Genomic DNA, 126,059 nt, shown 5'->3' with positions numbered 1-126,059 from the left:
ACCCTGAGATCCTTAGCATCATGGGTTCAATTCCTTTCACTGCTGAATAAAGGGAACAGGTTTAAATGGGGAACGCTTTCAGTCTTGCCTCTTGAAATGGTTCCATGTAAATTAAATAGTAATTGGGCAAGAAGCCATCTATACTACGGGGGGGGGACTTGGTGTGGTTGGTTCAATACCACTGTCTCCCTGATGAGGAAATGGGGATTAAACTACAAGCTTCTTAGATCTTTCCTCTTGCAGCTGTTCCAAGTAAATTAAATAGTGTTTGGGCCAAAGCAAAGACAAGAGGCCCTCTATGCCCCAGTGGTTAGGCTACACCCCTGGGAAACTCACAGTCGCCAGTTCAAGTCTATCCTCTACCAGATGAGGACAAGGGGTATAAATGGGAGCTTCTGCATGCTTGCCTCTTGAAGCTGTTCCACTGTAATTAAATAGCAATTGGACCAGCAAGAAAATTAGGATCACTCTGTAGCCCAGTGGGTAGTCTACTTACATAGAAAGTGGGAAGCCCCAGTATAAATCATCCCTTGGCCTGATAAGAAGAAACTTGAACAAGGCTGGATCACCTCCCAGGTGAGAGGCACCTGTTAAAATCCCCTCCTTTCTCAGGAGGCCCTTGTCTTTCTGGAAACAGAGGAGGTCTAAACAATAATCCCCCACCTCTCATGTTCCCATGGGGGTGCAGGGGAAAGAGTTACCTGGAAGATGGGACACCCCTGTTCAAATCCCTTCACAGAGGAGGAGTTTGAACAGGGGTCTCCCACAGGGTGCAAAATAGTAATCTGCATTTTTGTACCCCCAAGTCATAGCTAATTAAAAGAGGAGCCTATACTGGGAGATGCCAAGCTAAACCCCTTCTCCTCAGCAGGCAGGAGAAATTGAACCCCCATGTCACATGAAGAGTCGACCCACTATACTAGAGAGAGCTTCTCCTTCTTGCCTGGGCCCAATTAATATTTCCTTTAAGCTCATACTGTCCTGTGACTACAGACTTATGCATTTTTCTGTACTGTTTTGACTTTGGTTAAAGCAAAACATACATATCACCTGCAAATTTGGTCAAAATTAAACTATGTTTCTATGTGTTACAGCCCTTTTGGTGATTTTGTTCAGATGGGCTACCCAATAACGTTTAAACATGAGGTGATGCTGGAAGTGGTGCAGTTCTTCTGCATCTCCAGCCACCCTGGAGACGAGCGCCAGACACATGCCTCATGCGACAGCAATGAATTGTGTCTAGCCGCTGGGTGACCCTAACTCATTACTAAGCCCCCTCTGTAAGAATCACGTGATCTGTCAATGGCAGACAGGGCAACGGATCCCAATCCACCGGGAACAGCCCCCAGTCTCCCCCCGCTGGATTCGCTCCCCTCCTGGGGACCTGGGGCAAAGCAATTTAGGGGGCCCCTTCCATAAAAAAAGGTTGCAATACTATAGAATACTATATTCTCGTGGGGGCCCTGCGGCGCCCGGGGCAAACTGCCCCACTTGCACCTCCCCACCCCCCGGGCGGCCCTGCCTGCACCTGGGAACAGCTGGAGTCCCCGCCCCCGCTCTCCCCCCCGGCCAGCCCAGCGCAGGGAAAGGGGGGCCCGGGAAGCGCCCCCGACACTCACCCAGCGCTCCCCGGGGAAGCAGCGCGAGCACCAGCAGCGCCGAGAGACGCGGAGCCCAGCTGGGCCGAGGCAGCTCCATGGCGCCCACCAGCACCGCATTCGAGGACCACGCCCCGCCGCACACTGCGCATGTGCGGAACCCCGCCGTCGCCGATTGGATGACGCGTGGGCGGCAGCGGAAGCGCGCTCTCGCGGCCGCAGATAAAGGGCCGGGGGCGGGAGCGCGCAGCAGGCTGCAGCCGCCCCGCCCGGGAAGCGCGCGGGCGTGGCCGGGCCGCTTCCCCCGGGGGAGCCTGGGGCGAAGCTCGCGCAGCGCGGCCCTGCCCCCCCGGAGGTGGCTGCAAAGGCCTCGCGGCTCCGCTCTGGTGCGACCAAGCGGGGAGCGCCGCGTTCAGCCTCCGGCTGCGGGGAGCGAGAAGCCCGGGCCGGGGAGGCAGAAACGCGCCCGAGGGATTCGGGCCCGAGGGCTGCTCTCTGGGCGCTGGCAACTGCTGCAGTCCCATGCCCGAGCTTTGGTTCTGTGCCTTGCGGCGTGCTAGGAAAGCGCTGCTCGCAGGCGCGTGTCCCGTCTGGTTTGTGTTGCTGCTCAATGGCACAGGCACAGCAGCGCTGGAATAAAGGGGGAGTTAATTCCCCCTCCCCCTGATCGTCACACCGCTTGTGGGGGGTTAATCATTGGCTGTGGGTGGGACAAGGCCCCTCCCCGTGCTAGAGTGATGGCTAGAGACAGGTCCCTTGTTTGTCCTAGGAAAATCATTGTTCTCCTCTAGCTTCCTGGTAGGATAAACAGGCTTTAAGAAAGAACAAAAGCAGAGAGAGAAACATTTGCTCCAATGAGTGATGTCACTTAAAGGCTTGCTACTAAATGTTACACTAGATTTGTATGAGCACCTAGAGCCCACTGGAGAGCAGACTCCCATTGAGAAAGGTGAACAGATTAATGCACTTGTCTATCTGTACAGAACAGGCCTGTCACATTGGCCATTTTCTCCACAATTTAACCTAAATGTAAGTCCCTGCACAGTTGTCTGATCTTTCAAACTACTCTGCATTTACAATGATACTTTTCACCAGTGCTGACCCACACTCCAGCTTAATACTGTTACAAGATGTTGAAGAAAAATATGAAGCCGATAATCAATAAGGCAAAAATTAACAGCCAAAAGCTTAAAGAGTAAAAGGCTTGTTTGTCTAGAGACTGTCATCCATTGCCTGATGAAATTTCTCTGCAGCATGTCTTAGTCAGCACCTCTTTAGGGTCAAGACCTGTTTTACTTGCCAAACACATCACACAAACCTAGGGCACGGTGAACAGTAAGGTGTGAAGTGAATCCAGTGCTTGAAAAAAGTATGATGCACTTTGGAGTTCTTAATTGTTTCTTATATAAAATAGTGCACATTCAATGGAGACCCTGCAGTAGCCTGAATTAAGCAGAGAAAGAAAAGGCTGCATACTGAAGGCCAAAGCTTGAGCCCAGTGAATTCACTGGGAGTTTTGCCAGTAACTCCACTGGGACCAGAATTTAGACTTAAATCTACTGTTTTTGGTTTCAACTGACAGTTTTTAGGTTCCACTTTTTAATCATAAAAAAAGATATCACTTAGGGCTTGTCTGTAGGAGGAAGCTGACTGGCATAGCTGTAGCAGAAGAACTATTCTGGTATAATTCTACAAGGAGTATCCTTCTTTCAAATTAATTACACCTCTACCTTGATATAACGCGACCCGCTATAACACAAATTCGGATATAATGCGGTAAAGCAGCGCTCGGGGGGGGGGGGGGGGGTGCTGCACACTCCAGTGGATCAAAGCACGTTCAATATAATGCAGCTTCACCTATAACGAAGTAAGATTTTTGGCTCCTGAGGACAGCGTTCTATTGAGGTAGAGGTGTACTTTGGAAGAAACAGTTATTCAGTTATTCCAGAATAAAGTCACTTTTGTTGCAAGGTAGAGGTGTAATTAATTTGAAAGGAGGATACTCCTTGTAGAATTATACCAGAATAGTTCTTCTGCTACAGCTATGCCAGTCAACTTCCTCATATAGACAAGCCCTGACATCTTTTTTTATGATTCAAAAGTGGAACCTAAAAACTGTTTAAGTCTAAATTCTGGTCCCAGTGGAGTTACTGGCAAAACTCCCAGTGAATTCACTGGGCTCAAGCTTTGGCCTTCAGTATGCAGCCGTTTCTTTCTCTGCTTAATTCAGGCTACTGCCTTAATTTTCTATGAACAAACAACAACAACAAAATCCTAAACTTCCTCCTGAGGCTGCTTTATTGACTAATCGCCACAGCTATCTTCTTGAAAACATGTGTGTGTGCGCACGCGCGCTTGCCTGCGCCTGTGAAAAGGGCTCCATGACTGCTATGCCTGTATCTTTTTAGTATTACAGTAAAAGCTATTTTATCTGGCATGTTGGAGAAATGGGGGGTACCAGTAAATGCAAAATGCCAGTTAACTAAGAGGGAGGGAGTTTGGGTACAGGAGGGGACTCAAGGAAGTGGGTTGGGGCACAAGAGTGGTGGATCGGGGGGGCACGCTCACCTCCAGTGGCTCCCCGCAAGCAGCAACCTGTCTCACCTGCTCCTAGTGGAGGCCAATGGAAGCTGCAGAGCCAGCAAGATGGGGAAAACTTGTACCAATTATAGTGGGGTTGATACTGGTAAGTAGTCTAAGGGTTTTTCTACATGCAGAAATGGATTGGCATAACTAAGCAGAACAGTTATTTTCCTATAACTATGCCAGTGTAACTCCCCCAAAATTCTATGGGACAGTGGTTAAGCTACTCCTATGGGACACAGAGTTACTGGTTCAACTCCTTCCCTCTCCTGAGAAGGAGACTGAACTGGGAACTCCTTAGGTCTTTCCTCTTGCAGCTGCTCCACGTAAATTAAATAGTAATTGGGCCAAATTAAAGACAAGAAGCCTTCTACACTACAGCGGTTAGGCTACTCCCCTGGGAAACTCACAGTTGCTAGTTCACTCTTGCCTCTTGAAGCTGTTGCACTTCAATTAAATAGTAATTGGACCAACAAAAATAACTATAGCCCCGTGGGTCGGCTACTTACATAGAAAGTGGGAGAACCCAGTTCAAATCTTCCCTCGGCCTGTTAAGAGGAGGCTTGGACAAGGATGGATCACCTCCCAGGTGAGGGGTAAGAGGCCCCTGTTTAAATCCCCTCCTTTCTCAGGAGGTTCTTGTCTTTCTGGAAACAGAAGAGGTCTAAACAATGATCCCCCCACCTCTCAGGTTCCCTTGGGTGCAGGGGTCACGGGGTGGTCTGGTTGGGGGGGGAAAGAGGTCCTTGGGAGGTGGGATACCCCTGTTCAAATCCCTTCACAGAGGAGGGGTTTGAACAGGGGTCTCCCACAGCCTGACCCATGGAGGGGGGGGCAAAAGAGTGATTCACATTTTTGTACCCCCAGGTCTTAGCTAATTAAAAGAAGAGCCTACAGTGAGAGATGCCAAGCTAAACCCCTTCTCCTCCTCCTCCTGAGCAGGCAGAAAAAATGGAACCCATGTGTCATGTGAAGAGTCTACCCAATAGACTAGAGAGAGCTTCTCCTTCTTGCTTGGGCCCAATTAATATTTCATTTAAGCTCATATTGTCCTGTGACTACAAACTTTTGTTTTAACCAGTCAAAACATTATAGAAAAATGCATAACATATATATTGCCTGCAAATTTGGTCAAAAATGTTTCTATGCATTACAGCCGTTTTGGTGATTTTATGATTTTTTTTCAGAAGGGATGCCGAATAACGTTTAAACGTGAGGAGATGGAGAAGAACTGCACCACTTCCAGCATCAGCCGCCACCCTAGGGACGACCTTGCCTAATGCAACACTAACCTCGTTATCTCTAGACCAGGCCTGCACAACATAGGGTGCGCGTGGGCTCACTGTGCGGCCCACGGGGGGTGAGTAGGCAAGCGGCAGGTGAGGGGGGGGCTGAAGAGGCGGGGGGCAGTGGCGGGGGATAAGGAGGCGAGCCAGGTGGGTGGGGAGCTGAGGAGGCAAGCAGGTGGGCAATGGCGGGTGGTGAGTAGGGGGGGAGGGGGGGAGTGTTGAGGAGATGAGCGAGGAGTCAGTGGGTGACCTGTTCTACTGATCTAGTCTGGCTCCCATTCCCTCGCCAAAGGTTGCAGATGTCTGGAGGTGCCTGCCTTCCACGCCTTCCTCAGTCATTCAACAGGGCAACTGATTACAAAGTTGGGGGAAGATCTTATTCTACTTCTAGCAAAAATACATTTTTGTTTTACCTTAATTATACTACTTTAGGAGCCCACTATAACATATTACCAAGGTTCAATATCCCTGTTTCGGTGGGGCAGCGCTAGGGAAGGAGGGTTTGTTTCCACGGGGTGGGCGGTGCTCGGGGGGGTGCTGTGTTTTGGGGGGGTGGCACTAGGGGCGGCGCTGGGGAGGTCGGCGGGGCCGGGGGGAGGGGTTCAGCCCTCAGCTGTTTTCTTTGGAGTAACATGGCCCTCGCCGCTTTACGAGTTGTGCAGACCTGCTCTAGACTGATTTCTTGCCTGTGTATTTATACCTGCCTCTGGAAATTTCCACTACATTCATCTGACGAAATGGGTATTCACCCACGAAAGCTCATGCTCCGATTCTTCTGTAAGTCTATAAGGTGCCACAAGACTCTTTCTCGCTCTTTACAGATCCTGACTAACAGGGCTACCCCGCTGATACTAAGCCCCCTCTGGAAGCCTGGCCGGCAGACCCCTGCTCTGTCAATGGCAGACAGGGAAACGGATCCCAACCCACCGGGACCAGCCCCCAGTCTCCCCCCGCCGGATTCGCTCCCCTCCTGCACCTGGGAACAGCTGGAGCCCCAGCCCCTGCTCTCCCCGGCCAGCCCCGCCCAGGGAAAGGGGGGCCCGGGAAGCGCCCCCGACACTCACCCAGCGCTCCCCGGGAAAGCAGCGCGAGCACCAGCAGCGCCGAGAGACGCGGAGCCCAGCTCGGCCGAGGCAGCTCCATGGCGCCCACCAGCACCGCATTCGAGGACCACGCCCCGCCGCACACTGCGCATGTGCGGAACCCCGCCGTCGCCGTCGCCTATTGGATGGCGCGTGCCAGGGCGTAGGGGGCCGCGGGCACGCGCAGTGCTGCTACAGCCGCAGCTAAAGGGGCGAGGGAGCGAGAGGCCGCAGCTGCGCGCGCAGCTTAGCCGAGGCGTGGCCGAGCTGCTTCCCCCAGGGGAGCCTGGGGCGAAGCTCGCGCAGCGCGGCCCCGCCCCCCCGGAGGTGGCTGCAAAGGCCTCGCGGCGCCGCTGGCCCCTGGTTTGTCCCCAGCTCCGCTCTGGCACAAGCGGGGAGCGCAGCGTTCAGCCTCCGGCTGCGGGGAGCGAGAAGCCCGGGCCGGGGAGGCAGAAACGCGCCCGAGGGATTCGGGCCCGAGGGCTGCTCTCTGGGCGCTGGCAACTGCTGCAGTTCCACGCCCGAGCTTTGTGTCTCCGCTTTGCGGCGTGCTAGGAAAGCGCTGCTCGCAGGCGCGTGTCCCGTCTGGTTGGTGTTGCTGCTCAATGGCACAGGCACAGCAGCGTTGGAATAAAGGGGGAGTTAATCCCCCCCCCCATCGTCACAGCGCTTGTGGGGGGTTAATCATTGGCTGTGGGTGGGACAGTGCTAGGGTGATGGGTAGAGACAGGTCATCCTAGGAAAACCGTTGTTTAGTCCTAGTCCAAAAGCAGAGAGAGCAACATTTGCTCCAATAAGTGATGCTACTTAAAAGTTTGCTACTAAATGTTACACTAGATTTACTGTCTAAATATGAATAGATAGTGCTCTAGTAAATGAAACCGTGAATTCACATTACAGGGGCTCTTTTGGGTAATAATTGCTAATTTTGCCTCCTCAACCACTGAAGTCTGAGTATCACTGCTCTAAGCACTGAACATAAGCCCAGTGAGAGACTGTTTAATCTGTTTCTCTTCCTTTTCCTACCCTTTACCACCCCTTTTCCCAACTCTAACCACAACACTTAATTTGTGAGTTTGGTTGCAGTAGAGCTACTATATTGAAACCACTTTTTTAGTTTTACTTATCAGAATGCTTGTCAACTATAAGTCTCTCTGGCTTGTTCCAAGCAGTTTTTATAGTCTTAACTGTATTAGTTATTGAAAATGGGCTGAAAGATGCAGTGTCACCCCCATTTAGGAAACAAGTAATGAGGCTTTATAGTTCCTTCTTAAAAATGCATATTGAAGTATATAGTAGAATGCTTGAGAGATGCTTAGCTGACTTACCATCCCAGTGAACAGTCAGAAGGTGTGAAGCCAGATTTAAAAAAAAAAGGGAGGGGGGAGAAAGGTGAACAGACTAATGCACTTGTCTGTCTGTACAGAACAGGCCTGTCACTTTGGCCATTTTCTCCACAATTTAACCTAAATGTAAGTCACTGCACATTTGTCGGATCTTTTCAAACTACACTGCATTTACAATGATACTTTTCACCAATGCTGACCCATACTTGAGCTTAATACTGTTTCAAGATGTTGAAGAAAAAAATCTTTGCCTTATTGACTATGGGCTCCATATTTAATAGCCGAAGGCTTAAAGAGTAAAAGGCTCTTTTGTCTAGAGACTCTCAGCCATTGCCTGATGACATTTCTATGCAGCATATCTTAGTCTGTGAGCTCTTCAGTGTAGAGACCTGTTTCACTTGCCAAAAGCCTCACACAAACCTAGAGCACTGTGTAAACACCACAGGAACAGTAAGGTCTGAAGTAAATCCAGATGCTTGTAAAATGTATGATGCACTTTAGAGTTCTTAATTGTTGCTTATATAAAACAGTGCACATTGTTCAGACACCCTGCATTAAGCATAGAAAGAAAAGGCTGCATATTGAAGGCCAACGCTTGAGCCCAGTGAAATCAATGGGAGTTTTGCCAGTAACTCCACTGGGACCAGCTCTTAGACTTAAATCTACTGTTTTTGGTTTATCTGGCAGCTTTTGGGTTTCATTTTTTAATCATTAAAAAGATGTCACTTAGGGATTGCCTGTGTGAGGAAATTGATTATTCTGGTACAGCTATGCCAACTTTTGGTATAATTCCCTTGTGGACTCTCATTGTGGAAGAGTCCTCTTATTTCAAAATAATTACTTTGAAAGTAAACAATTATTCTAGAATAAAGTCACTTTTATTCCAGAATAGTGTGTCCACCTGAGGGAATTATACTGGAGTACAAGTGTTCCAGAACAGCTATTCTGCTTTAGTTATATCAGTCAACTTTCCCATGTAGAAAAGCTATTAGGCTACTTACCACTATCAGACAACCACACCATCATTGCTACAAGTCTCCTGGTAGCACAAGAGGCCTGGAGTTGACATGTGGTTTGTGAATCTGCCCATTCTTAATCCCTGGATCAAGGACAAAATGAGTCATAACATCTTTGTACTGCAACTGGCATTCACAAAGGCCTTCAATCAATGTATAATTGAGGGATTATTTTACTGCAAGATCAGTCCCTTTACCTGGTTTAAAGGAGGCATTTGCTTCTTCGTATGCAGGTTCTTTTAACTGTAGTTCAGATTAGAAATTCAGTGTAGGAACCTCTGCTCAAAAACATGGCAAGGTCTCCAAAGATGGAGGCATCATCAGTATCTTGCATCACAAGATTATCAAGATTGTTTTTAAAAATGTGTTGCTGTAAATTCACAAATCTCCTTTCCAAACAAATATTTTCCCCCTTATAGCAGTATTATAAATTCCAAACAACATTTTAAAGAAAGCTTTTGATTTAAAATCAGTATTAAAACATTTAATCTGTAGTTTCATTCCTATTAAGTCATTTTAAAGTAAGTGATCCAAGAAGAAAAAATTAAATATTGAAGGCAAAATTTCATCCTAGTCTTATTTTTAGAGGGGTTAAAAATTACAAAGGGTTGTAAAAAGTTGATTGTATCTCTACTATAAGGTGAAGGACATTAAGTGCTGTGTCTTTGAAGAGCAAGTAAAACTAAAAAGATAGAGGGTTGGCAGTCATGAAGCACTCTTATAAAATCCATGAACTCCTCAAAATTAAAGGTTCCTTTTTCACACACACAAGCTTCCCAGACTTTTCACTCAATGAAGTGGCACTCAATGAAGCATGCTCAGGAGGAAGTTCAGGGTCTTGTGCTTGCAGTTTCTAATCAAGGCAGGCTCAGCAGCCCTTGTGTCTTCTCCTCCTCCAGGTGACAGATTGCTTAGTCAACTGCTCAGAAACAAGAATTTCCATGAAAAGGAAAGAAGGCCAGAGCATAATCTGAGGAGTAAGCATCCTTGATGCTGCAGCGTGTCTTGTTCATTTCAGAAGTCTGCATGCAAGACGTTTTCATGGACAAACAGCAGGAGGGTATGAAGGAGGCCTAAAAGCTACAGTCTGGTGCTGTGTAAAGTTGATCTTAATGAACTAAACTGCTATAAGCATCTAATGGAAGCAGCTGCAGTAATAACGTCGCAATATGCTATGGCTTTGCATTTTCCCCTAGGGAACTTCGTTGCAAGAAGGTAAATTACCCACAAAGACGGTGAAGGAAATGCTTCCGTATTCTCCAGACAAAATACTCGACCATGATGAGAAGCGGTTTCCTGCCTGCAGAAAGGGATACACCAATGTTAAAACAAAACTAGGTTCTTCTATGCTCCTACCAATGTTTAGAAACATTTTATTGCAATTTTATTATTTTCACTTGGACAAAAAGTAATCTTTTTGAAAATTTTACATTTCCCAGGGAAAGATTCTCAGATCTTTTAAAAATCTGTTTACAACAAGTCAAAATAAATAGCACATTGTAAACTTGTACATGCTGTTCATGTAAAATTGTATTTCATGCTGTATAATGCACAATCAGGAGGTGGTGGGTATATTTGAAGTATAAAGGCAGATAGCTGTTGGTGCCATTATGTCAAGTGTCAGCATTCTAAAGAGAAGCAACACCAGCAAAAGTCGGTTTGCATTATGGACAGTGACAGCCACAGGACTAAATGCAGATTAAACTGTAAGTAGAGCAGCCACCACAACACACATTTAAGCAGACAGACCCAAAGAACTGTTTGAGCCTTCTTCTAGTGTGGTTAGAATAAGTTGTATAGAGAACAGATTTCCCTACAACTTTACAAACAAAACATGGTTTCAAAGCTAGGTAACATTTGACCCATGATTTCCATCTTCCTTTGTACTAGATGGAAACATAATTATATGCAAGTAATGCTTCAGAACTGATTCTGTTCTAGCTTCCAAAAAAGGGGTATGACATTGCAAATGTGATCTCATTTGCTACAAACAAAAGCTTAGGCAAACCAGAAGTGTTTGTGGTTACAACAGGTACTATTTTTATTCAAGCACCAGAGGAGCAAGAAGATTGGGAGAAAAGTAGTCATTTTCCATTCAACATACAGTGTCTTTGCATTAGAGCAGTAATATTCAGATCTCTATGGTTCAGGAGCCAAATTAACAATCATCATTACCTAAAGGAGCCACAGTAGTAGAAAATTAATATTATTCTCACAGCAAATAAGTTAATAACTCACTGCAAGTTGGAAATTGGCTAACATAGTAAAAGCATCCAGATTGGTTAATAACTTTTAATATGTGCTGCAAAGAACTACAGAAGACACAGAAAAGAGCCACTTACAGCTCTCAAGCCTCAGTCTGAGTATCACTGCATTAGAGTAAGTTTAGAGCACACATCATTCACCACAATTTTAACATTTTTATATTGAAGAAGGTGATTTAAAATAAGCCCATACCTGCTATGGTGCAAATGAAATTTTTTGTTCAGTTATGTGGGTCGAAGGTATCTGGTACTTGTTTTCATGTGTATAGTAATAGCTGAACAGTGGAGAGGAAAAATAAATTACATTTTCAAAGGAAAACTCTAATTTAGTTTCTTTTAAAAGGAGAGACGAAGTACATTTATATTTAGCCTCAAAATTAATTCCAGAGTTTTATGGCTGTTGAAGTTTGGAAAGTTGATCTGAAGATATTTGAGGTCTCACTGATAACATCAGAGGACACCAAGATTAATTAATTTACCAAGACGAAAGATGAGGAGGGTTCTGATATTAAAGCCTTCTGATATAAGAGGGCTGGTAGGAGTGGGGAGGGAAATCTTCATTGAAAGGTGATATGCAAAATAGGAAAAAATAGGGCTTATTCCATTTTAATGCTGTTTTGTTACATAGCCGAGCAGCCTCAATGGTTTTATTACTAGAAATTCAGTTATTGGCAACTAGAGAAATAATAAGGCTACCACAGGACATCACAAGAAACTGAACATAAAGCAAGTGGAAAGGATTTTGGACCAGACTGTTTAAGACACTTTGTTTACCACTATTTAAGCCTATTGTCTGACAGTTTGGAGAAGGGAGAGAAAGGGTTTTTGGGTTTTTTGTTGTTGTAATTTTTAAACACCTTCTGCCCCTGCAATTAAAGTTTGAGGGCTCACAATACACATTCTCAAAACTACTTCCATTCCTAGTCCCAGAAAGTCTTCCAACAAAACCTGAGAGAACCATGTTACATCGCTGATATTTCAAAGGTAAAAAAGAAGCAGGGGAAAAAGGAAAAAACAACAACAACCTTTTACATCCTTTTTCTCTTTTCAAATGTTAGTATATTACAGAGATGCGCCCTCCCTCCCACCCAAAAAAAATCCCTTTGGATATAAAGGGGGAAAATTCATCATGAGCCTTATTTCTTTGTATCATGCCAATATCCTGGTGACTGAAAATAATGTTTTGGGTTTATTTTTGTAAAAATACATTATAACAATGCTTCTTCCAGAGCAAAGAGACTAGGAGGGAGAGAAGTTTTTAAATATTATATATAAAGATTGGTATGTGAAGAACATTAAACTATCACCACCTGCAGACTCACAAAATTACGCTAGTGATTACCTATTTCTTTTGTCCCATTGTTGTATATGGAGATCATGATTCTTTTAATGAAATGTTTGGCCAGCATTAAACAGTGGAACGAAAGAACAGTTCATACACATATTAAAATGAATGGAAATTTAGAAAAATCCCTCACCCTGCATTCTGCTTAGTCATAATCCACATAATGATGGTCACCAGGAGAAGCAGCAGCACGCCACCTGCGATCCCTGAGAGAGAACAAGGAGAGAACTGAATTAGTCTGACAAATGGGCTTATGAAACACAGAAATAGTGGGTATTATTGGCCTTTGCAGATTTTTAATTAACTCACAAAATCCCAAACAAAGTTAAGAGGTAATGGCATTCCTCTATCTGTACCACAATTTCACACATACAGAATGGGAAGAGACTGTCTAGGAAGGAGTACGGCAGAAAGGGATCTAGGAGTTATAGTGGACCACAAGCTAAATATGAGTCAACAGTGTGATGCTGTTGCAAAAAAAGCAAACAAGATTCTGGGATGCATTAACAGGTGTGTTGTGAGCAAGGCACGAGAAGTCTACTCTATGCTGGTTAGGCCTCAACTGGAGTATTGTGTCCAGTTCTGGGCACTGCGTTTCAAGAAAGATTTGGAGATGGTCCAGAGAAGAGCAACAAGAATGATTAAAGGTCTTGAGAACATGACCTATGAAGAAAGGCTGAAAGAATTGGGTTTGTTTAGTCTGGAAAAGAGAAGACTGAGAGGGGACATGATAGCAGTTTTCAGGTATCTAAAAGGGTGTCATAAGGAGGAGGGGGAAAACTTGTTCACCGTAGCCTCTAAGGATAGAACAAGAAGCAATGGGCTTAAACTGCAGCAAGGAAGGTTTAGGTTGGCCATTAGGGGAAAGTTCCTAACTGTCAGGGTGGTTAAACACTGGAATAAACTGCCTAGGGAGGTTGTGGAATCTCCATTTCTGGAGATATTTAAGAGTAGGTTAGATAAATGTCTATCAGGGATGGTCTAGACAGTATTTGGTCCTGCCATGAGGGCAGGGGACTGGACTCGATGACTTCTTGAGATCCCTTCCAGTCCTAGAATCTATGAATCTATAAAGGTTTCTGAATCCTGAGTTATTGTCTGTGTTTACAAAGTTAACATTTCATATTGTACCCTTCTCAGGTTTTGATCTTTAGGCAAAAACATAACATTACTGCATTCAAAAAGTTCACTGTGAATAAGACCATCTATTAGTGTTTAAATATAATATGTGGATTCATAGTGGCACAAACAAAAGGAGATTTACACCATGCACAAATGGGTCACCATTCACAACCCATTGTCTAAAACCTAGAGCACTTCAGACTGCTTGAAATGAGGAGATCAACTATGTTCTAGTATATGAAAAACCCAAGGTACTGTGCTGCTGTAGCACATTAGTGTAGACGCTACCTATCCCATTTACGTAAGTAATTTACCTCCCCAAAAGGTGGTAGCCAGGTCAATGGCAGAATTCTTCCATTGATCTTGCACTGTCTATGCAGGGACATAGGTTGGCTTACCAACTCCATTCCGGTGTGGATTTTTCACACCCCTTACTGACAGTGAAACTGAGCTAATATTTTAGCGTAGACCAGACCTGAGCCAGGTGCTCTAGAGGAAGCCCTACAGTAAAATTGAAGAATGCTAACAAAGCCGACAAAAATCTTAGGCCAAGTGGCTTTGGTGAATACGTTTTTTGGACATAAAATAGTTGCTGGGTTCTAGACAATGTAATCTCAAGCCTTAGGGAACTCCACCAGGAAGTGAGGTTTTTAAAAAGAGTCTGATTATGGAGGTACTGTACTTTTTCTGGTTCACATGTAGTCTCGTGGAGAAGCAAAGGTTTGAAAGCTGGGAAACTGACTCTATAAAGAAGGTTTAGAAACAATGGGCCAGATGTTCAACTAGTGTAAATCAGCATAGCTCCACTGAAGTCAGTGGAGCTATTTCTATCTACCCTACCTGTGAATCTAACCCCAAGTCTTTGTAGTAAACTACTTACCGAGGACTACTGAGATGAAGTTATAGGAACCTAGAATGGGAGGGAGAAGGGAGAAAAAAAAATTGAACTACTATAATATGAAAGAGGAATCACAACCACATGATTTCTTCAAAAATATTTATCCAAACATTTTCTGTATTTCAGGCATGTTACAGATTTTATTGGTGAGAACTAGAAAGCAACATTTATGAAAAGCCCTCCCCATAGTGCCAGCTATATAGAAAGGTCCTTGCAACTTTTAAAGGGCGGTAAACCACTGTAACCCAATTGCCTCTTCCAGCACAGTATTGAGTGGCTGAGTAAGAAATAAGCTCTTTCAGTTCACCTGCTAAATTAACCACATATCAACTGTGAGGGTCTTGGGAGCACGTCACACACACACTGAATTAAGCTGACAGGACAAAGTTGTTGCTTACTGATAGGGAGAAAATGTTAAGCAGAGAATAAGGCATATTTTGAAAACTCCAACCTAAATGCAGTGAGTTTTACACAGAATAACACAACTATTGTGAAAAGCTCCCTTAGAGAGCCAATCAGCACAGCAAGACAAAGCCATGGTTGTAACACTGATTGGTGGTCTCTACATAGTCAAAACACTCAAACCATATTAGGACATCGTATTATATTTTAGACAGGCCTCAAGTTGAGAGAATTTGCTTTTTACCTTTCCATATTTAGGGCCCGTCTACACACAAAATTCACAGTGGTTTAAGTTAAATCAGACTTTATATCAATTTAGTTAACCGGGTGCAAGCTTCTGTGTGGGCACACTTATATCTGTTTGAAAATTCTTATATTAGTTTAGCTTGCATTCATAATGTATAGGTGCAGGCTAAACGGATATAAGCCAAGTAGGAATTGCTTTGAGTGCCTACACACAAAGTTACACTAGTATGATTAAATCTGCTTTAAAAAAAAATAGCACCTTTAGTTAAGCCCTTGCAACTGTGTGGGGAGACCAGGTATTAGTCCTTTCATTGTACATGTCATGAAACAACTGATGCAGATATATTCAGGAGACATATACACACTGAGTTCATTTTGGGTACCAGTGTAACTTTGTTCAAATAAAAATTTGAAAACCTTACATACAATCTCTTTTCTATCCTAGATAGGTACTGTCTATGCAGCCAAAGAAACATTTTACCTTGTCTGCACACAAACGTGCACTGGTTTAACTAAATCAGGTTTTAAAAAAGACCTGTCTAGTGTTGGAAATCTCTGTGTAAGGCAGGCCTCAGAATAGACAGGGATTTGTGTTGCAGATTCTGCAAAGGGCAAATCTCATTTCAACCTCTATTTTCATTTGACCACTAGGTGGAAACCTAACACAGGGAATAAAAATCAGATATTCACCATCTACTGTTAAGCTTGCTACAGTCTCATCACAGCAAAGACTTAACTCATGAGCATGAATTTTTCCCATTTATTCTATACATACTGGGTCTACAGACTGGCACAGGAGGATCCCAGGTAAAGTCATGTTGCAGGGCCGGCTCCAGACCCCAGAGCGCCAAGCGCGCGTGTGGGGCGGCATTTTGCCGGCAGGGCGGCAGACGGGTCCGGCGGACCTTCCACAGTCATGCCTGCGGGAGGTCCACCGGAGCCGCGAGACCAGCGAACCTCCCACAGGCATGACTGCGGAGAGTTCGCTGGTCCCGCGGCTCTGGTGGACCCTCCGCAGGCACGTCTGCAAGAGGTCCCCTGGAGCCGCGGGACCGGCGACTGGCAGTGCGCCCCCTGCGGTGCGCCAGCCTGCTTGGGGCGGCCAAAATCCTAGAGCCGCCCCTGCATGTTGGCACTGTATCAGACTGCTGCCTTCCAACACATAACCATTGTCACATTCCAGAGTAACATTAGTTCCAAATCGATATGTAGTTCCCACTACTGCCTTCTTCCCACCTTGAACTTCTGGGAATGCACATCTGATCTCTGAAATAAAGGTCAGCAAAAACAATATTTCAAGAAGAGGAGGAAAGTAAGTTGCAGAAGATGAGATTGCAGTTTTTTTGAAGGTGTAGTCAGGGCCATCCCTAGAGGGGTGGGACTGACTGTGGAGGGCCAATCGCACCAGCCTGCGGGGCCCACCAAAGTATGGGGCCAGGACCAGTCACCCTGATTCGCCGTACCCAAGGGACGGCTCTGGGTGTAGTTATATTCACTTATAAAAGTGACAAGAACCAACATGTAATCCTATTACTGTACCAAGGTGTAATTTGCTGCCTTGTCGCTGGAGGAATGAAGAGATACAGGGCAAAATCCTGGCCCAATGAAGTCAGTGGGAGTTTTACCAGGATTTCAATTCATAGTCTGTTTCAGTCATTAGTTTTTATGCCTAGCTCAGTACTGCGTTGAAGCAGGAGAAAGATGTCAAGCTCTTCAAGGCAGGCAACTGCCATTTTATTTTTAGTTGCTTTGCAGGAAAAAACCCATTAAGTCATTTCTGTTAATGTTTTGTAGAACAGCGCAAGCATGACAGGTCAAAATCAGAAAGGCTAAGGAACAAAATGCATTACACATAGCAAGGGACATAAAAGGGACTAAGAAGAGGTTCTTTAAATACATTAGGAGCAAGGAGAAAGACAACGGAAATTGTAGGTCATCTAGATACTGGGGAAAGAGAACTAATTGATGACATCAAGAAGGTTCAGGTATTTAATGCCTATTTTGCTTCAGTCTTCACTGAAAGGTTAATGGTGACCAGATACTGAATATTAACAAGAAGAAGGAAGGAAGACAAGCCAAAACAGGGAAAGAACAGGAGAAATAACATTTGGATAAGTTTCATGCATTCAAGTCAGCGGGGCTTGATGAAATTAATACTAGAATAATTAAGGAACTAGCAGAAGCACTCTCAGAAATATTAGTAACTATAGTCAAGAAGTCATGAAGGATGGGTGAGGTCATAGAGGTGTGGAAGAAGGGCAAACACAGTACCTGTCTTTAAAAGGGGGAACAAAAAGGACCCTGGGAATTATATACCAATCAGCCTAACTTCGATATCTGGAAAAGATACTGAAATATTAAACAATATATAACTACCTGGAGAATAACAGGATTATAAAGACTAGCCCTCATGGATTTGCCAAGAACAAATCATACCAACCAACCTAATTTCCTTCTTTAACAGGGTTACTGGCCTAGTATATAGGTGGGAAGAAGTAAACGTGATATATCTTGATTTTAGAAAAGCTTTTCACACCGTCCTATATGACAGGGATTCTCAATCTTTTTCTTTTTGAGGCTCCCCCAAAACATACTATAAAAACTCCATGGCCCACCTGTGCCACAACAACTGGTTTTCTGCATATAAAAGCCAGGGCCGGCGTTAGGTAGAAAGCAGGACAACTGCCCAGGGCTCCATGTCACAGGGACCCCCGACAAAGCTAAGTTGTTCAGGCTTTGACTTCAGCTCCCAGTGGCGGGGCTCAGGGCCCCAAGCTTCAGCCCCATGCAGTGGGGCTTCAGCTTTCTGTCCTGGGCCCTAGTGAGTCTAGCACTGGTCCTGCTTGGTGAACCTCCTGAAACCTGTTTGAGGCCCCTTCAGGGGCCCCAGACCCCTGGTTGAGAACCACTGCTATATGACATTTTGAATAAGAAAACCATGGAAATGTGGTCTAGATTAATTTACTATAAGGTGGGTGCAAAACTGGTTGAAAGACCGTACTCAAAGAGTAGTTATCAATGGTTTGCTGTCAAACTGGGAGGGCGTATCTAGTGGCGTCCTGTAGGGGTCAGTGTGCTGGGTCTGGTACTAATCAATATTTTTATTAATGAGTGGGATAATAGAATGGAGAGTATGCATATAAAATGTGCAGATGACACCAACTTGGGAGGTGTGCAAGCATTTTGGAGGACAGGATTAGAATTTAAAATGACCTTGACAAACTTGAGAATTGGTCTGAAACAAGATGAGAGTCAAGAAAGACAATTGCAAAGTACTTCACTTTAAAAGGAAATATCAAATACACAACTACAAAATGTGGAGTAACTGGCTAAGTCATAGTACTGCTGAAAAGAATTCAGGGGTTATAGTGGATCGCAGATTGAATATGAGATCCACATACTCATTTTCAGTCGTGCCTTACAGCAGTGAGGCAAACACACATCAGGGGTAAAGTTTACTACCTACCTTCCCTTCCATCGCATTTACACCCCCCAGATACCTTTAGCTTCATTTTCATTAGTATTTCTACACTATTCCATCTTTCTGCTAACACTTTTATAAATCCTTTCAACTGTAATCTTGTCCGGCAGTGCTCAGAGAGCCGTGCTCTCCACTGGCATCAGTGCGCAAGTTCCACTGAAGTCAACTGAGCTTCTTGTGCCGGCAGTGATTATAGCCCTGTGTGTCTCCCTGGGAGAATTTATTCCCAGCTGTGAATTGTGTTATATTAGCTGGTGTGTCTGAACATTCTCTTTCTCTCATTTTAAATCCTGTTGGGTGACTGACACACCTAGAGCCAAAGGGAAGAAGCCAACTGAAAATCCATTCACCTTCACATAGAGGAGAAGAGTGGCTCCAAGTTCCAGATGTGGTACAATAGATCGAAGCCTCTCCACGGAGGACGTAGCCAGGTTCACAGCTGTAGTTCACATATGTTCCACTGGGGAAAGCTGCCAATGGCTTGGCATTGTGTTTCCCTTTGACAATGACCGGAGGTGCGGGACACGGCAACTCTAACGGGGGAGAGCGGAAGAAGAATATTTCAGTGAAAATCTGAATCCTGTTCAAGAAGAGTTAAAATAGGCTGGTCTGCAGGATGGGGGAAAGCCCAGGATGCATGAGTTATGTCACACCCTCCATTGCACCAGTGATGCAACACATCCAAAAAAGATTAAATATCACCTGCCTAGATTCACCCTTCACCCACACACTCAGATTTTCCCAATCTGCTACTTTTCTGTTCCTACGAATCTCCCTTGACTCCCTTAAGAATCAAAAATAGAATTTGTTGAGAGGAAGATGAGTTTTGTTGATTTGTGTTTCCATTCACACCTTTGGGACGCTCAGTGAGACAGACCATTGCCAGATCTCTGTCTGTCAGGAGGGCAGGGCAGGATGCAGGGGATCAGTTATCACAGTGACGAGCACAGTCAAGAGATCAGGGGGTAAGTGGATATTTGTATTTTCCCCATTCACAGCTGAAAAGTGACCCCAGGATTCAAAGGAAGTTTATTTTTTAGCCTTCAAGCACAACCCTACCAGATGTTGATCATCTCAGTTGCTCTGCAGTCAACCCTGATTCACACTTACCCTGTATGCAGGCTGGAACAGGAAGATCCCAGGTTCTGTCATCTCGGCACTGAATCTGACGGCTGCCATTCAGAGTGTAGCCAGGATCACATTTAAACCTAACCGTGTCCCTGGGTCTATAGACAGGTCCATGTTCAGCAACTTTTCTTCCATGCTGGATTTCTGGGGTGATGCAGAGAACCTCTGAAATTGAAAAGGTGCAGAAGGCGTCAGCCTGCCCGGCAAGCAGTGCTATTCAACGGGCACTTCGTACCTGTGCTCTGCACTGGCTGCCTACCATTTTCTGGGGAGAGTTGATGGTGTTGCTTTTAACCTCTAACATGCAAACGCTTTAGTGCTAGCCTGCCTAATACCACATCCCACGGGTACCATACTGCTCTTCTCGTGGTGAATAGAAGCCCCAGATGGATACTTCTCAGTGACAGAGAGCAGGGCTGGTGGGAGAGCTCCCTGTGAGGGACCCTCAATTTGGTACCTACTCCTTGCACTTGGTGTTAAACAGTACAGGCCTGTTTGCCTTTAGGACACACACACAAATCTTTCCTGTTCGCTCATCGTCTAGCAAGGGAAGAGATTGGAGGCAAAGATCTCTCTGTCTGCCTGTGTGTGTGAGGGGAGCGTGGATATTCATTTCTAGTTTTTGTAATTCATGTCAAGTGTGCCTAGGGTTTCAGACAGACACTTTTAAAAATATTTTCCTTGTGGGTGTTTATCTGTGCACACGCATGTAGGAATGCAGAGTGTGGATACAGTGCCTTTATTTTCAAAAGCATTTATTTCACCATGTGTCTAATTAAATGCAGCTTTAATTCCCTGCTATTAATTGTGCTGCACTGGTGAGCTTGTCTTTCATGTTAAATCCTGTGGTAGGAGCTTCTTCCTCTTAGTTCTAGGTAACAGAACATAAACACACCTTCACACTGAGGGGGGGGAGGGCTCCAAGTTCCGGATGCCGTACAATAAATAGATGCCTGCCCAGTAAGGGAATAGCCGGGCTCACAGCTGTAATTTACAGACGTTCCAGTGGTGAACACTGCCAAGTCCCGGCTGCTGGGCTTCCCGTTGGTGATGGCTGGAGGAGAGGGACACCGCAGCACTACAGGGAGGGAAGAGAGTCTTAACTGAACCAGAGCTCATGCAGGCTAATTTATAGGAGGGAAAAGATCCACAGGCTTGTTTTGAGTTGTGCCCAACACAACAGCAGTGAGGCTAATGCACACCAGGGGTAAAGCTACCTACCTCCAATCCCTCCACCTCATTCACATCCCCCCAAATACCTATATAGCGTGATGAGTCAGTCGTGTTTCTTGACATACACAGACATGTTCCCAACCATCTTAGTAAGGCTCCAACAGCTACTTCCACTGTATATTTTGTGTTTGCAATGGAAATGCTACAACTTTGGGATAATTTATTGGTTGCTTAGTTGGGGTCCCTTATCTTGAGAGGGGAGTTAAGTTGGCAAATCTGGCCAGGACTTAGTTCTGCAGGGATCTTTTTGGACCATGGAAAAACCCAGATACTATGGAGAGGAGCATGGGAAACACTGGGATAGCTATACAGATAATTGCAATTCCCTTTCAGATCTCAAAACTCATCCTAGAGTCCTTTTGGCCTCCATGCTCAGCCCTGCCAGATCTTACTCTTCACTGTGATGATGCCCCCATAAGGCTTTATGGAAATAGGCTTATGAATATATATGACATACTAGAATATGTTCTGTGCTACATATGCCATGTAACATATCTATGTGAAGGTTATGATATACTGAATCTATTAATCCTATTTGTATGCATGTATCATTTTTGTATTCAAAGTTATGAATATTGGCCGTGTACTGGCTTGATTTCTAAATAATCTTAGAGCATTTGGTCAGTTCCTGGAGAAAGGAATTTGCAAAGTTAAGTGCCCAATCAAGAAGCACTTAAGGAACAATGCATCTTGGAATGCTCCAGTCCCCATAAGAAGTCTTCCTGGAGACATTCAAGATATCATGTGGGCAATGGCTTCTTCCTGTAAACACTGTGAGTCATGCATGGACATGTGACTTGTCCAGGTGACTTCAGAACTCCATCTTGGAGCTGGACTTTGCATAGGAGGGGGTCTTCACCCACAAGAGAAAGTCTATTTAAGCCCATGGAGACCCCCTCCATTTTGTCTTCAGCCGGCTAAAGAGGGAGAGCCTCTCCACCTCTGAAAGAAACTGGAACAAAGGACAGTCACCACAGGGCGGTGTGAGTGATTGCTGGACCCAGACTACCACAAGACTAGTCTGTAAAAGGAAGCTTACTGGAACTGGTGAGATCTTATCTGTATTCAGTTTTCTTAGGCATAGACTTGCGTGTTTTATTTTATTTTACTGGGTAATTCACTTTGTTTGGTCTGTTACTACTTGGAACCACTTAAATCCTACTTTCTATATTTAATAAAATCACTTTTTACTTACTAATTAACCCAGAGTATGTATTAATACCGGGGGGAGGGTGGGGCCAACAGCTGCACATCTCTCTCTATCAGTGTTAGAGAGGGTGAACAATTTATGAGTTTACCCTGCATAAGCTTTATACAGGGTAAAACGGATTTATTTGGGTTTAGACCCCACTGGGAGTTGGGCATCTGAGTGTTAAAAATAAGAACACTTCTGTAAGCTGCTTTCAGTCAAGCCTACAGCTGCTAGGGGACGTGGTTCAGACCTGGCTCTGGGTTTGCAGCAGGCTAGCAAGTCTGGCTCAAACCAGGCAGGGCACTGAAGTCCTAAGCTAACAGGGCAGGAAAGCAGGGGCATAAGTAGTCTTGGCACATCAGGTGGCAGCTCCCAAGAGGTTTTATGTGATCCAACCCATCACAATCACAATGGAATCAAAGATAACCCACCATCAAAGCCTTAGTCACACTTACTTCTTTCACAGACAGGGACAGGAGGATCCCATCTACCATCATCTTGGCACTGAGTCTCGGGGCTGCCACTCAAGGTGTAACCAGGGTCACATTCGAACACAACGAGGTCTCTGGGTCTGTAGGCAGGCTGTACCCCATTTGTTCTTCCATTCTCCACTTCTGGGCTTACGCATGTCACTGAAAGGGAAAGCATAACAAACCCTTTAGACTCTAACACACGTGTGGGATGGAATGGGCAGTTTACCCACTGAGCCATTTCCTTTGACAAGTCTTCTACTTCACTTTCATAAATATTTCTACACTCTGACATCCTCTTGTCACCTGTGTCAATTCTTTCAGCGTGAACGTTACTGAGCTGCACTCCCAGAACCATTCACCACTGCATCCACTTGTACCAAAGCTACTGTAGTTAAAGGAGCTCCTCTTGCCAGCAGTGACTTTGGCCTGTGTTTTTGACTGGAGGTTTAGTCCATAGCTGTGAAATTTGCTGAATTGATGGCTTGTCTCGAAGTTCTATTTAAATCCTTTTGTGTGTCTGATGCACCGAGCGAGGCAAAGGGAAGCAGCCAACTGAACAGAAACGCACCTTCACACTGAGGGTGGGGGTTGCTCCAAGCTCCAGTTGCTGAACAATGAAATTATGCCTCCCCAAAAAGGGAGTAGTCAGGATCAGAACAGTAATTTACAGACACCCAAAACCCAGAAAAAAATATCAGCCTCCTTTAAGCATCTCAAGTTGGACAATCAAAAAAATCACTGGACAATTTAGGCTCACTATTTAGTGTGTTACATTGCAAGAGCTAATGGCCTATTGCTTTTCTGAATCTTTTACTCATTTGTAACAATCTCGGCCCCACCCCATTATAGAAAAGAGCTTGACTGCAAGACCACTGTCGGGGGGAAAACAAAAATTAGTTCATAATTATTCAGCATGCGGAAACTAGAGGGTCATCATCCACCTCCAAAGGAAGAGTGAAAAGTGAGTGTAGTTACTGGAAAGCCTGCTCATAATTGATAAAAATAGTGAAATTCAGCTGCGGAAGCAGAAATACCTGCAAAAGCTGTGGTGGACCAAGAAGTTATTGAATATCATCTTGTAAATCACTTCCAGTTCCCATTTCAAGATGGGACATGAAGATCCTGAGCAGAGGAAGATAAAAGTGCTCTGCTTTCACCTTTAAGTTACAGAAATTCCCCTCAGCAGACCCATGGCTCTTGCCAACTTGGGTCACTTCTCACAGCTGGTGCAGTTTGAGGAATCATAACCGCCAAATGCATTGTGGGGAAGCACAAGGATTGCAATAAAACAGAAGGGACAAAATTACTCATCTGGCATCCCCACTGCTCTCAGAGCCCTGTCCCCAACCTGGTTCATTTCTTATTCTCTGGGTGTGTTCCTAACAATTGGGACCATCCACTTCTCCCATCAAACCAGTCTGTAAAGTCTCTTGATTTGAGATGAGCATCAGGCAGGACAGATCCAGACTGGGTTAGTGTTGGAGGTGCTCACAGATCAGACAGAAGGGAAACCTGTTTCTAGATGCATAATATGAACAAATCAGAGTTTTGACACTTGCCTGGCTCACAGACCGGCAAAGGTGGATCCCACATGTCATCAGTTTGGCACTGACTCAGACTGTGACCCTTCATGGTGTAGCCGGGATCACACTCAAAGGTAACACTGTCTTTATACAAATAGACACGTCTGTCACCAGATACTCTTCTTCCATTCCGGATCTGTGGAGCTGGGCATCTAACCTCTGGAAAAAGAAACGCTTTAGCTGAAACAGGGCCAGAGAGGAAGAAACAAATGTCTGCAGCCTACGTAGCTCTCAAACCTTTTTTAGGCTTTCAGCATTTTCCATGTCACTTGTTGCACTAGCCTATATTACTCCTACTTGAAACTACAGATTGTTGTGGGAAATTTGGAGGACGACCCTGGGACAAGGAGATGGAGATACACTGGTCACAGCGTAGGTCCCAACAAGTGTTCTCTCCTCAAAGAGTGTCCTCTGTACAATCCCCCTCACATATGCCTATAATCCTGAGAGGCTCTTGTGGCTAATGTACTGGCTCGGGACTTGGAGATCTGGTTTAAATTTTTGGCTGTGCCACTGACCAAATCAGTATATCACGCTGGATAACTAATCTCTCTGTGCCTTATTTCTCCCTCTCTAAAGTGGAGATCATAATTCTTCCCTCCCTCTTAATTAACATTTGTGAGGCAAGCAAATGGGCACATGTAACAACATGGATGGACAGCTGTGACCTGCACCTGGATGGACATTTGTAATTTACTTACTCTCACAAATGGGAACTTCATCAGTCCATGCAACACGCGTGCCATAAATCTCACACCGTCTGTAAGGCTGTCCAATCAACCGGTGCCTGGAGTTAGGCAGAGGGGGTTATCAGTTGTTACCTAGTCCTTTGGTTAGGAGTTCTCCTGTGAAGCTCAGTTATTTGGGAAGCTCTTCTCCCGAGCAACAGCAGATGGGGACCAACACCACCAACTACCCTGAGTGATGATCATAGGAGAAAAGGCTCCTTGCCAATTCGGAACTCCCCAGCCCCCTGTAGAATTAAATCCTGGAACAGAATCCTATGTAGGCCCAATGAGCTGGCATTCCTTGAGCCAGGGGATCCAAATGTCCTTCCTGTGCTGTCAAGTCCTCCTCACCACATCAGCATAATCATTCCCCACCATGGAATCACAAGCCACAGGCAAACTAGTAACAGCATTTTCTCCCAGCTCTTTCTGGCAGGTTGCTGCAGGAGGGGTATTATTATGCCTGATCGAGAGGGGTTTTGTTTTTCTCATGATGGATAAGTTTTTGAGGGAGTGGGCCAGGGAGACCCAGCTGGGGTCTGGATAGCTTGAGATTCATAAACTAAGTCAATCATGACTGTTGTAACCCATGCAAGAGTAACATCCCACCCCAGCAGAGAGGTCCGAAGACAAAGACACTGTACAGCAAACCTCAGCTGAGCTGGCTCTGGAGTTCAGCAGCCAGCTGTTGTTACAGGCAGCGTCTGTGAAATGGGACTTTCTGCAGTTACAGGCACTTCCCTTTCGCCCCCACGCTCTACAAGGGCACAAGCCAGCACTACAGCTGCAGACCTTTGTTTCTCAGACCCCGAAGCACAGTCCCAGTCTTCAAATGGAGAGGGCAAGTGACCCCCTCTTCTGCCACTGTATCTCCAGCAGGTTTCTCTTGGAGACACCTCATCAGTCTGGCAGGTGGGCAGTTAGTCAGTGAAAACCCTTCCACCCAACTCCGTACAGGAAAACAGCCTTTTCCAAATATTCAGGAGAACTGTTCCCCTGTCAAAGCAGGGGTAAAATCCAAGAGATTCCAAGGTTTGCCCTGGTCACTTGGATCCTACTCACGGGAGACATCTGTGCTCCGCCAGCACCTTCAGGCAGTACGGAAGAGTAAACTGCTTTCAGGAGTTAAGGGAATACGAGGATATCCATTTGTGTTCCACCGCTGCAAGCTAAGCACAAGTAGTCAGCTCAGGCAGTCTGAAACTTACCCTTCTTCACAAGTGAAGTTGACGGTTGACCCAAAGAGGATATCTGTTATAATAACTCTGCCATTCTCTGGCTCTCCTGGATGACCACACGATTTCTCTGGTAGAGAACAAGGCAAAGATTAGGCTTCTCTCTTTCAATGCAACAATTATGCCAGGGATCTGTCCCTATTTAACACACTCCACAAAGAAGGCATTTAGAAGGTCCAGAATAACCACAGCTAGAGAACTTGACTAGTTACTATTAACTATTTAAAGGCACAATAGTTGTATCCACGCTGCAAAATATTATTGCCATTAAGACCTTTATTGAACGACAGAAACAAAATCCATGAAGATATTCACTTTTACAGAACTTGAGTGCTTCTGACCACATTCGATTTTGAAGGCATTTAATAGTGGGTGGCATCTGCGGCTGTCTGCTGTATCCAGGCCGGCAAGTATAGTTTATAGTCTTCCCAACAGGAAAGTAAGACTGATTTTTATATTCGCTCTTCAGCTCAGCAAAGCTTAACCTCGTTGGGACACCACAGCCATCTAGCAAGAAAGAAAACACACATGAGAAAAAAAACATATCTACTGTATTGGTATGTACCACATCTGGCACAGGTAGATAAAACAACAGTGTTACAAAGAAACAACTGCAGATCCACTTTATAAAGATTCTTCTAGGTGTTACACTAGGATTAAAGCTGAGGGAAAGGGAACCTTCAGACAACGGTGCTACTACAACAAAAATCCATAGCTGGAGACTAAATCTCAAATAACATACACACTAGGCCAAACTCAGTGCTGGCAGAATAACCTCTATTTCCTAATCAACTAAAACATATGCACCTCCCCTGTTTACCTCTGGTCCTAATATCCATCCTTGGGCTGCCATACTCCCAGGATGCTAAAATGTGCCAGTTTTCAGTAGTACCGTCAGCGAAAGTCTGAAGAATCACAATAGTTTCTTCTGGCCTTAAAGCATATGACTCTATTGGTGCAGCAATGCCAAACGGAATTAATATCCACATACGGCATCATCTATCAAAGGACCCAAGCCCTTCACAAACTTTGACACAACAGCTCATTGACTAAAGATACTTAAGTTCTCTCTTACTGTAATTTAGCAGCTGAGGCTATAGGACGAGCACACCACACCAATGGCAGACGTGGGAACATAAAAAAACACCCATCACGCTGCCTCCACCATGAGAACTGTCTTCTCATTCTATCTAGCAGTTTGTACACACTCAGAGTCGCACCCTGTGAGCTTTCAGAGTGTTCTGATGAATACACTCTCTGCCACTTCCTTCGTTTACATTTTCAAATTCAAATGTCCCATAAGGATATATTTGCATTTGTAAGAACAGCAGGTTTCTGGGTTCACACCATTAGTTAAACCACTGCAACATCTACGTGTGGACATGCCCTAAGAGTCTGCGAGGGAGTTTGTCTATAGAGTCATTTCTTTTGCAAAGCCTTTAACTTCATCTTCATTAGTATTTTTACACTATTCCATCTTCCTGCTGACACTTTTATAAATCCTTTCAACTGTAATCTTGTCCGGCAGAGCTCAGGGAGCTGTGATTTCCACTGGCATCAGTGCGCAAGTTCCACTGAAGTCAACTGAGCTTCTTGTGCTGGCAGTGATTATAGCCCTGTGTGTCTCCCTGGGAGAATCTATTCCCAGCTGTGAATTGTGTTACATTAGCTGGTGTGTCTGAACATTCTTTCTCTCATTTTAAATCCTGTTGGGTGACTGACACACCTACAGCCAAAGGGAAGAAGCCAACTGAAAATCCATTCACCTTCACATAGAGGAGAAGGGTGGCTCCAAGTTCCAGATGTGGTACAATAGATCGAAGCCTCTCCATGGAGGGCGTAGCCAGGTTCACAGCTGTAGTTCACGTATGTTCCACTAGGGAAAGCTGTCAATGGCTTGGCACTGTGCTTCCCATTGACAATGACTGGAGGTGGGGGACACAGCAATGCTAACGGGGGAAGAGGGGAAGAAGAATATTGCAGTAAAAATCTGAATGTTGTTCAAGAAAAGCTTAAAATAGGCTGGTCTGCAGGATGGGGGAAAGCCCAGGATGCATGAGTTATGTCACACCCTCCATTGCACCAGTGATGCAACACATCCAAAAAAGATAAATATCACCTGCCTAGATTCACCCTTCACCCACAAACTCAGATTTTCCCAATCTGCTACTTTTATGAGAAATCTCCCTTGACTGCCTTAAGAATCCAAAATAGAATTTGTTGAGAGGGAACGAGATCTGCTGAGTTGTGTGTCCATTCACACCTTTAGGACGCTCAGTGAGACAGTCCATTGCCAGATCTCTGGCTGTCAGGAGGGCAGGGCAGGATGCAGGGGATCAGCTATCACAGTGATGAGCACAGTCAAGAGATCGGGGGTGGACGGATATTTGTATGTTCCCCATTCACAGCTGAAAAGTGACCCCAGGATTCAAAAGAAATTTAATTTTTAGCCTCCCGGCACATCCCTACCAGATGTTGATCATCTCAGTTACCCAGCAGTCAGCCTAGATTCACACTTACCCCGTATGCAGGCTGGAACAGGAGGATCCCAGGTTCCTTCATCTCGGCACTGAATCTGACGGCTGCCATTCAGGGTGTAGCCAGGATCACATTCAAACCTAACCGTGTCCCTGGGTCTATAGACATGTCCATGTCTAGCTACTTTTCTTCCATTCTGGATTTCTGGGGCGATGCAGAGAACCTCTGAAATTGAAAAGGTGCAGAAGGCGTCAGCCTGCCCGGCAAGTGGGGCTGTTCAGTAGGCGCTTGGCACCTGTGCTCCGGACTGGCTGGGGAGAGTTGATGGTGCTGCTTTTAACCCCTAAATTGCAAACACTTTAGTGCTAGCCTGCCTAAAACCACATCCCACGGGTACCATGCTGCTCCTCTCGTGGAGAATAGAGGCCCCAGGTGGTTCCCTCTCAGTGATAGTGAGAGCAGGGCTGGCAGGAGAGCTCCTTGTGAGGGGCTCTCAGGTTGGCGCCTTGGTCTTCAACAGTGCTGGCCTGTTAGCCTTTGGGGGGGGAACACACTTTCCTCTTCACTCGGCGTGTAGCAAGGGTGGGGATAGCGTGTCTGTCTGTGAGCGTGAGGGGAGTGTGAGATTAGCGGATAGTGTTTCTCATTTATGACAAGGGTGTCCAGGGTTTCAGACAGGTGCAGCTTTTCAATATTTTATTAACGTGGTGTGTGTACGCTTAGGAGTGTGGAGTTTGCATACAGCACATTTATTTTCAAAAGCATTTATTTCACCCTGTCTCTAATTAAATAGAGCTTTAATTCCCTGCTATTAAATTTGTTGCACCGGTGACCTTGTCTTCTGAGTTAAATCCTGTGGTAGGAGCTTCTTCCTCTTAGTTCTAGGTAACAGAACATAAACGCACCTTCACACCGAGGAGGGGGAGGGCTCCATGTTCCAGATGCCGTACAATAAATAGATGCCTGCCCAGTAAGGGAGTAGCCGGGCTCACAGCTGTAATTTACAGACGTTCCAGTGATGAACACTGCCAAGTCCTGGCTGCTGGGCTTCCCGTTGGCGATGGCTGGAGGAGAGGGACACTGCAGCACTGCAGGGAGGGAAGAGAGTCTTAACTGAAGCAGAGCTCATACAGGCTGATCTCCAGAAGGGAAAATATCCACATGCTTGTGTTGAGTCATGCCCAATGCAACAGCAATGAGGCAAATGCACATCGGGGCTAAAGTTACCGACCTCCATCCAGTCACATCCCACCAAATACCTATAAAGCACGATGACTCAGTCATGCTTCTTGTAACCCTCAGACATTTTCCCAGCCGCCTTAGTAAGGGGCCAAGGGCTATTTCCACTGTATATTTTGTGTTTACATTGGAAATGCTGCCACTTTCGGACTATTTCTTGGTTGATAGGGGCCATCCATAAGTTTCCTTAACTTGGGTAGGGGGTTAAGTCGGCAAAGCTGACCAGGACTCAGTTCTGCAGGAATCTTTTTGGAGAGTGGAAAAGCCCAGATACTATGGAGTGGAGCAAGGGAAACACTGGGATAGCTACAGAGATAGTTGCATTTCCCTTTTCTGATCTCAGACTAATCCCACAGTCCTTTTGGCCTCCATACTCAGCCCTGCCCGATCTTACTCATCACAATGGGATCAAAGATAACCCAACCATCAAAGCCCTAGTCACACTTACTTCTTTCACAGACAGGGACAGGAGGATCCCATCTACCATCATCTTGGCACTGAGTCTCAGGGCTGCCGCTCAAGGTGTAACCAGGGTTGCATTCAAACACAACGATGTCTCTGGGTCTGTAGGGAGGCTGTACCCCATTTGTTCTGCCATTCTCCACTTCTGGGCTTATGCACATGGCTGAAAGGGAAAGCATAACAAACCCTTTAGACTCTAACACACATGTGGGATGGAATGGACTGAGCCATTTCCTTTGCTAAGTCTTTTACTATACTTCAATTTCATAACTATTTCTACACTCTGACATCCTCTTGTCACCTGTGTCAATTCTTTCAGCATGAACATTACCCAGCTGCACTCGCAGAACCATTCACCACTGATACAAGTGGATGCAATGCCACTGAAGTTAAAGTAGCTCCTCTTGCCAGCAGTGACTTTGGCCCATGTGTTACCCGGGGTTCTTTCAATCCAAAGCTCTTGGTAACTTTTACTCTGTGTGAGGAGGTGTCAGGAAATAAATCAGGGGAGACACGGCCGTCCGACCGATAGATGGCTGGCAGAAATAGGACAACACAAGAGTGCTTTCACTTAACGCTAAACTTTACTAGTCTCAAGCACTTGCACACGTCCACAACAAGATTAGTAAAACACCTCCAACCCTTGATAATTACCAAAACTGAGTGTGGCTTTCGAGCGACACAGCGGCAGCCCGTGTGCCAGTGGGGAACACGAGACGCATCCAGCGGGAGAGACCAGTCCCGAAGAGTCCCCCAACGAGTCCCACTATCTCAAGCTTTTTCCCCTTATTTATACGTTAGTAATAGAATGACATGTCTCTTAAAGAAACCTTGTTAAGTAAGCATTTCAGTGATCAAGCAGGAAGTTCCTTCTGATTATTGATTAACCAGGTGTAGGTTTTTCCAGAGTCTGCAGCCTTGAGACCCCAACAGACATTCCTGGGGCACATCCTGCTCTTCTAAAATGTATCAGCAACTTCAATACAATTCTTATCAGGAAGGATGCGGGGAAAAGCTGCCCTTTCTGTGGCACCCAAAACCCGCTCCCCTTCTGCCTTGGTCAAGCTGAGATTGCTGAATGGCCTATTTACAACTTGCTGACTAGCCCACCTTTAACAATAAGCCATAGTGGTTTTAGGCACTTTACTGGTTTGCCAAAGTCTCCCCGTACACGTGTGTCTCACTGGACGTTTAGTCGCTAGCCGTGGAATTTGCTGAAATGGTGGTGTGTCTCAAAGTTCTTGTGGTCTCAATTTAAATTCTCATGTGTGTCTGACATACCAAGCGAGGCAAAGGGAAGCAGCAAACAGAACAGAAATGCACCTTCACATTGAGCGTGGGGGTTGCACTAAGATCCAGATGCTGTACAATGAAGTGATGCCTCCCCAAAAAGAGAGTAGTCAGGGGGAGAGTTCTGCTGTATAGTGTTTCCATTTGCACCTTTAGGATGCTCAGTGAGACAGACCATTGCCAGATCTCTGGCTGTGAGGAGGGCAGGGCAGGAGATCAGCTATCACAGTGACAAGCATAGGCAAGAGATTAGGGGGTGGGTGGATATTTGTATGTTCCCCATTCACAGCTGAAAAGTGACCCCAGGATTCAAAGGATGTTTATTTTTTAGCCTCCAGGCACAACCCTACCAGATATTGATCATCTCAGTTACCCAGCGGTCAACCTAGATTCACACTTACCCTGTATGCAGACTGGAACAGGAGGATCCCAGGTTCCTTCATCTTGGCACTGAATATGACGACTGCCATTCAGGGTGTAGCCAGGATCACATTCAAACCTAACCATGTCCTTGGGTCTATAGACAGGTCCACGTCCAGCAACTTTTCTTCCATGCTGGATTTCTGGGGCGATGCAGAGAACCTCTGAAATTGAAAAGGTGCAGAAGGCGTCAGCATGAACTGGCAAGGGGTGCTGTTCAGTGGGCGCTTGGCACCTGTGCTCTGCACTGGCTCCCTACCAGTTTCTGGGAAGAGTTGATGGTGCTGCTTTTAACCTCTAAAATGCAAACACTTTAGTGCTAGCCTGCCTAATACCACATCCCACAGGTACCACACTGCTCCTCTCGTGGTGAAAAGAGGCCCCAGGTGGTTCCCTCTCAGTGACAGTGAGAGCAGGGCTGGTAGGAGAGCTCCTTGTGAGGGGCCCTCAGGTTGGCGCCTTGGTCTTAAATAGTACTGGCCTGTTGGCCTTTGTGGGACACACTTTCCTCTTCACACAGCGTGTAGCAAGCGTGGGGATAGCGTGTCTGTCTGGGAGCGTGAGGGGACTGTGGAGATTAGTTGATAGTGTTTCTAATTTATGTTAAGGGTGCCCAGGGTTTCAGTCTAATGTGGTGTGTATGTGTGCATAGGAGTGCAGAGTTTGCATACAGCACATTTATTTTCAAAAGCATTTATTTCACTCTCTCTCTAATTAAACGGAGCGTTAATTCCCTGCTATTAAATTTGTTGCACTGGTGACCTTGTCTTTTGAGTTAAATCCTGTGGTAGGAGCTTCCACCTCTTAGTTCTAGGTGACAGAACATAAACACACCTTCACACCGAGGAGGGGGAGGGCTCCACGTTCCGGATGCCGTACAATAAACAGATGCCTGCCCAGTAAGGGAGTAGCCGGGCTCACAGCTGTAATTTACAGACGTTCCACTGGTGAACACTGCCAAGTCCTGGCCGCTGGGCTTCCCATTGGTGATGGCTGGAGGAGAGGGACACCGCAGCACTGCAGGGAGGGAAAAGAGTCTTAACTGAAGTAGAGCTCATACAGGCTGATCTTCAGAAGGGAAAAGACCCACATGCTTGTGTTGAGTCATGCCCAACAAAACAGCAGTGAGGCAAATGCACATCAGGGGTAAAGTTACCGACCTTCAACCATTCACATCCCCCCAAATACCTATAAAGTATGATGACTCAGTCATGCTTCTTGTAAACCTGAGACATTTTCCCAGCCACCTTAGTAAGGGGCCCAGGGCTATTTCCACTGTGTATTTTGTGTTTACATTGGAAAATCTGCCACTTTCGGACTATTTCTTGTATGGTAGGGACCATCCATAAATTTCCTTAACTTGGGAGCGGGGTTAAGTTGGCAAAGCTGACCAGGACTCAGTTCTTTTGGGATCTTTTTCGAGAGTGGAAAAGCCCATATACTATGGAGAGGAGCATGGGAAACACTGGGATAGCCACAAAGATAGTTGCATTTCCCTTTTCAGATCTCAAACTAATCCCACAGTCCTTTTAGCCTCTAAACTCAGCCCTGCCAGATCTTGCTCATCACAATGGGATCAAAGATAACCCAACCATCAAAGCCCTAGTCACACTTACTTCTTTCACAGACAGGGACAGGAGGATCCCATCTACCATCATCTTGGCACTGAGTCTCAGGGCTCCCGCTCAAGGTGTAACCAGGGTTGCATTCAAACACAACGATGTCTCTGGGTCTGTAGGCAGGCTGTACCCCATTTGTCCTTCCATTCTCCACTTCTGGGCTCATGCACGTGGCTGAAAGGGAAAGCATAACAAACCCTTTAGACTCTACCGCACGTGTGGGATGGAATAGGCTGAGCCATTTCCTTTCATAAGTCTTTTACTGTACTTCAATTTCATAACTATTTCTACTCTCTGATGTCCTCTTGTCACCTGTGTCAATTCCTTCACCATGAACATTACCCAGCTGCACTAGCCGAATCATAATTCGTGGTATGAGTGGACGCAAAGCCACTGAAGTTAAAGGAGCTTCTTTTGCCAGCAGTGACTTTGGCCCGTGTGTTTCAATGGAAGTTTAATCCCCAGCTGTGGAATCTGCTGAACTGGTGGCTTGTCTCAAAGTTCTCATGGTGTCATTTTAAATCCTTGTGTGTGTCTGACACACCGAGTGAGGCAAAGGGAAGCCGCAAACAGAACTGAAACTCACCTTCACATTGAGGGAGGAGGCAGTTCCAATCTCCAGACACTGTACATTGAAGTGATGCCTCCCCAAAAAGGGAGGAGCCAGGATTACAATGGTAATTTACAGACACTCATCACTCAGAAAAAAAAAATCAGGCTCCTTTAAAGCATCTCAAGTTGGGCAACCAAAGTCTCTGGACAATTTAGGCTCAATATTCAGTGTGTTACATTGCAAGTACTTACTGCCTATAACTTTTTATGAATCTTTAACTCATTTGTAACAATCTCGTCCCCACCCCATTATAGAAAAGAGCTTGACTGAAAGACTTGTGTGAGGGAGAAAAAGAAAAAAAGGTTCCATGATTATTCCACATGCAGGAACTAGCGGGTCGCATTCCACCTCCAAAGGAAGAGTGAAAAGCATGTGTAGTTACTGGAAGAACTGCTCATAATTGATACAAATTTCAAGTTAATTGTGAAATTCAGCAGAGGAAGCAGAATTACCTGCAAAAGCTGCGGTGGACCAAGAAGTTATTGAATATCATCTTGTAAATCACTTCCAGTTCCCATTTCAAGATGGGACAGAAATGAGGATCCTGAGCAGAGGAAGATAAAAGTGCTCTGCTTTCACTTTTAAGTAGAGATAAGAAATATCCCTAAGGCAGACCCATGGCTCTTGCCAACTTGGGTCACTTCTCACAGCTGGTGCAGTTTGAGGAATCCTGACCCCCAACACATTGTGGGAAAGCACAAGGATTGCAGCAAACAGAAGGCACAGAGTTACTCACCTGGCATCCCCACTGCTCTCAGAGCCCTGCCAGCACTGCCCTCAACCTGGTTCATTTCTTATTTTCTAGGTCTGTTACTATCTATTCGGACTGTCCACCTCTCCCCTCAAACCGATCTGTCAAGTCTCTTGATCTGAGGTGAGCAGCAGGCAGAACAGATCCAGCCTGGATTAGTGGTTTAAGTGCTCAGAGTTGAGACAAAGTGGGGAACCCCTTTGTAGATACATAATACAAACAAATCAGAGTTCTGACACTTGCCTGGCTCACAGACCGGCAAGGGTGGATCCCACGTGTCATCAGCTTGGCACTGACTCAGACTGTGACCCTTCATGGTGTAACCGGGATTGCACTCAAAGGTAACACTGTCTTTATACGAATAGACATGTCTGTCACCAGATACTCTCCTTCCATTCTGGATTTGTGGGACTGGGCATCTAACCTCTGAAAAAGAAACACTTTAGCTGAAACAGGGCTGGAGAGGAAGAAAAATAAAATCGCTCCACCCTACGCAGCTCTCAAGCCATGTTTAGCCTTTTCCATGTAACTTGTTGCACTAGCCCAGGGGTTCTAAAACTTCATTACACCACGACTCCCTTTTGACAACAAAAATTACTACACGACCCCAGGACGTGGGAACCAAAGCCAAAGCATGAGCCCCAGTGCCCCGGGTGGGGGAGCCATAGCCCAAGAGCTTCAGCCCCAGGTAGGGGGATGTGACATGAGCCCAGCCACCCAGGGCTGAAACCCTCGGGCTTCGGCCCCGGGTGGTGGGACTCAGGCTTTGGCTTTAGCTCCAGGCAGAGGGTCTCGGACTTCGGCTTCCATCTCAGGAAACAGACTTGATTCACACTTACCCCGTATGCAGGCTGGAACAGGAGGATCCCAGGTTCCTTCATCTCGGCACTGAATATGACGACTGCCATTCAGGGTGTAGCCAGGATCACATTCAAACCTAACCGTGTCCCTGGGTCGATAGACAGGTCCACGTCCAGCTACTTTTCTTCCATGCTGGATTTCTGGGGCGATGCAGAGAACCTCTGAAATTGAAAAGGTGCAGAAGGCGTCAGCCTGCCCGGCAAGAGGGGCTGTTCAGTGGGCGCGTGGCACCTGTGCTCTGGACTGGCTGGGGAGAGTTGATGGTGTTGCTTTTAACCCCTAAATTACAAACACTTTAGTGGTAGCCTGCCTTAAACCACATCCCATGGGTACCATACTGCTCCTCTTGTGGAGAATAGAGGCCCCAGATGGTTCCCTCTCAGTGACAGAGAAAGCAGAGCTCCCTGTGTGGGGCTCTCAGTTTGGCGTCTTGCTCTTAAACAGTACTGGCCTGTTGGCCTTTGGGGGACACACTTTCTTCTTCATTTAGCATGTAGCAAGGGTGGGGACAGTGTGTCTGTCCGTGAGCGTGAAGGGAGCATGGAGATTAGTTGCTGGTGGTTCTAATTTATTTCAAGGGTGCCCAGGGTATCAGATAGGTGCAGCTTTTTAATATTTCCTTAAGGTGATGTGTGTACGCTTAGGAGTGCGGAGTTTGCACATAGCACATTTATTTCACCCTGTCTCTGTTTAAAGGGAGTGTTAATTCCCTGCTATTTAATTTGTGGCACTGGTGACATTGTCTTCTGAGTTAAATCCTGTGGTAGGAGCTTCTTCCTCTAGTTCTAGGTAACAGAACATAAATGCACCTTCACATCGAGGCGGGGGAGGTCTCCACGTTCCGGATGCCGAACAATAAATAGATGCCTGCCCAGTAAGGGAGTAGCCGGGCTCACAGCTGTAATTTACAGACGTTCCAGTGGTGAACACTGCCAAGTCCCGGCCGCTGGGCTTCCCGTTGGCGATGGCTGGAGGAGCGGGACACTGCAGCACTGCAGGGGGGGAAGAGAATCTTAACTGAAGCAGAGCTCATACAGGCTGATCTCCAGAAGGGAAAAGATCCACATGCTTGTGTTGAGTCGTGCCCAATGCAACAGCAGGGAGGTAAATGCACATCGGGGGTAATGTTACCGACCTCCATCCATTCACATTCTACCAAATACTTATAAAGCACGATGACTCAGTCATACTTCTTGTAACCCCCAGCCATTTTCCCAGATGCCTTAGTAAGGTCCAAGGGCTATTTTCCACTGTATATTTTGTGTTTACATTGGAAATACTGCCACTTTGGGACTATTTATTAGTTGGTAGGGGCCATCCATAAGTTCATTTATCTTGGGAGGGGGGTTAAGTGGGCAAAGCTGATCGGGACTCAGTTCTGCAGGGATCATTTGGAGAGTGGAAAAGCCCAGATACTATGAAGAGGAGCAAGGGAAACACTGGGATAGCTACAAAGATAGTTGCATTTCCCTTTTCAGATCTCAAACTAATCCCACAGTCCTTTTGGCCTCCATACTCAGCCCTTCCAGTATGGCCTCCCATACTCAACACAATGGGATCAAAGATAACCCACCATCAAAGCCTTAGCCTTTGTCTACACTGCGAGTTTAGGTAAAATTTAGGAGCGTTATATCAATTTAACCCTGCACCCGTCCACATGACGAAGCCGTTTTTTTCAACTTAAAGGGCTCTTAAAATCGATTTCTGTACTCCTTCCCTGACCAAGGGATTAGCACTGAAATCGACATCGCTGGGTCAAATTTGGGGTAGTGTGGATGCAATTTGATGGTATTGGTCTCCAGGAGCTATCCCAGAGTGCTCCATTGTGACCACTCCAGACAGCACTTTGAACTCAGATGCACTAGCCAGGTACACAGGAAAAGCCCTGGGAACTTTTGAATTTCATTTCCTGTTTGGCCAGCGTGGCGAATTCAGCAGCACAGGTGACCATGCAGTCCCCCCAGAATGTTTCTATGCTCCCCCTATCATCTCCATCCCTGAGGTTATCGCAGATTAGAAGGTGAAAAGAACGCACTTGCGATGACATGTTTTCCGAGCTCATGCAGTCCTCCCGCACAGATAGGGCACAGCATAATGCATGGAGACATACAGTGGCAGAGGCCAGGAAAGAATTGCTGTGTTGCTTAATGGCAAAAGTATCATGCCTCGCTAGCAATCCTGCCCAAGCCAGGTCGCTGTGTCATCCTTGGGCAGGGGCATGACCGCTTTGTGAGCAGGAAGCCCTTAGATATAGACATGGTAGCTTCTGTAACTAGAGAAAACATTCCTGTGCATTCAGCAAAGTCTGTGGCAAAAAAAGAGTAGCCCCGTAGTGTAGTGGTGATCACATTCACCTAACACACAAAACATCACCGGTTTGAAACCGGGCGGAAACAGATCACTGTTCCTTTTTCTGACTCCCCTCCTGCATTTTTAGTCTTAGAACAGACCACACTGTGAAATTTTACTTTGAATTATATCAGTTATGAATTAAATAATATGGAAGCTCTCTCTCAGTTATAGTCCCGGGTTCCTTACCCTTTCAGTTGCTCTGATAAATTAACATTTTTCTTAGGGGCGGGGGAAAATTTTCATGAAGCCTTTTATAGGGACTAAAGCTATCTAGGACTCTGAAATAATCTTAACGTGGCCCATAGAGTGCAATCCTTCCTTCTGGATTTGTCATTCCACGAGTTGAACTGCTCCTTAGCACCGACCAGGCTTCATGAGCCATGGGAGCAAGGGGCAGGCCGGGGTAGGTGTGACCGCGTGGGAATGCCGGCTGGGAGAGCAGCCTGAGGGAGAAGCCTCCAGCTCACACGATATTCCAGGCAGGGGCCAGGGCTGAATCTCCATGAGACGAAACTTAAAGAAGAGAATGACCTGGAGTCACTCCCATTCAGTGCTCTAAGAGGAGGATAACCATGTCTGTCCAGGCACCCCTCATTGACCTCACCAAGGTCTGCCAGCTGAGCAGGACCCCGGCAGTCAGGAGCCGGCGGACGGAGCCCCAGACCGGCAGCAGGCTGAGCTGCTCAGCCCGCTGCCGGTCTGGGGCTCTGTCCGCCAACCCGCTCAGCCCACTGCCTGCCTAGGGTTCCGATCATCCAGGCAGGCAGCGGGCTGAGTGGGTCCGGTGGACAGGTCCCCGGAAAAAAGGCATGAAACGATTGTCTTCTGTTGCTTTCATGGAGGTGGTGGGGGGCTGACGACATGTACCCAGAAACACCCGCGACAAAGTTTTTGCCCCATCAGGCGTTGGGAACTCAACCCATAACTTCAATGGCCGGTGGAGACTGAGGGAACTATGGAATAGCTACCCACAGTGCAATGCTCTGAAAGTCAACGTTAGCCTCGGTACTGTAGATGCACTCCGCCGAGTTAATGGTCTTAAGTGGGGACACACACAATTGACTGTATAAAATCGATTTCTAAAAAATCGACTTCTATAAATTTGAGCTAATTTCATAGTGTAGACATACCCTTAGTCACACTTACTTCTTTCACAGATAGGGACAGGAGGATCCCATCTACCATCATCTTGGCACTGAGTCTCTGGGCTGCCGCTCAAGGTGTAACCAGGGTTGCATTCGAACACAACGATGTCTCTGGGTCTGTAGGCAGGCTGTACCCCATTTGTTCTCCCATTCTCCACTTCTGGGCTTATGCATGTCACTGAAAGGGAAAGCATAACAAACCCTTTAGACGCTAATGCACATGTAGGATGGAATGGACTGAGCCATTTCCTTTGCTAAGTCTTTTGCTGTACTTCAATTTCATAACTATTTCTACACTCTGACGTCCTCTTGTCATCTGTATCAGTTCTTTCAGCATGAACATTACCCGGCTGCACTCACAGAACCATTCACCACTGGTACAAGTGGCTGCAATACCACTGAAGTTAAAGGAGCTCCTCTTGCCAGCAGTGACTTTGTCCTGTGTGTCTTGCTAGAAATTTAGTCCCCAGCTGTGAAATTTGCTGAAATGGTGGCTCGTCTCAAAGTTCTCATGATCTCCATTTAAATCATCATGTGTATCTGACACAGCGAGTGAGGCAAAGGGAAGCAGCAAACAGAACAGAAACACACCTTCACATTGAGGGTGGGGGTTGCGCTAAGCTCCAGATGCTGTACAATGAAGTGATGCCTCCCCCAAAAGGGAGTAGTTGGGGGAGAGTTCTGCTGATTTGTGTTTCCATTCACACCTTCAGGACACTCAGTGAGATAGTCCATTGCCAGATCTCTGTCTCTAAGTAGGGCAGGGCAGGATGCAGGGGATCAGCTATCACAGTGATGAACACAGTCTAGAGATCAGGGGTGGGTGGATATTTGTATGTTCCCCATTCACAGCTGAAAAGTGACCCCAGGATTCAAAGGAAGTTTATTTTTTAGCCTCCAGGCACAACCCAACCAGATGTTGATCATCTCAGTTACCCTGCAGTCAACCCTGATTCACACTGACCCTGTATGCAGGCTGGAACAGGAGGATCCCAGGTTCCGTCATCTCGACACTGAATCTGACGGCTGCCAATCAGGGTGTAGCCAGGATCACATTCAAACCTAACCGTGTCCCTGGGTCTATAGACAGGTCCACGTCCAGCTACTTCTCTTCCATGCTGGATTTCTGGGGCGATGCAGAGAACCTCTGAAATTGAAAAGGTGCAGAAGGAGTCACAATGCACCAGCAAGGGGTGCTGTTCAGTGGGTGCTTGGCACCTGTGCTCTGCACTGGCTCCCTACCAGTTTCTGGGGAGAGTTGATCGTGTTGCTTTTAACCTCTAACATGCAAACGCTTTAGTGCTAGCCTGCCTAATACCACATCCCACAGGTACCACACTGCTCCTCTCATGGTGAATAGAGGCCCCAGGTGGTTCCCTCTCAGTGAGAGAGAGAGAGCAGAGCTGGTGGGAGAGCTCCCTGTGAGGGGCCCTCAGTTTGGCACCTTGGTCTTAAACAGTACTGGCCTGTTAGCCTTTGGGGGACACACTTTCCTCTTCACACAGCATGTAGCAAGGATGGGGATAGCGTGTCTGTCTTTGAGTGTGAGGGGAGTCCGAGATTAGTTGATGGTGTTTCTAATTTATGTCAAGGGTGCCCAGGGTATCAGACAAGTGCAGCTTTTCAATATTTCACTAACATGGTGTGTGTGTGTACATAGGAGTGCAGAGTTTGCATACAGCACATTTATTTTCAAAAGCATTTATTTCACCCTGTCTCTAATTAAATGGAGCTTAAATTCCCTGCTATTAAATTTGTTGCACTGGTGACCTTGTCTTTTGAGTTAAATCCTGTGGTAGGAGCTTCTTCCTCTTAGTTCTAGGTGACAGAACATAAACGCACCTTCACACCGAGGCGGGGGAGGGCTCCATGTTCCAGATGCCGTACAATAAATAGATGCCTGCCCAGTAAGGGAGTAGCCGGGCTCACAGCTGTAATTTACAGACGTTCCACTGGTGAACACTGCCAAGTCCCGGCTGCTGGGCTTCCCGTTGGCGATGGCTGGAGGAGCGGGACACTGCAGCACTGCAGGGGGGGAAGAGAATCTTAACTGAAGCAGAGCTCATACAGGCTGATCTCCAGAAGGGAAAAGATCCACATGCTTGTGTTGAGTCGTGCCCCAACGCAACAGCAGTGAGGCAAATGCACATCAAGGGTAAAGTTACCGACCTTCAACCATTCATATCCCCCAAATACCTATAAAACACAATGACTCAGTCGTGCTTCTTGTAACCCTCAGACATTTCCCCAGCCGCCTTAGTAAGGGGCCAAGGGTTATTTCCACTGTGTATTTTGTGTTTACATTGGAAATGCTGCCACTTTAGGACTATTTATTAGTTGGTAGGGGCGATCCATAAGTTCCCTTATCTTGGGAGGGGGGTTAAGTGGGCAAAGCTGACCAGGACTCAGTTCTTCAGGGATCTTTTTGGAGAGTGGAAAAGTCCAGATACTACGGAGTGGAGCAAGGGAAACACTGGGATAACTACAGAGATGTTTGCATTTTCTTTTTCAGATCTCAAACTAATCCTAAATTCCTTTTGGCCTCCACACTCAGCCCTGCCAAATCTTGCTCATCACAACAGAATCAAAGATAACCCACCATCAAAGCCCTAGTCACACTTACTTCTTTCACAGACAGGGACAGGAGGATCCCATCTACCATCATCTTGGCATTGAGTCTCTGGGCTGCCACTCAAGGTGTAACCAGGGTCGCATTCAAACACAACAATGTCTCTGGGTCTGTAGGTAGGCTGTACCCCATTTGTTCTGCCATTCTCCACTTCTGGGCTTATGCACGTGGCTGAAAGGGAAAGCATAACAAACGCTTTAGACTAACGCATGTGTGAGATGGAATGGACTGAGCCATTTCCTTTCATAAGTCTTTCACAGTGCTTCAATTTCATAACAATTTATACAATGTGACGCCCTCTTGTCACTTTTATCAGTTCTTTCAGCAAGAACATTACCCAGCTGCAATCGCAGAACCATTCACCACTGGTACAAGTGGACACAAAGCCACTGAAGTTAAAGGAGCTTCTCTTGCCAGCAGTGACTTTGGCCCGTGTGTCTCGCTCGAAGTTTAGTCCTCAGTCTCGGAATTTACTGAACTGGTGGCTTGTCTCAAAGTTCTCATGGTCTCAATTTAAATCCTCGTGTGTATCTGACTCACAGAGTGAGGCAAAGGGAAGCCGCAAACAGAAGAGAAACGCACCTTCACATTGAAGTAGGAGGCAGTTCCAAGCTCCAGAAACTGTAGAATGAAGTGATGCCTCCCAAAAAAGGGAGAAGCCAGGATCACAATGATAATTTACAGACACTCATCACTCAGAAAAAAAAATCAGGCTCCTTTAAAGCATCTCAAGTTGGACAACCAAAAATCACTGGACAATTTAGGCTCACTATTCAGTGTGTTACATTGCAAGTACTTACTGCCTATTGCTTTTTATGAATCTTTAACTCATATGTAACAATCTCGTCGCCACCCCATTATAGAAAAGAGCTTGACTGAAAGACTTGTGTGAGAGAGAAAAAGAAAAAATGGTTCCATGACTATTCAGCATGCAGGAACTAGAGGGTCACATTCCACCTCCAAAGGAAGAGTGAAAAGCGTGTGTAGTTACTGGAAGGACTGCTCATAATTGATACGAATTGTGAAATTCAGCTGAGGAAGCAGAAGTTCCTGCAAAAGCTGCGGTGGACCAAGAAGTTATTGAATATCATCTTCTAAACCACTTCCAGTTCCCATTTCAAGATGGGACAGACACAAGGATCCTGAGCAGAGGAAGATAAAAGTGCCCTGCTTTCACCTTTAAGTAGGGTTAAAGAAATTCGTCCTCAGGCAGACCCATGGTTCTTGCCCCCCTGTGTCACTTCTTGCAGCTGGTGCAGTTTGAGGAATCCTGACCCTCAACGCATTGTGGGAAAGCACAAGGATTGTAGAAAACAAAAAGGATAAAGTTACTCACCTGGCATCCCCACTGCTCTCAGAGCCCTGCCAACACTGCCCCAAACCTGGTTCATTTCTTATCCTCTAGGTCTGTTCCTAATAATTGGGACTGTCCACTTCTCCCATCAAACCAGTCTGTAAAGTCTCTTGATTTGAGGTAAGCATCAGGCAGGACAGATCCAGACTGGGATAGTGTTGGAGGAGCTCACAGATCAGACAGAAAGGAAACCTGTTTCTAGATACATAATACGAACAAATCAGAGTTTTGACACTTGCCTGGCTCACAGACTGGCAAAGGTGGATCCCACGTGTCATCAGTTTGGCACTCACTCAGCCTGTGACCCTTCATGGTGTAGCCGGGATCACACTCAAAGGTAACACTGTCTTTATATGAATAGACCTGTCTGTCACCAGATACTCTCCTTCCATTCTGGATTTGTGGGACTGGGCATCTAACCTCTGAAAAAGAAACGCTTTAGCTGAAACAGGGCCAGAGAAGAAGAAAAAAATGCCTGCAGCCTATGCAGCTCTCAAGCCTTTTTTACACTTCCGTAATTGTTGCACTAGCCCAGGGGTTCTCAAACTTCCTTACACCAGGACCCCCTTCTGACAACAAAAACTACTACACGACCTGGGAGGGGGAACAAAGTCTGAGCCTGCCCAATCCCTGCCATCCCAGACAGGGGGACCAAAGGCAAAGCATGAACCCCAGCGCCCCAGGCTGGGGAGCCATAGCCCAAGAGCTTCAGCCCCAGGTAGGTGGCCTGTGACCTGAGTCCAGCCACCCAGGGCTGAAACCTCGGGCAGTGGGACTCAGACTTTGACTTCGGCCCCAGGCAGAGGGGCTCGGGCTTCAGCTTCAATCTCAGGCACTAGCCTATATTATTCCTACTTGAAAATACAGACCGTTGTGGGAAATGTGGAGGGCCACCCTGAGAGGAGGAGATGGAGATACACTGGTAACAGCGTAGGTTCCTTCATAGCAACTTTGCAAGAGTTCTCTCCTCAAGGTGTGACCAGGGTACCAATCTCCAAGTGATGGGCGCACCCCCAGGGTAAAGTCAAGGAGCTCAGTCCTACAAGGAACCAAGGGGCCTTCACACCCGCTGACATCAGACATTGAGGGAGCTCAGCAATCTGCACAGTCAAGTCCGAGATGCTTCAGGAACCTGGTGGTCCCAGCAATGTACCCTCTCTTCATTACCATTAGAAGTGCCAGCGTCTTTCAGCCTGCCCACCAAACTCCTTCAAATATAAAATTCTACAAATCTGGTTTATATTTATCCCAAGTGCACTAGTAATAAGAGGTCAAGTGTTTGGGACTAACACAGCTTTACTCTACCCCATTATCCACTGCACCAGCAAGCCTGTGTCCTTCACTCACAGGGGGGTCGACTTTGCATCCACTCTGATGGAACTACTACTAAACACTATGCAAGTTCCACAGACAGACATCTCGCAGGATTAAGTCTTCTTTTTAAGGAAGATTTTTCTGATGTGCATTCAGTGGTCCCTTCAAATGCCAAGAACAGAAATCCCCATACTAATGGGAAATAGAGTGCTACCATAACAGCCCCCACTTTTATTCCCCTGTGGCTAGGATCAAAGGTCTTTAACAGCCTTAATAGAAGTTGTGACCCTACATGGGCTGAAAACAGAGCTCCTTTATGGGTGCATCGTGGCACCAGTTTCCATCTCAAATCTTTAGCTCTGCTCCAGAGCTATTCAGTCTCTAACATGAATCCTAGAAAATCTCGTGGAGATGTTGCCATGGGCAGGCACACTAAGTGCAGGAATTTAACTGGAGTCTCACTTTTGTGGGTTTGTCTGAACCTGGACTTTCTATACATGGAACAGCAGAGCAGGGAGGGGTTTTTCACCTACACAAACCCTACCTCCACAACGAGGGGGACGCGCATTCCACACTCCGTTTTGCCCGTCCTCAGTTGTGCAGTGAATAGAGGCCTCACCAGTGAGTGGGTAACCACTGTTACATTTGTAAGTTACAGCTGACCCATAAAAGAAGTTTTTCATTAACGTGCGTCTTCCATTGGGGATGTCTGGAGGCGGAAGACACGGAATACCTGGAGAGACACAGGAGAGTGTATTTTAGAATCAATACTGGTAGAGAAGCAGCTCCAGTTACTTGATCTGATAAAGAAATTTAGGAGCCCTAGCTATGAAACCACTAGAATGAGCAAGGCCGACAGGTAATGCACCATGGGTAATTATACCCCATTCTCTTGAGCACTGATGGTCTGCAAACCGCAAAAGTGACTTACTAGGATAACATCTGAATGGTCTACACCTTCCTTCATATGGACTGTTTTAAGATCATCCCGTTGCATATCTATCAGGTGTTGAAAAACACATGATTTTCCTGTTGCACCATAAGGTGGTGAGCACGCCAGGGCATGTGAATGCCTTAAAGCACAGGTAATGAACTCCATCTCTGGCTTTGGATTAATATAAGTGGGTATCAGGTAAACCTGTTACGCTACTTGGAAATCCAGAAGGGCCAATAACTACCTTGGTGGGGGCATTTTATCAAGTTGAATGCCTTTGGCAGTTACTCAGTTATCAAAGAAAGACCAAATGCTGATTGCCAGGAACTTAAACACATTTCTCTCTTAGGTATAACCCCCTTTCAATATGGTCTCCTTCTTAAGATACTGGCATTGGACTCAGGAGACCTGGGTTTAATTTTTGGCTTTCTCACTGACTGACTCCCTAAACGATATATCACGTAACCACTCTGTGCCTCAAGTGAGACTTTCCAGGGCAGGGATCATAATTCTTCCATATCTGTTTATTCACATTTGTGAGATATTCAGAGGAGGGGGGGGCACCTAAGCACCTCAACAGACAGCTGTGACCTACTTACGCTCACAAATGGGAACTTCACCACTCCATGCAACACGCGTGCCATAAATCTCACATCGTCTGTAAGGCTGTCCAATCAACCGGTGCCTGGAGTTAGGCAGAGGGGGTTATCAGTTGTTACCTATTTCTTTGGTGTTTGAGCTTTACTGTGAAGCTCAGTTCTTCTGGGAAGCTCTTCTCCCCAGCCACAGCGGGTGGGGACCAACACCACAGACTTCTGAGTGACCATCACAGGAGAAACACTCCTTGCCAGAGCCGAACTCCCCAGCCCCTTGTAGAATTAATCTCTGGTACAGAAGCCTACGTAGGACCAATGAGCTACTATTCTTTGAGCCAGGGGATCCAAATCTCCTTCTTGTGTCCTCAAGTCCTCCTCACCACATCAGCTGGATCATTCTGAACCACAAGCCACAGGCAAACTAGTAACAGCATTACAGCAGTTTCCCCTGGCACTTTCAGGCAGGTTGCCAAGAGGGGTTTTGATTTTCTCATGATGGATGAGATACATTTCTGTGGGTGTGGGCCAGGCAGACCCAGCTGGGGCCTGGATAGCTTGAGATTCCCTTTCGCCCACACATATGACACACTCTACAAGGACACAAGCCAGCACTACAGCTGCAGACCCTTGTTTCTCAGACCCCTGTAGCACAGTCCTAGTCGTCAAATGGAGAGGGCAAGTGACCCCCTCTTCTGCCACCGTATCCCCAGGGCTCTCACTCAGGCACCTTCCCCAGCAGGATTTCCCTTGGAGACACCTCATCAGTCTGGCAGGTGGGCAGTTAGTCAGTGAAAACCCTTCCGCCCAACTCCGTACAGGAAAACAGCCTTTTCCAAATATTCAGAAGAAGAACTGTTCTCCCGTCAAAGTAGGGGTAAAATCCAAGAGATTCCAAGGTTTTCCCTGGTCACTTGGCTCCTACTCTCCACAGGAGACATCTGTGCTCACCCAGCACCTGCAGGCAGAGCATTCAGCTGGCCAAATTGTAACTAAAGTTTGTACAATAAATGGCAGAGCATGAATGAAGAAAACAGGGAGACTTATGCCAATCCATCTTTCCCTGCATATAAAAATGATATTGATTGAGCCAAGAAGATGGAGTGGTTTAGTATGGAAGAGTAAACTGCTTTCAGGAGTTGGGGGAATATGAGGATATCCATTTATGTTGCACAGCTCCATGCTAGGCACAAGTAGTCAGCTCAGGCAATCTGAAACTTACCCTTCTTCACACGTGAAGTTGACGGTTGACCCAACGAGGATATCTGTTACAATAACTCTGCCATTCTCTGGCTCTCCTGGATGACCACATGATTTCTCTGGTAGAGAAGAAGACTAGGATTAGGCTTCTCTCTTTCAATGCAACAATTATCCCAGGGATCTGTCCCTATTTAACACACTCCACAAAGAAGGCATTTAGAAGGTCCAGAATAGCCACAGCTAGAGAACTTGACTAGTTACTATTAACTACACCTCTACCCCGATATAACATGACCTGATACAGGGCCGGCGCAACCATTTAGGGGACCTAGGCGGTCGCCTAGGGTGCTGGGATTTGGGGGGCGCCATTTTCTTCGGCAGCAACCGCAGCGGCCGGATCTTCGGTCACCCCGGTTGCCACCGGTATTTAGGTGGAGGGATCTGGGGCAGGGGAGCGCGGGGAGGGCCGCCTGCAGCAAGTCGGGGGGGGGGGTGGCACGCAGGGGAACTCCTCGCCCCAGGTCACCCCTGCCCTGCCTCCTCCCCAAGCACGCCGTGGCTGCTTCACTTCTCCCGCCTCCCAGGCTTGCGGCGCCAATCAGCTTAGGCGCCACAAGCCTGGGAGGCAGGAGAAGTGAAACAGCGACGGCTGCTCGGGGTGCTTGTGCGCAGAGCAGGGGTGAGCTGGGGCAGAGGGGGCGCCTCAGGGCAGAGGGGGGGAGCAGCCATGGGGGAAGGGCGCCTCAGGGCAGGGGCTCGGGCCGGGGGGCGGGCACAAAGTGGAAGTTTTACCTAGGGTGCGAAACAGCCTTGCACCAACCCTGACCTGATATAACACAAATTTGGATATAACACGGTAAAGCAGTGCTCCGGGGGGGTGGGGCTGCGCACTCTGGCGGATCAAAGCAAGTTCGATATAATGCAGTTTCACCTATAAAGCAGTAAGATTTTTTGGCTCCCAAGGACAGCATTATATCGAGGTAGAGGTATATTTAAGGACATGTTACATTTTGCATAGTGCCCCTAAGACCTTTATTGAACAATAGAAACAAAACCCATGAAGATATTCACTTTTACAGAACTCAAAGGCTTCTGACCACGTTCGATTTTCAAGGCATGTAAGAGTGGATTGCATCCGCGGGTGTCTACTGTATCCAGGGCGGCAAGTATAGTTTATAGTCTTCCCAACAGGAAAGGAAGACTGATTTTTATACTCGCTCTTCAGCTCAGCAAAGCTTAACCTTGTTGGGACACCACAGCCCTCTAGGAAGAAAGGAAATACAAATGAGAAAAAAGAACCATAGCTACTGTGCTGGTATGTACCACATCAGGGGCAGGTTGATAAAACAACAGTGTTACAAAGAAACAACCGCGGATCTGCTTTACAAATATTCTTCCAGGTGTTACACTAGGATTAAAGCTGAGGGAAAGAGAACCTTCAGACAAAGGTGCTCATACAACAAAATCCACAGCTGGAGGCTAAACCCAAAAATACACACAGGGCCAAACTCAGTGCTGGCAGAATAACCTCTATTTCCTAATCAACTAAAACAACATATGCACCTGCCCTGTTTACCTTTGGTCTTAATATCCATCCTTGGGCTGCCATACTCCCAGGATGCTAAAATGGGCCAGTTTTCAGTAGTATTGTCAGCAAAAGACTAAAGAATCACAATAATTGCTTCTGGCTTTCAAACATATGACTCTATAAGTTCAGCAATGCCCAACAGAATTAATATCCACAAACAGCATCATCTATCAAAGGACCCAAGCCCTTCACAATCTTTGATACAACAGCCCATTGACTCAAGATACTTAAGTTATCTCTTACTGTAATTTAGCAGCTGAGGCTATAGGACGAGCACACCACACCAATGGCAGACATGGGAATATAAATAATCACTCCTCACACTGCCTCAATCATGAGCGCTGTCTTCTCATTGTATCTAGCAGTTTGTACACACCCAGAGTACCACCCTGTGAATTTTCAGATTGTTCTGAGAAACGCATTCAGTGCCACTTCCTTCATTTACATTTTCAAATTCAATTGTCTCATAAGGATATATTTGCCTTTGTAAGAAAAGCAAATTTCTGGGTTCACATCATCAGTTAAACCACTGCAACATCTATGTGTGGACATGCCCTAAGAATCTGTGAGGGAGTTTGTCTATAGAGTCATTTCAATTTTCATTAATATTTCTACACTATTCCATCTTCCTGCTGACACTTTTATAAATCCTTTCAACTGTAATCTTGTCCGGCAGTGCTCAGAGAGCACTGTTCCACTGTTCCATCGGCAACAGTGAGCAAGTTCCACTGAAGTCAACTGAGCTTCTTGTGCAAGCAGATTATAGCCCTGTGTGTCTCCCTGGGGGAATCTATTCCCAGCTGTGAATTTTGTTACGTTAGAATGTTCAGACACACCAGCTTTCTCCCATTTAAAATCCTGTTGGGTGACTGACACACCTACAGCCAAAGGGAAGAAGCCAACTGAAAATCCATTCACCTTCACATAGAGGAGAAGGGTGGCTCCACGTTCCAGATGTGGTACAATAGATCGAAGCCTCTCCACGGAGGGCGTAGTCGGGTTCACAGCTGTAGTTCACGTATGTTCCACTGGGGAAAGCTGTCAATGGCTTGGCACTGTGCTTCCCATTGACAATGACTGGAGGTGGGGGACACGGCAACGCTAACGGGGGAGAGGGGAAGAAGAATATTTCAGTGAAAATCTGAATCCTGTTCAAGAGGAGCTTAAAATAGGCTGGTCTGCAGGATGGGGGAAAGCCCAGGATACATGTGTTATGTCAAACCCTCCATTGTACCAGTGATGCAACACATCCAAAAGAGATTAAATATCAACTACCTAGATTCCCCTTCACGCACAAATTCAGATTTTCCCAGTCTGCTACTTTTCTGTTCCTACAAATCTCCCTTGACTCCCTTAAGAATCCAAAATAGAATTTGTTCAGAGAGGGATGAGTTTTGTTGATTTGTGTTTCCATTCACACCTTTAGGACTCTCAGTGAGACAGACTATTGCCAGATCTCTGTCTGTCAGGAGGGCAGGGCATCAACTATCACAGTAACAAGCACAGTCAAGAGATAAGGGGGTAGGTGGATATTTGTATTTTCCCCATTCACAGCTGAAAAGTGACCCCAAGATTCAAAGGAAGTTTATTTTTTAGCCTCCAGGCACAACCCTACCAGATGTTGATCATCTCAGTTACCCTGCAGGCAACCTTGATTCACACTGACCCTGTATGCAGGCTGGAACAGGAGGATCCCAGGTTCTATCATCTCGGCACTGAATATGACGGCTGCCATTCAGGGTGTAGCCAGGATCACATTCAAACCTAACCGTGTCCCTGGGTCTATAGACAGGTCCATGTCCAGCTACTTTTCTTCCATTCTGGATTTCTGGGGTGATGCAGAGAACCTCTGAAATTGAAAAGGTGCAGATGGTGTCAGTTTGGCCGGCAAGCAGTGCTGACCAGTGTATCTTTGGTACCTGTGCTCTGAACCGGCTCCCTACCAGTTTCTGGGGGAGAGTGTATGGTGTTGCTTTTAACGTCTCAAGTGCAAACAGTATATTGCTTAAAACCACATCCCCCAGGTTCTGTATTGCTCCTCTTGTGGTGAACAAAGGCCCCACATGGATCCATCTCAGTGACAGAGAGCAGGGCTGGTGGGAGAGCTCCTTGTGAGGGGCCTCACTTTGGAGTCTACTCCTTGCACTTGTTCTAAAACAGTACAGGCCTGTTGGCCTTTGGGGGACCCAATGCAAATCTTTTCTGTTGACTGAGCGTGCAGCAAGGGTAGGGATTGGGGGCAGAGGTTTGTGTGTCTGTCTGTGTGTGAGGGGAGCATGGATATTAGTTTCCAGTTTTTGTGATTCATGTCAAGTGTGCTTAGGGTTTCAGACAGATGCTTTTTCCCCAATATTTCCCTAATGGATGTATATCTGTGCACGTGCACACAGGAGTGCAGAGTGTGCATACAGTGCCTTTATTTTCAAAAGCATTTTTTTCACCATGTGTCTAAATGGAGCTTAAATTCTCTGCTATTAATTCTGTTGCACTGGTGAGATTGTCTTTCGTGTTAAATCCTGTGGTAGGAGCTTCTTCCTCTTAGTTCTAGGTAACAGAACATAAACGCACCTTCACATTGAGGTGGGGGAGGGCTCCACGTTGCGGATGCCGTACAATAAATAGATGCCTGCCCAGTAAGGGAGTAGCCGGGCTCACAGCTGTAATTTACAGATGTTCCAGTGGTGAACACTGCCGAGGCCTGGATGCTGGGCTTCCCGTTGGCGATGGCTGGAGGAGAGGGACACTGCAGCACTGCAGGGAGGAAAGAGAATCTTAACTGAATCAAAGCTCATGCTGGCTAATCTATAGAAGGGAAAAGACCCTCATGTGCATATTGAATCATGCCCAACACAAGAGCAGTGAGGCTAACACACCCCTGGGGTAAAGTGACCCACCGCAATTCCTTCCACCTCATTCACAGCCCCCAAATACCTGTAAAGCATGATGACACCATCATGCTTCTTGACACCCACAGACATGTTCCCTGCCATCTCAGTAAGGCTTCAAGGGCTATTTCCGCTGTATATTTTGTGTGTACTTTGGCAATGCTGCCACTTTGGGACCATTCATTAGTTGGATGGTTGTTTAGGTGGGGCCTTCTCTAAGTTCCGTTACTTTGGGAGGGGGGTTAAATGGGCAAACCTGGCCAGGACTCAGTTCTGGCTTTGATGGTGGGTTTAGTCACACTTACTTCTTTCACAGACAGGGACAGGAGGATCCCATCTACCATCATCTTGACACCGAGTCTCGGGGCTGCCGCTCAAGGTGAAACCGGGGTCACATTCGAACACAACGAGGTCTCTGGGTCTGTAGGCAGGCTGTACCCCATTTGTTCTGCCATTCTCCACTTCTGGGCTTATGCATGTCACTGAAAGGGAAAGCATAACAATCCCTTTAGACTTTAAGGCACGTGTGGGATGGAATGGGCAGTTTACCCACTGAGCCATTTCCTTTGACAAGCTTTTACTTCAATTTCATAAGTATTTCTACACTCTGATGTCCTCTTGTCACCTGTGTCAGTTCTTTCAGCATGAACCATACACCACTGGTACAAGAGGATGCAATTCCACTGAAGTTAAAGAAGCTTCTTGCCAGCAGTGACTTTGGCCAGTGTCTCTCACTGGAAGTTTAATCCCCAGATGGGGAATTTGCTGAATTCGTGGCTTATATCAAAGTTCTTGTGGTCTCAATTTAAATCCTTTTGCATGTCTGACGCACCGAGCGAGGCAAGGGGAAGCCGCAAACAAAACAGAAACGCACCTTCACATTGAGGGAGGAGGCAGTTCCAAGCTCCAGATGCTGTACAGTCAAGTGGTGCCTCCCCAAGAAGGGAGTAGTCAGGATCACAATGATCATTTACAGACACTTGCCACCCATAAAAAAACCCAAACAGGCTCCTTTAAGCATATCAAGTTGGACAACCAAAAATCACTGGACAATTTAGGCTCACTATTTAGTGTGTTACATTGCAAGAGCTAATGGCCTATTGCTTTTCTGAATCTTTTACTCATTTGTAACAATCTCATCCCACCGCGTTATAGAAATAAGCCTGACTGCAATATCAGGGTCAGAGGGAAAAACAAAAGTTAATTCACGATCATTCAGTATTCAGGAACTAGAGGGTCAAAGGAAGAGTGAATAGCGTGTGTAGTCACTGGAAGGACTGCTCAAAATTGATAGAAATTTCAAGTTAGTTGTGAAATTCAGCTGCAGAAGCAGAAGTACCTGCAAAAGCTGTGGTGGACCAAGAAGTTATTGAAAATCATCTTCTAAATCACTTCCAGTTCCCATTTCTAGATGGGACAGACATGAGGATCATGAGCAGAGGAAGATAAAAGTGCTCTGCTTTCACGTTTAAGTTACAGAAATTCCCCTCAGCAGACCCACAGCTCTTGCGAACTTGGGTCACTTCTCGCAGCTGGTGCAGTCTGAGGAATTATCACCCAGAAAGGCATTGTGGGAAAGGACAAGGATTGCAGCAAACAGAAGGGACAAAGTGACAAAGAGTCTTGTGGCACCTTATAGACTAACAGACGTATCGGAGCTAAAACTTTCATGGGTGAAGACCCACTTCGTCAGATGCATTTGAGAAGGGACAACATTACTCACCTGGCATCCCCACTGCTCTCAGAGCCCTGCCAGCACTGCCTCCAATCCGGTTCATTTCTTATCCTCTAGGTCTGTTCCTAACAAATGGGACCATCCACCTCTCCCCTCAAATCAGACTGTAAAGTCTCTTGATTTGAGGTAAGTGTCAGGCAGGACAGATCCAGACTGGGATAGTGTTGGAGGAGCTCACAGATCAGACAGAAAGGAAACCTGTTTCTAGATACATAATACGAACAAATCAGAGTTTTGACACTTGCCTAGCTCACAGACGGGCAAAGGTGGATCCCACGTGTCATCAGTTTGGCACTGACTCAGACTGTGACCCTTCATAGTGTAGCCGGGATCACACTCAAAGGTAACACTGTCTTTATACGAATAGACATTTCTGTCACCAGATACTCTTCTTCCATTCTGGATCTGCGGGGCTGGGCATCTAACCTCTGAAAAAGAAACGCTTTAGCTGAAACAGGGCCAGAGAGGAAGAAAAAAATCTCTCCACCCTACTCAGCTTTCAAGCCATGTTTAGACTTTACCCTGTAACGTGCAGCACTAGCCTATATTATCCCTAATGGAAAATACAGTAAGCTATGTGTCTAGCTATGCCCACAGCACCAGACCACTGCGATGTCAGAAATAAGTTAACCTTTGCTGTAGGAATGGGTCAGTGGTGTGAGGGGACTGCACAGAGATGGATTCTTTGGCCCAACTGCTGCAGTTCTTCCAAACCACCCACACACCACAAATCACCACACACAAAATAGCCTCTCCTCACAGCACACACCACTCCCTCGGAATAACTGCCCACACAACACAACCTGCACAGATTAACACAAATATCCCAGTGCCATACATGGTCGCCCACGTGATTGGATTAGGGTTTCTTAGAGCCATCTGCTTGGGGAGACAGAGCAGCAAGGAGAGCGGCCTGGGCATGCAACCTAGAAACTTACACCCACCACCTCCCTGACTGACATTCCCCAGTGTCACCCTTTGCCGCTAGGGTTAACAGCATTCCTATACAGCTGTGAGCCTAGCTGCTCTGCTAACAGAGCTGCTCTACGGGTGCAGCCAAAGGTACCAGTTTCCACCTCAAATCTTCAGCCCTGCTCTGGAGCTATTCACTCTCTGTTTAACATGAATCATGGAAATCTTGTGGAGATGTTGCCATGGGCAGGCACACCAAGACCTGGTCTACACTGGTGGGGGTATCAATCTAAGATACGCAACACTGTGGGGAGTATCGATCTAAGATACGTGAATAGAGTAGCTGAAGTTGAAGTATCTTAGATTGATTTACCTCGGGTCCTCACGGCATGGGATCGATGTCCGCAGCTCCCCTATCGACTCTGCTACCGCCGCTCGCTCCAGTGGAGTTCCGGAGTCAATGGGGAGCGCGTTCGGGATCGCTATATCACGTCTAGATGAGATGCAATATATCGATCCCCGAGAAATCGATCGCTACCCGCCGCCGATAGGGCGGGTAGTCTGGATGTACCCTAAGTGCAGGGATTTAACTGGAGTCTCACATTTGTCTGACCCTGGACTTTCTCTACATAAAAGAGCAGAACTGGGAGGGCTGCACTCATTCAAAACCCACCTCCACACCGAGGGGGACGCGCACTCCACTCTCCGTTTAGCCCGTCCTTGGTTGTACAGTGAATAGTGGCCTCTCCAGTGAGCGGGTAACTACTTTCACATTTGTAGGTTACAACTGACCCATAAGAGAAGCCATCCATTATCACCCCAGTGTGCCTTCCATTGGGGATGTCAGGAGGCGGAAGACACGGAATACCTGGAGAGACACAAGATATTTACAATCAATACTGGAAGGGAAGCAGCTCCAGTTACTTGATCTGCTAAAGAAAACTAGGTGTGCTAGCTATGAAACCACAAGAATGATCTAGCCCAACAGGAGATGGCCCAGGGATGTCTGAGTTGATTGGGCACTGAAGTTACATAACTCACCAAACTGACTTACTAAGACACGAGCTAATTGTCCAGACACATGCATTGATCATCAGAGCTTTAGGCACATGGGACCCCACTAACGAGAGAGTGCTGAGATAATGCAGAATCGGTCAATACTACGCTCAGCTGATGCGGCAACGCATGGTCAGTCAAGGGACCTCTACATAGAACATGTCACTGGACATTGGCAATAGCAGGAGGGATGAGCTGGAGTGCTGATGAGAAGCAGAGTCAGGAAAGTAACTGAAATACTTTCCTCATGCATTATTTTCTAAATGGACAACCAACCTAATTCTCAATTACTGAGGGACAATCTCCACTCATTGATATATTTTGCTTTCCACAACCAAATCTCTGTGAAACTTTCATGAGTGATGTATCCGAGTATTCGGATTTGAATATCTAAACTCTATTGTTAAATCAATTCACCTAAATTTGGGTCATTGTTAAATCAATTCACCTAAATCATGTATCATATGACTTTTAAAAACTAACTTTATATTTGTGGATAATCTAAGCACTATACCCAGATGTACAGACACTCTTTTCCCAACCTATGTATTATATAATTTTTTTAACATTAGCTTTAATAACATTTTAATATCTTACTGATGAGTAGACTGGTTTTCAGATTCATGGTTGATTAACAACAGAAGCTATTCCCAGAAGTAAGGGAACTTATCTCACTACTGTTCTCTACGTGTAGTTTGAGACTGCCCTTTCATGGGCTACTTTCACTTCTCTGTCCCAGCAAATGACAACCTTTGTTTCTCAGAGACATTTGCTAGTACAGTGGTTCTCAACCAGGGGTACATGTACTCCTTGGGGTACGCAGGGGTTTTCCTGGGGTAAATAAAGATAAAGATAATGGATTTCAAGAAGGCAGACTGTAGCAAACTCAGGGAGTTGGTAGGTAAGATCCCAGGGGAAGCAAGTCTAAGGGAAAAACAACTGAAGACAGTTGGCAGTTTTTCAAAGAGACATTATTAAGGGCACAAGAGCAAACTAGCCCAATGCATAGGAAAGATAGGAAGTATGGCAAGAGACCACCTTGGCTTAGCCAGGAGATCTTCAATGATCTAGAAATCAAAAAAGAATCCTACAAAAAGTGGAAAGTAGGTCAAATTACAAGGGATGAATATAAACAAATAACACAAGTATGTAGGGACAAAATTAGAAAAACCAAAGCACAAAATGGGATCAAAGTAGCTAGAGATGTAAAGGGTAACAAGAAAACATTCTATGAATATATTAGCAGGAAGAGGAAGACCAAGGACAGGATAGGATTGTTACTCAATGAAGGGGGAAAAACAATAACAGAAAATGTGGAAATGGCAGAGGTGCTTAATGACTTCTTTGTTTCTATTTTCACCACGAAGATTGGTGGCGATTGAACATCTAACATTGTGAATATCAGTGAAAATGAGGTAGGATCAGAAGAGGCTAAAATAGGGAAAGAAGTTGTTAAAAACTACTTAGACAAATTAGATGTCTTCAAGTCACCAGGGCCTGATGAAATGCATCCTAGAATTCTCAAGGAGCTGACTGAGGAGATATCTGAGCCATTAGCAATTATCTTTGAAAAGTCATGGAAGATGGGAGAGATTCCAGAAGACTGGAAAGGGGCAAATACAGTGCCTATCTATAAAAAAGGGAAATAAGGACAACCCAGGGAATTACAGACCAGTCATCTTAACTTTCTGTACTCGGAAAGATAATGGAGCAAATAATTAAGCAATCAATTTGCAAACATCTAGAAATAATAAGGTGATAGGTAACAAGCAGCATGGATTTGTCAAGAACAAATCATGTCAGACCAACCTGATAGCTTTCTTTGACAGGGTAACAAGCCTCATGGATGGGGTGGAAGCGGTAGACGTGGTAAATCTTGACTTTAAGTAAAGCTTTTGACACTCTCTCACATGACCTTCTCATAAAGAAACTAGGGAAATGCAACCTTTATGGAGCTACCATAAGGTGGGTGCAAAAGTGGTTGGAAAACCGTTCCCAGAGAGTAGTTGTCAGTGGTTCACAGACATACTAGAAGGACATAACGTGTGGGGTCCTGCAGGGATCAGTTCTGGGTCCGGTTCTGTTCAATATCTTCATCAATGATTTAGATAATGGCATAGAGAGTACACTTATAGCGGTTGCGGACGATACCAAGCTGGGAGGGGTTGGAAGTGCTTTGAAGGATAGGATTGAAATTCAAAATGATCTGGACAAACTGTAGAAATGGCCTGAAGTAAATAGGATGAAATTCAATAAGGATAAATGCAAAGTACTCCACTGAGGGAGGAACAATCAGTTGCACACATACAAAATAGGCAATGACTGCCTAGGAAAGAGTACTGTGGAAAGGGATCTGGGGGTTATAGTGGACCACAAGCTAAATATGAGTCAACAGTGTAACGCTGTTGCAAAAAAGGTGAACATCATTCAGGGATGCAGTAGCAGGAGTGTTGTAAGCAAGACACGAGAAGTAATTCTTCCACTGTATTCCGTTCTGATTAGGTATCAACTCGAGTATTGTGTCCAGTTCTGCGCACCACATTTCAGGAAAGATGTGACCAAATTGGAGAGAGTCCAGAGAAGAGCAACAAAAATGATTAAAGATCTAGAAAACATGACCTATTTGAAAAAAGAAAAAAAAAGAAAGTGTTTAGAGAAGAGAGAGAGAAGACTGAGAGGACATGATAACGTTTTTTGTTGTAAAAATTGTTGTGAGGAGAGGAGGGAGAAAGAAAATTCTTCTTCCTCTCTGAGGACAAGAAGCTTAAGCAGGCTTAAGGAGCAAGGAGTTTAGGGTTGGACAAAGAGTAAAACTTCCTATCAGGGTGGATAAGCACTGAAATAAATTGCCTACGAAGGTTATGGAATCTCTGTCATTGGGGATTTTTTAAAAGCAGGTTACATAAACACCTGTCAGGAATGGTCTAGATAATACTTAGTCCTGCCATGAGTGCACGGGACTGGACTAGATGAACTCTCAAGGTCCCTTCCAGTCCTACAATTCTATGATAAATCAACTCATCTAGATATTTGCCTAGTTTTACAACAAGCTACATAAAAAGCACTAGCAAAGCCAATACAAATGAAAAATGCATACAGTGACTTGTTTATGCTGCTTTATATACTATACACTGAAACATTAGTACAACCATTATATTCCAATTGATTTATTTTATAATTATATGTGGTAAAAATTAGAAAGTCAGCAATTTTTCAGTAGTAGTGTGCTATTAATTTTTATGGCTCATTTTGTAAGCAAATAGATTTGAAGTGAGGTGTAATTAAGGGGTACACAAGACAAATCAGACTGCTGAAAGGGGTACAGTAGTCTGGAAAGGTTGAGAGCCACTGGCCTAGTATACAGGAAGTGTGGCATCTCCACGCTTTCAGGAGGAGTTTTATATAACACTCTATTGAGGAAGGGACTTCACTGTGTACTGTTTTAAAATCAAGGTGTTCCATCCCAATCAAGCATGGAAAAACACACTATTTTCCTGCTGCACAATAAACTGGTGTCCACACTACCAGGGCACATGCATGCCTTGAAGTGCAGGTAATGAGCTTCTTGTCTAATTTTGGATTAATACAAATCCCTACCCGTTTATTAACATTTAAGAGGCAAGCAGATAAGAGACACAAGTGCTCACGTAAGTACCTGGACAGATATTTGTAATTTACTTACGTTCACAAATGGGAACTTCACCACTCCATGCAACACGCGTCTCATAAATCTCACATCGTCTGTAAGGCTTTCCAATCAACCTGTGCCTGGAGTTAGGCAGAGGGGGTTATCAGTTGTTACCTAGTCCTTTGGTGTAGGAGTTCTCCTGTGAAGCTCAGTTATTTGGGAAGCTTTTCTCCCGAGCAACAGCAGATGGGGACCAACACCACCAACTACTGAGTGATGATCATAGGAGAAAAGCCTCCTTGCCAACTCAGAACTCCCCAGCCCCCTGTAGAATTAAACCATGGAACAGAATCCTATGTAGACCCAATGAGCTGGCATTCCTTGAGCCAGGGGATCGAAATGTCCTTCCTGTGCCCTCAAGTTCTCCTCACCACATCAGCAGGGACATTCCCTGCCATGGAATCACAAACCACAGGCAAACTACTAACATCTGCACTTTGGGGCAGGCTGCTGGGGGGGTTATTATTATGCCTGCTCCATTTTGGTTTTATAATTTTCGCGTTAGAGTGGATAGGTTTTTGTGAGCCAGGCAGATTCAGCTGGGGTCTGGCTAGCTTGAGATAATCAGTCATGCCAGTCGTAACCCATCCAGGTGCTATAAGCCACTGTATCATGCAGGTCCATATGCACAGATATTGCTGAAAAAAAACAATGCAGAACTGGGTCTAGAGTTCAGCACCAGCAGCTGCTATGGCCGTTTTCTGTGACATGGGACTTTATGTGAGAAGAGATTCTTCCTTTTTCAATACAGACGTGACACTCCCTACAAATGTTCCAACCAGTCCTGCAGACCTCTGCTTTTCAAGCCACTGAAGCACAATCTCAATCTTTCAAAGGAGGGGGCAGGCAACAGCCCTTCTGCCACCATATCCCCAAAGCTGTAACTCAGACGGCTCTCCAAGCTGGGTTTGTCCTTGGAGATAGATGGGAAGTTAGCCATGGAGCCCCTGCTCTGCATGGCCCCGAGGAAAGGCAGCCATTTCAAATGATTCAGAAGAACTGTTCCCATGTCAAAGCAGGGGTAAAATCCAAGAGAGATTCCAGGGTTTGCCCTGGTCACTTGGATCCTACTCTCCACAGGAGACGTCTGTGCTCAGCCAGCACCTGCAGGCAGAGCATTCAGCTGGCCAAATTGCAACTAAAGTTTGTACACTAAATGGCAGAGGATGAATGAAGAAAAGAGGGAGGCTTATGCCAATCCATCTTTCCCTGCATAAAAAAATGATACTGACTGAGTCAAGAAGATGGAGTGCTGCTTTAGTATGAAAGAGTAAACTGCTTTCAGGAGTTGGGGGAATAAGAGGATAAGCACAAGTAGTCAGCTCAGGCAGTTTGAAACTCACCCTTCTTCACACGCAAAGTGGACTGTTGACCCAAATTGGATATCTGTTATAATAACTCTGCCGTTCTCCGGCTCTCCTGGATGACCACACGATTTCTCTGATAGAGAACAAGGCAAGGATTAGGCTTCTCTCTTTTAATGCAACAATTATCCCCAAGATCTGTCCATATTTAACACTCCCCAAAAAGATGTCATTTAGAAGAGCCCAGAATAGACATAGCTAGAGAGCTTTACTAGTCACTATTAACTATTTAAAGATATGTTACATTTTTGCAGCGTGGATACAACTTTGTGCCTTTAAGACCTTTTTCTAACAACAGAACCAAAATATTCACTTTTACAGAACTCGAGTGCTTCTGACCACCTTCCATTTTCAAGGCATTTAATAGTGGGCTGTAGCTGTGGGTCTCTTCTATATCCAGGCCGACACATGTATTTTGCAGTCTTCCCAACGGAAAAGTCATTCTGATTTTTATACTCATTCCTCAGCTCAGCAAAGCTTAACCTCGTTGGGACTCCACAGCCAACTAGCAAGAAAGGAAACACACATGAGAAAGAAAAGCCACATCTACTGTGCTGGTACTTAAATTGCAAACATGGCAGGTGCAGGCAGATAAAACAACAGTTTTACAAAGGCCAGGTCTACACTACCACGTATGCTGGCAAAACACCCCCTGAGTGACATACATTTCACTGACATAGGTGGTAGTGTGCACAGCGCGATGTGCTTCTTCCGCCAACATACCTACCACTGCTCACTGGGGTGATTTTATTCTGTCAAAGGGAATGCTCTGTCCGTCGGCATAGAGGCCACATGAGCAATCTAACAGCAGTGCATCTGCATGAGTACAGCTGTGCTGCTGTAAGCTCGCTAGTATAGACATGGCCAAAAAAAGAACTGAGGGTCTAACTCATAACATTTTTCCAGATAATTAAACTAGTGATTAACACACACACTCCCCCATTTCCATCTGGTTATAAAGATCCATCATTGGATTTCCTTAGCCCTGTGTCATAAATTATGCCCTTGTTCAGTGATACTATCAGCTAGAGACTAAATAATTATAACTGATCCCTTCTGGCCTTAAAATATATGAATTAATTCCCCACTGTAACCAGATCCCTTGAGTCCCAGTCTAGTGCTTTCTCCACTAGACCTCACTCCCTCCTTCCTCTGAATCAGGCTGGTAAGCTAGAACAAAACATCTCATGTTTAATATTTACATGTTAGCCCCCAATTCTACAAGTGTCCCAAACAAGCAGACCCCTGAGCATAGTGACAGGTAATTGCCGGAGCGGGATGTAAGTGTTTACACTAAAGCATTCCTATAAATAAATGAATATTCAGCCTGAGCTCTCCAGTCTCCGTTAGCTGGGTTGGTGACTATTCCCCACCGACAGTTTTGATTGTGTACATGGAGCACCTGTTATCCTGATGTTCTGCAAATCTTTCCATTCCTTTAGATGGATGATTGGATATATTCCCACAGAAAAACCTCTCACCCTGCAAACTCAGAAAACAAGGGACTGATACTTCAGATACATTGATTTCCAACTTAAAAAAAATCAAGATTATATAAAAGTAACAAAAAAGTCTTTACTAAACAGGGGTTAAAATTCCCCAGTCTGTGCCTGTTCCTCTCTACATACGAACTTTGATACTTTTTATTAATATCTAATCAAACTACTCACACCAGTCCTATTACATTTTCTTTAATTCTGTCTTTTATTCTACTAACTTCTCCCTTTGAAATTAGATTCCCTTATAATTTTTTTCTTTCTTTCTTAGGGCTTTATATTCATGCCTGTAGTACCTGACCACTTCCCATGTTAGATGGATCAGCAGATACAGAGGTAGCTAGAAGACATAATAGAACCTCCTGTGTGTCTCCTTTCCAAAGTTATAGGAAACACTGTTTAGAGTGGGCTTTTTTGGAGAGGTTTGGTTATAGGAAATGGCGCTCGAGTTCTACTGCTTGCTTTGCTATTCTTACACCAACCCTGAAGGTTCTCCACTTCCCTAAAATTATTAACAGCTTACCTGCAGACTGCAAGAAAAAGGGGTCATTTCTGTTATTTAGAACAATTATTGGAAAGAAATGTAAGTGAAAATAAAAGGCTTGCCACTACAAAAAATGAAATTTCTGAGCTTTCTGAATTCAAGGCAGATATCAAACTCCTTTATCAGTCAGATTTTAACAGCCTGAAGGCCACTGAAATACCACAATGACATCTGCAAAATTATAAATCACTGTTGGGTTTCAGAACTGATGGAAAACCAACAAAATAAAAAGTTATGAACAGGGGCGGCTCCAGGCCCCAGCTCGCCAAGCGCGTGCTTGGGGCAGCAAGCCATGGGGGGCGCTCTGCCGGTCGCCGCAAGGACGGCGGGCAGGCTGCCTTCGGCGGCTTGCCTGCAGAGGGTCCGCTGGTCCTGCGGCTTCAGTGGACCTCCCACAGGTGTGCCTGCGGAGGGTCCCTGCGGGAGGTCCGAAGCCGCGGGACCAGCGGACCCTCCGCAGGCAAGTCGCCGAAGGCTGCCTGCCTACCGTGCTTGGGGCGGCAAAATCCCTAGAGCCGCCCCTGGTTATGAAGACTCACAGTTTAATACTGACATAAAAGCCTTACCCTGAACCAAGAGTCACCGCTGCAGTCTCCTAGCCAATTTTAATAATACTGGGCACTTAGCACTTTATGTTGTCACAGTTCTGTAGGATTATTGACTAGTTGCAGGATCAGGATTGAAGTGGTTACACTAAAGAGTTTCCATAAAAAAAGAAATATTACATCTGGCCTCCCCTGTCTCTATGAAGAGTCTTAGCAGATATTCTCCTCCAAGAGTTTTGACTGTCTGTGTGGAGCAACCATTATCTGGATAAAACAAAGGCGTTCTTCCCAAATCAAATTTCATTCATTAGCTAAGAAACCCTATAGTTTAATGCAGTGAACAAAGGAAATAGGGTACAACTATGTAATATTTTAATTCTTCACGTATCTTTCACTTCTGCAAATGAACGGTAGTGGTTTGACAGTGCATATCAACCTACTATATTTATCTATGTATAAAGTACTACTTCTATTTCAAAAATACAGTGCATCAAAGCTCACTTCCCACATCCTCATGATAAATGCCATTGCGACGATGACTTTCTATAGCTAGTCAGCCAGTCACAATTGGGTGAAATTCCATAGTCCCGAGTTAAACAAGACTCCGGTGGTTGTGAGTGGGGAGTTATGCATGAGTAAGGGAATTCAGAATGTGGTCTGCTGACCTAAAAGAACAAGCAAGCAGCTGAGCAGCACCTTTTACCTTAGAATCTCAAAACACTTCCTTAAGCCTATGGCTACATTCTGGAGGCAGAGTACTTACACCCATTTCCCAGATGAGCAAAAGGAAAGCACAGAAAGAAAAGGGGCCTTGCCCACATGACAGTGAATCTGGCCAGCCTAGTTTCACTGTCCCAAGGGGAGTGAAGGGCCAAATGTAACCCAGCAGCATAGAGGGAGAGAGACACAAGAGATGGTTTTGTGACTATTCTTTCCACTTTAAGACCCCAGGAGAGCGTGGATAAGGCAAGGGGAGAGCTGCTGTCAACACATGGCCTTTAACCCCGGTGTGCCCTTCTAGAACCTGACACGGCCCCGTTGGAGCGGGCACGCTGGGCACCAACCTTCAGAGGCACCAAATCCCCCCTTTTTTGTGGTGGTGTTGGGGGGTTGCCGAAAACACTTTCCCCGAGTGATCAAGCACCCAGGGCTGGCTCCGCTCACCTGCAGGCACCTGCCAGGGGGCAGAGAGGGAAGAAAACCGACGGAGCGCGAAGCGGGGAGGGGGAGAAATGGGCCCGGGGTGGAGCGGGGAGACCAGAGGGATGCGCAGGGCTCCAGCATGGGCCCCTCACCTGCATCCTGTGCCGCAGCAGCCAGAAGCGCAGCGAAGCCGCCCAGCAGGCGGAGGAGGAGCAAGGCGCGGCGCATCCTTCCGCCCCGCTGGGTAGCAGCGAGTGGGCCCCCGGCCCCGGGCCGGCGGAGATATCCAGGCAGCCGCCTCCGCCCCGGGGGAGGGACCAGGGCGAGGCGGCGGTGCCAGGCGGGGGCTTTCCGCGGGCGGCGGGAGAGGAACTAGCGCTGCCCCCCTCCCCGGGAACGGGCAGGTGGCGGGGGGGCGCTCCACGAGCCCCGGGATAATCGCTGTTCCGCTGAGCCCGCGTGTGGGGGCCACTCCTCGCTCGGTGCGAGCTTTGCGCCAGGCGCTGCAGGTGCATTCCCAGCCCTCACCAAGGGGGGCATTTTACCATGTGCAGCTGGGGGTCTGGGCCATAAAACGTGGAAGGAAGCACAGGCTGAAATACAGGCCCGGTTGAATTCAAGGGGTAGGGGAGCTCTGTCATTTACCTCTGCAGGGCACGGATTTCACTTTTTTCCTTTTAAAAATCTAGCCCCCAAGTCCAACCATCCCTTAAATTGCCGCTTCATCACAAGTCTCACATGAGTGGGTGTTTGTTCTCAAATCCCCCAGGCTCCTGCAAACAAAAGATGAGACTATCCACTTCCCTTAATAAAATACTCATAGTTGCTTGAGTGACCAAAAGGCAAAAAACCCAACCCCCCCAAATGTACTTTTAAAAAGCATCATCTCAGGCTTTTTAAAAGCGTCTCTGTTTTTGGAGGCTTGAGTGGGGTTTTCTAAAGACTTGGCAATTCTGCCACTGTTGATGGCATTTACGTTTGCCAATTGACATTTGAAAAAGCTTGGAAATTCAAGGGAACAGCCTTACTAGTGGGTGTCACTAAACTAGTGTATGGGCCCTTTCTTGAATGGGGACTGGGTTTAAAGGAGGGAATTTTTGCAGAGTGAATTCTCTATTATTGCAGCAAAAAGAGAAGTTGCTCAGCTGTTGCAAGGTCACAGGCGTTTACTGTGATTGCCTTGTTCAACAGAACAAAGAGGGTGGTTACCTGTGAATTTATCAAGAAGGGCTTGTTCCTCCTTCCCAGATCACCCTCTTCACATGGTCATAAGTAACCCCCCATGTCCCAAAGGGCTGTAAACAGCACAAGACCGGAAGCTGAGACAATGCAAATGGCAGAAAAAGGCACAAGAACAAAACTAAGGTAAGTGTGTAGCTAGGAGGATTTTCCTCATCTATGAACAAGTGAGTTAGAATTGTGCAGTTCATGAGCAACTGGAGGGATGTGGCACTTACACGTGGTGCTCGTAAGTCCCGCACTAGTATTTGTGCTGTGGAACCAGCTGAAGAGGAGTATGCTGTCTATCCAGGGCTTCAGTTGCATTTACCTTTCATGCATCTCTCCTTCCTGAAGGTCAGTACAAGAGGCAGGTATCTAAAACCCATTCAGTTAATTATCAAGGAACATGCACAAGGTTGAAGTTTCTATTCCCTATTTAAAACTGCATGCACTGGGTTAGCTAGACCTCAATCTTCTCCTGCAGATTCATGTTAAAACACAAACACACACACAAGATGAGCTATGTACAGCACCTACGGCCTGCAGAAACTGTAATCTAAGCACACATCACTGCTAGGCTGAACTAGTAATACCATTCATTGATATACTTTGCTTTCCACAACCAAATCTCTGTACAACTTTTCATGAGTGATGTACCCGAGTATGTGGATTCTAATATCTAAACTGTATTGTTAATCTCTTCACCTAAATTTAGGTTATTGTTGATTATGTACTCTATGTATCATCTGACTTTAAAAAACAGACACTTTTCCCAACCTACATATAATTTTTTTAACATTAACTTTAGTAAAATTTGTAAATCTGTTTTACTTCACAATCCCAGCCCCTCTCTAATCTTTACCAAATTTGGTGCATTTCTACACTATGAAAAAAAAGTTTACCATTTTCCTGCAGTTGAGAGGCCTCAACTCCACCTTAAAGTGGAGTTTCAACAATTTCCATTTCATAACCTCATTGTATGGAAAGTTATGGGCAGAATCACTATGCTACGGAATAGAGACAGGCAAATAAGGTGACTCACAGCAACTCCCCTTCATCTCAAGTCAGCTCCCAACAACTTTCAATAGGAATTTTCCTCCTTAACTCACTTAGGCTCTTTCCAAAATACCACTAATTGTGTTTAAAATGCCCATAGCACCCACTGGCCCATCTACACTAAGCTTCCCGATGCTACCACCATTGGTGGCCTTGTGTACACTGAGGGCTGGTCTACACTAATGCTGTAGGTCAAACTGAAGTCAACATAACTTGGGTTGGCTTACAGCAGTGTCTACACTGCGCTGCGTTGATGGGAAACAATCTCCTGTCAACACAGCTTTCTCCTCTCAAGGAGGTGGAGTACAGATATCAACAGGAGAGTCCTCTCCCACCGACTTAGCATCTTCACCAGACCCACTGAAATTGACACTGCTGCATCAATTGCCAATTTAGCCGGTAGTATAGACATGGCCTGAGTCTTTGTCCTGCTTTCAGCCACTAGTGGTCTGACACCAATATAGCTGCATCAGTGCTCAGTCATAGTGTAGACAGGAAAACTGCTATAAACTGCAGTTTGCACTAGTGTAGTTTACACCTACCCGTGCTTGAAAAAAAATAAGCGACATCAGTGCAAAACAAGGCTTAATAGAGCAAACCTGATGTCATGCTGGAGATTTGAACTGCTAACTGAAAATCAGGACACATCCCCAGTGTAGCTGTGACCTTAGTAACAGTGGGAAATTAAAACATTGAAATCCAGACATCCTTCAGGTAATCTAATACTCTTTGCCTTTGCTCAGATTAAATATCTTTGCAGTTTCTAACGAGCATCAGAAATCTGTTTCTTTCACACAGGACAGGATCCAACTGGGGGCCTCTGGAGCTTAGTGCATGAGCCTCTACCGCATGAGCTAAAAGCCAACTGGCTGTTAGTGAAGGCTGTAGAGCAGACTCATTTTCTCTCTCTCTAAGTGGTCTTGGTGCCACTAGATGGGACAGACCACCACACCCAGGAGGTGTGTTGGTTACACTATCACGCTCGCATTCAGTTTGGATAGTATCTTACTGCACAAGTGATCCCACAGAAGCTATACACCCTGTAGTTTCCTGACGGTGCATTGTTACAAGGCTGACAAAGTGCTACCCCCTTGCTAGAAAGATCCATACCCTAGGAAATCATGGATTTTTTTGGGGGTGGGGGGGAGCGGGGGGAGAGGAGAGTGCAAAAAAGTAGTACTGGTTTCATCTGCTCTGGAAAGCAGTGACCAGATCACAGTAGAGGGGTAGTTTTCAACCACATTTTTACATCACTATTGAGACAGTCTCTTAACGCATGGGGAAAAATAGTCAGGATGCTATAGTCTTTGTACAGTATTCCTTTTATTCACAGAAAAGACTTAAGTACAACAGAGAAATTCCTGTTTTTTCATTTGATAAATATGCAGATTGCCAAGTAAAATTCTGTACAACTTGTATAAATACAAATAAATTATGTTTTCAGTGATCATGACAAAACAGCATTTGGTGATGAACACATTCTCACAGCAGAGAATTCCCTGAATGCAATAAGCTTGCTTTAAATGCTACCAAAAAACTTATTTTCAGCTATTGAAATATAAAAATAAAGACATTTCATTTAGGCTCGGAATCACAGAAGAATTTGCTCACAAGTATAACCATTTTACAGCTTACTTATCAGAAAGTGCTCATAAGGAAACAGAGGTAATTTATTTTGGCTCTCAATACGAGCTTAAACAATTTGACAGTGTGGACTCTGAACACCCAAGTCTTACACACATCCACACACTTCACACTGAACACAAGACTTGGGGTAAGAATAGTTTGGGGTTGTTTTTTGTTATTTTTGGAGTTTCCTGGACATGGGAGGAAAGGAACACTGATTATTCTGGAGATTTGATTTAAAAACTGAGGATAAATTTGAATTAAACAAAAATCTACAGCAGATCAATGAGTATCTTTGGCATCATTAATCTGCATTTTAAAAGGATACTAAGTACTTCAAGACAGAAACCTCCAAATAGAAATCTCAACAGGCTCTTGCTCGCAACAGCAAAATCCACAACCCTGAATACAACTGTAGTGAAAGGAATCTGGGATCACGAGACGTTTAGTGCAATCATATGATGTTTCTCTCAATTTTTCCATTTTCTTCCAATATCATGTTCACTGTCTGATGAACAAGTTAGTAATCAGCACTGCCAGAATGATAGGCATCTTCCCTGCAAAAGCAAAATAAAGAAAGTTATAACCAAAGTAAAAATGCATAATATCTTGACTTCACTCCTGATGTTTAGGACAATGAGTTTTTTTCATTTTACGTTCTGTCTGAAAGATTTGTTTGGTTGATTTTAGAGTTACATTAACACAATTATAAACTAATCTCCAATTAAAAGCACAGTTCATGCTGTTTCTTCTCAGAGGCCCTGTCCAAAACAGAAAAGAGGCAGAAAAAAATGGAATAGAATTAATCTGTAATCAAAGTTGGCAAACAAACAGTGATTTAGCTATTACATATCCTAAATACAGGAGAACTGGACCATCTATGCTCCCTCCCTGTAATGCTCAACTGTTTAGAGCACTGGAAAGGCAAGGGGGTCATCTATAACATAACACTGTTTTAGGACATACTAGTTTCTTCCACTGACTAATCACGTTATACAAGAATCTTATTCAACTGTACACCCCAAGAATACCACATAGGAGTACTACTGAAGAGTCAACAGTACTTTTGTAGCACGGTCAGGGCTCAGGGTTTCACAGTGAGCCCACAATGAAACACACCAACACCACCTGAGCTCTTCAGCAGAGATTTGTTTAGCATCTCTTGCCTGCTGGAAAGCTCCACATCCAATATGGGCTTTGTAGCATTCTGGAGAAAATATTTGTTCTTATATTATCAAAATGGTAATATACTGAAGTAATGTTTATATGTTAAGACAGAGCTGTTAATGACAAGTAACACCGGAAGGCAGCACAAGAAGTAATGGGCTTAATCTGCAGCAAGGGTGATTTAGGTTAGATACCAGGAAAAACTTCTGAACTAACAGCAGTTAAGCACTGAATACGCTTCCAAAGGCGGCTGTGGAATCCGTATCATGGGGGATTTTAAGAACAGATTGGACAAACCCCTGTCCAGGATGATCTAGGTTTACTTAGTCCTGCCTCAGCACAGGGGCTGGACTTGATAACCTCTCAAGGTCCCTTCCAGCCCTATATTTCTTTGATTCTTTAAGTCAAGCATCTGCCTCATAAGCTTTTACATGGCACCACTGGACAGACCATAATACAGTAACAAAAAAAAAGAAAAAAAAACTAGCTGCCTGAAGTAGATTCCTCATGTAGTGAAGCAGCGGGGAAAAAAATTGTATGACATGAAGAAAGTGGAACATTGAAAACCTTATGCTATTACTGCATCTTACTACATAAAGTCTGTGCATTGAATTATTTTTTAAAATTTTAAGTTACTTACCAATAGCAATCATAGTACCAGTGTTTGGCCCTAAAAAGAAAAAATGCAAGGTGAGCTGAAGTGTGAAGTTATATGAATGCAAGCTAACTATAGGAATCCATTGATTCATATTGGTGCAACATTTAATACTTGAAGCCACACCCTAAATTAAACAAATAAACTCAAATTAATATCATGCAAATTACAGAATTTATAAAGCATATTGGAAACTATGATCTTACCTCTAGATAATCCAATATTGAAAGAAAAAAGGCAGGTTTTCCAGGTATTCTATTACTTGTACATTGTAATAGAGACATGATGACAGACCTGAGAATTGATAGAGGAAATCTTTCTAGAGGATTTTCCCTATTATGTATGAATGAATGCTCTCATTTGCAGAATTTTTATGCATCCTTCTGAGACCAGAGGGCCCTCCCCTCCAGACACTTTCAGGATCTCATCTGCCAAATTCTGCATTGACCTGAAGAACAGCTCTGGGGAAGCTTGAAAGCTTGTCTCTCTCACCAACAGAAGTTGGTCCAATAAAATATATTACCTCACTCACCTTGTCTCTAATATCCTGGGACTGACATGGCTACAACAAAGCACTGAACACAAATTCTGCACTGGTCGGCCATATTTTTACCAACAGCAAAAGTCACTAGAGGTGGAGTGTTTGGATCAGCTACCACAAAACATGCCTCAACCTGATGTCACTAATACTGTGGTTACATGTTATCTGCCAACCTGTACTTATTTGGGAGTAGAGAGGCAGAAACAAGAGAAAAGTGGTATTTTTATTTTGATGCTCCTGCTGTGATTACCAGAGGATCAGTCAACTCAAGCCTAACCATTACTTACAGAACAAAAAGTGAACTGAGTAGACATCTCATTGGAGTGTAGTTTGACACTTGATTACCAGGTAAGCCTGTAGGTGCTTGTGCCATTACTTTGCAGAATTCAGATGGGCAGTTTCATACAGCTGGCACTTTATATAGCTATATTGAGTGAGTGGGCATCAGCAGGTGGGTATTACCACACACAGACCAGTGGGGGAAAAAGGGAATGAAGGAAGAGATAGTTCTGGGTGGGAGACAAGACTACTACAGGGATACAGAAATGTAATTCCAGCCTCGGGCTTATAATTCACACCTGGGCATAAGGGGCATTCAGGTGACCACAACCATAATTTGTTTACATATTATGAAACACAAATTGAAGTAAGTGTGCAGAATGCTCCTGTTCAATATGTAAACCAAAGCCTCCATTATCTACCATGAGGATTCTAGGTATCTGATCACAGTGGTTATTTCACTTCCTTTATAGTCATCAGGTTTACCTGGGCTCATTAGGGACATTTGGGGTTGTGTTCAGAGTAGGTTCTGCATAAAAAGGAGGAGACTTACAAGAGGATACAGGAACAACCCACTTATCTGAATGTGCTGAACAAAGCCACGCCATGCATGGAAAGACCTCAAGGGTGACAAGACAACTAGAGTGATTTTACAATGTTAGTTTGCAACAATACATGCTAAAAAGACCCAGTCCCAAGACTGCTCCTTTTCTCTCCCATCGAAGGATCAAGCACTACCTCCTAGCACACTACTGAACTACACAAAACAGACAAGCCATTTTACCCATTTCATTTTCCTTAAGATTTCTGTTGTTTGCACAGTGAAAAAAGTGTCCGCATTCATTAGATATATTACATGTACAGCCATGCCAACAACTAACTCTTTGACCCAGAAGCCATCTACCCCTACACAAAATAATTATAGTACGATTTTCTAGATGGAATATCTTCGGCCAAGTCAACATGCCTGGAGGGCCACACCCCTTAGGAGCCTGTAAGTGTCTATTCCCTCACTTGGTACATGGTCTCCCCCATTCTCAAAAGCCATCCTCTAATCCTACCTCTCTCTCCAAACTGTTCCCCTACCTCCCTTCATTTGTAAGTTCTCCCAACACACCCTTGCCTTGTGTTTCTTCACTCCAACACCATCCTTCAGCCTGGTTTGTCCCCTTCATTCCATCCTAACTTCTCTAATCAAGCTTTTTAACTGTTCCTTCTCAGACCAGTCCCAGGCCTGTACTTCGCTCCATCCTCCTCTTCCTGTTGGACCCAGTTGATCCTCTCAAGACTGTTTAACCTGGGCATCTTCAAGACTGTCACCCCTGGCTCTTTTCCTCTCTAGCTTCCTTAGCAGAGTCTCTTGCAGGTTCCTCCTCTTCCTCTTGACACTATTCTTGGTCCCTCTTTGGGCAATTTCATCTGCTCACATGATTTCAACTACCATTTCTATGTCAATTTCTTGCAAATTTACCCATCTACTCCTTACTCATCTCCACCCATCCAATTCCACATCTCAGCCTGAGATCTCCTAGGATGTCTAAATTAGCCAAAATTAAAAATACACCAATAATGGTGACATATGTGGAACATAGGCCTATCTTGTTGAGACTGCTGTATTTAACATCATGAATGTTATCTGAAAGTTAGTCAGCCTTTGACAGCATGCAAACCATCAGAGACCATTATATCGAGATGGACCAGAAGATGAGAGCCCACAGACTATTCATAACATTATGTATCAATACATGTATGTGTGTTCCTGGCTCACTAGAAGGATTTCCTGTGGAAACTAGATTAACTAGGGGGTGATGTAATGTAAAATCCAAAATCTGGTTATGTAGACAGCTCTTCCTTTTAAACCTTTCCTGTGGAGAAAGGGGAGGTGGCTGGCTTTACCTGCTTTCAGGGAGGCCTGAAAAAAAAAAAAAAAGGCTAGAACTTGGGTTGTCAGGGGCCACCTTGAACTGGTAGAGACCTTCATTTTGATTCAACAAATGGACATGACATTTGTCCAAGGGAGGACCCAACCCTGCTGAAGGGATGGAAGGACCTCAGGAGGTCATCTAGTCCAACCCCCTGATATTCTATGATTCTATGACTTAAGTCTGCCAAGGTCCACAAAGGGCTGATAGGTGAATTCTGGTATGTTTAATATGCACATAGACTTCTTTGTTTGATACGTTTTGTCCTTAAATAAAAGTACTCTGCTTTGAAAGAGCTGATCGGATTTTGGTAAACTACTATCATTATCCTTGTAGCACGGGGGCCAGACATTTGTCTGACCTGCTTGGGATACCCAGTGGATTGCAGGGGAATGACAGCATAGAAGTTCGCATATGTGGTTGATTTGATACTTGCAACTCAGGCCTGTAGCTGTCAACAACATGAAGTGACTTTTAGATCATGGAGGAGTACTTCCAAAAGTAGCAGTTGAGAAGCCAATCAGTAGTCTACTTTTCCCCTTAGCAGAATTGCTCAAAACCACTATCGAGTTTTGTGGTAAAACTGAGTTACAACCCAAAGTCAACATCTCAGTATCATTCTTGACTGCACACTCACCTTCCATAACCATATCAAGAAAGTAGACTCCAAAGCAAAGATTCACCTCAACCTTGTCCAAAAAAAAATAGCAGGAACAAGCTGGGGATCTACAAATTGGTCCTTGTGTACTCGGTTGCAGAGCGCTGTGCATCAATGTGGACAAAAAGCTGCCACATCTAACTTGCGGATGGGCAGCTGAACCAGACCATGTGAATCATCATAGGGACTCTATATTAGCAAACACTGAATCTCCAGCTATCCACTGAGATACAGCCATTTCACGTGAACTTAACACACCACAGACTACCCAGAACTTCCCATCCAGCAGGTTATGGACAACATACCACATGCCTGAAATAGCAACAACTGCTGTGGACCACGTGTGACCACCTCATATCTTTGGATCTAGCCAAGAAATGGCAAAGTATCTGGACCTTATCCACTGTTCCAAACAAGCACATTAACACTGAAACCACAAGGGCAGCTTGTTGGGTCAATCTGCTATGCAGACTCTGGACCATACTCAACAGCACCTGAACCATCCATCCAAGATGGAGGTACTTGATGCAGAAATGGAAAAATCAGAGACTCCCTTTCATGCAACTGTGGTGAGAACATCCAAACCACTGAACACATCATAACACAGTGCCCCAAATATGGATTCAAAGGCGAAATGGATGATAGCCTCCTCTGTGTCATAGAGGAGGCCTTGAAATGCTTTATGGACCTAGAATTGCATCTGCAGATAGAGCGAGCAAGCAAGCAAGCAAGCAAGCAAGCAAGCGCACACACACAGGGAAGCTGTAGCCTAAAGTCTCCCAAGCTGGAGAGAGAAGGGATGCGGGCTGCTGCCAGAGAGAACTTATGGCTAGAGGCCTGAGAGGATGTTCCTTGAGCAGACCATAAGGACGGGAAGGGTCAAATATGCAGTTACCTCAAAATGTGATAACAAAACTAGAGAATTAACACTTTTCAACATAAAGTTGAGAGATTTTAAGAGTCTGTTTTTACCCGGGGTATTTTTAGTGGTTTCTTCTGTGGGTTTTGCAGTTGATCCTGTACAAAGAAAAATATGTACAAATATTTTCAGGTGCTGGGTGCACATCATCCTTGGAGTCAATAACTCATTCATTCTATCAACTTTGCGTTCAGATAACAAAAAAAAGCCAATCAAGTATAAAACTCAAAATCAAACCCACAGCTCTTAAATTACCCAGACTAAAGATAGAGATAAGAATGACCGCATTAACACTTTCCCATGGACCAAAGTTTAGAGAGATTTTAAGAGTCTGTTTTTACCCGGGGCATTTTCAGTGGTTTTTTCTGTGGGTTTTGCAGTTGATCCTGTACAAAGAAAAATATGTACAAATATTTTCAGGTGCTGGGTGCGCATCATCCTTGGAGTCAATACCTCATTCATTCTATCAACTTTGCGTTCAGATAACAAAAAAAAGCCAATCAAGTATAAAACTCAAAATCAAACCCACAGCTCTTAAATTACCCAGACTAAAGATAGAGATAAGAATGACCGCATTAACACTTTCCCATGGACCAAAGTTTAGAGAGATTTTAAGAGTCTGTTTTTACCCGGGGCATTTTCAGTGGTTTTTTCTGTGGGTTTTGCAGTTGATCCTGTACAAAGAAAAATATGTACAAATATTTTCAGGTGCTAGGAGTGCATCATCCTTGGAGTCAATAACTCATTCTTTCAACTGTGCAATTAGACTAACAAAGATTAAGTACACTACGAACAATTCTGAGATACCACATAATTAGTTAAGAGAACCCAGTTAGCAGCACAAAATGAGGGCTGGTCCACACTAAGAAGCGGGGTCGAACTAGGGTACGCAAATTCAGCTACGTGAATAGCGTAGCTGAATTCGAAGTACCCTAGTTCGAACTACTCACCCGTCCAGACGCCGCGGAATCGAAGTCCGCGGCTCCAAGGTCGACTCCGCCACCGCCTTTTGCAGTGGTGGAGTACCAGAGTTCGAACTATCGCTTCCGGAGTTCGAACTATCGCGTCCAGATTAGACGCGATAGTTCGAACTCCGAGAAGTCGAACTCACCGGGTCGACCCGGCTCGTAAGTGTAGACTAGCCCTGAGTTATGTTTTGGCTTAAGTGAACAATGGCTCCGTTCCACAGCTGCTTCTTGTAGCATTACAGCTATCCTATATAAAAGTCAAGCTCGGGGTGGCCAACCTGAGCCTGACAAGGAGCCAGAATTTACCAATGTATATTTCCAAAGAGCCACAGTAATACATCAGCAGCACCCCCCTGCCCCCCCACATCAGCACTCCCCCTCCGCTCCCAGAGCCTCCTCCTCCCTCCCCGCATCTCTGATCAGCTGTTTTGGGGTGTGCAGGAGGCTGTGGAGGAGGGAGAAGTGAGGGCACGGCAGGCTCAGGGGAGGAGGCGAGAAAGAGTGGAGTGGGGGCAGGGCCTATGACACAGCCAGGGGTTGAGCAGTGAGCAGCCCCCGGCCCATTGGAAAGGTGGCACCTGTAGCTCTAGCCCAAGTCAGTGCCTATATAAGGAGATGCATATTAACTTCTCAAGAGCCCCATGTGGCTCCAGAGCCGCAGGTTGACCACCCCTGGTTAAGCTAAAATGCACATTTATTCTTGATTAGGCATGAAACCATTAATCCTGCACATATTCACATCTGTAATAGACAATCACAGAAGCATAGAATATTAGAAGATTAGGGTTGCAAGAGACCTCAAGAGGTCATCTAGTCCAACTCCCTTCTAAATCATCCCAGCCAGGGTTTGTGAAGCCGGGCCTTAAAAACCTCTAAGGAAGGAGATTCCACCACCTCCCTAGGTAACCCATTCCAGTGCTTCACCACCCTCCTAGTGAAAAAGTTTTTCCTAATATCCAACCTAGACCTCCCCCACTGCATTTTGAGACCATTGCTGCTTGTTCTGTCATCCCCCACCACCGAGAACAGCCAAGCTCCATCCTCTTTCGAACCCCCCTTCAGATAGTTGAAGGCTACTATCAAATCCCCGCTCACTCTTCTCTTCTGCAGACTAAACAAGCCCAGTTCTCTCAGCCTCTCCTCGTAAGTCATGTTCCCCAGCCCTAATCATTTTCGTTGCCCTCCGCTGGACTCTCTCCAATTTGTCCACACCCCTTCTGTAGTGGGGGGCCCAAAACTGGACACAATACTCCAGATGTGACCTCACCAGTGCCCAATAGAGGAGAATAATCACTTCCCTTGATCTGCTGGCAATGCTCCTACTAATGCAGCCCAATATGCCGTTAGCCTTCTTGGCAACAAGGGCACACTGCTGACTCATATCCAGCTTTTCATCCACTGTAATCCCCAGGTCCTTTTCTGCAGAACTGCTGCTTAGCCAGTCGGTTCCCTCCTGTAGCGGTGCATGGGATTCTTCCTTCCTAAGTGCAGGACTCTGCACTTGTCCTTGTTGAACCTCATTTCTTTTGGCCCAATCTTCTAATTTGTCCAGGTCCTTTTGTATCCTACCCCTACCCACAGTTTAGTGTCATCTGCAAACTTGCTGAGGATGCAATCTACGCCATCCTCCAGATCATTAATGAAGATGTTGAACAAAAATGGCCCTAAAACCAACCCGTGGGGCACTCCGCTTGATACCGTCTGCCAACTAGACATCAAGCTGTTGATCACTATCCATTGAGCCTGATGATCTAGCCAGATTTCTATCCACCTTATAGTCCATTCATCCAAACCATACTTCTTTAACTTGCTGGCAAGAATACTGTGGGAGACTATCAAAAGCTTTGCTAAAGTCAAGATACACCATGTCCACTGCTTTCCCCATATCCACATAGCCAATTATCTCATCATAGAAGGTGATCACCTTTCTATCATGGCTACAAAGAATGCTCTCTTTATAGTCATCAAATGTCTTAGTTTCCAATGCAGTTTCAGCTAGCCTTCCACAAACTCTACTAACAGTCCATTTTTGGATGTTCCCTCAGACTGGTTTCATTGCTTATTTTGACTAAGCAAGTAAGCATCCCAAACAGCTAGTAGTTTGAGAGTTCATGCAGACAGAACAACATATAAGTGGGGAAATGGTTACTCAACATGAAATAAACATGTGCAACACATCTTGAACAGTTACAGCACAGTTAAGTGTGCACATGCCTCTGGCACTTGAGCCAGAGAATTTTCTGTAGGGATGCCAGGCAATATACAATGGAGGAGGGGCTCAGAGTCAATTTAAAGAGGGATTGTAGGAAACACCTTCCCAAAGCCTGCATCATCAGTAGAAACTGTCAAAATGGCATAATGCTTGGTGAAAGTATGAATTGAGAAACTAGGAGCAGCTCTGCACGTGTCCAACACAGGGACATTCTTCAAAAAGGGCTATTGAGACTGCTTGTGTTCTTATTGAGTGCACTGAAACCTTTGAAGGTGGTATGGATTTAGCAGCATCCTAACACATGAATATGCAGGTCATAATCCAGTTAGGGATGGCTGGGGCTAAAACTGCCTGCCCCTTCATCCTTTCTGCTTAAGCAAAAAATGTGGAGTCTTATCCAAATAAAAGGCAAGTCAATGGTTTGGAGCTTCTGCATCTTTGTGATGGTGAAGCTTGGGAAATGACACGAGCAAATAAATCATCTGATGGAGGCAGAAATGAGATGCCCCCAGTTTCTGACAAAAGTGGTAAGGTCCTAGAGAAAAACAGCATGATTTAAATAGATGATCTAGGGAGAGTGACAAGGGCCTGAAGCTCCCCAAACCTCCTAGCTGATGACATGACCACTAAGGCGGCCACCTTAGCTTAAAAGTTTTATAAATAAGCAGCAAGCTAAAGGCTCAAAGGGCAGATACATCAACACTAATACCCAGATTCAAATCCAAACCACTGGAATAAGTATCCTAAAACATCCAAAATTCTAGTAGCAGATGGAGATATATTTCCTTGTCAAAACCAGACAGGAAAATGACTCCATTTCATAGAGTAAGTGGATCTGGAAGATGGTTTCCTATTGTTCAATATAAAAGTTCTGGCTGAGAAAGTTCAGATGCAAGAGGCTGGAGAAGTAAATACAGCATATTGGATGTTCCCTGGGAGCAGAAATGCATCTGAGAGAGATCCCAGACCGTAACTCACTCTGGAACGGAACTGATGGCACTTCCTGTTCTGCAGCACATGGGGAACTCCCACGGTGGACCTAAGATGGTAATATTGATCTATCTTAGTTTTCAGAGACCATTTGCGATCAATCCTGGTTGATCTGGTAAGGGGATCTGCCAGGGAGTTCTGTATCCCAAGAAGATGGGACGTGTTGAATGCTACTGCATTCTGGACACACAAATTCCAAAGATTGACTTCTTTCTGGAATTGCTGGGTGAAGCCGGCATACTCTTGTTCGTTTAGGTAAAAGTCTGCCGTGGTGTTCTCCAATAGGACTTAAACCATCTTGCCTTTGATATAGGGTAGGAACACTGACAAGCTCTGAAGATTGCCTCAAGTTCCACTACATTTATATGTAGGGAGAACTCTTGAATCCACCATATGTCCCAGCAATCGTAGGCAAAGTCTTAGAGCGATGTGAGGATGAGCCTGTAGAGTGTGAGTGTGAGTAGATCTAAAATTCCTTGAAATCTGGCCAGGGTAGATAGGCTGTTGCCAATTGAGAATCTCCCCCAAGAACACTAATATTTGCACTGGAGAAAGGATAGATTCACTCTTGGTCATCAAGAGGCCCAAGATGTCAAAGAGCAACTGGATCTGTCCTAGGTTGTCTGAAATAGCCTCAAAAAAAAATCAACCAGTTGTCCAAATACAGCAATATCTGGACATCGATTCTCCTGAGGCAAGCCAATGCATGCATGCAACTGCTATGCATTTTGTAAAAGATCCTGGCGGCTGAAGACAGGCCAAAAGGGAGGACTGTGAAAAACTGGTAGTGTTTTCCTCCTACCATAAATGTGAGGAAACTGCTGTGACCAGCGTGGCTAGCCAAATGGAACAGACATCCTGTAAGTTAAAAGCAACATACTAGTCAGGATCTAGAGGAAGCATGCTGGAAGCCAGGACACAGTGTGAAACTTCATTTGCTTTATGAAGTTGTTCAGCTTTCACAGATCTAAGACAGGCTCTCTTTTCACCTGCTTCTATAGCCATGCCTGTGAAAAGATCAAGAATACATCCTTGAAGGAGTGGGAGAGACTCAAGGCCTCCTATACATTGAAGGCAAGCCATGAAACAACCTGGGACTGAGATGGTGAGAAGGAATAATCAGTTGGCCATGGTGGTGCAGTAACAGGAGCAGTCACTGGAGACAGAGCAAGACCAGTGCCTATGCCCCAGTACCTACGGAGTAATGGTGGTCTCTTCATTGATCAGACCTAGGCAAATATTGCCAGGGCCAATTGTACCAGAGATGGTATTGAGGCCAGTGCCCATGCAAGCATTGTGGATAGGATCGGTGCAGCAGCCTGCACAGCAGTCTGGAAGAACAGAGAACCTGGCTCCAACTAGCACAGGAGATCTTAAGCTGCAGCATATGCTTCTAATGTCTTCGGTAAAAACAATGCAGATTGAACCTCTGTGAGCAGTCATGCCAAAGTGGAGGCGATTCCCAGCCCAAAATAATAGATGTATGGGTCTCAACAGCACAGTGGTTGGTACTGGAGTCACCAGCTCTCTGGACTATAGGTCTCATAACAGTACCAGGGAACTTTGAGCCAGGGCAGGTCACAAAGGACTCACCATAAGGAAGTCCAGCAACCTCACCTCTACATTTTTAGGTCCTCTTTTTGAAGGCCCTACATATCTGGCACTTTTCTCTGATATGACCCCCTCCCAGACACTTCAAGTGCCAGGAAGATTGATAACTAATGGGTATTGCGACCCTGCCAGTGCATAAAACTGGGTGACTTCTGCATGCTAACGCTCCAGTTCTGAGTAACTGCCTGGATGAGAAACTAAAAAAATGTTTAAGAAAATAATCCTAACAGGTCAATGAGTGCTACAAATTTATTAGAGGAAAAATCCTGTACGCAGAGCTCACTGGAGACTGACTACTCCTCATAGGCAGTGAGAAATAGCTGACTGGAGCTAGGGCAGCTTGGTGGGGGAAATGAGGCAGCTCAGGGCACATGCACTGCTCCAATAGGTACCATTTCCTTGTTGTTTGAATGCATCACTAACCTCAGGTGGGAGCTGCTAACCCTCTCTTTAATGCTTCACCCTATGGGCCCCTCATGAGGAAAGTTACACATGCTCACAGCTCAGTACAGATAGTAAGCTGTTTCAAGTGCCTTTAAGAAGAGGAGGCAAGGAAGGATAGAAGAATAAATAGGTCGTGCTCTAAAACCTGAGGGAGAACACTGCTTCTAGTAGCGATTGTGAATGACAAAATTCCAGAACTTATAGATGAAATGTACTTTGTGAAAGTCATACTTCCATTTTCAGTCTTGTAGAACCTACATGCTAAAAGTCTGGAAGCTTTAAATAGCCAAAAGTTCTTTCAACTCACCAGAAGTATCTGTTGTTCCTCCTGGAGGGGAAGTTGTAGGTTTTATATCTGTTATGCCTATGACAAAAAAGGGACACGTACACTCAAACATTGTAACAAGGCTACTCAAAAGCAATAAGCTTCCTAAACATTAGCATATAAAAGATTCAACACAACTGCTTATACTTACGGAGACAGGTGGGCAAAGATGGAACCCATGAATTGTTAGCTTCACATTTAACTGAACTGCTACCAGTCAGAGTGTAGCCAGAATCACATTCAAATATTACGGTGTTTCCATATGAATAGACAGGTCCAAACCCAGATTGCTTTTTTCCATTTTTGACTTCTGGCTCTGGACACCTGACCACTGAAAATTAGAAGTACCAGCATAAGAACATTGTGCAGAAGAAGCATTTAGTGGGGGGAGGGAGGGGGGAGTAGGGGAACAAAGAAAAAGCCCTGGTACTTTACTACAGCAAATATCAAAATGTATTTTAAACTAAAAAGTTACACAACTTTCAATCTTTCCCTTAAGAAGATGTTAGTCTACACACAGCACAGCACCCAACTATATGGCTATCACGCCCCCCAATCCAGCAAACTACAGGAGTTAAGCCATGAGGAATTTGGGTCAAGTTACAAGATCTACATACAGTGACATTCTGGAACTGAACTTCAATACTTTAATATTAACTCCCTCAAAAGCAGAGAAGCAACCAACCTGCCTAATGCCTCTGAAAAAGCCTCCATCCCAGCTGTTAAGCTGGGTAACTCAGCAAGAATAAAACCAAGCTGTTGCAGCTGCTTGAATACCAAGTACATAAATGCATTGTTAGCTAAATGCAATAGTGTGTGTCAGCACTGCCGTCGCCCAAATGAGGGTTGTACAATGACTTTTATTTCCCCCTCCTAAGAGCTTTATGGCTGTGATATGAACTCACAGAAGCCCGAACCTTCACTGCCAAGGAGCCCTCCCAGAGAACTCTGAAAAATATGGTTTCCAAACAATCCTGCTTCTAAGGCTCTCTCTCCCCCATTTAGCACTCCAATAGGAGGGTACAGGCATATAAGGAAAACCTTAGTTGAAGAGTTTATCTCCACCTAAAAATCAACTGTTTGTGACATGAGAATTAACCGCAACCTTGGAACACTGAAAAAAAATACAGGCTGTATTAGAGGCAAAACTGTTTCCAGGAAAGATTTATGAAGTGTCCGTCATTCTTTACTTTTCCAACAGAAACTAGTTTTCATGATACGTATTTACGGGGACTAAGCACTAACTGAATGTCCTCAGGTTTGTGTGTTTACTTAGCAATCAAAATATAGTTATTCCTGGGAGGAGATGGTAGAATAAGAAGAGGATAAAAACAGACGCTACTAACCTTTGCATTCAGGGGCAGGCCCACTCCACTCTCCATTGAAATTATCTTTCGTTGTACAATGAATGGAGGCCTCTCCAATAAGAGAGAAGCCCTGGTCACATTTGTAAGTTACTGTTGAGCCAAAGGTAAACTCTTCTCCACTCTGACCAGTATAGGATCCATTGGCAATATCAGGAGGTGGAAGACAAGGTATTGCTGAAGCAAAGAACGTCAACGTGAAAATTAAAGTTTACATTGAAGATGAACTGAAGGGAGTCCTCACTAAGAAAATTGTCTCAGATCCCCCCCGCAAAAAGCTATTTAGCCATTTGGAAGTGTACTTAACATTGCACTAACACATTTGAAGCAAGACCCTTTTCAGATTCTGAAGGTTTTTCTGCTTTTAGGCTTAACCCAACCCAATACATCCATTGCTCAAGGAGGATGCTCCATAAAACACCAGCTCTGAAAGATGAACTTAACAGAGAGTGCCCCTTCCCAACACTAGCCTCAGGGAGCCAGAACCTCTTCCCCGCAATCTCTAGAGGTAGCGTTGTTCCACTAGCAGAAACCTAAGGTAGGACATTTCTTGTAGCAAGAGCTGATTCCAGACTGGACCATCAGCAGCATGACTGACAGACCAAGCCCAGAAAGCATCCAAGAGATCAAATTAAGGTAGAGGCAAATTAATTATGATTCACTCTCAAAGAGCCTCAGATTTGGGAAGGGTAAAAACCAGCCCTCAGAGACAGCAGCAGGGAAGGTGCTGCCATGTGTTCACGCTGTCAGCTGCAAGCGCAGTACTGTGGCCATATTAGCAGCTCTTGCAATGCCTCAGAGAGCAGTGCACTGTGGTAGCTATCCCAGTGTGCAAGTGGCTGCAGTGTGCTTTTCAATGGGGCTAGGTGGGAGGGGTGGGGTGTGACAGGGAGTGTGTTGTGTGTGTGTGTTTTGGGGGGGGGGGCAGAGAGAGTGTCAGCATGCTGTCTTGCAAGTTCAGACCGCGGCAAGGGGAAAAAGGGGAAACCCTGACATCAGCCCCCGTCACACCCACACCCCTGCCTCTGCAGCAGGAGCATTCCACAGTAATGGTTAGCTGTGTCTCCTGGAGCAGATAAGCATGCCAGCTGTCAGAAACAGTGCTTTGAAAGCAGATATCCACATGCCTGCACCAGAGTTCAAAACAATGACAAGAGTGGCTACTTGACTTTAAGGAATTATGGGATGCTTCCAGAGGCCAATCACAGTGCAGTAATGCAACATCCTCCACACTGACACCCTAGCATTTCAGCAAAGGTGCAGCAAGCTCTATGCTTCTCGTGGAGGTGGATTACCAGGGGTGCTCCAGCTGCGGAGTCCAGGCGCTTTAAGTTCCTTCCCAGTGTGGACACCTTAGGGGTAAGGGTGCTCGGGGCTGATTTAATGTGCTCTAACTTGCAAGTGTAGACAAGGCTTTAGTGAACAGCAGGATTACACAGATACAATAGTGAAAAGGAGCCACGAGGCCTGTTGGATTATGCATATTAAACAGTGCCAGGTGAACAATCTAAAAGGGACTTTTTTTTTTTAATTGATTCTGTAGGAGTCATCCTAACACCATGGTGTCATTCCTCCCTCCAACAAAACTGTCATTTGGATTAAATGCCAAAGTAAGAACAGAGACTCCTCTGAAGCACCAGCTATGCTGCATTATCTCCAGATGTGAACCGTTCTTAAGACCATTGCATTAGTTTACCTTGGCAATGTGGAAGCTCCTTATCCCAATCAACTCCACTTCCTGAACCCACACATTTGGCAGAAGTCGTTCCAATTAATCTGTACCTAAAGAAAGAAAAAAGGTTCGAGTTTGTTACTCATGTGAGCAAAGAACTAGTTAACAGTCCAGAAAGATGGAACATGGTTTCTTTCTGCCAGTAGGTGGAGACAAACCATTGGAAAAGGGACACATCTAACACCATAGGACCAAGGAACACTAGGGCTATGTCTACACTTGCCATTTAAAGGGAAAAATGTCCCTTTTTTTGCATTAAAACCATGGGAGCGTCTATACTTGTTAATAACTTTTTGCGGTGAAACTCAGAAGCTTCACCACAAAAAGAAAACCACCTTTCTGAGAGGCATACAGCTCTTACCACTGTTCTTTTTGTGCTGTTATGAAAGTGAAGACCCGTTCTACCTGTGTAAACACCTTTTGGCCTCCGGAGGATATCCCACAGTTCCAAAAGTGACCACTCTGGCCAGCTTCTCCGCTGCTCTGATGCCAGGTTAACAGATGTTCGCCCCTCACCCTATAAGCCCTGGGAAGTTTGAAACTCCCTTTCTCTGCTTGTAGATGTGGCGGGAAAGCAGCCAGAGAACAGGAGGTTTTTTAAAAAAAAAAGCCATGAAAGGAACAAGGAAATAATGAGGCTGCTGAGACATGAAGCAGTGCATTATAGGGCACTGAGCAGGGACCCAGAATGCCTTCCACTCATGGCCCCATCCCACAAGATGTATTGAGATACCTGCACTGTGGGATAGCTGCCCTACAGCACTGCTCTCATCAATAATGAAGTGCTGCTAGTGTAAACACTCTGTGACGCCTGAGGAATTGAGTTCACAATCCAGTGCTTTTTTTCCCACCAGTTCCCTATCACCAGTGAAACTTACAGCGCAAAAAACTCTGCAACTGTAGACATACAAAAAGGCCAGGTCTACACTACACATCTATATCGGTACAACTACCTGGCTCAAGGGTGTGAAAAATCCATAGCCCTGAGTGACAGTTGTACTGGCCTCACCCCTCCACATAGACAGCGCTATGTCGACAGGAGAACTCCTGCCAACATAGCTACTGCCTCTTGGAGAGATGGATTAACTATGCTGACAGGAGAGACTCTCCCATCAGTATAGGAGCAGCTTTAAATACAACAGTACAGCTGCACCGCTGTACGTGAAGACCAAGCCCTGTGTAGTTAAAGGCAATAAAGAGCTACAAACCAGAGGATATAGCTCCCAAAAGTGTTAGCAGGAGAGAGTTCTTGCTTCTGGGCTTTACTTATCAGATTCTTGGGAATACTTGTTAATTCCCTGCAAAGGGAAACAAATTACCCCTCTTCTAAATTAGACATGTTTGCACTCCTATCGCCAATAGGTGAAAGAAGGCCCTACCACCTCTGCTACAGAACTCTTCAAATACCCAGAAAACTAGTTATTTTACAGATCACTGCTCACAGTGCTTTGACATGGGAAAAGGGTTTTGACTTGCTGAGTAGGAAGCTGTCTCGTATGATAGGTTTCTACCACGTAGGAAGCAGTGTTTAAGCCACTGGCATTCTGCGCCTCAGAATTACTCTGCTTTTCTTTGCAGAAGAACTAAAAACTTCTTCTCTGCCCTGTTGTGTCAGGCTGGCTTAACTGAAGCAGCTCTTGTTACTTTTTCGCCTACTTTTACCAATGCTGCCCATGCTGGGCAGCCAGAAGCACTGCATTTCCAAGTCAATTTAGCTGAAGGTCCAGCTAAACCCAGCACACAAAGTTGCCAACATACTGGCAAAGCTTACATGTGGTCTTCACTACAGAACACACTAAGCATTCGATTACATTGATTTCTGCAAGTTCTTTCACTTCCATCTCCTGTGAAGGCAGGGGAGAGAGAAAGAGATAGGTGGCAGCCAAGCATCCGATAGTTTGTAAAATAGAATTACATAGAAAGACAACCTGCCGACAGCAGCAATGGGAGACAAGACAGCTGCCCTGAGCTGTCACCCACTTGCCATCTCCCTGTTCCATATTCAAAATTCAAGCATCTTAACTGTCCAAGATCTCACCAGTGGTCTTTAAAGCCAGAGACCTCATAGGCCTGCACAATTCCAAAGCCTGAGGCCCCTATATGCTACTGCAGAGAAAATCACCAAGTCCTTCAACAAGAGCTCAGAAATGTCTTTGGATCAAACCTACTTCATCCAGAAGGCAGGATAATGACCAATCTACAGGATAAGCCAAGGGATTTAACTCCCACCTCTGTGGAGCCGGGGAGCTAGCCTCGCCCCAAGGAGTCACCTCCCTACACCCAGATACATCTAATTGAGACTCGGCCTTGACATCTCCCCACACCCCAAACATCCCTTGGGAGTCCAATCTCTGCTGCTTGGACAAGCCACCTAAAGTTGTGATACAGAAAAACAAAAAACCCTACACAACACCTGCATTCATGTCATGTCTGTGCCCATGCAACACAATCCATTCAATTAGCAGGGAGGGTGAAGAGCTATTTAAATTAAGTACAATGCTGCCACCAGAACAAAGGGTAAAAACTGGCCATGAACAACTCCAGGCTGGAAATCAGGTTTCTAACCATCAGAAAGGTCAGGCTCAGGAACAGTCACCCAATAGTAGTTGTGGGGGCAAGTAACTTAGTTTGAGATAGAGCCAGTCTAGTTTATGAGTGCAATTATATGATGGGGTTGCTTGTGATGCCAGGGCTCTGCAACCCTGAGATTTGTTTCCAGTGTGTATGTTATGTTCCTAAAGGCTCAAGCTTCAGGATTTCAGCCAGTCCTCTGCAGCAGTCAGGCAGGGATTCCCCCACCCAATGTATTCTGAGTTGGTTTCTTTTATCTCCTTCCTTTGAACCATCAGGGATAGCCATGGCTGAAGATGAGACACTGGATGGGGAAGGCCAGGACACTGAGGTGGCATCAAGTACACTCACCTCAGTGCTTGGCCACTTGCTGGTTCTTGCTCACATGCTCTGGTTCTAGTATGTGGGGTCGTTAAGAAATTTTCCCCCAGGTCAGATTGGCAGTGACATTGGGGGTTTTCTTGCCTTCCTCTGTAGCATGTGAGTGCAGGTCACTTGCCAGGATTATCTCAAGAGATCTCATTTCAAACATTTCCCTGCCATGACAGGGGCCCGAGGAATTTGTGCACCTCAGGCCCTCCTAGTCTCTGCCCATGGCACATAATGGTCTAAGCTCCTTGTGAGTTGTAATATTTTAGACTAATTTTGTTTGAGTTTAATATGTGGGTCCCTGGGAAGTATTGGTGGCCTGTGATATACAAGGGATCAGACTGGAGGACCTGGTGGTCCCTTCTGGCCTTAAAACTTTGAGACCTCAAAAATCCAACATACATCTGCTCAGTGCAATGAAGCTACAAGCTATTTCTGATTCCCCAAGGCCTGGCAACATAACCCATATGGGCAAAAGCAACAACTGCACTTGAGGCTATTCTGGGTAATACGGACATCTATAAGGGTGGGACAGACAAATATTTGCTATTGTAGAGCAGGAAGAGGTCTGCTCCTACCTGGTGCAGCATTTTTTTGGACAATATTCTGCCACTAGCTGCCAGCACCCAGACAGAAACCCTTGTAACAAGGAAGAGATGGCAGGGGTCAGCAAGTGCCATGTGACCCCTGAGGTGGGACTCTCAATCTCATGACCCAACCCCTACTGGATGATCCCCTGAGGCTGGGATCTTCAAAAGCACCTGAGCGAGTTAGGTGCCCATCTCCCACGGCATGACAACTGTAGCTGGGTGGTTATCTTCCTTCAACTCCTTTGAAAATCGCAGGTATAATTCTTAACACGGACCCAGCCCGTGGCTACAGGTTTATAGCACATGACACACTTGTGTTCTTGAAGTTAAGCAGGCTTTCTAGTCTCATTTTGCCAGACTTCACCAGCAGTTTTACACCAGTCTAGATTCTGTTAATTAGTCAAAGAAAGCAACTTGCCACTCACCCTTCATTACAGGAGAAGTTTGCTGTTGCACCAAACAGGAGATCGGTGAAATCAACCCTGCCATTTTCTAGTTCCAGTGATTTACATGGTTTTCCTAGAAGAGAAGATGACTAATTAGCATTACCTCTTATGACCTTAATGGGAAAAGGAGATATGCTAACTTGCACCCCCTAGCATAACAAATACCATGGCAGATCAAAGCCAGTGGTCTTGGAGTCCATTATCTGTCCCGTATGACAAGAGTCAGTACTGAAGCCCATGGGAAATGAGGAGAAGTAAAGCGGGATGATGCTTCCTAATCCCACACAGACATTGGTTGCCTTATATCCCGATTCAAGAGAGTTAAGATCCCCTTGCAGATTTAGTATAAGTGCAAATATTCATATTTTACATGTTAAGGCCCAGATCCTGAAAACTCATATGCATAACCATATTCATGTGGGTAGACCCATGACCTCAACTGGCAGCAATTACAAATAATAAGCAATAAAATACATGGGAAAAAGGATAGATGGCATAAATTCTGAAATTTAAAAATTGATATGGGGAGCTAAAGACATCAGGGAAAGACAGTCACAACTGGCATGGTTACAGACAATAAGGAGGAGGTTTTGAGGTTCCTTAGGAACAAAAGAAATCCTACTGTAAGAGATCATACTCCTCTCCAAACTGCTGTAATAATCTTTGTACAAAGCATGCCTTGTGAGGTATCATCTGAAAATGTATAGTTTACTAGTCAATACTGTCCTGATAAGATGTATGGCAACACTGTATGTGAAATTCTAAGGTTTCCCTATATAATTTTAACTCATGTTGCAAACCACAGCACAAGTTGGCAAACAGGTTTGTCTCAAAGGAATGTGTACTATTCTTAAATAAGCATTCAAGCAGTCAAGCTAGAATAAAAAAAACAAAAAACACAAAACTTCCAAAAAAGCGAGGAACAGCAGCAGGAAAGATCTTTCCCTATAGATTTTTTGTCAGCTGGGAATGTTTTCCAAGGGGGCAGGACTGACACTACAAAAAAGGGACAAACACTCCAAGGCACCCTTCCTTCCTCTCACTCCGTCCATTGACTCACTGCACTAGAAGAGACAAAGGAAGCTGCCACTAAGCTGAAGCAGGGGTTCCCACCTAAGAAGTTGGGTCAGTAAGACTGCTGAGAGTGTGTGGAAAGAAAACCTTTATTTTGAATGTAACCTAGGGTATGTCTACACTACGGGATTATTCCAATTTTACAGAAACCGGTATTTGGAAACAGATTGTATAAAGTCGAGTGCACGCGGCCACACTAAGCACAATAATTCAGAGGTGTGCGTCCATGTACCGAGGCTAGTGTCGACTTCCGGAGTGTTGCACTGTGGGTAGCTATCCCATAGTTCCCTCAGTCTGCCCCACCCATTGGAATTCTGGGTTGAGATCTCAATGCATGATGGGGCAAAAACAGTGTCACGGATGATTCTGGGTAAATGTCATCAGTCAATCCTCCCTCCGTGAAAGCAACAGCAAACAATCATTTCGCACCCTTTTCCCTGGTAGACGCCATAGCATGGCAACCATGGAGCCCATTTAGCCTTTTTGCACTGTCACCGTATGTGTACTAGATGCTGCTGACAGATGCGGCACTTCTCTTGTAACCATTTTGGACTTATGCCTCATTTCTTGCATTCACTTAAAATCTCTTTGTAGTTAATAAACGGGTTTGATCTAACCCAGTGTGTTTAAATTGAAGTGTCTGTGAAACTCTATTTCAGTAGCAAGACATGAGCATATTATTTCTGCTGAAGAAATAGAAACTTGATATGAATTTGTATCATCCGGGAGAGGGCTGGGCAATATGAGATGTACATTTCTGGAAGGGAAAAAACAAAAGGAATACTAGGATTTGTTGGTGTCACCTTGCAGTATAACCAAGGCTGGTGAGAGCCAAGGTGTGGCTGGCTGAGACCTAGCTGGGATTGACTTGCACATTGGAGCCTGTTTGTGAGTAGTCCAGACTGGAGGCTACTGCCGTAAAGCATTGTAACGGGCACCCAGGTTAAAGGGTAGTGGTGACAGAGTCTCATTAATCTGGATGATACTTTGAGTATACCACGCCTTGTAATGGTACAAACCTATTACTAAACGGAGATGGTGAAACAATTATGATGCAGAAAAGGCAGGAGTGTTCACTAAGTATTTCCCTTTTGTATTTGGAAAGCAGCATGACAATATAGTCTCATCACAAGAGCATGATGAAGTACTTTCATGTCTATTAGTAATTAGGGAGGAAGTTAAACTACATCTACTAGGGACAGACATAGCTAAAATCAAACTCTTGGGATAACTTGCACCCAAGTGTCCTAAAAATTGGCCAAGCAGATCTCTAGCCCACTGATTAACTTCTAATAAAATCGTAGAGTACAAGGAAATTCAAGAAGAATGGAAGAGCACTGATCTTGTGCCAGTATTTAAAAAGGGCAAGCAGAGTGACCTAGGCAACTAAACACTAGTTAACATGATCTCACTCACAGGCATAATCATTTAAAGGTATTGTGGGATTCATCAATTCCAAGGGGAAATCTATTCTGACCTCTTGTGCAGTGCAGGGCAAAATTTTCCAAATTCATAAGGAATTAAGAACAGAAATATAATTAATACCAATCAATATGGTTTTATGGAAAAATCAGGGTTTTTTTTGATGAGCCTGACCTTGTTTTTTGAAGTTACAAATTTGTTTGATAAATGTAACAAATATACCTAGACTTCTGTAAGCTATTTACTTAGTACCACATAACATTCTAATTAAAAAATTAACACTTCGGTATCAGAGCACAAGTGAAATGGACTAAGTATTGGCTAAGAACATGAGGTAATATCTTTTATTGAACCAACTTCTGTTCATGAGAAACTTTTGCCCTTACACAGAGCTCTTCTTCAGGTTTGGAATACATTTCCCAAACGAAAAAGAGTGGATTATAAGCTCGAAAGCTTGTCTCTCTCATCAACAGAAGTTAGTCTAATAAATACTATCTCACCCACTTTGTCTCACTAACATCCTGGGACTGACATAGCTACACCCAGGGGCGGCTCTAGAAAGTAGGCTGCCCCAAGCAGCGCGGAGCGCTGCGCCGCCCTTCCCCGGTCCCGCGGCGGGTCCCCTCTTCCCGCGGCTCCGGTTGAGCTCCTGCCGGCATGCCTGCGGCAGGTCCACCGGAGCCCGGGACAGCGACCTGCCGCAGTCATGCCTGCGGAGCTCAACCGAGCCGCGGAAGACGGGACCCGCCGCAGTCATGCCTGCGGCAGGTCCGCTCGTCCCGGGCTCCGGTGGACCTGCCGCAGGCATGCCGGCGGGAGCTCCACCGGAGCCAAATGCCGCCCCCCCGGGAAACGGCCGCCCCACGCGCCTGCTTGGCGCGCTGGTGTCTAGAGCCGCCCCTGGCTACACCACCACTTCAGACAAGCACAAGCTAATTGACATCTCAAAGAGCAGTCATCAAGAGGAATCATTATCAAAAAAACATGTTTCTAGTAGGATTCTACAGGGATCAGTACTAGACCTGACGCTATTCAACATTTTAAATCAGTTGTCTGGAAGTACACACACACACACAAAAAAAAATTTACTCCTGAAAATTTGCAGATGACACAAAGATTGGGGGAAGTGATAAATGAGGACAGGGCAGTCCTACAAAGCAATCTGGATCCCGTGGGGCCTTTCAAACAAAATGCATTTAGTATTGTATAATACAAAATTATACATCTAGACACAAGAAATGCAGGCCGTTCCTAGAGAACGGGGAAACTATATCCTGGGAAGCAGCAAGTCTGAAAAGGATTGAGGTCACAGCAGACGATCAACTGAACATGAGCTCCCAGTGGGATCCTAGGGCAAAAAGGGCTAATGCAATCCTTGATGTATTAACAGGGAAGCAGGAATAGGGAGGTGATAGCAACGTATACAGCATTGCTAAGACCCATATGAGAATACTGTACCCAGTTGTGGTGTCCACATTTTCAAAATGATGTTGAAAAATTGGAGATAGTACACAAGAGCCACAAAAACATATTCATGGGCCTTGGAAAATGCCATACAGCGAAAGACTTAAAGAGCTCAGTCTGTTTAGCTTGTCAAGAGAGATTGTGAGGCGACTTGATTACGGTGTCTAAGGACCTTCACAAGGAGAAGATACCAGGCACTAAAGGGCTCTTTAATCTAGCGGAGAAAGGCAGAACAAGAACCAGGAACTGGAAAGTGAAGCCAGACAAATTCAAAATGGAAATAAGGCAAAAAAGTGTTTAATTGTGAGTGTGACTAACCATGGGAACAAAAATTACCAGAGGAGGAAACGGCAGATTCTCAGCCTCTGCAAGTCTACAAATCAAGACTGGATGTCCTTCTAGAAGATATGCTTTAGTCAAATACAAGTTTTTAGGCTCAGTAAAGGAATAACTTGGTGAAATGTAGGTAGCCTGTGATGCAACAATCCCTTCTAGCATTAAAGTCTATGATGCAGCAGACTATTCACACGAGCAATATAAAGCACATCTGTGTTTGCTGGACCAGGTTCTTAGTGTCTCATCCTTTTTTGAATCCTACCATGTTCTTTGCTTCCATTTTGTGTCAGTATGTTCTACAGGCTTGTTATGCATTTTGTAAATATTTGTTATTAATTTTCTTCATACATGAATCCTGATTTTAGACAGCTAAGAACTGCACATTCCTCAGTCAAGCTCAGTGGAAGAGCTTTTCTTTGCCCCTTAAAGAGTTATTTGTGATGCTTTCTCCTGCAGTAGACTTATTCCCACGAAGAATGAATTGTATAAAAAAACCCACCATATTTATATGGAGTTCCATATAGATATACTGTATCCATGCAACGATAGTACAGTTATCAAAAGTGCTGGGAAAAATCTTTCAATGCAGACAAGGCATGTAAAAATTGTGACCTATTAACTAAGGCCTGATCGATTCAGGAAAACAAGTCCCACTGAAGTCACCGGACTTAAGAACGCACTAAGTGCTTTACTGAATCAGGGCCTATGTATAAAGTATTTTCTCAAGTCAGCAGGCCAGAGTAGGTGAGTCTAAGGCTATTCAAGAAAGTCCCATCAGTATTCAATATGACAAAATTAAATCATAATTTAAAACATATGCACAAGGAGGCAGACTTAAGGTTCATCAGCATCCAACTGTATCTCTCTTTACTAGTTACTGTAGTACTGCATTTGCTAGGGACTTCTGCATGGAATACAGCATATATAGTCTTGAGATGAGGAAACTTGCAAAAATCTTATTGTACTCTTAGCAGTGAAGCCAACTATAATTTTCAAAAAAGACACCAAAGTTTTACTTTATTGCAGTATTTCTGATGCTCCCTATACTATCAACAGGAAATACTATGAACATCTGTTAGTCTATAAGGTGCCACAGGATTCTTTGCTGCTTCTATGAACACAATTAGTTTCCCTAATAATCTTGGTTCTTACCATGTCACATCTTTTAACTTTATGAAAGTGGCTGCCACAGAACACTGGACAGCTACAACTTGGTGCGCTTAAATTAAAGAGGGTTAAAGTGTAGATGTCCTTTATTTTATACCTCCATTTAAAGCTGACCCACATAAGTAGAGTATCAAATTCCAGTAACTTCACTGGTGTGCACTGAATGCCTCCCAGTCACAGGGACAATGGGGTTTCTGGTAGAGAAGAACGGCACTATTCTTAAGTTTAGATCTACTATTACGTAATAAGATGTTGATGTTCTAGAAAGGCAGGTATTCAGCACATGGCCTAAAAACCAGAAAGAAATGTGGTAAATCTATTCCTCCTCTGAATCCTATTTGAGAGTATTCAGCACAGAAGGCTGAAGTTACTGGAATTTTGTATTTTAGCTGCTCTTAAAGCAGCCTACAAAGATAGAGGAGTGGTTTTTTTTTTGTTTGTTTTTTTAAATAGTCAACTATTAATATAACAAAGAACTGTCCAAAAGGCATTTAGAAAGTGTTTATGGATACCAGTGTTGAACTGTGAACCACTTACCTATATCATGATGGCTTGCATATCAATTGAAATGGAAAAGCAACAAAGACACTCACCTACACAAAACTCAGGGTCTGCTGACCATGTTGAATTTGCAAGACACGTAACAAAAGGAGATTTTCCAGATGCGAAAGTATATCCTGGGCGACAGGAGTATTTCAGTTTGGTCCCAACAGGATAGGAATTGTTCACTTCCCCTGGCAGCTCAGCAAAACTAAATCTTGGAGGAGACTCACAAGCACCTAGCAATAGAGACAGACAAGGAAGGGAAAAAGTTAACCATGAAAGAAGTTCAGTAGTCTGTTGTAACAGAATACTCATTTTTGAGAAGTCACAAATTATTTTATTGGGGACAATTTGGATGTACTTGTTTTCATGAGAGCCTTGAAGCTAGTTTACTAAATGGGCTTGATACAAAACTGCAGTACATTAAAATTCTGCATTATTTACCATGTATCCCTCATTCTGAGCATGTATGGCAATGTAAAGTAAGTACACTGTGCAAAACAAGACATTCTGCTACCTCACAGGTTTTATGATCTAATGCGGCAGAGGCTCAGACAGACTGTTGCAACCATACAGGGTAACATGAAAGAAGGTAACGTAGAGGGCAAAGGAGACCAAGGGAGCAATCTATGGAAGAGTACACAGGGTAGATAAAAATCTGTTGTTTTTTGGTTTTTTGTTTTTTTTTAAAGAAAGATTATTTAAATTGACTTTTTTGGATAACATGCTTTTTGAGGGAAAAAACTTTGTTAAAGATCGTTTTAATTAAGATCATTATAGCTCAAAGATATCTCATCATGGAATAGGATTTATAAATTCTAATTCTATAGTATGAGACAATATATTCATGTAATGTTTAACAAAAGTTTTGTAAAAAAGAGCTGCAATAGTTCATGGATTAGGGACCCAACCTTATGGGGATCTAGGGGGTTCTGTATAAATTATTTCACTTAATCTTTCTATCTACTCAATGGGACTCAGTGCTCAGTCTCGAAGATACCATCAGAGATGCTTAGTTTTGCAGTTCTCAAACTGTGGATTTGTGTCTCCAGAGATAACATGCTTACTAACAACACAAATGTTTTTAAATAAATACATAGAGAGGTGAGAAACAGACCTCAACTCTATCATCCTTCTGCAAATTTGTGTACACAGAGTCAATTCCTTACCTCTCTCTAGAAGTGCAAAGTTTCAAAAAAAAAAAAAAAAAAAAAAGTTCAATTAATTGAAGATTGTTGGGGAGGAATAGATCTGGACAAGTAAGTCTGGAGATAAATGTGAGAAGCGAGGGGCAGGGAGTAGAAACAAAAGTGAAACTGTTTGAGCAGCATATTCTTGAGTTCCGAGTGTAGCCTTCCTTGATTTGAGATCTACCATACTATTCTCTCACTAGTAGGGAAAAACCTTTAATGGCAACAGGCTGTAAAAGAGACCCAGTTTGGGAATATTTTAATGAAGTTCTTCTACTTGTGGGTAAGACAGGTATGCAGGCAAAATGCAAACAGTGCAGCATAGAAATGCAAGGCCTGCATCGCCCAAATGAAACTTCATGAGAAGCGTTCCTTCTCAGGAGGAAGCTGCGTTGAAGATGATGAAAGCAACATGTCTGAACATGCAGGATCTTCAGGCTGGTAAACTTTTTTTTATTTCATACTTCTTTCTTAAGGACTGCCTGTCTTCCTTCTAGACTATTCTCTAATTCTCACGTTTGAGCAGAAAAATATAGTTGGTACTCTATGGTACTATCATTTTAGATACAGTTGTGATAAATAAATAGCTGAAATAGGCAAATCTTCCTTTTAAAATTTCATCTTTAAAGTAGTACTGAGTGTCAGTGAATACAATGAGGAATACTAAGTGAGCAGCATGGTAATAATAATTAAATAACTGCATTGACCTATTTTGTTTAGGAGAATCAATCCTCAACATACAGGATTCTGAAGACAATCCACCTTTGAAACGATAGAAAATGATGGTGATCTCAGAGTTATCTACCAATGATAGTGTTTCAGTCACATCATGTCTGTCACATAGCCACAGTATAATCACCTATAGCAAAAATAATTATTATTATAATAAAAAAAACCTTCATCATCCAGAAACAACCATAGGTATGTTTGTGATAAGAACCAGATTACAAAGAGGCAATTGATGAAAAAAATTGCCCCGTTTGTTTATGCAACAAACTCTCCTTTGTGTGACTGAGAACCCACACTTCATTAACATGGTTCAGTCATTAAGACCAGGATACAGTCCACCCAACAAAGCAGACGTCGCAGACAAATTGCTGGACAAAGTGTATGAAACAGAAATTAACAGAGGTTAAAATTGTTAACCGGAGTCTTGATGGGTGGAGCAATGTCCACAATGATCCTGCTGTACGCGCTTGTGTGACAACAGAAGGGAACGTTTTCCTTACAGAAACAACTGATACATCAGGAAATGCACACGCAGCAGAACACTTACAAGTAGCAGCAATAAAAGCTATAACAAAACTGGAAAAAAAATGCAAATGTTTAGTATGCAGCATGATCACCGACAATGTTGCAAACGTATCCAAGATGAGACGACATGTAGAAGAGTCCCAAGCTAACAACATACGGTTGCAGTGCTCATTTGATGCACCTCTTAGCCAAAGACTACATTGTTCCAGAAATAAAAGCTAATGTTGTTGAAATTGCAAAATACTTCTGTAACCACTTTGCAGCAGCTGCTCTGAACAAAGTGGGAGGAACCAAGCTAACTCTCCCACAAGATGTGCAACAGAACTCAGCAGTGAACTGTTCTGAGCACTATATCAAGAACTGGCCTGTTCTGATTGCAGTTCGTGAAGAAAATAGTGAAGAAGAAGAAGAAAAAAAAAAGATGGCACTGTCACAGAACAAAGTTCTCGACATTGGGCTTAAGAGAAATGTTGAACATATGCCAAGTACCCTGACACCTATTTCTGTAGCCTTGAACAAAATGCAGGAAAACAGCTGTTTTATTGCTGACACTGTTGAAATTTGGAAGGAACTGAGTGAGATCTTAAAAAGAAATATATGCAATGACAGTTAAATTACAAGAATTAGAAAAACCTGAATGGGAGAGGCACTATCTCCAGCTTGTTTTCTTGCAGATATTCTCAATACTCAGTACCAGAGTCAAACCTTAACCACTGAAGAAGAGGAGTTGGCTATGACAGACATCCAGCAATCATCCTTCCACAATACCAACTATAATAAACTTCAGAGCTAAGGGCGAACCATGCAATAAATATGTTGTTTGCTGATGATGTTTTAATGAACGTCACACCAATGAACTGGTAAAGTCACTTAAGCACTTGGATTCAGAGACTGTTGGAGTGATAATCTCACTTTTAATAGCACTAGCTTCTTCTTCCAGTGTAGAAATAATATTTTCTTCCTTTGGACTAACTCATTCCAAATTGAGAAATTGTTTGGGACCTGAAAAAGCAGGAAAGCTTGTTTTTCTTTTCCAGATTATGAACAAACATGAAAATTAAGGTGAAGACGACTGAGTTAGCTGCAGAAGCCAATATTTTAAGTTTCCCATGATGACCTGGCTGACAGTCAATTTAATTTTTTTATAAATATTTCATTTAACTATTTTAGTTAAAAACAATTTTAACAAAAACAAACCTGGTTTTAAAAAACTTGAATGTTTAAATTCAAAAGTTCATATGCTTGTTTTGTTAAAATATTATGTTGAAGAAAAAAAATCCAGACTACATAATGTTGTTTTACAATAAAACAATTTAAATGTTTGTCTGGTGATGTTCTCCTCCTAATACAGGTGAGCAAGAAAATCCTCCAAATATTAATGATTAACCTGTTGAACTGTAGATAGTTCACCTCCCAATGGCTTCAAAAACATCTGCTTCAATTACCTTTAGTAAATTATATAAACAATCATTCATTTTCTGATAGAGCTATAAATCTAATCTGAAAAGTTTTCAAAATAAGTCACTTTAAAAATGTATAGCCTGTACTTTCTAAAAATGAAATCTACATCTATCTCTGAGTTGTGAAGAATATGTATTAGGGTAAGAATGCACTTTTATGTAGAAATCCATGATTAAAAAGAGACTCTTCCAGACTAGTGATTTAAATCAAATCCACCCTGAGAGGACATGAAACATGTATGGGGTTGGCAGCAAGTGAAGAGAGTTGGTGGAAAGCTCTCTCGGAGACAGCTGAGTTTCGTGTTTCCTCAGGCGATGCATGGACACTCTATGACCGGCATGAGGACAAGTCCGTGAAAGACTTCCCGATATACTCACTCCCAGGCTCGAGGCTCGCGGAGGTGCCGGGCCCGCCCCAGGGGCCGGGCTGGGGCAGCGAGGACCTGTCGCTGCCGCGCGGCTCGGGCCCCTCCATCCCCTCCTGCCCCGCGGGCCGAGTCCGACGCAGCCCGGGCTGAGGGGCTGGATGGGGGCGGGGGCCCCGTGACGGGGAGGGCCCAGGAGCCGGAGCGGCTCCGGTCCCCACCCAGCCCGGCAGCGATGCGGGGAGGGACTGTGACCGAGGTGACTCGGTGCCCGGGCAGGGGGCCTCCGGGGGGGCCCCCTCCTCGCCACCCCCCCGGACACGCCCCCTCCTGGCCACGCCCCCCACTCACCGCGAGCCCCGGGCAGGGGCAGCAGCAGCAGCAGCGCCAGGAGCCCCCCGGCGCCGGGCGGGCAGCGCGGAGCCGAGACCATGGCGGGGCCGGCAGGAGGCGTCGCGGGGCGAAGGCGGTGGCGGCGGAGCGGACCCAGGACGATGTCACCTCGGAGACGCAGCCGGTAGCTTTGACTCAACATCCGGCCCCGCCGTCTGCCGACAGGTGAGCCCGCGGGGGGCGGGGCCAGTAGTGGGGGGCGGGGCCTGTGTCGCAGCCGGGCGCTCGCGCGCTGTCCGGGCAGCAGGTGCTACCTGAGCCGGTGGGGGGCGCGAGCGCTGGGGCCTTCACGCGGTAGCAGCGCGGAGCGCTCGTGCTCGGGGGCGCTGCGGGGCTAGTGCCCGCGCTCGAGCCGCTGCACCCGCCTCCCCCGCTCGGCCGCCGCCAGCAGCCCCGGGCTGCCCCGCCCATCGCCTCTCATGGGCACACCCGTCCCGGCTCTGTCCCTGGGCGGCCTGGCGCCTCTTCCCCCTGTCCCGGCGCTAGAGCCAGGGAGACACAGGAGGGTGACCCAATGTCCTGATTTTATAGGGACAGTCCTGATTTTGGGGTCTTTTTCTTATATAGGTTCCTATTACCCCCCACACCCTGTCCCAATTTTTGTCTGGTCACCCTAAGCGCTAGACAGCAACAACCCCACCTTGGCGCGCTTTGTTTTCATAGAGGAGGAATCGGGCAGCCCGGCGGATATGCTGTTTGTTTAAATAAATATTTGTTCACTTTGACAAACTGGGTACATGCTATTTAATCCCCTACAAACCTCGATGCCACACCTCGAGACTGCGGTTGGCCAATACAAGGAAGCAGGTAGCTGGTAGTTTTTTTTTTAATATAAACAAGCTACTTCCCCCTTTGCTTCTAGCGAATTCAACGCCCAGGTTACAACAACAGGGAGCTAGTGGAAGAAAGGGAACGCCCAGGGTGGTGGTGATTGAAGCAGCACTGACGCATTTTCCCCAACATCTCAGTGTCTGTCGTGGAGGAATCAGGCTCTGATCTCAGCGCTGTGGCGCATTCCAAAGTGCTGTGTTTGCTGCTGATCCCCTACAAGGGGCTAAATCAGTGGTTCTCAAACTTTTGTATTGCTAGGGTGACCAGATATCCTGATTTTATGGGGACAGTCCTGATATTTGGGGCTTTGTCTTACATAGGCGCCTATTACCTCCCACCCCCGTCCCGATTTTTCACACTTGCTGTCTGGTCACCGTATGTATTAATGACCCCCTTTCATGCAGCAAGCCTCTGAGTGCAACTCCCCTTATACATTAAAAACACAGTTTTTTACATTTAACACTATTATAAATGCTGGAGGCAAAGTGGGGTTTGGAGGCTGACAGTTCACAACCCTCATGTAATGACCTCATGACTCCCTGAGGGATTATGACCACCCCTAGTCTGAGAACCCCTGGGCTAAATCTGGAAATCATGCCTCAGTCTTTAATCGGGCAAGAATCATTGACTGCAATGGGCGTTTAAAAAAGGATCGAGTGAAAAGCAAATGTAACCCACCCACCTCCTCGGTGTGGTGTTCTCGCCCATCTAGTGGCACTGAGACCACTTAGAGAGAGATTAGTGAGTCTGTTCTACAGACTTAGCCAAGAGCCATCTGGCTTTTAGCTCATGCGGTAGAGGCTTGTGCACTAGTAAACTCCAGAGGTCCCAAGTTCAATCCCACCTACCAACAATCAACATCTGTTGGTGTTACACAAAGACAGGAAGATTTGCCCCCAAAGTGTTTATTTTTACTGCGTCTCTGCAAATGGAAAACATGTCACTGAGAACATGATATTTATGTCATCCACATGTGGGTTAGGTGCTTGTCTAAGACACATCAGCCGTCTGCTGCCAGAGGCTTGAGCCTTTGCAGCACTGCCCTTGCTTTCAGTGGGGCTCCATGCAACTACAGGGTCTGCTCACACACTACAAGCAATTCATGGTTGGCTAAGATACAAATTTTTTTTTTAAAGTACCAGTTCCCTTCACTCACTTACATTTCCAGAAAAAAATGTTGGTAAGCACCCTGGCTGCCCAGGCTGATTTGTTTATCTGCCGCATCCGCAAGTTCAGCCGATCGCAATTCCCACTGGCTGCGGTTTGCCGTCCCAGGCCAATGGGGGCTGCAGGAAGTGGCACGGGCCAGGGGATGTGCTGGCCGTGGCTTCTCGCAGCCCCCATTGGCCTGGAGCAGCAAACCGCAGCCAGTGGGAGTCACGATTGGCCAAACCTGCAAACATGGCAGGTAAACAAACTGGCCTGGTCTGCCAGGGTGCTTACCTGGCAGGCCACGTGCCAAAGGTTGCCAATCCCTGTCTTACACTATGGCACTACAGCAGCAAGACGCTACACTAGGAATGCCTGGGAACTGCATTGGGGTTGTGGCAAACACTGGATATGGGGCCTCAATCAGCCCCATAGATAGCACATGGGTCGTGGTAGAGCATCTCCCACCCTGGGGCACTACACTAGGCAGGAGCTAGGGATAAGGGAGGAAGCTATGCCTGGCCTTTTCCCTAATTCAGCTACAAGGCCTCGCCACTTCTGGAATAAGAAACAACACTGGCCACAAATTTATGTAATGAGCTGTGTAGCTCTAGTGGTAGCTATCTGTGCTCAAGTGCCAGAAGTTGCTAGTTTATATCGAGCTGTATGAGGGGCTATTATAGTTGCATGCAATAATTTTTTTTTAAATTCTAGGAAACTCTATATAGTGAGAACTGTAGTAAAATAATTATGGTTGCACTCAGGAGTTAGGAAATGTCAGATGTAAGCAGCCTGACTGTGGCTCCACCACCAGTTGCACAAATAGTGCATTGGCACCTGGAAGGCAGCTGCCGGAGCAGCCAGGCACTATTCAGCAGCACTGAATTCAGATTACACTTTTAAAGTGAAAAGTGAGACACAAAATATTTGCTGTGTAATGCTCCAGATTGAAGATATCTCAAAATTTCCTTGATAATAACAAAGCTAGATCTAGAGCCCAAGTGGAAACTTCTAGTAAGTAAACATCCAACCACCACCTTTGCTCAGTTAAACCACAAGAAATATTCCAACTGGTTTAGGTTCTAGACTAATGAGTTTATAGGAAAAGAGCCTAGAGGTCTTTGAGTAACAGGCACAGCAGTGACCATGGCTGAATAGAAAATGATGGGAAGTAGTACTGAGCAGTCTCTCCTTTCTATTATTAAAGCTTCAATGACCTCTGTTTTGAGTCCGTATTATTTGAAAACCACCCAAGCTGGTTGTAGGGGAAAGAGTATTTTTCGTAGGATCTGATCCTGCAACGTGCTGAGTAGTGGGAAGTTGGTAGGTTACCATTTCAACCAAATCCACCTGTAAAATGTGTGTGAAGAGCACTGTAACTAGCATACACCCAATACCTTAGCATTAACAGAAAGTGCTGCAGTACAATGACCAAAGGTTAGATTTTCACTTGACAGTGGGTATTGGTGTATCTATTACAGATTTACCGTGAAGATTAAATAAATGCAATGTATAAACCAGGTTCAAAGGTAACTCAGCCTTTATCAACGTACTGATAAATCATATGATTTTCAGATAATAGGAAAATTAGTTGCAGTGAGGACTTTGCTTGCATGCTGTAAATGTCCTTCAAGATGTAGTAAGGGCAATACAGTTAAAAAAAACCCCAGCAGGTGACTGTGTTCACTGGAATGCAGATAAATGTGCTGAGGTGTGCTTTATTTCTAATCTGCAGTGGGAGTAGGCATGTTGTTGAGGTCCTTGATCTCCCCTCTGCTACACACCTGTTCCTTTCATATCATTTCCTATTAACAGGGCTGGCTAAGTCTAGCACCAGGTGGCCAAGTCACAGAGTAGCAGATGAAAGCCTGTTTTTAATTAAGTGACCAGGGACACCATCTGAAACAGACAGATTGATATTTAAAGAAATTCACATTAATCCATCATTTCATCTATTCTCTGATGGGATTCCACTTTTGCTGTGAACAATTAGAGATGATGAAATATGGTATATTCACTAACATTAGCATAATTAACCATTTCCCTTGGTGTTTGGATGTATGCCAGAAACGAGGTATTCTGTGCATTTGCAGGTCTGACCCTGGAGCTTACAAAAATCAACACAGGCACTAGTATAATGCATATTCCAGCTGCAGACATGGATTTATCCTCACAGGCTCTGGAAAGAGAGAAAAGTTTATTCCCATGTTAGAGTTGAGGAACTGGAGAGCCAGAAAGGGTAGGACCTGGCTACACAAAAGGAGTTAGGCATTGCGATGCTGAGCAACCTGGAAACATTTAGGCCCCTTGAAAATCGCTGTGATTCACAAAGCGTGAGTTAGGCACCTAAGGTTCTATCAAAGGAATAGAGGGTGACAGGCACCTTAGCCTGTGATCCACCAAAGCCAGCGCGCAAAGCAGGAAGCCACCTAAGCTGGCCAATGGGCGATGTTGAGGAGAAATGGCCCCTCAGCCCCACCCCTCTCACAGAGATAGGCAGCTAGCTCTGGGGACTCCTCCTCTGGAGTCAGGCAACTTCAGTTTCTTGACAGAATGAGTTAGGTACCTACCTCAGTCTGTATAAAATGGCTGGAGGTGGCATTAGCTGTACCCACCTGCTAACATTTGGCCCCATAGTGAGCCCTGGGATGTGGGGAGACCCAGGTTCAATTCCCCTATTAGGCACAGCAGGAGAAAGCATTTGAAAACAGGTCTCCTATGGCTCTCAGCAGAGTGCTGTAACCACTGGCTATGAGATATTCTGATGGGGGCTCCCTTGGTCTATCCACTTGAAGCTGCTGCACTGTGGGGAAACAATAATGAAAGTGACTGTAGATAGTGTCTCTTGCTGACTGTCTGACTCTCTGGCTCTGTGACTATTTAAGTATGTACCCAGAGTGGAAAACTGAGCTAAAAGTTATCAGGGTGGGCACTTGCACCACCACCTTCTCCTCCTCCTGAGGGTTAGGCAGAATGTTTCAGGCATCACAGAGATGCTGAAACCAGGACTTAGGCACATACATAAATGGGGAGGGGTTAGGTTCCAGGGAATTTTTTTCACCAGATAAGACATTATATAAATATACACTATAAGTTTTAAATCATTTTAAACAAACAATTTAATACTGTGCTCACCAATGATGATTATGAAGCTTGGCTGAGGCAGGGGCATAGTGGGGTCAGGGTGCAGGGGGCTTGCCCTGCTCTGCCCGCCCAGCCCTCCTGCCGGGGAGCGGGGTTGGGGCACGGAGGCTGAAGCAATGGGGCAAGCCCCTGCACCCAGACCCTGCTTCCCAGCAGGAGGGCTGGGCGGGCAGAATGGGGTGAGCCAAACAACTTTATAATGGAACATTGCATGACTTAAAACAAGTATGTTCTCTAATAAATCAGCAAGCTAATAACAAAACAATGTTAACTGGGACAACTTTAAATGAGGAGTTACTGTACTTAAACACCCCAAAGGAGCAGCAACTTACTCAAGGGAAATGACTCAACGCCTTTTTTACAATCTCTGCCTATCCCTCTCCTTAAATTTGTATCTATGACCTTTCACATAAAAATACATATTTCCAAAGCCACCATACAAGAGGGAGATACTTGGACCATAATGGCCTTAGTTTATTGACCACTGAGGCAAACTGCAAGCTTCTTTTTCCCTATTTAGAAGAAGTTTTGGGACTGTTTTCAGAGTTCCAACCTTCTTAACATTTGTTTTTGCCACTGCATAGCAAAGAAACACCTGGAAGCAGGAGAGAAATTCATCTTAGTTCACTGAACTCCCCCTAGCTGCAGTCTAGTGCACAGGACCAAAATTAGTTGTTGAAAACAAATACACGGATGCGCCCCTGGTCTGCCCCATTATGTGGGGAGCCCTATCGGGAGCAGGGATGTTGTGTGAGGGCCAGGGGAATAGGTGGGGATGTGGAGGGAACCAGGGTGAGGAGCATGTATATTCCTTCATTGATGTCTCCCCTGCTCTAGGGGGAGAGCTGCCTCTGTCTGACAAAGCCTGTGTTATGAATGCCAGGATCTTCTGCAGAAGTAGCTCTGTGGCATCTCACCTTGACAGTTCACACCCTAATGGGAAGTGAGCAGTGGGGATCTCTTTCCTCTGACAGCGATCCTGTGGGAGTCTGGCTAAACAGAACTGAGTCAACTTCTGACATGTTATGAAAATCCCTCCACACTAGTAAAGATACTTATCTGCAGGAGGAAGGGAAAGAACTTTTCTGTTTTTGTCAACAGATAGGGATTCATAGAATATCAGGGTTGGGGAAGGGACCTCAGAAGGACCAATCCCCAACTACTTTTTTTGTCCTAGATCCCTAAATGGCTCCCTCAAGGAATGAGCTCACAATCTTGGGTTTAGCAGACCAAACTTTGAGCTATCCCTCCCCCACAATTAGATGACAGCACAGGGCTAAATCTCAATATCATAACATAAGAACATGAGAATGGCCATACTGGGTCAGACCAAAGGTCCATCTAGCCCAGTATCCTGTCTACCAACAGTGGCCAATGTCCCAGAGGGAGTGAACCTAACAGGTAATGATCAAGTGGTCTCTCTCCTGCCATCCATCTCCACCCTGTGACAAATAAAGGCTAGGGACACCATTCCTTACCCATCCTGGCTAACAGCCATTAATGGACTTAACCTCCATGAATTTATCCAGTTCTCTTTTAAACGCTGTCATAGTCCTAGCCTTCACAACCTCCTCAGGCAAGGAGTTCCACAGGTTGACCGTGTGCTGTGTGAAGAACTTCCTTTTATTTATTTTAAACCTGCTGCCCATTAATTTCATTTGGTGGCCCCTAATTCTTGTATTATGGGAATAAGTAAATAACTTTTCCTTATCTAGTTTTTCTACATCACTCATGATTTTATATACCTCTATCACAGGGCTCGGCAACCTTTCAGGAGTGGTGTGCCGAGTTTTCATTTATTTACTCTAATTTAAGGTTTTGCGTGCCAGTAATGCACTTTAATATTTGTAGACGGTCTCTTTCTATAAGTCTATAATATATACTAAACTATTGTTGTATGCAACATAAATAAGGTTTTTAAAATGTTTAAGAAGCTTCATTTAAAATTCAGTTAAAATGCAGAGCCCCGTGGACTAATGGCCAGGACCCAGGCAGTGTGAGTGCCACTGAAAATCATCTTGCTTGCCGTCTTCAGCACGGTGCCATAGGTTGCCTACCCCTGCTCTATCATATTCCCCCTTAGTCTCCTCTTTTCTAAGCTGAAAAGTCCAAGCCTCTAATCTCTCCTCATATGGGACCCGTTCCAAACCCCTAATCATTTTAGCTGCCCTTCTCTGAACCTTTTCTAGTACCAGTATATCTTTTTTGAGATGAGGAGACCACATCTGTACGCAGTATTCAAGATGTGGGCGTACCATCGATTTATACAGGGCCAATAATATATTCTCCATCTTATTCTCTCTCTCCTTTTTAATAATTCCTAACATCCTGTTTGCTTTTTTGACCGCCTCTGCATACTGCGTGGACATCTTCAGAGAACTATCCACGGTGACTCCAAGATATTTTTCCTGATTGGTTGTAGCTAAATTAGCCCCTATCATATTGTATGTATAGTTGGGGTTATTTTTTCCAATGTGCATTACTTTACAATTATCCACATTAAGTTTCATTTGCCATTTTGTTGCCCAGTCACTTAGTTTTGTGAGATCTTTTTGAAGTTCTTCACAGTCTGCTTGGTCTTAACTATCTTGAGCAGTTTAGTATCATTTGCAAACTTTGCCACTTCACTTTTTACCCCTTTCTCCAGATCATTTATGAATAAGTTGAATAGGATTGGTCCTAGGACTGACCCTTGGGGAACACCACTAGTTACCCCTCTCCATTCTGAGAATTTACCATTAATTCCTACCCTTTGTTCCCTGTCTTTTAACCAGTTCTCAATCCATGAAAGGACCTTCCCTTTTATCCCATGACAAAATTAATTTACGTAAGAGCCTTCGGTGAGGGACCTTGTCAAAGGCTTTCTGGAAATCTAAATATGCGGTGTCCAATGGATTCTCCTTGTCCACTTTTGTTGACCCCTTCAGAGAACTCTAATAGATCAGTAAGACATGATTTCCCTTTACAGAAGCCATGTTAACTTTTGCCCAGCAATTTATGTTGTTCTAGGTGTCTGACAATTTTATTCTTTACTATTTTTTCAGCTAATTTGCCCAGTACTGACGTTAGACTTACCGGTCTCTACTTGCTGGGATCACCTCTAGAGCTCTTTTTAAATATTGGTGTTACATTAGCTAACTTCCAGTCATTGGGTACAGAAGCCAATTTAAAGGACAGGTTACAAACCTTAGTTAATAGTTCCGCAACTTCACATTTGAGTTCTTTCAGAACTCTTGGGTGAATGCCATCTGGTCCCAGTTACTTTTAAATAGACTTTTATATAGTTAATGAGACAGTTTCTATTAACACGTGTGGAAAAAATATCAGGATGCTGGAGTCTTTATTCAGTATCACTTTTATTTAAGAAAAAGGCCTATTCCAAATAAGACATTGTAAATTACACAGATATCTTCAATTATAGTTGCTTCATTTATGGAAAAGATTTCTTCTTACTGCTAAATAAAACTCAAAGCAGCTTGCGGTCACAAAAAAGGATGCAAGTAACATTTTAAATCTTTAAATATTATAGGATAGATGACAAAGTGATTATAAACACCCCCTTCTCAGCAGCGGTGTGAGACATTTCCTGAATATAAAAGCAGCTTATTTTAAGGTCTACAAAGACAGTTTTTGACAACTAACATATAAAAATAACGTAGGCACTAAACCACTGGAGAACTTCTCAGGAGGACACTTTTAATCTTACTGCTTACTTCTTATAAGAAAGTGCTAGAGGATTGCAAGGAAACAAACGTGATTTCTTGTTCTCACATTGAGAGAATTTTTAGCAAGTCAGTAGTGAGTATAGTGAGCATCTTTGGAATCACATGTAAATCACAATACTTTTAATTTTCTCTTAAGGGAGACACACTAGATATCAAGCTTGTGGTAAGAATACACATTGTGGAGCAGGTAACAACAATTGGCTTTTTTCTGTAGTATCATGTAAAAAAAAATCTGTAGATGGAGAGTAAATCTGAAGAAAGGTCACATGAAAGCCAAAACTATAACTGGGTTTAAAAAAAAAGAATGAGATAAGTACATGGAGGATAGCCAAGATGGCCAGGGATACAACCCCAGGCTCTCAGTGTCTCTACTCTCTGATGGCCAGAAACTGGGACTGGCCGACGGGATGACGTGTCACTTGATAACTGCCCTGTTCTGTTCATTCCCTTTGAAGCACCTTGCTAGATGGAACATTGGTCTGACCCAGAATGGATGTTTTTATGAAGAATCTACGACATTCCACCTAGTGTCTGGCATCTTTAAATTTGTGCTTAAAGAGTAATACACACTCCATTATGGAAGCTTGTAAGTAGGGATCTGAACAGGCTCTCTTGCTGCCTGCAGTTACAGCCACAACTCACAATCCAAACCATGCCACGCTCTGATGGTGACTATGTTCTTTAAGGGGAAAGATTTAGCACTATGGAGAGGCTGAATAAGGAACAAGCTGCATGTTCAGAAGACCAAGCAATTTTCATGCTGCCAAATGCCTTGCTTGCTTCAGAAGCCATTTTCAAGGGCAAGAGCAATGATCCACCTCTGGTCTTTCTGCTTTACTCAAATGCAGTGGATTCCTGCTACAAGTCCAGCTCAACAGAGGAAAGAAGTTGTAGTGAAATTAACAGCAGTTACCTGAGAGGGGGTCTATTTTCACTACAGAAACTTCAGTACAAATGTATGACATTTATCTCCTAACTTTTCCATGATTTTCTTCCAATGTCTGTTAATGTGTAAACCATAGACATCAGCCAGCATCAGTCATTTATACTGCAAAAGGAAGATAAACAATTAAAACCAAATAGTTATATAGTTCAGTCTTACATCTTTCTTTAGACTTCAAAGTGTTCATTTAGACTAAACTTTGCATTGCTTGTACTTTTCAGTACTGTCAGGAACAAATACTAGTTCTTGTATTATGTGTAACTGCATAGAACAGAAACATTTTAAACTCATTTCAGGTTAAAGCAGAGGTTATGGCATTTTTTTCTTAGTGGCAAAACCTTAGAAAAAGCAGGAGAAAACATGCATTATGGATGTCACAGCGCTAGGGTTAAATTGTCAGCAGAGGTAGTAACTGCAAGGGACAAACAACAAAAAAGTGACTGATGAGTGTTGATAATTACACAAGCTAACTAACGGAGAACTAGGCTATCCATGAATCTGCTCTTCTCCTCACTGTAAAACAAAGCTGAGGTGGAACATTCCTCTAGAAGTTCCGCTCTGCACCAGGAATGGACACCTACGTAGATTTACAAAAACAACATTTTTATAGCAGGATATTAGTTTCTTCAGTGTCTAGTCACACTGAATAGTCTTATTTAACAGTGGACCATGTGAATGCTATGTAAAATACTGCATAGTCCTTATGAAGGCCACGTGAGCTTCTTTATGATATATAAACACAATTAAGCTCTTCATGATATATACTGAATGCAATTAAGCAATCACTTTAGTTCACATACCTGTTTTAAAGCACTATATAATGTAACTACACACTCAGAGCACCATATGATCCATTTGAGGAACTAGCACATGCAATGCTGCCTCCTTATAGATGAAATCTTGTATTTGCTTATAATCTTTCTGGTATTATATATTTATTTTTCACCCAAAGAACAACATATGATTTTCTCCTTCATTCTTAATAGGGGACTATGGAAGGTCACTGGGAGCACATCAGATCTGTCCTCTGCTCTCCACACTGTCTCAACAGCAGCAGAAGCTTGACTTGAAAAGGTGGAAGGCTGAGGTTTGGGCGGGGGAGGGGTTTATCAAGGAGTCCAAGGCTCAGAGGGTTCATCTACACAGGGATACAGGGCTTCTAGCATGGCCATGGCTGGCCCACGTCGGCTGACTCAGCACAGAGGCGCTAGCCCCCACTGGCCCTCCAGTTCCGCTACCCCAGTACTGCTTTCCCATAGAATACTGGATCATATTCAAGGTTTCCGTCCTTATTTCAAGGCACTCCGTGGCTTGATATCTACAGCACTGCCTAAGGCCCCAGGACAAAAATCATGTCTGACAACTACGCTCCTCTCTACAAGAAATATCAAGCTCCTCTGCATGGGAGACGTAACTTTCTCTGAGGCCGGGCTGAGACTGTGCAATGAACTCCCCCAGAAACGACACAAACCTTATCACCTTCCACTCCAAAGGAAAGATGCATTTCTTTGACCTGCCGTCTCTAACAGAGACATAACAGAATGAATGTTAAAAAGCCACCACGTACGGCTCCCTGCCCTCCAGAGAAAACCTACCAACAAAAAAGGACAGTCCACTGGACTCGTTTCTCCCCTCAGGGAGAGGATCAGAGAACACACACCACATGTCAGATGTTAGTCACGATGCTTAATGCGCTAGCGGAAGGCGCTCAGATATGACGTTGATAAGCAGGGTATAAGAACCTATATCATAACAGAAGTAATGAAATGGAAACAACATTTATGTTAGACAAATGCCTGTTTCCAACATACTGCATTCAACAGACAAAGCACACAAAGTGTTCAAGTTTGTTGTTGTTGCAGAAAAAAACCAGACATGCAGTGTTTTAGTAGATAATCAAATAATATTACATGAAATATTTTTGCATGCAGTGTAGTTGTAGCCATCTCAGTCCCAGAATATTGGAGAGACAAGGTGGATGAGGTAATATCTTTTATTGGACCCAGGGCCGGCTCTAAGCACCAGCGTTCCAAGCACGCTGACCCCGCCCCCCCCCCTTTTTTTTTTTGCTTGGGGCGGCAAAAAACCAGGAGCAGGCCCTGATTGGACCAACTACTGTTGGTCAGACAGACAAGCTTTCAAACCACACAGAGCTCACCCACCTTCTCTCTCCAATGAAACATTTTTGTTCGTGACATGGAAGAAAAAAGAAGAAATAACCCATAGAAGTAATTTATATTCTCAATTTGTATTTAATATTGTAAACTTCTACCCTACTCTCTCAGATGACATTTAATCAGAAGACCACCACACCACCTGCATACTTCTCGGTACAGGAAAATATTTTTCTATAAAAATATATACCTTTGAAGATCAAATTACATTTTGATTCATTCAGATGGGAATCATGTTCTGTGGTAATCTGATGCTTTGGGGAACCCGGATTTACACTGTAAAAACTGAATAGCAAGAAAGGAGAGAACATTTGCTGAATAAAATATGTGCACATAAACAATTTGAGTTTAAAGTATTTTTTTTAAAAGATGGAGCCTTTTTATAAAACTAGAACTGTTTAAAGAAAAAACTGGAGGCTGAATATTAGGAAAAATATTTTGATTGTAAGATGTATTAACCAGTGGAATTCTCTACCAAGCGCAGTGGTAGAAGCATTACTGTTTTGGAATTTTACAGCTAGCAAGGACAAGATACTTAAAACATTGTTTCCTTCTGTAAAATGCTTCTCAAAAATCAAACAAATCATATTTGCAAAATCTTATGTCCCTTATACTTTCAAGAACATAAAAAATTCTCACAGGGATTATATTTTAACAATACAGAAAAACATATTCAGCATCAGGCATTGAATTTTTAGGTGTATGTGTGTACCCTTTATCACTGACCTTCACCAAGAAGGGTAAGTGTCGTACAAGTAAATTTCACAAAACAAGCAATATTTTTGCCATGGGAAGGAGGTCTCTTAGTCAGAATGTTATTCCCACACAGAGTCACTTCTGTATAAGTATAATTTATCTTGCAGACTCAATAGCTCAATGAAAGCAAGAACAGATTAGTATTTAATTTTCTTTTTTGTCTGATGAGCATATATTTTGCTACCTATATTTTGCCAGCAATATACAAACAAGTCTGCAGTAACCACATTTAGGTTGGTTCTCTTTCAATATTGTTCACAGTAAAATTCTAGCACCCACTAGATTTCATAGCATGGAAGAAATTGCACATGACAACATGACACATGTGAGTCAACAACATTGGACAACTTCTACTACAATAAAAGCTCATTTCTGCTGGGTGAGTATCTTCACTGATGAACTGCCAACACTGGATACTTTATTCAAATGACATTGCAAACTGGGCTTCTGAATATAAAGCTTATCTTAAACAAGCTACCTGCTTGATGATCATGACAAAACGGAACAGGATTGCATGAGCATAAACTTCACTTCAGTGGGATAAAGTCCAGTAGTCCACACTATTAAATAAGCCTCCTTAAAAACACTCACTAGAATGAAACATTTAGTGAGAAATGAGAAGGAAAGCTGGGAATTCTAGAAGTCAGACTGGATTTCTGAAGAATTTCGTTCTACGTGTTTAGGAGGGCATTGTACCAATGATTGTTTCTAGGTTGCTGCAGTCTATTAGCTTAGTCAGGGCTTGGACATCACTGGCTTTACTTGTATGGATTCCAGGGAGTGTCATACTAGAAATCTCATACACCACATAAACAATACTGGGCAGGTGCTTTTTAAATTCAGTTGTAAGCCATGTTTAGGTGGGATGGCAAATATGCAAATCTTTTCACAACAGTTAAGAAGAGATGGTGTCACCTTGGAAGAGTAACCGAGTTAATCTGTAAAAGGCAGACGTCACACAATCCAACATGTCAAAAGCAAAATTAATCTTTAATTAAAATAAAAATTAGATTAAAAATAGACTAGATATTAGGTGTAAGTCGAAGGCATCTCAGTATAAGTGAACCCCAGGGGAATATTATTCAAGTGAGACTGTTATAAAGCATAGCAACTATTTAAAAAGCCTTCACACAATATTATCTGGCAGTGATACAAAGAAAGCCTGTACTGTGAGAACACAACTTCATGAGCACTTCTACACAAACCCCGCTTTGGGTTTTTAATTTGCCATATTGAGATTTTGAAGGTTTGAAGACTGAGATGCCCCTTATGAGACACATTCTTGAAGGTGCACATGTTGGGCCTTAGCCATAGCCACTCCACATGCAGAATTCCTGCTGAAATAAACTAGAGCGCGGCTACAGGGTTGTGTCCCAAGGTGGTATAACTTAAGGAGCAGACAGGGAAGGGTTAAAGGAAGCAAAAATTTGAAGAAGGAGTTTTGGACCAAACCACAGCAACAAAGAATTTCTAAATCTATCGGAGACATCTGTATTTTCATGAATCCATCCGCATGTGTCAGATTCTCTCAATCTTGAACTTGCAAATGAAACCCTCTAATCAGATTGGGCCAGCTAAAACTACATTTAAATTCTGCTCTTAAGATTTCAGCACAGTTTTCCCCGATTAGCACACAGGGACTGTTGCATCTTAGAACCATTCAACAGGAATACAGACCGCACAGTAGTTTGGGTTTGCATATTCTTAGTCCACATGTGTGATAAATAAAGTGGGGGGATAGCTCCCTTTGATGGACACCCAGCCAGCCGCTTACCTGTAAAATACCTCTTGGTAGCTGTTCTTTACTGGCTTTACCCAGAAAGGGTTAAAAAGTCCCCAGGTAAAGAAAAAAAGTGGGCACCTGACCAAAAGAGCCAATAGGAAGTTAGAATTTTTTAAAATTGGGAAAAGGGGAAAGAAACTTTGCCTTTGTCAGTTGCTCTTTGCCTACAGGGCTGTACCACACCCAGTTTGGGATTTTCACCCTTTGAACTTGTTTATGGCCATAAAGTTAAGGGGCCATTACAGCTGGTAAAGCAGCAATGAGAGGAGGTTACATCTTCTCCAGGAACTAACATTTTGGACGTTGTAACCAACCTGCAGAACACCCTCAAAGGTTCTCTAGCCCTTGCTCAAGAAAACCTACAGGATGCTCAACAGGAGCAAAAAGGCCTGATATGATAAACATGCCAGAGAACCTTCCTTCAAAGTAGGTGACCAAGTCATGATCCTGAAAGCACTCCAGGCCAATAAGATGGAAGCATCGTGGGAGGGGCCATTTATGGTCTGAGCGCGTCTGGGAGCTGTTCATTACCTCATAGTGTTCCCAGACCCTACCCTAAAACCTGAAGTATACCATGTTAATTCTCTAAATCCCTTTTATTCCCGAGAAATCAAGGTTCTCCAGTTTACAGCCCAGGAGAGAGACGACACTGAGTGGCCTGAAGGAGTCTATTATTACGGAAAAAGCAACGGTGGCGTGGAAGAGGTGAGCCTTTTCATGGCCCTTGGGTGTAAGCAGCGACAGCAAATCCAGAAGCTATGCACCCGCTTTGCTCCAATGTTTTTAGCCGCCCCAGGATGGACAGAACGGGCGTACCACTCCACTGACACAGGTGATGATCACCCAAGTAGAGCCCAACCCTACCGGATGGCTCCTCAAGCCAAAACCGCAATAGAAAGGGAGACATAGGCGCCAACTTACTCCGGCGCTAGTGGGTGCCCACGCCTCTCACCCCTGGCCCCGCCCCAACTCCACCCCATCCCCCCCCCATTCCAACCCCATCCCCAAAGTCCCCTTCCTAACTCCACCCCCTGCCTGCCCCTATTGGATCCCTTCCCCAAATCCTTGCCCCATCCCCACCTCTTCCCCCAGCGCACCGGATTCCCCCCCCGCTCCCTGCAAATCAGCTGTTTTGCGGCCCAAGTGCTGGGAGAGGAGGGGAGAAGGAGGACGTGGCGGCGCGCTCGCGGAGGTGGCGGAGGCAGAGGCGAGCTGGAGCAGGGGGGCGGGGAGGGGTCACGGGGAGCTGCCGGTGGGTGCTGAGCACCAACCAATTTTTTTCTGTGGACGCCCCAGCCCCGGCGCACCCACGGAGTCAGCACCTATGAAGGGAGATCAGACATGTTACAGATGGGTGTAATCTGCCCCTCTGAGAGTGCATGGGCCTCTCCAGTAGTTCTGGTTCCCAAACCAGATGGGGAAATCCGCTTTTGTGTGATGTTGCTCTTTGGGCAGAAGGGATGGGGCAGCAGGAATGCTGTGTAAAGTCTGAACCAGACATGAAAAACATCAGATCATATCTAGGACTACTTTTAACAACCCAAAGGTGTAAGTAGATCAGAATGTTTAGCTAGATACGATCAGCTTTATTTCTATTTTCTTTATTTTGGCTTGTGGAAGTCCTCTGTGCTAACCCCAGATGCTTTTGTTTGTTTGTAACCTTTAAGCTGAACCCCCCAAGAAAGCTATTTTGGGTGCTTGATTTTTGGAATTGCTCTTTTAAAATCTAGCAAAAGCCTAAGTTCCAGATGTATTTTCTTTCTTTTTGTTTTTAATAAAATTTACCTTTTTTAAGAACAGGATTGGATTTTTGGTGTCCTGAGAGGTTTGTGCATGTTGTTTAATTAGCTGGTAGCCACAGCTAATTTCCTTTGTTTTCTTTCTCAGCCCTTCCCTGGAGGGGGAGTGAAAGGGCTTGAGGGTACCCCACAGGGAGGAATTCCCAAGTGCTCCTCCCTGGATTCAAAAGGTGTTTTTTTTTTGCATTTGGGTGGTGGCAGCATTTACCAAGCCACGGTCAGAGAAAAGCTACAACTTTGGGAGTTTTATACAAGCCTGGAGTGGTAAGTATTAATTTTTAAAATCCTTGTGGGCCCCCACCTTCCACACTCAGAGTGACAGAGGTGGGAATCAGCCTTGACAACATGGATCAGGAAACCTGTTTGTAACAGCCACCTCTAGCATGGCTGTGCTCCAAGCACACAGGGACCTTACCCGCTGCTTGACAAAGCTGCTCTATGGCTCCAATTTAACAAATCACTTAAACACAAACTTAAAGCACATTCTTAATTCTGATTGACTTCAGTGGGATTTATACATACACTTAAGTGCTTTGATGAATGGGGGCCTATACAGTGAAAAAAAAATGTTCAGAAAGGTGAAGCTACTACAGCCTTTGTGGGAATTCTCTGGGAAAGAGTTGCACATGTGTTCACAATTTCTTAGCATGACGACTAAACACCCAGGCTCTGGTAAGTGGAGCCCTTTGCACTGCAGACTGACTAACTGAATGGTGGGAACTTCATTTATACAGGTAACAACTTTCTTATTCCCACGACTCTAGACTGTCAAATCCAACCTAGGAAGGGCTTGCTTAGATCTTCTGGCAATTTCCCTTCCTGGCTTCTAGCCTTTCCATTGTTGGTGAGAACCTGACAGATACGCAGTCCTAAGCGTGGAGGAAGTATTCTCACCCAAGACAGAACTATTGAAGTGAAACTTTTCATGAGGGAGCAGGGGAGGAATGAGATTCTTCTTTCCCCTTTTGTTCCCCAATATTGTGTACACAAAATTAAGACTGAATCACAGCAAGTTTCTTAGCTCAGGAAAATATTGTGAATAAATTACAAGCCTACAGACAGAGAAAAGAACTAAGGGTATTAATACAGGCTTCTCTCCAGGGAACGGCAGTGCAATCTCAATTATGGGCATATATTTCACACGGCATCACAGGGCAAAAAGTTAGTCAGCGGCAGAGAAATTCAAGAATCCTAAATCCAAGGACCTTTAGGAATTAAGCAGGGGGAGAAATGAGATAGAGGAAGTGCAATACTGAAATAGCCTGGACTGTGGACCCCAAAACACAGTCAGAGCTTTAGTGTATCAAATTATTTTTTCAGTGTTAGGTTACTTGCCGATGTTGCCGATACCGACGAGGATGACAATGAGGATGACGGCGATGATAATACCGATGATGTATGTATCAATGCCAGGCCCTAAAGAGAACAAAAATATGAGCTAAAATATGAAACCATATTCATGTCAATAGCCTACAGGAACTCATCCACAATCCATGCACATGAAGCCACACTTACTACCCTAAATTATACCAGATATGAATGAAAAATTAATGGAGTTACATAAAAAAACACATTATAAAATGAATAATCATTAGCTACTGGAAACCATGATCTGACCCCTTGAGAACCTCACAAAGAAGAAAAGCAGCTTTTCAAGGGATTGCATACATATGTATCTTGTAATACAGGCTGGAAAACCGTTGCAAAAATAGATGAATCAATCTCAGTTTAAAAGCTTTTTACAATATAAACCAAGGGATGTTAACTATTCTCTTACACATGCTTCTAGGCTCTCATTTTCCAAGCCTGCACTGGCCAGCCATGTGTTTGCCTAAACACAGGAGTAAGCACAGAATCATTACACTGTGCTGTCTAGATGGGGTATCAGAATATCCACTCCAGTATGTCATCATAGGTTAGTGTCAGGGTATGTCTACATACACCTGCAGCTGGTCCATGCTTGGTTTCTTGGGGTAAGGGGCTCGGGCTAAGGGTCTGTTTAACGGAGATGCAGATATTTGGGCTCAGGCCTGCGACCCTCCCACCTCGCAAGATCCTACAACCCCTGCTTGCCCCTGAGACCAAACATCTACAGCACAATTAAACAATCCCTTAGCCCGAGCCCTGGAAGCCCAAGTCAGCTGGCATGGGCCAGCCACAGATTTTGAATTGCACTGTAGACATATGTAAAAAGTCTTGTAATCAGTATTTCAAATTATCTAAATAGATTGAACAGAAGTGCAATCACTAATGTCATTCTTATGTCCAAGGTTTAGTTTGGCTTATTTTCTTCCTTGACTGATTAAATATTTAAAAAGAATAAATAAAAATTAGAAAATGAATCCATCCGCATGTGTCAGATTCTCTCAATCTTGAACTTGCAAATGAAAACCTCTCATCAGATGGGGCCAGTTAAAACTACATTTAAATTCTGCTCTTAAGATTTCAGCACAGTTTTCCCTGATTAGCACACAGGGACTGTTGCATCTTAGAATGATTCAACAGGAATACAGACTGCACAGTAGTTTGGGTTTGCATATTCTCAGTCCACATGGATCAGGAAATCTGCTAGAAACCTGCTTGTAACAACCGCCTCTAGCATGGCTGTGCTCCAAGCACACAGGGACCTTACCTGCTGCTTGACAAAGCTGCTCTATGGCTCCAATTTAACAAGTCACTTAAACACAAACTTAAAGTACATACTTAATTCTGATTGACTTCAGTGGGATTTATACATACACTTAAGTGCTTTGATGAATGGGGGCCTATACAGGGAAAAAACTGTTCAGAAAGGTGAAGCTACTACAGCCTTTGTGGGAATTCTCTGGGAAAGGGTTGCATGTGGGTTCACAATTTGCTAGCATGATGACTAAACACAAAGGCTCTGGTAAGTGGAGCCCTTTGCACTGCAGACTGACTAACTGAATGGTGGGAATTTCATTTCTACAAGTAACAACTTTCTTATTCCCATGACGCTAGACTGTCAAATCCAACCTAGGAAGGGCTTGCTTAGATCTTCTGACAATTTCCCTTCCTGGCTTCTATCCTTTCCATTGTTGGTGAGAACCTGACAGATACGCAGTCCTAAGTGTGGAGGAAGTATTCTCACCCAAGACAGAACTACAGACGTGACACTTTTCTTGAGGGAGCAGCGGGGAATGAGATTCTTCACTCCCCTTCTGTTCCCCAATATTGTGCACACAAAATTAAGACTGAATCACAGCTGGTTTCTTAGCTCAGGAAAATATTGTGAATAAATTACAAGCCTGCAGACAGAAAAAATAACTTAAGAGTATTAATACAGGCTTCTCTCCAGGGAACGGCAGTTCAATCTCAATCATGGGCATATATTTTTACACGGCACCACAGGGCAAAAAGTTAGTCAGTGGCAGAGAAATTCAAGAATCCTAAATCCAAGGACCTTTAGGAATTAAGCAGGGGGAGAAATGAGATAGAGGAAGTGCAATACTGAAATAGCCTGGACTGTGGACCTCAAAACACAGTCATAGCTTTAGTGTATCAAATTATTTTTTCAATATTAGGTTACTTGGCGATGCCAGTGCGTCTATCAATGCCAGGCCCTAAAAGAGAACAAAACTGTGAGCTAAAATATGAAACTATATTCATGTTAATAACCTACAGGAACTCATCCACAATCCATGCATATGAAGCCACACTAGTACCCTAGATTATGCGAGATATGAATGAAAAATTAATGGAGTCACATAAAACATCACGTTATAAAATGAATAATCATTAGCTACGGGAAACCATGATCTGACCCCTTGAGAACCTCACAAAGAAGAAAAGCAGCTTTTCAAGGGATTGCATACATATGTATCTTGTAATGGAGGCAGGAAAACCCATTGCAAAAATGGATGAACCAATCTCAGTTTAAAGACTTTCTACAGTATAAACCAAGGAATGTTAACTATTCTCTTACAGATGTGTCTAGGCGCTCATGTTCCAAGCCTGCACTGGCCAGCCATGTGTTTGCCAAAACACAGAGTAAGCACTGAATCATTACATGTGGGCTGTCTAGATGGGGTATTATAACATCCACCCTAGCATGTCATCATAGGTTAGCATTAGGGTACGTCTACGCTGCAATTATACACCTGCAGCTGGCCCATGCCTGCTTTCTTGGGCTAAGGGTCTGTTTAATGGTGATATCTGGGCTCTGGCTCGCAACCCTCCCACCTCGCAGGGTCCTACAACACAGGCTCGAGCCTGAGACCAAACATCTACACCACAATTAAACAGTCCCTTAGCCTGAGCCCCGGGAGCCTGAGTCAGCTGGCATGGGCCAGCCACAGATTTTGAATTGCACTGTAGACATATATAAAACCCCTTGTAATCGGTATTTCAAATTATCTAAATAGATTGTTTCAAGAGACAGACTTTTGCAATCCTTACTAGAGTAAGGTCATTTAGTATCTTCCATAGCTGCTGATTAGACATTAAATAGGTAACACCTTGCCACAGATTGAACAGAACCGCAATCACTGATGTCAATGAGTTTTGCATTTAGAAATCAGACTCATGTAAAAGCAAATCTTAGACTAAGATTTTTAGGAAAATTCTATGCAAGATTACAATAGTAACAACGAGGGTAAAGAGTGCTCTGAAGTGGCCTTTCAATGGCTCCTGAAATTACTGAACCTATTTGCCCTTAGGGAATACATCACTGACAAATTTATAGTCTTGAATGTTAGTATGATAAATGGAGTGTACATATTCACTTGTACCCATACTGCAACCAATAGTGTTATTAGTTGTGTCGCAATAGCACGTGAGGGCTCAAGTCATGACTCAGGGCCCCACTGTGCTAAGCGCTGTAGAACCACACAACAAAAAGGAGGTCCCTGCCCCCATCGCTCTCATTAGAGCTGCCATCAATCAGCCCAGACGATAATATTCCTTATCCACGGTATTGGCCACGTCACTCTCCTTTTGAGAGGAATCAGAGGGATGGGCCAAGGTCAGAGCGCTGTGGGAATCCTTTGGAAAGTGGATGGGAGAGAAGGACCCACCCAAAGGCTTTGATAACCAAAAGAAATGTTGCAGGAACAACGAGAAAGGTAGGAAAACCAGGAGAGCATGGAGTGTGCACATGAACAACAAGCTCTCTAGCAAGTTTTTAGGCAAGTGCTGAGTGAGCATCATCATATTTGTATCTGTGAATAGCAGAATTATAGACATTAAAATGACTTTCACACTGTACATTTCATTTTTATTCAAGTGGCAATTTGAACCCCAAATTCTAGACTTTTAGCAAATCAAAGTTCTTCCAATTTACCTGAGGAAGTACCAGCTACTTCTGCTCTTTCGGGAGGAACAGTTGTGGGTTTGTCCTGGGTAATTATGACTAAGGCAAAAAGAAGAGGAAAAAGCAGCTATGAACATTACATCAGTCTCCCATCACCAGCTGGCCACTCAGAGTCAGGAGCTTCCCAAACTAATGTTTAGGAATCTGCATCTTTAGAGACAAGACACACTTATCCCACTTACACGTTGTCACAGCGAGAGCCCAGTTGGGCTACCCTGCAGACTGCTGCTGGGATCCCATAAATATTTTCTAGGAGACGCCCATAGCAACCCCGACATTGAGCTGCCTACCAGTTTCCTTTACAAAAGTTCTCTCTCTCCCCCACGCTTAAAAAAGAGGTCTCACAGTTCTGTGGCTTGCAGCAGGGATGTGAAAGGCTCAGTGTGGTGCCTCTTGCTGTCACCATGAGTTTCAAACTGCTAAAATCTGTCATTTCTCTTCAGTTTTACTCATCAAAACTTCCGAAAGGAACTTCTAAAACCCCTGAACGTGCTGTTCTCACTGAGCATTCGCTGCAAGGTGTTGCCATGTGCAACTCAGAACTATGCATCTCTATCCTTCACATCAAAATATCCTTTGGCCTAGGAGAAGGTGCACCGTGCTGGGAACCAGGAGATGATGAGTTCAACTCATTATTTCTACTGACTGGTGTTAACAATCCTGTGCCCTTCAAAACCCAAGTTATCACTGAACAATCCATCCTCCCTGAATGAAAGTTACACAAGCTAGGAAGAGAACCCAGATCTCTAATATGGCAGACCCAAGTCTCATCCACTTAGCCTAACCGAAAGAATCTGCCAAATCTAAATACTTGGCTACACAGTGTGTACAATGAGATTATTTGTGCATATATAATCCATTCTCTTAGTGTGTTGTGCATCCTTCTCTAGTTGCTGGTCCATATAACAATTTACTCCTGCTTCCAGCTATTATACTTAGTTCTTTACCTTGACAGAAGTCTATCCTGCAGTACCTTAGGCCAAGAGTCAAACCTCAATGACACATGGAGGTGGGGGATGGGACATTAGTTTCACATAAACTTCTTTTTTCTTTTTAAAAAGCCCAGAAGATACATAAAACCCACAGCAGAAACAAGTTATTAGAATGTTAAGCACACAGAAGTCAGGAAATCACAGAATTAAGGTTACCCATGTGATCTTAATTTTTCCTCTTTGTCTGTACGTTGTGACAAAGTTCCTCCTCTGCCTTGGTGGGTCCCGTGCTTTTTGGTGGAATTGCTCACCTCAGAGGTTTACAGCAGCCTTCAGTTTGGCCACTTGTGCTAGAGGCTCATACCTGCCATTCACTCAGATAATCTCATCACTGGCCAGCATGGGGGGAAACAATCTCTGCAGTCTCTGGTATCCCACCTAGTGGGTCGAGGATAGGCCAGATCCCTTTCCAAATTAGACCTTCCCCTCTGGTGTGTCTCACAGATCAGGTCAACTCCTCCTGTGCCCAATCACGAGTTGGAGGCATGCGGGGAACCCGGGCCCACCCTCTACACCAGGTTCCAGCCCAGGGCCTTGTGGATAGCAGCATGTCCTGTATCAGCTGTGTGACAGCTACAACTCCCTGGGCTAACCCTAACCCCACCATCCTCCTGTTCAGGGTTCAATTGTGCTTAGGTTATTAGTTGGGCTGGAATCTATACACCAGACAGCAAGCCCAAGGGAAATGCTCTGTAGGGATAGAGAGGGCTGTGGGTTTTTTTGTTTGTTTGAAGTGTGGCTTCCACAGAAGGCACCGGCAACACAACGGATACTCCTACACTTTCATCATGTCTCCCTGGCTCCCAAAAATATCTATATAATATTCTTACACAGGAAGTACTGCATACTGGCAATGCAGTCACTTAACCTTCACTACATCCTTTAACACTACAGGCTAAAAGTCGTGGCCTTATTTATTTATTTATTTATTTTCCTTGTGCACCCTGTCTTTGGGATCCTACCTGCTCTCACAAATTTGGATCAGATCGTTACATTGACAACTCACAAAACTCCCGTTTGGATTCCCTGCCAGTAGCTTAAACTGCACATGGTAAAAACAGAGCTTGTGTTCCCTCGCAAATCTTTCCTTCTCCACATCCTCAGTCACCACTGATTGAACAAAATCATCCTCCTACAAGCTGCTCTTGCCTGTAATCTGGGCATTAGTTTTGACTCAGCCCTTTCTATGGACTCTCATGTCCTGGCTACATCCACATCTTGGCATTTCCCCTTCTTAAGTTCTCCAAGGTCCAGCTTTTCTCAGTCCAGACTGGCAAAGCTCTCATCCAGGCCCTTATATTCTTCTCTATGGTCGTGGTTTTTTTTCTGGTTATGTCAACCCCTATTCTGTTCATCCCTCCACTGGGACTTCCTTCTTTACCACATCAAGAAGAAGCTTCATATCCTCTCTTTCAAAGCACATCTCATCACAGCCCTGCCTCACCTACCAGATGTCTCATCTCATGATGTCAACTACCAGCTGAGTTCTACCAACATACCCCACCTTCATCGCCTCTTGATCCACTTCTCCTAGAGAACCTCCAGGCTTTCTTCCTTACCTGTCAGACAGGCTCCCTGAAAAAATCCATAGCTGCTATCTTAACCTCTAAAAAAACCTATTTCTGCTATAGTGCCTATAGAGCACTGCTATTTTATACAAGACAGAAACGAGGCAAGCCACCTCCCTGCCACCTTCACCCATTTGTTGCATCCATTTGTTGCATCTTGTTGTTCATCTGGATTTTGAGTTCTTTAGGGCAGTGGTTTTCAAACTTTTTTTCTGGTGACCCAGTTGAAGAAAATTGTTGATGCCCGCGGCCCAATGGAGCTGGGGATGAGGGAGGGGCTCAGGGCTGGGGCAGAGAGTTAGGGAGCAGGGGTGAGGGCTGCGGGGTAGGGCTGGGTATGAGGCATTCAAGAAGTGTGGAGGGGCTCTGGGCTGGGGATTGGGGTGTGGGAGGGGGTCAGGGCTCTGGGGTGGGGCCAGGGATGACGGGTTCGGGGTGCAGGAATGGTCTCTGGGTTTGGGGTGGGCTCAGGGCTGGGGCAGGCAATTGGGGCACGGGGTTGGGGCATGAGCTTACCTCTCATGGCTACCTATCAGCGGTGCAGTGGGGTGCTAAGACAGGGTTCTTGCCTGTCCTGGCACCACGTACCGTGCTGCACCCCAGAACCAGCCAGCAGCAAGTCCAGCTCCTAGGTGGAGGTGCGCAAGCAGCTCCGCGTGGCTCTTGCCCGCAGGCACCGCCCCTCCACCCCCAGCTCCCACTGGCCAGGCAGCAGCCAGTGGGAATGTGGAGCTAGTGCTCGGGGCGGGGGCAGCGCACAGAGCCCTGTTGCCCGCCGCCGCCCCCCACCCCCACCTAGGAGCCAGACCTTGCTGGCCGCTTCCAGGGTGCAGCACAGTCTGCGGTGCCAGGACAGACAGGAAGCCTGCCATAGCACCCCTGCTGCACTGCTGACAGGAAGCCGCCTCACATGCACATGATCAGCAACATTCAGGGGTTCCTTAGTGTAACAGACTTGAAAAACAACTGAAAGTATGTGGCCAGCTTCCGTTCTGAAGCTCCCTAGAGCCGGGCTTCCCTGCTCATAACACACATTGCACTACCCAGTCTAACAGCTCAAATGTTTCTCTCCCCTCAGTACCTCACCTTCAACTTCAGGCTCAGCAGAGTTGCCAGCAGTGTTCAGCGCAGAATCTGTACAGAAAAGAAAGTTTTATAAAGTACTTGAGGTGCTCTCCACTCAACTGACTATTTTAAATACCAAAAAGTCGGCAGAGATTCCAGGCATGTAAAGACATCAACACGCACAAACAGACTGGAGTGAAATTTATCTTGCCAAGCACAGAACAAAACATATTGAATTTGAAAGAATCAAATCCACACCTGCTCACCTTCTCTCCCCAAGACATTTGAAGAAAAGCCCCCAAGCATGCCAGCGAAAGCACTGTCAGGCTGAATAACTGCTAGAGTCAACCCCCTCCCAGTGTTTTACCCACTTTATTTTCTCTAATATTTCTCTCTGTTGGGTATACCATCAAGTCTGCACAAAGCAGAAGATCCACACGCATTAGGTGCATTACCACATTGTCATTCCAAGAGCTAATTCTCTCAGCTGTAAATTATCTACTCCTGAATTCTCATCCTTGGAATAACCATAGGGATTTGGAGACTAACTGTCTTTGTTCCAGTAAAATCTCCATCTCAGAAATAGAGTTTGTGCCACTGAAATGATCAGTGCTTGGAGGCCATAGAACAATAGAAGATTTTCACACGCCACCTCCTACTGCAACCAATAGTGTTATTAGTTGTGTCGCAATAGCCCGTGAGGGCTCAAGTCATGACTCAGGGCCCCACTGTGCTAAGCGCTATAGAACCACACAACAAAAAGGAGGTCCCTGCCCCCATCGCTCTCATTAGAGCTGCCATCAATCAGCCCAGACGATAATATTCCTTGCCCACGGTATTGGACACCTCACTCTCCTTTTGAGAGGAATCAGAGGAATGGGCCAAGGTCAGAGCGCTGTGGGAATCCTTTGGAAAGTGGAAGGGAGAGAAGAACCCACCAAAAGGCTTTGATAACCAAAAGAAATGGTGCAGGAACAACGAGAGAGGTAGGAAAACCAGGAGAGCATGGAGTGTGCACATGAACAACAAGCTCTCTAGCAAGTTTTTAGGCAAGTGCTAAGTGAGCATCGTCATATTTGTGTCTGTGAATAGCAGAATTATAGACATTAAAATGACTTTCACACTGTACATTTCATTTTTATTCAAGTGGCAATTTGAACCCCAAATTCTCGACTTTTAGCAAATCCAAGTTCTTCCAATTTACCTGAGGAAGTACCAGCTACTTCTGCTCTTTCGGGAGGAACAGTTGTGGGTTTGTCCTGGGTAATTATGACTAAGGCAAAAAGAAGAGGAAAAAGCAGTTATGAACATTACATCAGTCTCCCATCACCAGCTGGCCACTCAGAGTCAGGAGCTTCCCAAACTAATGTTTAGGAATCTGCATCTTTAGAGAGAAGACACACTTATCCCACTTACATGTTGTCACGGCGAGAGCCCAGTTGGGCTACCCTGCAAACTGCTGCTGGGATCCCATTCATATATTCTAGGGGAAGCCCATAGCAACCCCTACATTGAGCTGCCTACCAGTTTCCTTTACAAAAAAGTTCTCTCTTCCCCCCCACCACCCCTAAAAAGAGGTCTCTCAGTTCTGTGGTTTGCAGCAGGGATGTGAAAGGCTCAGTGTGGTGCCTCTTGCTGCTACCGTAAGTTTCAAACTGCTAAAATCTGTCATTTCTCTTCAGTTTTACTCATCAAAACTTCTGAAAGGGACTTCTCAAACCCCTGAACGTGCTGTTCTCACTGAGTATTCGCTGCAAGGTGTTGCCATGTGCAACTCAGAACTATGCATCTCTATCCCTCACATCAAAATATCCTTTGGCCTAGGAGAAGGTGCACCATGCTGGGAACCAGGAGATGATGAGTTCAACTCATTATTTCTACTGACTGGTGTTAACAATCCTGTGCCCTTCAAAACCCAAGTTATCACTGAACAATCCATCCTCCCTGAATGAAAGTTACACAAGCTAGGAAGAGAACCCAGATCTCTAATATGGCAGACCCAAGTCTCATCCA

At 44.8% G+C, this 126,059-nt stretch overlaps 3 protein-coding genes and 1 long non-coding RNA gene across 9 annotated transcripts in view; 1 reads left to right on the top strand and 3 right to left on the bottom strand.

The window, feature by feature from the left end:
* The first annotated feature begins 4,663 nt into the window (after positions 1 to 4,663).
* Positions 4,664 to 6,843, top strand: LOC120403925. The gene is made up of 3 exons (XR_005597804.1): positions 4,664 to 4,777; positions 5,369 to 5,541; positions 6,292 to 6,843. It is a non-coding gene; the product is annotated as an uncharacterized LOC120403925 (long non-coding RNA).
* Positions 6,844 to 9,383: 2,540 nt separating this feature from the next.
* Positions 9,384 to 64,687, bottom strand: LOC120403910 (complement receptor type 1-like). Of its 2 annotated transcripts, XM_039535860.1 has the most exons (41): positions 64,607 to 64,687; positions 61,040 to 61,231; positions 60,706 to 60,802; positions 59,357 to 59,442; positions 55,292 to 55,486; positions 53,952 to 54,134; positions 52,277 to 52,453; positions 51,655 to 51,837; positions 50,753 to 50,935; positions 50,005 to 50,187; positions 48,570 to 48,761; positions 47,521 to 47,617; positions 46,305 to 46,390; positions 45,316 to 45,504; positions 43,697 to 43,879; positions 42,098 to 42,274; positions 41,317 to 41,499; positions 40,439 to 40,621; positions 39,476 to 39,652; positions 36,787 to 36,969; positions 35,956 to 36,138; positions 35,360 to 35,542; positions 33,750 to 33,926; positions 32,968 to 33,150; positions 32,115 to 32,297; positions 30,410 to 30,586; positions 29,628 to 29,810; positions 28,765 to 28,947; positions 28,011 to 28,193; positions 26,560 to 26,751; positions 26,218 to 26,314; positions 24,983 to 25,068; positions 24,258 to 24,440; positions 22,681 to 22,857; positions 20,696 to 20,878; positions 19,783 to 19,965; positions 19,023 to 19,205; positions 14,526 to 14,555; positions 12,657 to 12,729; positions 11,372 to 11,453; positions 9,384 to 10,214 (listed from the first exon to the last, which is right to left on the bottom strand). In XM_039535860.1, exons 1-40 carry the CDS (start codon positions 64,680 to 64,682, stop codon positions 11,375 to 11,377), a joined length of 6,306 nt encoding a protein of 2,101 aa, XP_039391794.1. In that variant the 5' UTR covers positions 64,683 to 64,687; the 3' UTR covers positions 9,384 to 10,214; positions 11,372 to 11,374. The 2 variants fall into 2 exon arrangements, with proteins under 2 accessions (XP_039391794.1, XP_039391795.1); XM_039535861.1 differs by lacking the exons at positions 36,787 to 36,969; positions 39,476 to 39,652; positions 40,439 to 40,621.
* A 3,348-nt stretch (positions 64,688 to 68,035) lies between these two features.
* On the bottom strand, positions 68,036 to 98,949 carry LOC120403915 (complement component receptor 1-like protein). Of its 4 annotated transcripts, XM_039535871.1 has the most exons (12): positions 98,747 to 98,949; positions 94,177 to 94,362; positions 88,100 to 88,193; positions 84,109 to 84,194; positions 82,395 to 82,589; positions 81,200 to 81,379; positions 81,031 to 81,087; positions 75,128 to 75,172; positions 74,840 to 74,884; positions 74,552 to 74,596; positions 70,165 to 70,194; positions 68,036 to 68,914 (listed from the first exon to the last, which is right to left on the bottom strand). In XM_039535871.1, exons 1-12 carry the CDS (start codon positions 98,928 to 98,930, stop codon positions 68,859 to 68,861), a joined length of 1,203 nt encoding a protein of 400 aa, XP_039391805.1. In that variant the 5' UTR covers positions 98,931 to 98,949; the 3' UTR covers positions 68,036 to 68,858. The 4 variants fall into 4 exon arrangements, with proteins under 4 accessions (XP_039391805.1, XP_039391806.1, XP_039391807.1 ...); XM_039535872.1 differs by lacking the exon at positions 74,552 to 74,596; XM_039535873.1 differs by lacking the exon at positions 74,840 to 74,884.
* Positions 98,950 to 107,743: 8,794 nt separating this feature from the next.
* The window catches only part of LOC120403911 (complement receptor type 1-like), a 626,098-nt gene continuing 607,782 nt past the window's right edge, over positions 107,744 to 126,059 (bottom strand). For both annotated transcript variants that reach the window (XM_039535862.1, XM_039535863.1), the window contains 6 exons: positions 125,251 to 125,319; positions 124,068 to 124,115; positions 120,392 to 120,460; positions 116,428 to 116,508; positions 110,945 to 111,039; positions 107,744 to 108,685 (listed from right to left, as the gene is read on the bottom strand). In XM_039535862.1, the coding sequence (XP_039391796.1) occupies positions 111,026 to 111,039; positions 116,428 to 116,508; positions 120,392 to 120,460; positions 124,068 to 124,115; positions 125,251 to 125,319 (281 nt within the window). In that variant the 3' untranslated portion in view covers positions 107,744 to 108,685; positions 110,945 to 111,025. The remainder of the gene's footprint in view (positions 108,686 to 110,944; positions 111,040 to 116,427; positions 116,509 to 120,391; positions 120,461 to 124,067; positions 124,116 to 125,250; positions 125,320 to 126,059) is intronic.

The sequence above is a fragment of the Mauremys reevesii genome, linkage group 4 (genome assembly GCF_016161935.1).
Source record: "Mauremys reevesii isolate NIE-2019 linkage group 4, ASM1616193v1, whole genome shotgun sequence".
Lineage (NCBI taxonomy): Eukaryota > Metazoa > Chordata > Testudines > Geoemydidae > Mauremys > Mauremys reevesii.
This window is presented reverse-complemented; position numbering and strand designations above follow the sequence as displayed.

Coding starts and splice junctions, on each gene's coding strand:
- LOC120403910 (XM_039535860.1), bottom strand. CDS start 64,682: ATGCGCCGCGCCTTGCTCCTCCTCCGCCTGCTGGGCGGCTTCGCTGCG. Junction 33,151..33,749: donor TGTCCCTGTCTGTGAAAGAA/GTAAGTGTGACT, acceptor CCCTCCCTGCAG/TGCTGCGGTGTCCCTCTCCT. Junction 19,966..20,695: donor TCCCCCCCCTCAGTGTGAAG/GTGTGTTTATGT, acceptor TTTCAATTTCAG/AGGTTCTCTGCATCACCCCA.
- LOC120403915 (XM_039535871.1), bottom strand. CDS start 98,930: ATGTTGAGTCAAAGCTACCGGCTGCGTCTCCGAGGTGACATCGTCCTG. Junction 81,380..82,394: donor GCCTGCCCCTGAATGCAAAG/GTTAGTAGCGTC, acceptor TCTAATTTTCAG/TGGTCAGGTGTCCAGAGCCA. Junction 74,597..74,839: donor AACCACTGAAAATGCCCCGG/GTAAAAACAGAC, acceptor TTCTTTGTACAG/GATCAACTGCAAAACCCACA.